The following is a 134,815-nucleotide window of genomic DNA, read 5'->3' on the forward strand; positions in this document are numbered from 1 at the left end:
ACCAGTGCAACCCTTAAGTGTCGACACCAGTGCAACCCTGAAGTGTTGACACCAGTGCAACCCTGAAGTGTCGACACCAGTGCAACCCTGTAATGTTGACACCAGTGCAACCCTGAAGTGCTGACACCATTGCACCCCTGAAATGTTGACACCAGTGCAACCCTGAAATGTTGACCACAGTGCAACCCTTAAGTGTCGACACCAGTGCAACCCTGAAGTGTTGACACCAGTGCAACCCTGAAGTGTCGACACCAGTGCAACCCTGTAATGTTGACACCAGTGCAACCCTGAAGTGCTGACACCATTGCACCCCTGAAATGTTGACACCAGTGCAACCCTGAAATGTTGACACCAGTGCAACCCTTAAGTGTCGACACCAGTGGAACCCTGAAGTGTTGACACCAGTGCAACCCTGTAATGTTGACCACAGTGCAACCCTTAAGTGTCGACACCAGTGCAACCCTGAAGTGTTGACACCAGTGCAACCCTGAAGTGTCGACACCAGTGCAACCCTGTAATGATGACACCAGTGCCACCCTGAAGTGCTGACACCAGTGCAACCCTGAAGTGTTGACACCAGTGCAACCCTGTAATGTTGACACCAGTGCAACCCTTAAGTGTCGACACCAGTGCAACCCTGAAGTGTTGACACCAGTGCAACCCTGAAGTGTCGACACCAGTGCAACCCTGTAATGTTGACACCAGTGCAACCCTGAAGTGCTGACACCATTGCACCCCTGAAATGTTGACACCAGTGCAACCCTGAAATGTTGACCACAGTGCAACCCTTAAGTGTCGACACCAGTGGAACCCTGAAGTGTTGACACCAGTGCAACCCTTAAGTGTCGACACCAGTGCAACCCTGTAATGTTGACACCAGTGCAACCCTGAAGTGCTGACACCATTGCACCCCTGAAATGTTGACACCAGTGCAACCCTGAAATGTTGACCACAGTGCAACCCTTAAGTGTCGACACCAGTGGAACCCTGAAGTGTTGACACCAGTGCAACCCTGTAATGTTGACCACAGTGCAACCCTTAAGTGTCGACACCAGTGCAACCCTGAAGTGTTGACACCAGTGCAACCCTGAAGTGTCGACACCAGTGCAACCCTGTAATGATGACACCAGTGCCACCCTGAAGTGCTGACACCAGTGCAACCCTGAAATGTTGACACCAGTGCAACCCTGAAATGTTGACACCAGTGCAACCCTGTAATGTTGACACCAGTGCAACCCTGTAATGTTGACACCAGTGCAACCCTTAAGTGTCGACACCAGTGCAACCCTGAAGTGTTGACACCAGTGCAACCCTTAAGTGTCGACACCAGTGCAACCCTGAAATGTTGACACCTGGGCAACCCTGAAATGTTGACCGCAGTGCAACCCTTAAGTGTCGACACCAGTGCAACCCTGAAGTGTTAACACCAGTGCAACCCTGAAGTGTTGACACCAGTGCAACCCTGAAGTGTCGACACCAGTGCAACCCTGTAATGTAGACACCAGTGCAACCCTGAAGTGCTGACACCAGTGCAACCCTGAAATGTTGACACCAGTGCAACCCTGTAATGTTGACACCAGTGCAACCCTGAAATGTTGACACCAGTGCAACCCTGTAATGTTGACACCAGTGCAACCCTGAAATGTTGACACCAGTGCAACACTGAAATGTTGACACCAGTGCAACCCTGTAATGTTGACACCAGTGCAACCCTGAAATGTTGACACCAGTGCAACCCTGTAATGTTGACACCAGTGCAACCCTGTAATGTTGACACCAGTGCAACCCTGAAATGTTGACACCAGTGCAACCCTGTAATGTTGACACCAGTGCAACCCTTAAGTGTCGACACCAGTGCAACCCTGTAATGTTGACACCAGTGCAACCCTGAAATGTTGACCACAGTGCAACCCTGAAATGTTGACCACAGTGCAACCCTTAAGTGTCGACACCAGTGCAACCCTGAAGTGTTGACACCAGTGCAACCCTGTAATGTTGACACCAGTGCAACCCTGAAGTGTTGACACCAGTGCAACCCTGAAGTGTCGACACCAGTGCAACCCTGTAATGTTGACACCAGTGCAACCCTGAAGTGCTGACACCATTGCACCCCTGAAATGTTGACACCAGTGCAACCCTGAAATGTTGACCACAGTGCAACCCTTAAGTGTCGACACCAGTACAACCCTGAAGTGATGACACCAGTGCAACCCTGTAATGTTGACACCAGTGCAACCCTTAAGTGTCGACACCAGTGCAACCCTGAAATGTTGACACTAGTGCCACCCTTAAGTGTCGACACCAGTGCAACACTGAAATGTTGACACCAGTGCAGCCCTGAAATGTTGACACCAGTGCAACCCTGAAATGTTGACACCAGTGCAACCCTGTAATGTTGACACCAGTGCAACCCTTAAGTGTCGACACCAATGCAACCCTGAAGTGTTGACACCAGTGCCACCCTTAAGTGTCGACACCAGTGCAACCCTGAAATGTTGACACCAGTGCAACCCTGAAATGTTGACCACAGTGCAACCCTTAAGTGTCGACACCAGTGCAACCTTGTAATATTGACACCAGTGCAACCCTTAAGTGTCGACACCAGTGCAACCCTGAAGTGTTGACACCAGTGCAACCCTGAAGTGTCGACACCAGTGCAACCCTGTAATGTTGACACCAGTGCAACCCTGAAGTGCTGACACCAGTGCAACCCTGAAATGTTGACACCAGTGCAACTTTGAAATGTTGACCACAGTGCAACCCTTAAGTGTCGACACCAGTGCAACCCTGAAGTGTTGACACCAGTGCAACCCTGAAGTGTCGACACCAGTGCAACCCTGTAATGTTGACACCAGTGCAACCCTTAAGTGTCGACACCAGTGCAACACTGAAATGTTGACACCAGTGCAACCCTGTAATATTGACACCAGTGCAACCCTGTAATGTTGACACCAGTGCAACCCTTAAGTGTCGACACCAGTGCAACACTGAAATGTTGACACCAGTGCAACCCTGAAATGTTGACCACAGTGCACCCTGAAGTGTTGACACCAGTGCAACCCTGAAATGTTGACACCAGTGCAACACTGAAATGTTGACACCAGTGCAACCCTGAAATGTTGACACCAGTGCAACCCTGTAATGTTGACACCAGTGCAACCCTGTAATGTTGACACCAGTGCAACCCTTAAGTGTCGACACCAGTGCAACCCTGAAGTAGTGACACCAGTGCAACCCTGTAATGTTGACACCGGTGCAACAATGAAATGTTGACACCAGTGCACCCCTGTAATGTTGACACCAGTGCAACCCTGAAATGTTGACACCAGTGCAAATCTGAAGTGTTGACACCAGTGCAACCCTGTAATGTTGACACCAGTGCAACACTGAAATGTTGACCACAGTGCAACCCTGAAATGTTGACACTAGTGCAACCCTGAGGTGTTGACACCAGTGCAACCCTGAAATGTTGACACCAGTGCAACCCTGAAATGTTGACACCAGTGCACCCTGAAGTGTTGACACCAGTGCAATCCGGACAGTGCACCTGAGTGCAGCCAAACCGCCCGGATTTAAATTCACATCAATACAACCAGCTCCCGAGGGATTGTAGAGGGTGACGCCTGCAGATACAATTACACAGGAGCAAGGTTGAATTACATATGAACGTAGATTCTAACAAGCAGCGCAAGGGTAAGTTGAAAACAATAGCGGATCCCGGCGTCAGACATATTCCTTGACCACAATTAGACTGAGCAATAAATATGCAACACCACACCTGTCGGTAACTCTATCTTGGTCAGCGACTGGTATAAGACCATAAAACGTAGTCCAGAGGTGTTGTATCCCCAGGTGTGCGGCAATCAGCGGAGGGCGCAGTCACCGACAATGGAGGTATGTGGGAGAATGAGGTAATGTCGTTTTACGTCGCAGTCAGCAATACTTCAGCTATATCACGACAGCCTGTTAATGTTCGAGTCGGGGCCAGGCGAGCCAACGGTAGATAGCAAGAACAACGGTGCATGTCGGGCACGATGACACACAATCAGTCATACAAACGTCGGCTCCTGCAATGGGCATAGATTCATAGAAAACCATTCTACCCTGAATCGCCGCGAGGTATGTCTTGTTGAACCCCGTTACATCTGATATACATCATCCTTTAAAATCATGCTATGCCTTTATGATTATGTCTAGAACCAATAGTATTGATTTGCATTCTCGAGTTGCATCCCTTACGTATGCCAGAATCTGATGATCGTTGGTTCGAATCCTAGATTCGCCCTGATTTTGTGGGTTTCTCAAGAGGTACACTTTGAACTTACTACATTAAGCAGGAGCACCGGGTCTTAACTAAAACATGTTCAAACCCGGCATCCCAACGATGTTGTTGAACATTGAGTGTATAATCATAAGACTATTTTGAAGGACATTCCAACATCAAGATCAGCGTTACCGGGGCCCTGGGGGAGCCTTTTGTGCTTTGTTACTTGTTTTGATGCAAGACAAGATTTTGATTTGGGTTTTGATTTCAAAAAAGTATTTGCCATGACAATTGTCAAAATTGGGTTCCCGTTCAATACAAATATTAACGGTCCTGTTCTTCATGAAACTGAAACTTCCAGAAGTCAGATAATGAGTCAAAAGATGTGGCGACAGCGGAAAAGGGTGAAGTTGATGCTGTATCGGAGAAGGAAATGATGGAACGCGGCAACTGGGGCGGCAAGCTGGAGTTCATCCTCACCTGTGTCGGCTACGCTGTGGGCCTCGGCAACGTGTGGAGGTTCCCCTACCTGGCCTTCAAGAACGGCGGAGGTACAATACAGAAACCTTTAGTTTTTAACATACCTTTAACTTTTAACCACAGAAGTATATTATGATAAAAATTTGAACATGATTGGTCTCTCAATGAGATTTTTTACGACGAGTGCATTTAAAGAATTCAGAAGCAAATGTTGTACAGGTGCGTTCCTCATCCCTTACTGGACCATGCAGCTGTTTGTGGGGATGCCTCTGTTTTTCATGGAGCTGTCATTCGGCCAGTTCGCCAGTCTTGGCCCCATCACCATCTGGAAGATCAACCCTCTGTTTAAAGGTAGGATCACTACTGAGAACTTGTCTTGTACGGGTTTTATTCGAACCCGGGCCTTCGGCGTGACGAGCGAACGGATTTACCACAAGGCTACCCCACTGCCCCACTGTTTTGAATATAGAAGGTTCAGTCATACACCGTAGTGTCGAGGTTGAAGGGGCATACGTAAATACTTTGAGTTATTCGAAGTTCGACACAACCGTGAAATGATGAATAAGGAGGAAATACGCAGGGACCAAGCAATTTACTTCGAGACAACCGAATGTTCGCCACAACGGTGTTTGATTGTATCTGTGACGTCCTTCACTGCAGGGCTCGGCTACAGCATGGTGATCGTGTCGGGGCTCATCGGCGTCTACTACAACGTCATCATCGGCTACTGCTTCTTCTACTTCTTCTCCTCGATGCAGGGAACGCTGCCCTGGTCTCACTGTGACAATGACTGGAACAGTCCCAACTGCGTCGTTGATAGCAATGTGGTCACAAACCACACTAATCTCACCATTTCCAACGGCTGTGAGTTTTCTACTTTACCTAGTTAAATATATCTTGTACGTCAAAGAATACAAGTCTCTGCTTTTATCTATTAACCTATAGTGTTCTGATTATTTCTGTTGGCTTATTGCTTATACAAGCTTATTGTTCGGAGCTGTAATGTCTGTTACTATTAAAGTTTGATAAATGAGGATGAATAAATTTTACAATTAACTGGCTAAGGAAGAGAATTTATGGATGTTCAACTTCTTTATCATGAGGAACACAACGTTTCGGACTATATGCTTACTCCTTCATCGGGTGAATAAATGTTATGAGACAGAGACCATTTTTTTGTATGTGTAAGAACAACAAAAGCAATAACAAAACATAAGGTGGAAACTTAACAAGGGAAGCCAACTGATAATTGGCGCTATAATAGACAATGGAAGCCAACCTGATGAAGGAGTAAGCATATACTCCGAAACGTTGTGTTCCTTACAAAATAGAAGTTGGCATCCATAAATCATCTTCCATATGTGTATCAATTCTAAAAGCCTTTAAAGACTTAATTAACTGTCTGTGATTAAGGTTAATGTTTAAACAAATTTAGCTATCGTTGATGTTGTTTCGCTGTTGCAGCCACGATATCAGCCAGTGAAGACTACTTTCTGTAAGTAACAGAGGTCTTTGGAGGCATGTTTTCTGCGTATTCCGCGAGTATCACATAGAACATGCACACATAACTATTCACTACAACTTGTGGAGCTGTACGAACTGAAACTGTTTGCAGTTTTATTCACCTGGACTATCAATGGCGTCGCCATTTTGCAGAGATGAAGAGAATTGGATTTCTATCTCATGGTGAAATCTTATGTACCAATAAATAACCACGCAAAGACTGGCAGTGCTAAATGATGTCCAAGACTTTGTTTTACATAAAAGGCAGTAAACGTTGCCTGTTTTAATCGGTAAATGTGCAGTGCGACACCAGGTGTTTTCAGGGAGCACATGCTGCAGATGTTTATACATGAATGTTAAATGCCGTGACACCTGGTGTTTCAGGGAGCACATGATGCAGATGTTTATATATGAATGTTAAATGCCGTGACACCTGGTGTTTCAGGAACTACGTGCTGCAGATGTTTATATATGAATGTTAAATGTCGTGACACCTGGTGTTTCAGGAAGCACGTCCTGCAGATGTTTATATATGAATGTTAAATGCCGTGACACCTGGTGTTTCAGGGAGCACATGCTGCAGATGTTTATATATGAATGTTAAATGCCGTGACACCTGGTGTTTCAGGGAGCACATGCTGCAGATGTTTATATATGAATGTTAAATGCCGTGACACCTGGTGTTTCAGGAACTACGTGCTGCAGATGTTTATATATGAATGTTAAATGCCGTGACACCTGGTGTTTCAGGAACTACGTGCTGCAGATGTTTATACATGAATGTTAAATGCCGTGACACCTGGTGTTTCAGGAACTACGTGCTGCAGATGTTTATATATGAATGTTAAATGCCGTGACACCTGGTGTTTCAGGGAGCACATGCTGCAGATGTTTATATATGAATGTTAAATGCCGTGACACCTGGTGTTTCAGGGAGCACATGCTGCAGATGTTTATATATGAATGTTAAATACCGTGACACCTGGTGTTTCAGGAACTACGAGCTGCAGATGTTTATATATGAATGTTAAATGTCGTGACACCTGGTGTTTCAGGAACTACGTGCTGCAGATGTTTATATATGAATGTTAAATGTCGTGACACCTGGTGTTTCAGGAAGCACGTCCTGCAGATGTTTATATATGAATGTTAAATGCCGTGACACCTGGTGTTTCAGGGAGCACATGCCGCAGATGTTTATATATGAATGTTAAATGCCGTGACACCTGGTGTTTCAGGGAGCACATGCTGCAGATGTTTATATATGAATGTTAAATGCCGTGACACCTGGTGTTTCAGGAACTACGTGCTCCAAATGTCCGATGGGATGGAGAACATGGGTGCCCTCAACTGGCGTCTTGCCCTGTGCCTGCTGTTGGCGTGGTTCGTTGTCTTCGGAGTACTCATCAAGGGGATCAAGTCACTAGGGAAGGTAGGTGCACACAGTCTACTTAGAAGCTACTTAGAAGCTATTATGATGAAATATTGTTTGACTGTCCTTCGTGAATTCAAACAGTTACTTCGTGAATTCAAATAGTTACTGTCTGCTACTATTATGATTAAGGTGACTTATGACCAAACGCTCGGGTGATATAAGTGTTTTATAACTGTGGACACTAGGGAACATCGAGTCTTGATCGGGTTAACCGCTGCACGAGACGAGCGAGTGTTGATATTAGTGCCATGGTAAGGACTAGGTTACAACCTCTTAAGATAAATTTATATTGCACTGCTTCTTATAATATCACATTCAATCCTGGACCATTCCTTGTCCTAGCCGCACTATGACTGGTGTGTTCCCCTTCCTAGCCTAATTGTGGTTGGTGTATTCCCTGTCCTTGCCTGACCGTGACTGGTATGCCCCCTGTCCTAGCCTGACCGTGACTTGTGTGTTCCCTGTCCTAACCTGACCGTGACTGGTGTGTTCCCTGTCCTAGCCTGACCGTGACCTGTGTGTTCCCTGTTCTAACCTGACCGTGACTTGTGTGTTCCCTGTCCTAGCCTGACTGTGACTGGTGTGTTCCCTGTCCTAGCCTGACTGTGACTTGTGTGTTCCATGTCCTAGCCTGACCGTGACTTGTGTGTTCCCTGTCCTAGCCTGACCGTGACTTGTGTGTTCCCTGTCCTAGCCTGACTGTGACTTGTGTGTTCCCTGTCCTAGCCTGACCGTGACTGGTATTTTCCCTGTCCTAGCCTGACTGTGACTGGTGTGTTCCCTGTCCTAGCCTGACTGTGACTGGTATGTTCCCTGTCCTAGCCTGACCGTGACTGGTGTGTTCCATGTCCTAGCCTGACCGTGACTGGTGTGTTCTCTGTCCTAGCCTGACCGTGACTGGCGTGTTCCCTGTCCTAGCCTGACCGTGACTGGTGTGTTCCCTGTCCTAGCCTGACTGTGACTTGTGAGTTCCCTGTCCTAACCTGACCGTGACTGGTGTGTTCCCTGTCCTAGCCTGACTGTGACTGGTGTGTTCCCTGTCCTAACCTGACCGTGACTTGTGTGTTCCCTGTCCTAGCCTGACTGTGACTTGTGAGTTCCCTGTCCTAACCTGACCGTGACTGGTGTGTTCCCTGTCCTAGCCTGACTGTGACTGGTGTGTTCCCTGTCCTGACCTGACCGTGACTGGTGTGTTCCCTGTCCTAGCCTGACTGTGACTTGTGTGTTCCCTGTCCTAGCCTGACTATGACTTGTGTGTTCCCTGTCCTAACCTGACCGTGACTGGTGTGTTCCCTGTCCTAGCCTGACTGTGACTGGTGTGTTCCCTGTCCTAGCCTGAATGTGACTGGTGTGTTCCCTGTCCTAGCCTGACTATGACTTGTGTGTTCCATGTCCTAGCCTGGCCGTGACTGGTGTGTTCCCTGTCCTAGCCTGACCGTGACTGATGTGTTCCCTGTCCTAGCCTGACTCTGACTGGTGTGTTCCCTGTCCTAACCTGACCGTGACTTGTGTGTTCCCTGTCCTAGCCTGACCGTGACTGGTGTGTTCCCTGTCCTAGCCTGATTGTGACTGGAGTGTTCCCTGTCCTAGCATGACTGTGACCGGTGTGTTCCCTGTCCTAGCCTGATTGTGACTGGTGTGTTCCCTGTCCTAGCCTGATTGTGACTGGTATGTTCCCTGTCCTAGCCTGACCGTGACTGGTGTGTTCCCTGTCCTAGCCTGACTGTGACTGGTGTGTTCCCTGTCCTAGCCTGACTATGACTTGTGTGTTCCATGTCCTAGCCTGACCGTGACTTATGTGTTCCCTGTCCTAGCCTGGCCGTGACTGGTGTGTTCCCTGTCCTAGCCTGACTGTGACTGGTGTGTTCCCTGTCCTAGCCTGACTGTGACTGGTGTGTTCCCTGTCCTAGTCTGACTGTGACTGGTAAATTCCCTGTCCTAGCCTGACCGTGACTGGTGTGTTCCCTGTCCTAACCTGACCGTGACTGGTGTGTTCCCTGTCCTAGCCTGACTGTGACTGGTGTGTTCCCTGTCCTAACCTGACCGTGACTGGTGTGTTCCCTGTCCTAGCCTGACTGTGACTGGTGTGTTCCATGTCCTAGCCTGACTGAGAATGGTGTATGTTGCAGGTCGTCTACTTCACCGCCACCTTCCCGTATCTTCTGCTGACGGCGCTGCTCATCCGGGGTGCAACGCTAGATGGCGCCTCAGATGGCATCAAGTTCTACCTGACACCTGACTGGAACCGGCTGGCTGACTCAGAGGTGATTTCTTTTGTAGGGGGATATACAGCTCAGAGGATGTAAGGAACACGATATCAGGCTTGTGTGACAGATGCCGATTCAGATGTTGTTGCGAGGTCCTTCCCGAGCGAGTGAGCCGCTTTTAATAATAATCCAGCACTATCACGGCGGTACGGGGGGCACCAGAAATAAGCTTCACTCACTGTACCGATGACTCGAACTACAACCTTCGGCGTGACTATCGAAGGTTTTACTGACTAGACGAGACTCCTTCTTGATTATCATAAGATGCAACCAAATCGGAATTACGCGATTACAATAGCTGGAGTATAACAACTATGTGAATGGTTGGCCACTCGACAAAACCATCAGCAGCCTCTGGTAGCAGTCGCTACCAATCATTAAAACTGAGAGGTTTTGCGTCTCGTACGAGGGTGACTGAAACCTTCCAAGCCTAACTGTGATGGGTTGATGAAGTTGCTAATCATTTCTCAACATATTCTTCTACGAGGCCCACACACTCCTGCCAATGATGCTAGAGTGCCTGGATCACACTGGTGTAGAAAGCCCTCTCCTCGTGGTGTGAAAAGTCCTCCACAGCAGCAAGACGTCATCATCATTTTCATGACTCTTGTCAGACTGTTCTTTCTTCAAGTTTGGGAAGAGGTGGAACTCTGACGGTGCCAAATCTGGTGAATACGGATGATGTTTAATTAGTTCAAAGCCACAGTCAGGCATTGCAGCCATTGCGACAACAGACTTGCATTATACTGGTGTCATTTAATGAATATTCCACCACGTTCAGCCTTGATACTATCGCTCAGTTGCAAAAGCAGATTAGCATAGAATGAGCCATTAATGGTCATACCCTCGGGTGCTAGTTCACCAGTAGGATTCCCTTGGAATTCCAGAAAAGCGAAGGCATTAAGGTGGAACAAACTATGCATTCTTCGGATGTTTCCACGGCTTTGACTACTGTTCAGTGATGAACCCATGATTCATCCATGATTACAAATTGCTCAACACTATCAGCTTGGTCTGCTCAAATAAAGGAAGTAAATTCTCACGAGAGATGATGATCCTGGAGCGTTTCTGATCAGGCGTCAGAGGCCTTGGAACCCAGCGTCCTGAAACTTTTGTTCATTCCTCAGAATGTCCTCAACTCTCTCAAGAGAGATGCCTACAGTACTGACTGTGTGATGTGTGGTGGGTCATCGTCATCCATAACCATATCATGTATTTTTCTTAGAGGTGGCAGTTGAAGGTCTTCCTGATCTAGGAAGGGGCGGTCGGGTAGCCTAGTGGTTAAAGCGTTCGCTCGTCACGCCGAAGACCCGGGCTCGATTCCCGACATGGGTACAATGTGTGAAGCCCATTTCTGGTGTCCCCCGCCGTGATATTGCTGGAATATTGTTAAAAGCGGCGTAAAACCATACTCACTCTCCCACTCACTCCTGATCTAGGATCATCGTCCAGTCCATATCTTCCCCTTTTGAACTGCGCTGCCTACCTCTTAACAGTGGCAAAGGGATGGTCCTCATCCTTTAAAGCTGACACTGTGTTCCCATGCAAGGCTGTTAGAGTTCTAGACAGCACAGTAGCCAATTCTGTCCATTTTCCTCAAAAGAGAATACCTGGTTACTTTGATGCCTCAAGAAATTTGCTTCCTAGTTGTGTATTTGGTCGATCTGGGCAGACGAAAGTGTGATCAAAATTTATTGAGATTGTACTCTTGATGGTTTTCTGTGTAGTAGTCTTTCACTTTCACTAAAAGTCTGTTCTCGTGAGACCTTGATGAAACATGAGTATAGAAACATGGATCTGATGTTTGTCTATGAAATTCGTAATATAAAAATTATATAAAAAAATAAATGCCAAAGCCCCACCCTCTCCCTCCCGCCCCGCCCTTGTATCGGGTGTCCAGACTCGGGGACATGGTTGTACTCGTCTTGCTTGATGGCGGGGATCGTTGTTCATATATATTCCCAAGATATAGCTGTATATTACAGTCTGCGGCGTTCAACAGCACATACTCTCCCCTTTGTTAATGCGTAGTTTATCGCCGGGAATGGGAAACACGAGTGTTGGTTCAGAATGTTTACGGGGCTGTCGGGTAGCCTAGTGGTTAAAGCGTTCGCTCGTCACGCCGAAAAACCGGGTTCGATTCCCGACATGGGTACAATGTGTGAAGCCCATTTCTGGTGTCCCCCGCCGTGATATTGCTGGAATATTGCTAAAAGCGGCGTAAAACCATACTCACTCACTCACTCAGAATGTTTACACAAGGTGGTGTAGTGTTCTTTTTCTAATGGCACCTGACTGTGTCCTTGCATATATGGTGAAGCAATTAGCAACGCCGCTCCATCTCCGTCACAATACCAGTGAACATTAGTTGCCTGGATGCCAAATTAAGGAACAAGTTACAACAACACCCAAAGCCATGACCTTATAAGTAACCAATATTATACTGAACAAAAAGGTTAGGGATCATGAATATATTTATGAAACTGTGTGCTCAATCTTCACTACAAAGCAATATCCCTCAAAATATTCAATGGTTCAGTATATATTCATTCTAAGTTATAACCCGTGAAGTTCCGCGGTAGAAAAGGTCTTCAGCAACCCATGCTTGTTGTCAAAGGCGACTATGCTTGTCGTAAGATGCGACTAACGGGATCAGGTGGTCAGGCTCGATGACTTGGTTGATGCATGTCATCGTACCCCCATTGCGTGGATCGATGCTCATGATGTCAATCACAGGATTGTCTGGTCCAGACTCGATTATTTACAGACCGCCGTCATATAGCTGGAATATTGCTGAGTGTGGCGTTAAACAACAAACAATCAAACATTCTACGATATTAATCAAAAGCAACAAACCAACAAATAAGCAACGTTGGATATTGGGTTATTGTAGGTTAACTAAACTACGGCATATGCATGTAGTTGGACTTTGTCTTGTACGCACGTGTCAGATTGGAGGGGACGAAACACTCGTGTTTAAACGAGCTTCGCGTAGCTAAAGATGGTTCTCTACCCATGCTTGGATTGATTCCATACATTTCTAATCAGGACCTTTGAATGTTCTAGATGTCTGTAGTTAAATATATTCCCCAACTCTCTTCATCTCGTTCGGTGTATCATGGTTATGACACGAGTATATGTGTCGGAATTTGTTATATTTTATGAGATGATTCACACACAAACACAATAATATATTTGTTATCCACGCTTCATAGTAATTGACGTTAGGGTCTGATGTTTAGGTCAAGAATTGTGCTGAGACGCTGACAGTGTCCATATGACGTCAACAATGACTATGACATCAGCATCTACCATTGCGTAATTACATCAAAGGCATCTATTTGGCTACAAGGATGCTTCTGAATAAAGTTTATCAATATTGATAACGATATGAAATAATATATTACACCTAGGCGTGAGACATTGTGGTGTCTGCTGAAAAATTGCTTTTCATGAATATAAAATGTTAAATACCAACATAAAAAATGTAATTAAGTTATTAGTGCATACTGGATTTGAAATAACAAACGACAATACGTGTTGGCTAACAAAGTGCCATACTTTGTTTATCACAAACACGTTGATTACTTTTAGCTATATATAATCAGTGTCCTGTCTCCACAAAACATGTGCAAATGTACGTATATTCTGTTATTTTCCAAGCCTCTGACTGTGGTTTTATTTATATTGTAAAATGTAACGCCATTGTTCATCTTCATCCTCTGACTATGGCTGCTTCCAGGTGTGGAGTGACGCAGCCACTCAGGTGTTCTACTCCCTTAGTGCGTGTTCCGGGGGCCTGGTGCTCATGTCAAGCTTCAACAAGTTCGACAACTTCTGTCTCAGGTAAAATAATATTTTTTCATCATTATTAATTAATCACATTGTGTCGCATTTTTGGCTCGGGGCCAGCATAGTAAGAGTCTCTCGCAAGATGTATGACTGTTTATCAAACCTTCTCTCGTGTTGTACTCTCCAGTTGTTATGGCGTTCATTTCGTTCACTTGACAACCGTTTTTTTCCAATCCCAGGGACGCCTTGATTGTTCCTCTCGTGGATTGTCTCACGAGCTTCTTCTCGGGATTTGTGGTGTTCACTGTGCTGGGGTTCATGGCGTACAACAGACAGGTCAGCGTAGCCGATGTTGCCGCTGGAGGTAGGTTTTTGCTGTTGACGATGTAAGTGTTTTAGATGATGTCGGCGTCCACTGTAGGCGATTCGTCTGTTAGATGTAGATGAGGTACAAAGTAGATGCTTGCTGTGATAATGTAGGTTTTCATTGTAGGCGAGATAGGTTTTAATTGTAGGCGAGGTAGGTTTTCATTGTAGTCGAGAAAGGTTTTCATTGTAGGCGAGATAGGTTTTCATTGTAGGCGAGATAGGTTTTCATTGTAGGCGAGATAGGTTTTCATTGTAGGCGAGAAAGGTTTTCATTGTAGGCGAGAAAGGTTTTCATTGTAGGCGAGGTAGGTTTTCATTGTAGGCGAGAAAGGTTTTCATTGTAGGCGAGAAAGGTTTTCATTGTAGGCGAGATAGGTTTTAATTGTAGGCGAGATAGATTTTCACTTTAGGCGAGGTAGGTGATCGATGTCACTGTATTTGAGGTGGCTGTTTGCTGTAGATGAGGTAGGTATTTGATGCATGTGTGAGAGGTATTCAGTATATGGTGAAATGAGTGTTTGTTCACTGTAAAATATTTGTGTTCTTTTGTTTATGAACATATATATTTGGATCCTCAACATATTTAGATTATACACATGATGATGTTACTAACTCAATTCTTAACTTGTTTGAGATACAAACATGTTTAGGCGTTTAAATTAGGGGACAAGGAAAACGTATAGGCTTGTTCACAGTATCTGAACACATGATTATGCCACGCGTGATCCTTTAGTGCTATTTTAAGGTCCAGGTCTGGCCTTCATCGCGTACCCAGAGGCCCTGGCCAGCATGCCGGCCCCCACCGTCTGGGCCATCCTGTTCTTCTTCATGATGCTCATCATCGGGTTCAGCTCTCAGGTCAGTTCCTTCTTTATAGCTATGTGGACGTGAACGTGGAGTGAGTGAGAGAGTCGGTACGGTTTTACGCCGCTTTTAGGAATATCCCAGCAATGTCACGGCGGGGGACATCAGAAAGGGGCTTCACATATTGTAACCAGGTTCAGCGTCACGAGAGAACGCTTTAACCACTAGGCTACCCCACCGGCCAACTTGGACGTAGATGTCACATTAGATGAGAAATAGAGAATGTCACCTGAGTGGGTCTTAAACTTTGATCTACGAATGTGTATATGTTCTGTATAAAAAGACGCGAGGATGTGACTCTTTTTATCATCCAAAATCATTCTGCCAACCTTCTAAGTTTATAAACAACTCTAAGAAGTTTCGCTGAAAGATCAAAGCCTCCGACAGTACTTTATCCTGCGATAAAATACACTTTGTTAGTTACGTATTAAAGGCTAACGTCATTACACTGATCTAACGTATCCTTGGTAACATTGTTCTGTCATTCTTGTCAACCAAAATGGGCATCCACACCAATTAACGATTGGTGAAATATACATGGAACAATATTTAAGCTGTAAGAGTGAAATGATCAGCTGTGATGGACGAGACACAACTCGTTCAGACAACCCTGCACTCGTACAAAGTGCCGTCCATGGTGACAAATCCTGGTTACTCAAATGTACCAATGGTGACAAATCCTGGTTACTTGAATGTACCAATGAACGTCACAAACGTTCGGGGCAAAACTATACTTTCGTACACTGCATATGAGCAAACTATTTTCTTAAATAACCAGTGTCTAGTGTGTAAAATATACATCTGACCGGCTTCAGTGGCAAAGAGAACGGTGATGTCATTTGATTTTGATAGTAACCGATGACGGCACAGTGGTCTGCAAAGGATTGTGATGCAATTTCATTGCTTGATCTCACCCAAGGACATGAGTTATTGGCGTCACCAGCCTCATCCCCTTGTTTCAGTTCTCCATCATAGAGACGGTGATCTCCTCCATCTCTGACGAGTACGACTGGATCCTACGGAAGAACTTTCGGAACTCCACCTACTTCCGGGTGTCCCTGTGTGTCGGCTTCTACCTCATGGCTTTGCCTATGACTACAAACGTGAGTACTTTCAAGAATGCATAATAAATATGGTCTACTGTCCTTTTTCCTCCTGCAGAGCGGCTGCATTTAGCAGAGAGGATGTTGCTTACTGAAGAGTGTCTTCATCTGGCGAAAGACACTGCTTCCAAGAAGAGAGTCTGAAACTATCAAGGGAAACTGCTTCCAAGAACAGTATCTGCATTTGGCATGGGACACTGCTTCCAAGAAGAGAGTATGAAACTATCAAGGGAAACTGCTTCCAAGAACAGTATCTGCATCTGGCGAGGGTCACTGCTTCCAAGAAGAGAGTATGAAACTAACAAGGGACAATGCTTCCAGGAACAATATCTGCAACTAGCGAGAGCATAATGTTCCGAAAAGAGCGTCTGCAACCAGCAAGGGTCATTGCTTCCAAGAAGAGTATCTGAAACTAGCAAGGTACGCTGCTTGCAAGAACAATATCTGCAACGAACTGCCTACCGAAGAGAGTCTGCATCTGGCGAGGGACATTTCTTCCGAGAAAAGCGTCTGCATCGAGGAAGGGGAGACAGCTTCCATAAAGAATATCTGCATCTAGCAAGGGACACTGCTTCCAAGAAGAGTGTCTGCAACTAACAAGAGGATAATGTCCCCCAAAAGTGTATCTGCATCTAGCAGGGTGAAACTGCCTACCGAAGAGTGTCTGCCTCTGGCGAGGGACAGTGCTTCCAAGAAGAGTATCTGCAACTAGCAAGGGACCTTGGTTCCAAGAAGAGTATCAGCAACTAGCAAGGGGCCTTGGTTCCAAGAAGAGTATCAGCAACTAGCAAGGGATCTTGGTTCCAAGAAGAGTATCTGCAACTAGCAAGGGACCTTGGTTGCAAGAAGAGTATCTGCAACTAGCAAGGGGCCTTAGTTCCAAAAAGGGTATCTGCAACTGGCAGGGGACCTTGGTTGCAAGAAGAGTATCAGCAACTAGCAAGGGGCCTTAGTTCCAAGAAGGGTATCAGCAACTAGCAAGGGACCTTGGTTGCAAGAAGAGTATCAGCAACTAGCAAGGGGCCTTAGTTCCAAGAAGGGTATCAGCAACTAGCAAGGGACCTTGGTTGCAAGAAGAGTGTCTGCAGCCAACGAGAGAATAATGTCGCACGAAAGAGCGTCTGCATTTACCAGAGGGAAACTGCCCCCCTCAATTTATAGAGCAGGTTTCCTTTTCCCCCTTTATTGATTTTCACTGCATCTGACCACAAACGACATGTGATATACATGTATTCTTATTTCATCTTCAAAACTTGATTGTTGATTATCAAACATAAACATGTTATCATTTGCCTTGTAACTTTCACGGTTAAATGGATCATAAACATGACTTCCACGTTAATACTGTGTTGTGTAGGGTGGCATATATCTACTGGACCTGATAGACACTGCCGTCAGCGGTTTCCCCCTGTTGTTTGTCGGTCTTCTCGAGTGTTTCGCCCTCAACTTCATTTATGGTAAGTGAGGTGAGGTGAAATGGGGTTTAACGTCGTGCGTGTGTGCGTGTGTGCGTGCGTGCGTGCGTGCGTGGGTGCGTGTGTGTGTGGATGCTGATTTATAGTGCCAGCACACTAAGATACCATGCCGCAGTTTAACATGAATACCCCACTCAGACACAGTACACTTACTCCGAGGCGATCAGTCCTTGTTTTAGCCTCTTAATGCCGAGCGCCAGACAGGGTAACAAGTTCCATCTTTTAACGTCTTTTGGTAGACGCGGCCGGGGATAGAACCCCGAACCTTCCGCTCTCCGGGCGGACCCTCCACTACGGAGGCGGTCATATGGCAACTCCGCCGCTCTGAACAACAGTGCCTTTTGTGTGAAGCATATCATTTGTTTTGGGGGATTTTATAGTTTGTTGTTGGACGCCGTTATCAGCAATATTCCAGCTACATGACGGCGGTCTGTTAATAATCGAGTGTGGACCAGACAATTATGTGATAGATATCATGAGCATCGATACACGCAATTGGGGTTCGATTACATGCATCTACCAAGTGACCGAGTCTGACCACCCGATCCCGTTAGTCACATCTTACGACAAGCATATTCGCCTTCTACGGCAAGCATGGGTTGCTGAAGACCAATTCTACTCCGGATCTTCACGGGTAGTGAAGAATATCAAGATGATGTATAACGACATACACTTATGGAACAACAATCGGTGGACGCTACTAGGATCAAACATAGCTCCGATGTATTGCTTATCATATTTAGAACATACGTGTAGAATTGAATACAAGGGATAATAGTAATTTTAATATGGCTTTTAACTCTGAGGTTATGTGATATTTGAGTGTCAATACATTCCTGCTGCAGGTTACAGTCGGTTCTCCGAGGACATCTCCATGATGCTGGGGAAACGTCCGGCCGTCTACTGGAGGTTCTGCTGGTGCTTCATGACCCCCGCAATGTTATTTGTGAGTGTCTGCGTTAGATTATGGCGCCATCGTGTTGTTTGTGAGTGTCTGCGTTAGATTATGGCCCCGTCTTGTTGTTTGTGAGTGTCTGCGTTAGATTATGGCGCCATCATGTTGTTTGTGAGTGTCTGCGTTAGATTATGGCCCCGTCTTGTTGTTTGTGAGTATCTGCGTTAAATTATGGCCCCGTCTTGTTGTTTGTGAGTGTCTGCGTTAGATTATGGCCCCGTCTTGTTGTTTGTGAGTGTCTGCGTTAGATTATGGCCCCGTCTTGTTGTTTGTGAGTGTGTGCGTTAGATTATGGCCCCGTCTTGTTGTTTGTGAGTGTCTGCGTTAGATTATGGCCCCGTCTTGTTGTTTGTGAGTGTCTGCGTTAGATTATGGCCCCGTCTTGTTGTTTGTGAGTGTCTGCGTTAGATTATGGCCCCGTCTTGTTGTTTGTGAGTGTGTGCGTTAGATTATGGCCCCGTCTTGTTGTTTGTGAGTATCTGCGTTAAATTATGGCCCCGTCTTGTTGTTTGTGAGTGTCTGCGTTAGATTATGGCCCCGTCTTGTTGTTTGTGAGTGTCTGCGTTAGATTATGGCCCCGTCTTGTTGTTTGTGAGTGTGTGCGTTAGATTATGGCCCCGTCTTGTTGTTTGTGAGTGTCTGCGTTAGATTATGGCCCCGTCTTGTTGTTTGTGAGTGTCTGCGTTAGATTATGGCCCCGTCTTGTTGTTTGTGAGTGTCTGCGTTAGATTATGGCCCCGTCTTGTTGTTTGTGAGTGTGTGCGTTAGATTATGGCCCCGTCTTGTTGTTTGTGAGTATCTGCGTTAAATTATGGCCCCGTCTTGTTGTTTGTGAGTGTCTGCGTTAGATTATGGCCCCGTCTTGTTGTTTGTGAGTGTCTGCGTTAGATTATGGTCCCGTCTTGTTGTTTGTGAGTGTCTGCGTTAGATTATGGCCCCGTCTTGTTGTTTGTGAGTGTCTGCGTTAGATTATGGCGCCATCATGTTGTTTGTGAGTGTCTGCGTTAGATTATGGCGCCATCGTGTTGTTTGTGAGTGTCTGCGTTAGATTATGGCGCCATCATGTTGTTTGTGAGTGTCCGCGTTAGATTATGGCGCCGTCTTGTTGTTTGTGAGCAGGTTTCACGTTAAACCATGGCGCCGTCGTGTTCTTTGTGAAAAGTGTTTGAGTTAGGCGATGATGTCATCGTGTTGTTTGTGAGTAGTGTTCACGTTAGGCAAAGACGTCATCGCGTTGTTAATGAGTAGTGTTTACGTTAGGCGATGACGTCATCGTGTTTGTGAATAGTGTTCACACTGGACTATGACGTCATCGTGTTGTTTGTGAGTGTCTGCGTTAGATCATGGCGCCATCGTGTTGTTTGTAAATAGTTTTCACGTAACACTATGACGTCATCGTGTTGTTTGTGTGTTGTGTTTACGTTGGGAATTGACGTCATCGTGTTGTTTGTGAGTGTCTGCGTTGAGTATGGCGCCATTGTGTTGTTTATGAGTAGTTTTTACCTTAGACTATGGTGCCATCGTGTTGTTAGTGAGTAGTTTTTTTACCTTAGACTATGGTGCCATCGTGTTGTTTATGAGTAGTGTTTACCTTAGACTATAGTGTCATCGTGTTGTTTGTGAGTAATGTTTACTTTAGGCAATGGCGCACTCGTGTTTTTTGTGAGTAGTTTTTAACTTAGACTATGCTGCCATCGTGTTGTTTGTGAGTAGGTTTTAACTTAGACTATGCTGCCATCGTGTTGTTTGTGAGTAGTGTTTTCGTTACACTATGACAGTGATAATGTTCAAGTCCACCCGGTATACCCTATGTTACAGACAGTCATAGTGTTCAAGTCTATCCAGTACACTCCTATGGCTTCTGGTAGCTACATCTACCCGGACTGGGCGCAGGCCCTCTACTGGCTGGTGGCTCTCTTCCCCATCAGCGCTATCCCCGGCTGGTTCTTCTTCCACTTCCTCCGCAATGGCGGCTTGGATGTACGTATGGTATTACATGCTTACTGTGTCTCCATTGTATTAACAGGTATTTTGAGGTGCTTGTTATTGTCCTATATCAAACGTTTCCACATCAAGCATGCTGTTTTTCCCTTGTCACGTCGATACGCCCCCAATTAAAACGTGGTCCCCATTAAACACGTGGTAGGGCGGAACATGTGTACCCTTTTCGCGAACACCTGTCATCACTGTCATCACTGATTTTCAGAGAAACATTCATATAATTTTCATGGCTATTTTGCCTTTTACACCCAATGGAATCTGTTTCGTTGGATAATCGAGACTGGTTATTCTCTGCCGTTGACGTTTTATATTTTACCGTTGCACCTTGCTTTGTAGTGCAATATTAGTGAGTGAGTATGCTTTTACGCCGCCTACAGCAACATTCCAGCAATATCACGGCGCAGGGACACTGGAAATGGGCTTCACACATTGTACCCATGTCGGGAATCGATCCCGGACTAGCGAACACTTTAACCACTAGACTACCCCACCGTCCAGTGTCATATTAAGTAGAAGTATCGACACGTACGCTTTCTTAACAACAATCGCTATATGGCTGAAATAATGCCGATGCGACGTTAAATTGTAACTCACTAACTTTTAACAATAACAATTATTTTATCTCCACAGATTCTTTTCCAGAAAATATAGTATGTTATAACTTAAACTACTAAATCAATATATTAGACATATGTCAGTAACTCTGTTTATTAACTACCTTTTCTATTACATAATCAAATCAAGTGACAATTACATCCTGTACTATGCATGTCCTATGCATGTAACCAGCTGAAGAGAATACCATTCTCCTCCTCCTGCTACAGCTCCTGCGGAAGCTGTCCTCCCCGCTGCCCGAGTGGGGGCCCTCACTGCCGGAGAACAGAACAGGGCGCTACGCCAAGGAGGCCTCTGAAGGGGACGTTGGGAAGGACAATCCAGCATTCCAGGGTTCCGACAACCCGCCGTCTTACTCCGATACTGTGACGACAAAGATGTAATCATTAAGAGCTGAAGATACAAGTTGGGACATCGAGCGTAGATCTATGTTCAACGTGTCCCTAGATATCATCAACCTAATATGTCACTTATCACTTTCAATCAAACAAATAAAATATCAGATATAGACTGGGTCATGCGAGTTGGTTAATACTTTGCTTTTTGAATCGGGGGCGGTCGGGTAGCCTGGTGGTTAAAGCGTTCGCTCGTACGCCGAAGACCAGGGTTCGATTCCCGACATGGGTACAATGTGTGAGGCCCATTTCTTGTGTCCCCCGTCGTGATATTGCTGGAATATTGCTACAAACGGCGTAAAACCATATTCACTCACTGTTTGAATGTTCCAAAGGTTATAAGTCAAGTACGTAGGCACCATGTACATATCGCAGATTAGAAATCATCGGTGCAAAATAGTTAACGACCGATTCCAGCTATTGCTCATTTAAATTAAGTTTACCCACTAGATATTACCCACGCGGATAGTTGTTTTCAATTACATCAAGTACATCAATTCATTACAGTGTCAAACGTCCAGTATGGCATCTCTTGTAAGATTATACCGCTCTGAAGCTGTGGTCGTGATGAAGCTGTTGGGCCATCTGTGGAAAAAAGCCTTTCAGAACAAAGACACTTTGAGCGTGTGTTAACATGATATCATCTTTATCTGAAGCTAAATCTATACAGAGGGTACAGGGAACCATTAGGAGAAGAAGCATACCTGCTAACAACTTTAGGGTATTATCGTGATAATGTCACCTACATGAAGCAACGATAAGTAAACCAGTACAAAATCCAATCTCCGGGAAGATCCGGGTTAAAATTGGTCATCAACAACCCATGCTTGTCCTAAGATCGGGTAATCAGGCTCGCTGTTTTGGTTGATGCATGTATGTCATATGTGTAGATAGTCATGATGTGAGACACAGGATTGTCTGGTTCAGACTCGGTTATTTACATATCGCCATCATATAGCTTGAAAATTGCTGAGTGCGGCGTTAAACAACAAATAAACAAAAATGCAAAGAAGTCAATCGTTATCTGTAAAACTGACTCGATAATGTGGTCAAGGTTTTTCACCACTAAGCCTGGTCGCAAATCTCCTAATATGGCTTCCCACTCAAAATGAATTTATTCCATGCAGTATGTCCATAGATATTTCACGAACAAACAGCAAACGGAGAAAAGCTCCAAGTGACCATGAAAAGAAGCCAAGGTGATCATATTCCTCTGGTTTCACCACAGACCTAAATAATTATTTATATGATATTCAAGTCCGTGGTGTCATCTATTGTTGACTTTGAACACATTATGTATAACACCCATACGTTGTTTATTGAGATTTCTCGCTAAAACAGTGTTAAATGCTCTGTGCAATGTAATAGCCAGCAAAACATAGACACGTGTTTTGTAGCCCAACTCACTTTAATGGCGACCGACTTACAGACATGAGTCTAAGGGAGATAACTCCCAGTATGTAATACGGTACTGCATAAGAGGCATTCACGCAACAAACAGGAAATTGGTCAAATGCTTCATGTGACCTTGAAGGAAATGTCAAGGTCACCATTACCGACTGTAGTGTGCAAACTTTGGTTCCAAACTTTAATCCAATCAATGCAGTGTTTCTTGGGATATCTCACTTATAAACAGCAAATGACCAAATCTTTCCGATAACAACCAGATCACTATTATCAACTGCGTTCAGAAAAAAAACACCCCTGAGATACCTTTGCGGTAGATCTGGAGATAATCTAACAACAGCAGCGGAAACATGGGGACGGATACCCACAAGCTGGTTTAGGTCAGGGCACAACAGAACTATACTGTATGTCAGGCCGGTACATTCTACCTATGACCACATCTGAAGCTAAATCTATATAGAGGGTACAGGGAACCATTGGGAGAAGAAGCATACCTGCTAACAACTTTAGGGTATTATCGTGATAATGTCACCCACATGAAGCAACGATAAGTAAACCAGTACAAAATCCAATCTCCGGGAAGATCCGGGTTAAAATTGGTCATCAACAACCCATGCTTGTCCTAAGATCGGGTGATCAGGCTCGCTGTTTTGGTTGATATATATCATATGTGTAGATAGTCATGATGTGAGGCACAGGATTGTCTGGTTCAGACTCGGTTATTTACATATCGCCATCATATAGCTTGAAAATTGCTGAGTGCGGCGTTAAACAACAAATAAACAAAAATGCAAAGAAGTCAATCGTTATCTGTAAAACTGACTCGATAATGTGGTCAAGGTTTTTCACCACTAAGCCTGGTCGCAAATCTCCTAATATGGCTTCCCACTCAAAATGAATTTATTCTATGCAGTATATCCATAGATATTTCACGAACAAACAGCAAACGGAGAAAAGCTCCAAGTGACCATGAAAAGAAGCCAAGGTGATCATATTCCTCTGGTTTCACCACGGACCTAAATAATTATTTATATGATATTCAAGTCCGTGGTGTCATCTATTGTTGACTTTGAACACATTATGTATAACACCCATACGTTGTTTATTGAGATTTCTCGCTAAAACAGTGTTAAATGCTCTGTGCAATGTAATAGCCAGCAAAACATAGACACGTGTTTTGTAGCCCAACTCACTTTAATGGCGACCGACTTACAGACATGAGTCTAAGGGAGATAACTCCCAGTATGTAATACGGTACTGCATAAGAGGCATTCACGCAACAAACAGGAAATTGGTCAAATGCTTCATGTGACCTTGAAGGAAATGTCAAGGTCACCATTACCGACTGTAGTGTGCAAACTTTGGTTCCAAACTTTAATCCAATCAATGCAGTGTTTCTTGGGATATCTCACTTATAAACAGCAAATGACCAAATCTTTCCAATAACACCCAGATCACTATTATCAACTGCGTTCAGAAAAAAAAAAACACCCCTGAGATACCTTTGTGGTAGATCTGGAGATAATCTAACAACAGCAGCGGAAACATAGGGACGGATACCCACAAGCTGGTTTAGGTCAGGGCACAACAGAACTATACTGTATGTCAGGCCGGCACAGCAGTATGTGAAGTAAAACATGAATGAATAAATAAATAGAACATGGCGGTATTGTACGACAGCGCTCTATTGTGTGTCTTAAGAGGCGAATCAAGAACATCGGATGGTCAGATTCGGTGACTTGCGTGTCATCGTACCCCGACGGCGTTGAACATTGCTCATAATATCAACCGCTGACCCAGATACGACTATATAGGTCGCCGTGATGTTAACTACCGGGCAAAAAAAAGTACACCTATATTTGATGGTGGCTAATGTGAAACAGATGGGGCGGCCTCATTGGTCTCTTATGTTTCTAGTTCAGGTTGGTAAATCAGGGGAAGGGAATTGGCTATGTGATTGTTATTGAACGATATCAGATCATCCATATACCTGAAGCTTAGGCTAAACTTCTTGGCCACATTACCTTGTTTTGACTTTGCCAATCCCAACAGACATTCCGATTCATATGCATAAAGAAACAGTTACGCAAGAAGGGGATCACAATTTGTGCCCTAGGGGATGCCTATTTCTTGCCGAAATGTCTTACCCCAAAATTTTACGTATATGTTGTCAGTGAGGAAGTCCAGCATTTCACATATTGTTTTCTCAGTAAACTTCAGATGGCATTTGCTTTCATTTTTTACAAATTGTCCTGAACCTCTGAATAAAGATACGTAACTGTATCTGTGGTAACAACCTTTGGTTACAAAAGCCCCATGGATCAAGCTATGAATATTTTCCCTAAGTTTGTCATATGGGATAGTGGTGTACAAAGTTGAAAAATCAAATGTTTTCATAGAAAGGAACTTGGTTCTTTTCTGAGATTGTTAAGCAAAAATGTTAAGCACATTCTTTGAGTTTTTGAAAATTCACATGATATTAATTCCACTTGTCTCAAATACTTTCTGTGAATATAAAGAATTGATTGTATTAAGGATTATGGATAGTCTTTGAGACAGGGATTTAGTGGTACATTTGCTGGACACGGCAATATACATGTATCTCTCCTTGTATGGATTTTTTACGGAGCTTTGTAATTCAGTACAAACGAGGAATAGACATGTCTTCAGGTTTTAGAGTCAAGTCAAAAGTTGACAGAACTGATAAATGGTTTTGGCAGATTTCTTCCTCAGGTAAGATACTGGCCTTATATGTAGCATTATTTGATATGTCATTGATATCAAGTTCTTTCATCAAACAATTAATGTAGTGATTACATATAATGGTTATGTTACTTGAGGCTTCATCAGGGGGAACAACTACAAATGTTGCATGTAGTGCAGCCAGACTGTGGATGACAGCTGGCTGGGACACAATGGGTTTATTTCAATTCGGTTTCTTCTTTTTATGTTTGTCGCTTTCTACCTATGACCACATCACGCACTGAAACCCACTCTGAAACGTTCAACAGGTTCCTCTTCTCTTTTGGCCCAATATGTTGGCACATTCTTCGACAGCATCCATAATGATTTTAAAGTTGTGATCCCAATTGGTAGGAGGGTGCTCACAGTATTTTGGTCCATATCTGAATAACGGACGAAGGTTGTTATTGTCAACAATAGAAAAGTCACCTGCAATTATGACCTACAGGTTGACAGAAGTATGATGAGGCTTGGCAGCGACAAGTAGTAGAATTTATATTCTGCAACACGTTCCTATAATTGAACAACCTGGATAAAATTGTGTTCGTATAGGAAAATGAAATTGTTGATGGTTCCTGAAATTTGAAATAATGCGGGACTTTTGGGGAAACTGATTTTTGTCTGAGAATGTTTCTTAAATTTAAGATATCAATTCCCTTGTTTGCAAATTCAAATTCAAGGACATGATGTCTTTGTCTGATTTAGTGGAGTCTGTTTCTGGTTAGGCCAAACGTTTCAAAGCGATAACAAGAACCACACTCTCTCGTCGATACTGTGGGCCGTTTTGTTTGAAGACCCACCCATTTGCAAAAGTTGCTGGAGTCTACTAATTTCTTTCAGTGACACAGAGTATAGTCTTGTTCTTACTTTGTAAAAGTCCCAATGGTTCCTGAAGGAGCGACAAAAAACCTTCCAAACGAAGGCGTCATTTGGCCTTCGTCCTTTCTTTCCATGGCTGCGTCGACGTCTGTGAGATGCCGGAAACAGACTCAGTTCATTGACGTTGGCAGTTCCTTGCTTAGAAAGAGTGCCAACGTCTTTTATTTTGTTATTACATCCATATGGCATTGCTGTACACAACAGGGAACAAATGGTATTCAGTTACATCCAAGTATTACACAGTTGTTCTTACTTATCTTTGCAATTGACATTATTTCTTTTCTAGTACTATTAATGGTCTACAGAGACAAATTGACAATCAGTGCAAGCACAACAGGTGTTTATGGATATATTCAAGGTATTTCGTTAATATAAGTGGAATATAACTACACGGAGCTAGGGCTTAGACTAAACAATTTTGATTTTTTTTGTATAAAGTAGGATATGTTTTGAATGATCAATATGTAGAATCCTATTCTGTATAAATTATGTAAATAACACAAAGATTTAAGGCAATATATTTACAAAATCTTTAATAGTATCAAACAAATGCAGTTCTAATAGGCTGTGGAAAACGCATATATACACTGAACATTATTCATCTGTTTTAATTGTAAAGAAATATTGAATGGATTTAGATAAAGGTATTCTTCGCATAAATACAGTAGAGTCTTGTATGTCTGGACTATGCATAATTAAAGAAACAAGTGTATATGAGAATATTACCTTATCCATTCCAGTGTCTTTAAATTTGAATCTCTGTTACATTCCTATTACAGCGTAATTTTGCAACAATTGTCAATGTTTATTTATGATGCCACTCTATAGACTTTATTACTCTGATATAATATATGTGTACTACAGCCTTGAGGCCTCTTCAGTGAAGTTATACAACATGATTGATTATAAAACAGCAATAAGACGTAAATACATTTTTGCAAGAGCTGGTTATAAATATTTCTGCAAATGTCCACATACCATATTCTAAACGAAATTATTTAAAACAAATCATTATTATAAAACATATTATTCCAAGCAAACACACCAAAACAGATATATGTAATATATGCACGCGTAATCAAAAATGATGTGATGTCACATCGTTAAGTGGTAGAAGAGTTCCTCATTACAAAGGTATTAAAACAATAAGACGTGAATACAAGTTTGTACAAAAATGGCTATAAAAAGTTCAGAAAAAGAAGAATCAAGAATAAGGTGGTCGTTCTTTAGAGGCGCAACACTGCTATATATCCCCCTGCCGGAGGCTGGCTTAATGGCAAACGCAATCTACAATGTCCACGTCCATTCAACTTTTATCAAGAAAGTAATTCAGCTGGTATTCAAAAAGTTCAGCAACCCCGATAACATGGTGGGACATCCCTTACATCTTGGTGAATGTCTCCTGGTAAGAAGGGGGCTCGTCCTCCTTGGTATACCCCAGATTGTCCTGTCCATCATCCTTCTTGTCAAACCTGAGTCTTTCCTGACCACCAGTCTTCGGATCGTACCCGTCCATTTCGCGACTTACGTCCCTCTCGTCATCAGCGTCTTTCTGGATCGCGATCTGCGCAAGCTCACGTGTTCCTGCGTACCGGAACTTCCGGTTCTGTTCAAGAGCAGGGCCCCATCCTGGGAGTGGGATAGACAGCTGCTTCATCAGCTGCAACATCGTACACGTCAGATGTTAAACGCAAACATGTTCTGAAGGGGTGAAAATCAAATAAATGCATTTATTATAAATATGTTTCCAGTCGCCGAATGTGCCATGTTACAATATTGCTGGAAGGCCAAGCTGGTCAAGTCATTATATATTTTTCGTTTGTTTGTTGTTTAACGCCTCACTCGGCCATATTTCAGCAATATGAAGGCGATTTGTAAATAATCAGGACAGGAGTCAGGACCAGACAACCTAGTGACTGACATCGTGAGCATCGACCTGCACAACTTGGATACAATGACATGCATCAACCAAGTCAACGAGCCTGACCACCCGATCCGGACCAGCATGGTCGCCTTTTACGACAAGCAAGGGTTGCTGAAGATGAATTCTGACCCGAATTTTCACGGGTCCAAGTGTGGAGATTCCTGGTACGAATATACCGCATCCGTGGTCTAGTTGTAGAGCGTCTGCCCGGAGAGCGGAAGATCGGGGGTTCGATCCCCGGCCGCGTCATACCAAAAGACGTTGAAAGATGATACTTGTTGTTACCCTGTCTGTTTAACCACTCGTTAAAGTTAACCATGCTTTGAGAAACAACATAACCATTTGGTTACATTTTACGGAGAGTTAACACTGACTTAACGGCTGGTTAACACTTAACCGGGTTTTCAACAACCGGGCCCAGGTATGTAACCTCGATGCTTACATCCCAGCCGCCGTTCCGAAGAAAGTAGAAGAGAAACCATCCGGGGATAGCGCCGATGGGGAAGAGAGCCACCAGCCAGCTCAAAGCCTGCGCCCAGTCCGGATAGACGTAGTCGCCGTACTTCAGTGGCTTGTACTGGATAGACTTGAACACTATCACTGTCTGCAACATAGGGTGTACTGGATAGACTTGAACACTATCACTGTCTGCAACATAGGGTGTACTGGATAGACTTGAACACTATCACTGTCTGCAACATAGGGTGTACTGGATAGACTTGAACACTATCACTGTCTGCAACATAGGGTGTACTGGATAGACTTGAACACTATCACTGTCTGCAACATAGGGTGTACTGGATAGACTTGAACACTACCACTGTCTGCAACATAGGGTGTACTGGATAGACTTGAACACTACCACTGTCTGCAACATAGGGTGTACTGGATAGACTTGAACACTACCACTGTCTGCAACATAGGGTGTACTGGATAGACTTGAACACTACCACTGTCTGCAACATAGGGTGTACTGGATAGACTTGAACACTATCACTCTCACAAACAACATGATGGGGTCAGAATCTAACGCAGACTCTCACAAACAACATGATGGCGTCAGAATCTAACGCAGACTCTCACAAACAACATGATGGGGTCAGAATCTAACGCAGACTCTCACAAACAACATGATGGGGTCAGAATCTAACGCAGACTCTCAGACACAACATGGAGGGGTCAGAATCTGACGCAGACTCTCACAAACAACATGATGGGGTCAGAATCTAACGCAGACTCTCACAAACAACATGATGGGGTCACAATCTAACGCAGACTCTCACAAACAACATGATGGGTTCAGAATCTAACGCAGACTCTCAGAAACAACATGATGGGGTCAGAATCTTACGCAGACTCTCAGAAACAACATGGAGGGGTCAGAATCTGACGCAGACTCTCACAAACAACATGATGGGGTCAGAATCTAACGCAGACTCTCACAAACAACATGGAGGGGTCAGAATCTAACGCAGACTCTCACAAACAACATGATGGGGTCAGAGTCTAGCGCAGACTCTCACAAACAACATGATGGGGTCATAATCTAACGCAGACTCTCACAAACAACATGATGGGGTCAGAATCTAACGCAGACTCTCACAAACAACAGGTTGGGGACAGAGTCTAACGCAGACTCTCACAAACAACATGATGGGGTCAGAATCTAACGCAGACACTCACAAACAACATGATGGGGTCAGAATCTAACGCAGACTCTCACAAACAACATGATGGGGTCAGAATCTAACGCAGACTCTCACAAACAACATGATGGGGTCACAATTCAACGCAGACTCTCACAAACAACATGACGGGGTCACAATTCAACACAGAATCTCACAAACAACATGCCGGGGTCACAATTCAACGCAGAATCTCACAAACAACATGGTGGGGGCACAATCTAACGCAGACATTCACAAACAACATGGCGAGGGCTATGAGCTAACGCAGACACTCACAAACAACATGACGGAGTCATAGTCTAACGCAGACTCTCACAAACAACATGCCGGGGTCACAATCTAACGCAGACATTCACAAACAACATGGCGAGGGCTATGAGCTAACGCAGACACTCACAAACAACATGACGGAGTCATAGTCTAACGCAGACTCTCACAAACAACATGACGGGGTCACAATTCAACGCAGAATCTCAGAAACAACATGCCGGGGTCACAATTCAACGCAGAATCTCAGAAACAACATGGTGGGGTCATAGTCGAACGCAGACTCTCACAAACAACATGACGGGGTCACAATTCAACGCAGAATCTCAGAAAAAACATGACGGGGTCATAGTCTAACGCAGACTCTCACAAACAATATGACGGGGTCACAATTCAACGCAGACTCTCACAAACAACATGACGGGGTCATAGTCCAACGCAGACATTCACCAACAACATGGCGAGGCTATGAGCTAACGCAGACACTCTCAAACAACACGATGGCGCAATCATCTAACGCAGACACTCACAAAAAACACGATGGCGTAATCATCTAACGCAGACACTCACAAACAACACGATGGCGCCATAATCTAAAGCAGACACCCACAAGCAAAAAGATGGCGCCATAATCTAACGCAGACACTTACAAACAACATTGCGGGGGTCATGAAGCACCAGCAGAACCTCCAGTAGATGGACGGACGTTTCCCCAGCATCATGGAGATGTCCTCGGAGAACCGACTGTAACCTGCAGCAGACACCGCATAGTCAGAGAATTCCATTCCATTGTGACATACAAACAATTCCTTCGCCCTATCGGCTGGTATGTTTTCTAACTTTAAAGGATCGGGTAGTCAGGCTTGGCGACTTGGTTACAAGCGTTGCGTCGTACCCCAACGGCGTGGGTCATTGCGCATGATGCTGATCTCTGGATTGTCTGGTCCAGACTTGATTATTACGGGCAGACTTGGTATAGCGGGAGTATTGCTGGGTGCGGCGTTAGGAAACAAACACCACACTTACTCCTTTTTTTCAAAATTGTGAAGGTAGCTGCCAGTAGAGAAGGACATGCTTACCCTATTTTTTTCGCAAGAATTGGGTGCAATCACTGATTTTCAGTGACCCGTTCATATATTTTTCATATGACAAATGGAATCGGTTTCGGCAGAAATTTATTTGGCTTTGACGTTTCGAATTGTTACATCAATGGTGGAAGAGTGCAACTTTGACAGACGAGACAAGGTGTATATTGAAAGACTTACTTTGGGAGAAGATATGGGATTGTCTTTGGCTGTAGATCCTGAATAGGTTTTTATCGGGAAAGATACTAGTATTTAGGGTTTCTGTAGGAGTAGATATTGGAGGGGTTGTTTGGGGGAGTAGAAATGCGGTTGTCTTTCGGGGGTTTCGATTGAAATGGTAAAGCCGCGAGCGAGGGAAAAGCCCGATGGGTAACATTTTCAAACAAAACCTCGGAGTCGTGTTTGACCCAAACTTAAATGCAAGAAATACTAGTAAAATCAGAAAACATCGAGATACCTTATAGTGAAACAATACAGTGTGTCGCGGTATAAAAGGAATTCGATCAAAGTGTGCAAGAGAAAAAACATGTGCAGCATGGACCAACTGGAGTCATGACATGTAAAATTGAAATGTTCTTCACCTGCCTTGGTAGCTCAGTGGGATAACAGTAGGTTACAAAACTTAGCATGACATGTGAGGTTGCAGGTTCGATTCACGTCAAGAAATTTTCATGTAAAAAATGACTTTTAACCAACCAAAAATCAACATTATATATATATATCCAAAAGGCCAGTACATAAAACGTCAATTGTAAAAGCTGGGTATTACAACTGTATTGTAAAGACTAAAATCAGTTTTAGAAGTGACCCTTTGTGCATTGGAAGATGAGCTGGTTACTGATTTACTTCCCAGATTGTCAGGAACCTTAAGCAGTATAGGGTAATAGGGTGACAGGCTTATAAGGATCTTGTCTGAGGGGTTAAATAATGATAGTGTTATCTCTTACGGTGAGGTGAGGTGAAATGGGGTTTAACGTCGCGTCCAAGATTATTGCACTTATATAGCGACGTGCATGTACGTGTGTGGGTTTGTGTGGCTGCTTGTACTAGTCCGGACTGATGCCGATTTATAGTGCTAGCTCACTGAGATACCCGATGATGCCGCAGTTTAACATGAATACCCCACTCAGGCACAGTATACTGACTCCGAGCCGACCAGTCCTTGTTTTAGCCCCTTAATGGCGAGCGCCAGACAGGGTAACAACAATTACCATCTTTTAACGTCTTTTGGTATGACGCGGTCGGGGATCGAACCCCGGACCTTCCGCTCTCCGGACGGACGCTCTACCACTAGACCACGGACGCGGTCTATCTCTTACATGATGTGAAGACGAGGATGTGTTCATGTCCACAAAACAAGCATTTACCGTAGGCGTAGTTGATGGCCATACACTCCAGCAAGCCGACAAATAGGAGCGGGAAGCCGCTGACGGTGCTGTCTACAAGCTCCAAGAGGTACATTCCGCCCTATATATCAAAAACATATATCACAATAAGCATTCGGTAAAACGCCTTGTATGCCATACAATTAAAGTCGTCTTGTTTAAAGTTTACGTATTTTGGGGTTGTATACTGAACAAAATATGTTGGGGTCATGAATAATTTTTTGATATTTTTTTGTGGTGAGAATGAGTTCATCTAAATGTGTAAGGTATAATAGGTCATGATCCCTCGCGTATTTTGTTGAGCATACAACCCCAAAATACGTAAACGCGACGCCTCTGTAGTCTGATACTGCTTGGTGGTGGCATGTGGTCCTGTGTTCAGCGCACAGGTCACAAATCACGCGAAATTAAGCAACGGTGGCCGCGGAGAGTAGGTGGATGGGTGACCGTGTTCGGCAGCTTGACTCCTGAGAGTTCCTAGGGCTTCGGTCCTGCCCCGCATTTAAGCACATTTTACCTGTGGTGTCTCCTAAGTGACCTTGTTCGATATATGCCTCTGTTCCTTCAGCAGTGAAATGGTACCAGGTAGGATGAGATGGTAATGTAACTGTTAACCTTGGGTTGTATTCTCCCCAGGGAGCTGATACTGAAAGGGATTATTGCCTAACCGCTTATTTTTGTTCATTTTATGTTTTAAGCCATTTTGAATTACTTATCAAACCACCCGTAAAGATCCAGGTGGAGAATAGGCCTTGAGCAACCCATGCATGCCGTAAAAGGCAACTATGCTTGTCGCGAGAGGCAACTTGGTTGATGCATGTCATCGTTTTGATGCTCATGATGTCAATCACTGGATTGTCTGGTCCAGACTCGATTATTTACAGACCGCCGTCAGTTAGCTGGAATATTGCTGAGTGCGGCGTTAAACAACAAACAAACAAACAAACAAACTTATTAAACAGTGAGAAATATATCAGTAACTTGATTGTTACTTTAATGGATTATTATACATTCGACAAAGTTTTTGTTATGCGTGTGTCTCCAATAACAAACAATGAGGTCTCCTGTTACTCATCAACTTGCACTATGCCAGAACACATGTAAAATACGACACAGACAATCTCTAGGAGGAAGAGGACTGTGGACCATATTTCATGTGCACTCTTCAAGTACTGATATTTATAGTCAAATGCACAGGTAAAATACGACACAGGCAATCTCTAGAGGGAAGAGAACTGTGGACCATATTTCATGTGCACTCTTCAAGTACTCACATTTATAGCCATATGCACACGTAAAATACGACACAGACAATCTCTAGAGGGAAGAGGACTGCAGACCATATTTCTTGTGCACTTTTCAAGTACTCACATTTAAAGTCATGTGCACAGGTAAAATACGACACAGACAATCTCAAGAGGGAAGCGGACTGCAGACCATATTTCATGTGCATTCTTCAAGTACAGTAAAATACGTTTATAACGAACTTACGGATATTACGAACTTATTTTTGTCCCCGCCATTTGCTGTATAGATGCATGTATGCTTATCACGAACTACGGCTATAACGAACTTAAATAAGTAGTCCATTTGAGTTCGTTATAACCGTAGTTAATTGTACTCACGTTTGTAGTCATAGGCAAAGCCATGAGATAGAAGGCGACACAAAGAGACACGCGAAAGAGGGTGGAGTTCCGGAAACTTTTCCGGAGTATCCAGTCGTATTCGTCAGAGATGGACGAGATGATTGTTTCTATGATGGAGAACTGAAACAGAAAAAAACCACCAATATTATCACTCGTCATAAAATCAAGCTGATCAGACAATCAACTGCTTGTAAGATCAGGTAATAGACATGACATGCTTGTCACAAGTCATTCAACTCTGATTACCCCTTACCTGCTAGAGGTGAGGTGAAATTGGGTTTAACGTCGCGTCCAAGATTATTGCACTTATATAGCGATTTGCATGCACGTGTGTGTGTGTGTGTGTGTGTGGCTGCTTGTACTAGTCCGGACTGGTGCCGATTTATAGTGCTAGCTCACTGAGATACCATGCCGCAGTTTAACAGGAATACCCCACTCAGAAACAGTATACTGACTCCGAGCCGACCAGTCCTTGTTTTAGCCCCTTAATGCCGAGCGCCAGACAGGGTAACAACAAGTACCATCTTTTAACGTATTTTGGTAAGACGCGGCCGGGGATCGAACCCCGGGCCTTCCGCTCTCAAGGCGGACGCTCTACCACTAGACGACTGAGGCGGTCCTTACCTGCTAGAATTCAAATTAAATATATGTTACGACAGCCTGTGTGTAGTCTCGACCAGGCAAACCAGTGATCGATACTTTGAACACCGTCTGGGTAGGGTAACTCATAACGTGCAATGTCATGTAAAATGGCCCGTTGATCCTTCCCATTGTAGAGTCAGTTCTGACCTGAGAGCTGAACCCGATGATAACCATCATGAAGAAGAACAGGATGGCCCAGACGGTGGGGGCCGGCATGCTGGCCAGAGCCTCTGGGTAGGCCACGAATGCCAGACCTGGACCTGTCAAAGAAACGTTAGTAAGTAATAGTAAGTGGTGGACAATGACATTTCGTTGTCACGGGTGAGTGAGTTATGTTTGACGTCATCTTAATGTAAGAGATTAGGCCAAAGTGACGAAGGTCACAACCGTGAACCAATTTGTTTAAACCCATGTGGGTTGGTGCTGACAACCCAAGTTCATTAAATAGTCACGACCAGCAGATCCTGCAGCTACCAAGGGGCGTAAGCCTTCAAAGTACACTGTGTCGGTTTAACGAAATTAATGAGAGATTTCAGCAATTTGTTGCAAACTAGCTGTGTCGGAGACGGAGTGCGAATCTGTCGGATTAACGGGTTTAAATAACACTGATTTAATCGGTTCCCATCATTAGTGTCGGATAAAGACAACTGTCGTATTAACGGGACTTGACTGTGAATGAAACAGCCTTTGACCACTGGGCTTCACGTTTCTCGTCTTTGCATAACAGATGTAATATTACATCCTGGAGATTTCACTTCATGAACAAAGTAGGAAGACGCTGTTGACCGCTGATAAAGTTCACAAAGTACGGCAATGAGATGCCTTCTTGAGAAAGGTAGCAGCACCTTATCAAATGTATAATTCGAAAATAAACTCACTGATACTAACATAAGTCTGAGTATACCTCTAAAGAGTTAACGAAGAAACTTTACCTGGTACTTGTAAAGAGTTTGTTGATAATTTCATATCAAATTAACATCTATCTCCTGACTACTATTTCACATAGCAGTCTTATGATTGAGTGATTGAGTTGGGTTTAACACTGTTTTTGAACAGTATTCCAGTTATATCAGGGCATGTCAGCTTAATGTGGGAGGAAAGCCTGAAGTGATGCAGGTCTTAGACGTTTACCACTTTTGTGAAACCAACGAGCACGGGTAGGATGCTAACAAACCAAGAAACATAATCGGGGCGAATCAGGATTCGAACCCACAATCATAGGTTTCTGGCACTTCATATATTTTTATCTCCTGTCCACATACAGCGAACACCTACCCACATAACTACAGCCAACTCATGTCTTTCAAAAGCGAACACATATCCACCTCACCACAGCCAACTCATGTCTTTCAAAAGCGAACACCTACCCACATCACTACAGCCAACTCATGTCTTTCAAAAGCGAACACATATCCACCTCACCACAGCCAACCCATGACTATCAACAGCGAACACCTACCCACCTCACCACAGCCAACTCATGTCTTTCAAAAGCGAACACCTACCCACATCACTACAGCCAACTCATGTCTTTCAAAAGCGAACACATATCCACCTCACCACAGCCAACCCATGACTATCAACAGCGAACACCTACCCACCTCACCACAGCCAACTCATGTCTTTCAAAAGCGAACACCTACCCACCTCTCCACAGCTAACTCATGTCTATCAACAGCGAACACCTACCCATCTTACCACAGCTAACTCATGTCTATCAACAGCGAACACCTACCCATCTTACCACAGCGAACTCATGTCTATCAACAGAGAACTACTACCCACATCACCACAGTCAACTCATGTCTATCAACAGCGAACACCTACCCATCTCACCACAGCCAACTCATGTCTATCAACAGCGAAAACCTACCCATCTCACCACAGTCAACTCATGTCTATCAACAGCGAACACCTACCCATCTCACAACAGCTAACTCATGTCTATCAACAGCGAACACCTACCCATCTCACCACAGCCAACTCATGTCTATCAACAGCGAACACCTACCCATCTCACCACAGCCAACTCATGTCTATCAACAGCGAAAACCTACCCATCTCACCACAGCCAACTCATGACTATCAACAGCGAACACCTACCCATCTCACCACAGTCAACTCATGTCTATCAACAGCGAACACCTACCCATCTCACAACAGCTAACTCATGTCTATCAACAGCGAACACCTACCCATCTCACCACAGCCAACTCATGACTATCAACAGCGAACACCTACCCATCTCACCACAGTCAACTCATGTCTATCAACAGCGAACACCTACCCATCTCACAACAGCTAACTCATGTCTATCAACAGCGAACACCTACCCATCTCACCACAGCCAACTCATGTCTATCAACAGCGAACACCTACCCATCTCACCACAGCCAACTCATGTCTATCAACAGCGAAAACCTACCCATCTCACCACAGCCAACTCATGTCTATCAACAGCGAAAACCTACCCATCTCACCACAGCCAACTCATGACTATCAACAGCGAACACCTACCCATCTCACCACAGCCAACTCATGTCTATCAACAGTGAACACCTACCCATCTCACTACAGCCAACCTATCAACAGCTTTAGCGAACAACTACCTTACCAACGTTAAATATTTGCCTCACCTTTAGCGAACACCTACCTTGCCAACGATGAATATATGCCTTACCATTTGCGAACACCTACCTTACCAACGATGAATATTTGCCTCACCTTTAGCGAACACCTACCTTACCAACAGTGAACATGTGCCTCACCTTTAGCGAACACCTACCATACCAACGATGAATATTTGCCTCACCTTTAGCGAACACCTACCTTACCAACAGTGAACATGTGCCTCACCTTTAGCGAACACCTACCTTACCAACAGTGAACATGTGCCTCACCTTCAGTGAACACCTACCTTACCAACGATGAATATTTGCCTCATTTTCAGCGATCACTTACCTTACCAACAGTGAACATGTGCCTCACCTTCAGCGAACACCTACCTTACCAACGATGAATATTTGCCTCATTTTCAGCGATCACTTACCTTACCAACAGTGAACATGTGCCTCACCTTCAGCGAACACCTACCTTACCAACGATGAATATTTGCCTCATTTTCAGCGATCACTTACCTTACCAACAGTGAATATGTATTTGCGTCACCTTTAGCGAACACCTACCTTACAAGTAGAGAACACTTGTCTCACCTACAGCAACATCCATTGCCTGCAGCAACACCTACCTCCAGCGGCAACATCGGCTACGCTGACCTGTTTGTTGTACGCCATGAACCCCAGCACAGTGAACACCACAAATCCCGAGAAGAAGCTCGTGAGACAATCCACGAGAGGAACAATCAAGGCGTCCCTGGGTTTGGAAAAAAACGGTTGTCAAGTGAACGAAATGAACGCCATAACAACTCGAGAGTTGGGCATTACTACGTGGAACAGTTACTACGAGGAAGGGAGCCCAAGCATCGCAGTTGGTAGACCCAATCATGTGGACAGATAAAGGATCATTATCGGGACGAATACGGGATTCGAACCCACAGGGATACTAGAGGCATACCTCAAGCAATTGTTGTCGAACTTGTTGAAGCTGGCCATGAGTACCAGGCCCCCGGAACAGGCACTAAGGGAGTAGAACACCTGAGTGGCTGCGTCACTCCACACCTGGAAGCAGCCATAGTCAGAGGATGAAGATGAACAATGGCGTTCAATCTGACCAAACATATAAATTACGGAGCCTTTTTCTTCATTTTCTTCTCTTTTATGAAAAGTATCAGCCTAAATTTTTCTCGCACAATGTTATTTTTGTGGCAGGCAATTTCTATTTTTCGTCGGTCTGAAGCATAATTATATTTTTCAAGCATTTTCTGGGGCTTATATTTTCGATTAAATCCCTTTCCCCCATCCTCATGGGTTATCAAATGGTCTTTGGTGGCATCTGTATCATGTGGAATCTGTTCCACCCACTTCATAGTTATTCGTGTGAGTGACGATGGAAACTTTTCTGATTTGTGAAGCACAAATATAACCTAAAGCATCGTCACCTCTGAGTCGGCAAGCCTGCTCCAGTCGGGCGTCAGGTAGAACTTGATGCCATCTGAGGCTCCATCTAGTGTTGCACCTCGGATAAGCAGCGCCGTCAGCAGAAGGTAGGGGAAGGTGGCGGTGAAGTAGACGACCTGCAACATACACCATTCTCAGTCAGGCTGGACAGGGAACACACCAGTCACAGTCAGGCAAGGACAGGGAATTACCAGTCACAGTCAGGCTAGGACAGGGAACACACCAGTCACAGTCAGGCTAGGACAGGGAACACACCAGTCACAGTCAGGCAAGGACAGGGAATTTACCAGTCACAGTCAGGCTAGGACAGGGAACACACCAGTCACAGTCAGGCAAGGACAGGGAACACACCAGTCACAGTCAGGCAAGGACAGGGAACACACCAGTCACAGTCAGGCTAGGACAGGGAACACACCAGTCACAGTCAGGCTAGGACAGGGAACTCACCAGTCACAGTCAGGCAAGGACAGGGAATTTACCAGTCACAGTCAGGCTAGGACAGGGAACACACCAGTCACAGTCAGGCAAGGACAGGGAACACACCAGTCACAGTCAGGTTAGGACAGGGAACACACCAGTCACAGTCAGGCTAGGACAGGGAATTTACCAGTCACAGTCAGGCTAGGACAGGGAACACACCAGTCACAGTCAGGCTAGGACAGGGAACACACCAGTCACAGTCAGGCAAGGACAGGGAATTTATCAGTCACAGTCAGGCTAGGACAGGGAACACTCCAGTCACAGTCAGGCTAGGACAGGGAATTTATCAGTCACAGTCATGCTAGGACAGGGAACACACCAGTCACAGTCAGGCTAGGACAGGGAACACACCAGTCACAGTCAGGCTAGGATAGGGAACACACCAGTCACAGTCAGGCAAGGACAGGGAATTTATCAGTCACAGTCAGGCTAGGACAGGGAACACACCAGTCACAGTCAGGCAAGGACAGGGAATTTATCAGTCACAGTCATGCTAGGACAGGGAACACACCAGTCACAGTCAGGCTAGGACAGGGAACACACCAGTCACAGTCAGGCTAGGATAGGGAACACACCAGTCACAGTCAGGCTAGGACAGGGAACACATAAGTCACAGTCAGGCTAGGACAGGGAACACACCAGTCATAGTCAGGCTAGGACAGGGAACACACCAGTCACAGTCAGGCAAGGACAGGGAACACACCAGTCACAGTCAGGCTAGGACAGGGAACACACCAGTCACAGTCAGGCTAGGACAGGGAACACACCAGTCATAGTCGGGCTAGGACAGGGAACACACCAGTCACAGTCAGGCTAGGACAGGGAACACACCAGTCACAGTCAGGCTAGGACAGGGAACACTCCAGTCACAGTCAGGCTAGGATAGGGAACACACCAGTCACAGTCAGGCAAGGACAGGGAATTTACCAGTCACAGTCATGCTAGGACAGGGAACACACCAGTCATAGTCAAGCTAGGACAGGGAACACACCAGTCACAGTCAGGCTAGGACAGGGAACACACCAGTCACAGTCAGGCTAGGATAGGGAACACACCAGTCACAGTCAGGCTAGGACAGGGAACACACAAGTCACAGTCAGGCTAGGACAGGGAACACACCAGTCATAGTCAGGCTAGGACAGGGAACACACCAGTCACAGTCAGGCAAGGACAGGGAACACACCAGTCACAGTCAGGCTAGGACAGGGAACACACCAGTCACAGTCAGGCTAGGACAGGGAATAGTCCAGGGTTGAATGCAATATTATAACATGAGACTGCGTTGACCTGAATTTCTTTTCTTTGATATGTCATAGAAGAGGTTGTAACGTCGTGATGACAGAGCCTTAAGTAACACTAATTTCGACACCAACTCGTCTCGTAAAAAGGTTAAATCAAAACTCCGTGGTCCCTAGTTTTACAGGTATAAGACACAGATACCACGAAACAGTATAGTCATTCCTATAATAGTAGCATACTGTTTGAATCCACGAATCTTTGTTTGTTTGTTTGTTTGTTGTTTAACGCCGCACTCAGCAATATTCCAGCTATATGACGGCGGTCTGTAAATAATCTAGTCTGGACCAGACAATTCAAGGATTGACATCATGTGCATCGATCCACGCATTTGGTATACGATGATATGCATCATGACATGACCACCCGTTAGTCGCTTCTTACGAGAAGCACAGTTGCCTTTTACAGCAAGCATGGGTTGCTGAAGACCAATTCTACCCCGGTTCTTCACGGGTTTCACGATAAGTAATCGTATATCATATATATGCAGCTACCTTCCCTAGTGACTTGATTCCCTTGATGAGTACTCCGAAGACAACAAACCACGCCAACAGCAGGCACAAACTAAGGCGCCAGTTGAGGCCACCCATGTTCTCCAACCCGTCAGACATCTTCAGCACGTAATTCCTAAAACACCGGGTGTCAGGGTATTAGCCACTGTGCAAGAGATAACCCATGTTGTCATGATACTGCCAAATGTAGTACATATGCAGAGTTATATCATGTCGTTCCTTGAAAACCGAGTGTCGCAACAATGAGTGAGTGAGTGAGTGAGTGAGTTGGCTTTAACGCCCCTTTTAACAGTATTACAGTTACATCGCGGCGTGTCAGCTTAATGTGGGAGGAAAGCCCGAAGTGATGCAGGTCTTAGCCTTTTACCACTTCGGTGAAACCCACGAGCACGGATATGGTGCTGACAAACCTAGAAACATAATCGGGGCGAAGTGGGATTCGAACCCACAATCATAGGTTTCTGGCGTACCCAAGGGACGCAACTCTGCACCGCAAATCGCGGCGCCTTAGACGACTGGGCCACCCGTGCCCCCGTTGCAATAGTGATAGTTGTAGTACAGATGCGGGTTTAGCATAATATTAGTTTTGGTGTTTTAGGTGTCGTATACGGTGTCATATTAGGTAAGCCGAATAAACATTGGGCGAGGCTTCAGCCGAATATATATAAGTCGTTTCTTGGAAATCAACATGCCACCTTCCAATGTGGGGCTAACAGACTGCAGAAATGATGACAAAAAAAGAAGCTGATTTATTTATCAACAAACTTTTGATAGCCGAATTTCAACCATTGTAGCAGTTGGTTTATAATTCTATAGAAACAGTATAACATATTCAGAATAATCAACTTTCCTCCCCGAACTTGACCTAAATCGGTTACACTTCATTGTCAACCGACACAGTATTTGGTGTATATGTTACTTACCGTATTCGACGTAATAAGCGCCCCGCTCTGATAAGCGCCCACGGCGACATTTGCTAAGATATTGGCTAGTGAACAATCCCAATTAGCACCCCTTCCGATTGATCAACGTACACAAGACTTATTTATTCGCGTATAATACGCACTCGTGTGTTATATGCACCCTTAATTATGGGCATTTAATTCTGGAAAAATATATCTGTCGTACATAAACATTTCAGGCTGTCAGCATGAACCACGAAATTTATCTGTCAACTCAACAACAAATATATTTTTTCACCAAAATAACATTCTAATAAGAGCTCCCTATTTCTAATTTTGAGAGCGCCCTGGGCGCTTATTACGTCGAATACGGTAATTAGATATCATCATGTTTCCTAGGCTCTTATCGTCACACATTGAAATACGCATCTGTGTGAAGAATGTCTAAATATCGACGTATTCATATGGGTTTTTGTGTGAAAAGGCTTGTTAATGGGAATTAATTAGATTTTAAATTAGCTTTGACCAATCAGAATCCAGATTTCTTCAGTGTTTTAGTAGAATGGAAGACAGCTGCAGGGCACGTAGTCTTTAAACGTGGAACAGATATTGACGCATGTTCGATTAATAAGACTTGCCGCACATCGGTGCAGGGACATACTCACAGAAAGTAGTCCTCGCTGGCTGAGATGGTTGTGTTGTACATCGCTGTGGAAGAAACATGACACCAATGCTATACAACCATATTGTGACTACACAGTGTTTGCTGTAAGTATGATTGTATTCTACACACAGACAGTGCCATATGAATGTGCCGCCAGACAATGATTAAACTCTACCTAATGACACTGACAAGGTGGTTCCTACCCAAGACAATGGTTAAACTCTACCTTCTGAAACTGACAAGGTGGTTCCTACACCAGACAATGGTTAAATTCTACCTTCTGACACTGACAAGGTGGTTCCTACACCAGACAATGGTTAAAGTCTGCCCTCTGACACTGACAAGGTGGTTCCTACACCAGACAATGGTTAAAGTCTGCCCTCTGACACTGACAAGGTGGTTCCTACACCAGACAATGGTTAAACTCTGCCCTCTGACACTGACAAGGTTGTTCCTACCCCAGACAATGGTTAAACTCTACCTACTGACACTGACAAGGTGGTTCCTACCCCAGACAATGGTTAAACTCCTACCCCAGACAATGGTTAAACTCTGCCCTCTCACACTGACAAGGTTGTTCCTAAACCAGACAATGGTTAAACTCCTACCCCAGACAATGGTTAAACTCTACCTACTGACACTGACAAGGTTGTTCCTACCCCAGACAATGGTTAAACTCTGCCTTCTGACACTGACAAGGTTGTTACTACACCAGACAATGGTTAAACTCCTACCCCAGACAATGGTTAAACTCTGCCTTCTGACACTGACAAGGTTGTTCCTACCCCAGACAATGGTTAAACTCTACCTCCTGACACTGACAAGGTTGTTCCTACCCCAGACAATGGTTAAACTCTGCCCTCTCACACTGACAAGGTGGTTCCTACCCCAGACAATGGTTAAACTCCTACCCCAGACAATGGTTAAACTCTGCCCTCTGACACTGACAAGGTTGTTCCTAAACCAGAAAATGGTTAAACTCCTACCCCAGACAATGGTTAAACTCTGCCCTCTCACACTGACAAGGTTGTTCCTAAACCAGACAATGGTTAAACTCCTACCCCAGACAATGGTTAAACTCTACCTACTGACACTGACAAGGTTGTTCCTACCCCAGACAATGGTTAAACTCTGCCTTCTGACACTGAAAAGGTTGTTACTACACCAGACAATGGTTAAACTCCTACCCCAGACAATGGTTAAACTCTGCCTTCTGACACTGACAAGGTTGTTCCTACCCCAGACAATGGTTAAACTCTACCTCCTGACACTGACAAGGTTGTTCCTACCCCAGACAATGGTTAAACTCCTACCCCAGACAATGGTTAAACTCTGCCTTCTGACACTGACAAGGTTGTTCCTACCCCAGACAATGGTTAAACTCTACCTCCTGACACTGACAAGGTTGTTCCTACCCCAGACAATGGTTAAACTCTGCCCTCTCACACTGACAAGGTGGTTCCTACCCCAGACAATGGTTAAACTCTGCCCTCTCACACTGACAAGGTGGTTCCTACCCCAGACAATGGTGAACGGTACAAACTGATAACGACAAGGGTGGGTACCTACTTATATTGAGGGTGGCATTAGAGTTGTTGGCGACCCGGCTGTCTACGATGCAGTTGGGGCTGTTCCATTCATTGTTGCAGTGAGACCAGGGCAACGTTCCCTGCATCGAGGAGAAGAAGTAGAAGAAGCACCAGCCGATGATGACGTTGTAGTAAACGCCGATGAGCCCCGACACGATCACCATGCTGTAGCCGAGCCCTGCAGTGAAGGACGTCACAGATACCTTCGATAATATTATCACAGCCTGCATGGGAAGCATGCTACATATGCCTATTATCTTAATAACACAAACTATATGGCAATTACTTTACATGTAACACCCATCCTGATCCTGCATGTACATGTATGATTTATAATCCTACAGACAACACATACTTTATATGAAGTACGCTACACATACCTACTGTCTTGATAACACACAAAGAATAGGTAAAGTACCTTAATTATACCTTAAGACAACACAGACGACACAGGAAGTATGTTACATAAACCCACAGACTACATAAGAAGTAGGCTACACATGCCCACAGACTACATAAGAAGTAGGCTGCATGTGCCTACTGACTACATAAGAAGTAGGCTACATATGCCTACAGACTCTATAAGAAGTAGGCTACACTTGCCTGCAGATTACATAAGAAATAGGCTACACATGCCTACAGACTATATCAGAAGTAGGCTACATATGCCAACAGACTACATAAGAAGTAGGCTACACGTGCCTGCAGATTACATAAGAAGTAGGCTACACATGCCAACAGACTACATAAGAAGCAGGCTGCATGTGTCAACAGACTACATAGGAAGTAGGCTACACATGCCTACAGACTATAAAAGAAGTAGGCTACACGTGCCTACAGACTATATAAGAAGTAGGCTACACATGCCAACAGACTATATAAGAAGTAGGCTGCATGTGTCTACAGACTACAAAAGAAGTAGGCTACACATGCCAACAGACTACAAAAGATGTAGGCTGCATTTGTCAACGGACTACATAAGACATAAGAAGTAGGATACATATTACATTACATAACAGTACAATGGAAGAACTCCCAAAATATAGGCCTGAGCCCAGTTGTACATAGTGGTCGATTGCTTTGTGAAACGGGCCCATACAATGAGTTAGCAGTGATACTACCTTTAAACAGAGGGTTGACCTTCCAGACTGTGATGGGGCCAAGACTGGCGAATTGGCCGAATGACAGCTCCATGAAGAACAGAGGCATCCCCACGAACAGCTGCATGATCCAGTAGGGGATCAGGAACGCACCTGTACAACATTTGCTGATGATTACTTGAGGCGGGAAAATGGCACTTAGACTCGCGTTTTAGGTTCGTTCACTCATTTAACGACGTGCATGGACATGTGTGTGGCTGCTTGCACTGGTCCCGACTTATGTGGGTTTTCTATTGCTAGCCCACTGAGATCCAATGCTGCAGATTCACATGTATGCCCCACTCACATACGTAATTGACTCCGAGCCGACCAGTCCTTGTTTTAGCCCCTTAATGCGGAAAGTCAGGCAGGGTAACAACAAGTACCATTTTTAACGTCTTTTGGTACGAGGCAGCCAGAGGATATAACCCCGACCTTCCACTCTGCGGGAGAAGCTCCATCACTACACTGGCGTAGCATGAATTCTTGAAATACATCTCTCGCAATCCATCTTGACATATACTACTCACCTTATGATAGGGATATTCACTTAACATATTATGATGATCAGATGAATCATGGAAGGCTAAAATATCCCTATCAAAAGTAAAGCAGTATATCAAGGTAACATTTCCATCTTATCAGATTTCGACCGCCTCCGTGGTCTTGTGGTAGAGCGTCCGCCCGGAGAGCGGAAGGTCCGGAGTTCGATACCCGGCCGCGTCATACCAAAAGACGTTAAAAGATGGTACTTGTTGTTACCCTGTCTGGCGCTCGGCATTAAGGGGCTAAAACATGGAGTCAGTATACTGTGTCTGAGTGGGGTATTCATGTTAAACTGCGGCATGGTATCTCAGTGAGCCAGCATTATAAATCGGCATCAGTCCGGACTAGTACAAGCAGCCACACACACACGGGCATGCACGTCGCTATATACGTGCAAAAATCTTGGACGCGACGTTAAACCCAATTTCACCAGATTTCGATAATCAATGATTAAGCAGGAAAGGCCAATAAGGTTTCTGTATTGTACCTCCGCCGTTCTTGAAGGCCAGGTAGGGGAACCTCCAAACGTTGCCGAGGCCCACAGCGTAGCCGACACAGGTGAGGATGAACTCAAGCTTGCCGCCCCAGTTGCCGCGCTTCATCCCTTCCTTCCCTGTCTCGGAGTCAGCCACGCCCCCTTCCGCAGTCGCCACATCTTGGGGTGTCTTCTGAAAGAGTGAGTGAGTGTGTTCGAATTGACTGTTCCTGTTTGTTGTTAATGATCAAGCATGACATGTTCATAAACATCAACTAGGGACAGATAGCTCCAACCACTCGCTGCTACCGACAGCGCTCGACATTTTACTACCACTTCAATCAATCCGCTGCCACTGACTATCACTACAAATACATTTACAACAGTTTCTACTGTCACGAATATTTCTAACACATTACAATAGAGTAAACTACGGTTATAACGAACTAAAAGGGACCCTTAATTTTAGTTCGTAATAACTGTAGTTCGTTATAAGCATATATACAGCATATATACAACAAATGGCTGAAACTAAAAAATAGGTTCGTTCTATCGGTCAGTTCGTTATAAGCGTGTTCGTAATAAACGTAGTTTACTGTATGTTATAATTAAACACGAGACTTATGCAGGCAAATAACACCATAATGTTGTAATCAAGCACATGGAGGATATCGTATGTACTTTTAAGTGGTTATTTATCATATCAGAATATTATTAAGACAAAATTTTGGCTTCGTAGGCTATTAAGACTTTTAAGGTTTGGTTTAAATTGACTTTCAAAGAAACGCAAGTGTTCTTTGACATGCCACCTGGACGTGTATGTTGTGTCCTGGTTCTGCATACAAGCTTCCTTATTTCCAATTCAAATTAGCAATATGGTATAGTTTGAAAGCGAAAATAATTTTAGTTGGGGCTTTCTTCTTAACACATACACAACTTTAAGGGTCATTGAACTATTTTAAAGTTTTTTGGGTGTTTAACGCCGCAAGCAGCAATAGTTTAGCTGTATGACGGCGGTCTGTAAATAATCGAGTCTGAACCAGACAATCTAGTGATTGACATCATGAGCATCGGTCCATGCAATTGGGATACGATGACATGCATTAACCAAGTCAGCGAGCCTGACCACCCGGTCCCGTTAGTCGCCTCTTACGACAACCACAGTCGCCTTTTACAGCAAGCATGGGTTGCTGAAGACCTATTCTACCCCGGATCTTCACGGGTCTATTTTGACAAGTGGAACAGTGTACCGAGTTAACGGATGACAAAGTATTATGATAAAAAAAATTAGTGTCAATATTCAGTTATTAGCTCAAATCAAGTTACTGTTTCCGCCAGTAAATTATTGTCATCCCAGTTATATGTTTATTTAGTGTCTACGCAACTGTCGAGCATACATATAGAATACTAAACGAGCTCCCGTGTAATACCAATTTTATGAAACGAGTGAATAGTTCTGGTATCTGACGAGCGAAAGCGAGTCAGATACCACAACTATTCACGAGTTTCATAAAATTGGTTTTACACGAGAGCGAGTTTAGTATTTTATTTATTACTTGTCATTTATAATGTTTTTAGAATTATACTGTTGAGTGTAAATAGGCTGACACCTACACGATCCATGGCATAATCCAATTGAGTTTAACAGAATAATACTTCAAACACGTCAAAAGTTGAAACGTATGAATTTAATATCATACAATGGTCCACCTTTAGAATTCAGGCGTTCGTCCCACAAAATTATCGTAGTGCTAAGGCTATCACAACTCACATAATTTAACTTAGACTAAAGACTCTCGTTGCGCTAGAGTACGATCGCCTTGTGGAACGGGGCCTTGCAGCTCAAAGTTTACAATGACGTCACAATACAAGATGACGTAATTTGTTGAATTTTGTTGCAAGATCCATCGGCGAAACAATACCATGTGACGTCAGCCTAGCAACAAGGTTGCTGGGGTCATCGTGTGTGCATAAGCTCCTCCCAGTGATCTATCATCTCCACACACAATGTCGTTGAATACGCCAAGGGATGTTGAGAGCTTTCATTATTTGTTCGTGAAACGTGTTCCGAGAGTACATAAGCACGCGTTTTGGTATTACACAATGTGTAATAAAGCTGTATGTTTATTAAACGGGTGATCTCTTCACGGGAAAGTAATAAATGTATTTATTGCTGTCGTTATCTTCCTTGTGACATTTGTATCTGATCACACAGATGTGGGTATGTGTGCCTTATCACCTTTATCAGGGTGGATGATATACACACAGATTGTCCCGTCTGAGGAGCTCTCTCAGGGTGCTTGGAACAGCTTGTACACCGAGTCATAAATACATTCCATTTTTCTCATACAGGCACAATGATGTTAGCACATTCTACTCAAGGTGGTGCTTCTATATGTATAACAGCCGCACTTTTCAGCAGCGCAGCAAGAACAGAATACATTGTTCTCATACAGGCACAATGATGTTAGCACATTCTACTCAAGGTGGTGCTTCTATATGTATAACAGTTGCACTTTTCAGCAGCGCAGCAAGAACAGAATACATTTTTCTCATACAGGCACAATGATGTTAGCACATTCTACTCAAGGTGGTGCTTCTATATGTATAACAGTCGCACTTTTCAGCAGCGCAACAAGAACAGAATACATTGTTCTCATACAGGCACAATGATGTTAGCACATTCTACTCAAGGTGCTGCTTTTATATGTATAACAGTCGCACTTTTCAGCAGCGCAACAAGAACAGAATACATTGTTCTCATACAGGCACAATGATGTTAGCACATTCTACTCAAGGTGCTGCTTTTATATGTATAACAGTCGCACTTTTCAGCAGCGCAGCAAGAACAGAATACATTTTTCTCATACAGGCACAATGATGTTAGCACATTCTACTCAAGGTGCTGCTTTTATGTGTATAACAGCCGCACTTTTCAGCAGCGCAGCAAGAACAGAATACATTGTTCTCATACAGGCACAATGATGTTAGCACATTCTACTCAAGGTGCTGCTTTTATATGTATAACAGCCGCACTTTTCAGCAGCGCAGCAAGAACAGAATACATTTTTCTCATACAGGCACAACAATGTTAGCACATTCTACTCAAGGTGCTGCTTTTATATGTATAACAGCCGCACTTTTCAGCAGCGCAGCAAGAACAGAATACAATCCAATGGAGGATCTTGGATGATACTATCATCTTGAAATGCGGTGTCGAAATATAACGGCTCAATACAAGTTTGATTCAAAACTATAAATGTGTGTGTTTCTATACATTTCCATCTGTCTATATAATATCGCGTTGCAAACAAAATATTGTTTTCATTTTCTAATTTCACAATAATCGTGTCAGCTGTAAAATGTAGTTGATAAATAGCTTCTTCCTCAGAAAACTATGAAACAATATGTTTAAAAATGTTGGTGGGATGATTATGAAATAGAACATATCAAATAGTATTTATTACATTTAAGGGATTCCACAACAGTTAACTTTAGTTATTTATTCGTCAATTCCATCGGAAACATTTCCTTGAGTTGATAAAAGGACGATTGACAGATCATCCACACTGGGATAGTTTTAAACACCCACAAGTACTTCACACGACAGCAGTAAAAATAAGCCCCCATTACACAGGGCTGTGACCTTGTGCCACATTCGAGCGATCAAAAACTGGCCAGGACGCTCAATGGTCGCCTAAACCCAGAAACTCATGTTTCTATGTAACTGCTCCAGCAGTTGTTCAGCAGTAACTGCTCGAGTTGTTCAACGTCTGCAACCACAATGAAACACTGCAGGTACAAGCCCTCTGTTTATGTATAGGCAGGCTGAGGAGGCACTACAGGTAGCTCAAAGGAGGCAGAAAAGAGGCAGAAGCATTGCCATGGTGTCTCAAGTGTTGCCGTGGGCGCCGAAGGGAGGCACGGCGGTCGCCATACTCATCGTTCAATGCACGCTGTTGGTCGCCCAAAGAAGACACAAGGGAGGCAGAAGCATCGCCCAGATTTACGGGACAGTATTTCAGCAGAACGCATCTATTACCTGGCGACCATTGGGCGATCACTGTGCCTTCATTCTGCAACAACGGCAATGCTTGTGCCTCCCTTCTGACTCCTATGAGACACCTTTGAGCAACCAACCTCATCGGCGACCTTTGTGCGACTGTTTTGAACATGTTCAAAAATTCACGGCGACCATGGCGTCCATGGCGATGTCTGAACCTCCTGTGTACCACCTTGGAACGACCTAGGCAACCGTTCTGCCTCCTTTGAGCCTCCAACGACGACCTGGCAAATTCTATGGTCGCACAAGGGAGGCACAAAGGTCGCCATCCTATGTAAAGGCACCATTTAAGAAGAAAAAGAAAAAGGAAAGAAAAAAACAAAACAACAACTTAAAACAACAGCCATGGCAGCCATCGGCATCAGCCATCATTACCACACACCTGTATCATGCAAGCATCATCTTATCTTTCTGGTGCTAGCACATGGACAAAACAAGTTGGCTTAGTGTAGTTATACATTTGGTTATAGTTCTGGCATGCAAGATTTTAAAATAACGGGACTCGAACCCAGAATCAGCAAATTCTGACAAGTAAGGCTGACCTGAAGCCCACCATCAGTGTCAGGGGACCTGGGCCCACTTGCACAAAGCGATCTTAGCGCTAAGATGATCGTAACTACCATACTTTAACATAGGCTTCCAATAGTCTTAGCGCTAAGATCGCTTTCTGCAAGTGCCCTGGAGTCTCACATCCGTAGAAATGAACATCAATTAGGACTCAACAATGTTCCTGTTTGAAGACTATTATGTAGCGGTGGGGTATCCCTACGGCTGAAGATCCGCTCGTCATGCAGAAGGTCCGGGTTCGATTCCCCACATGAGTACAATGTGTGAACCCATTCTGGGGTCACCCGCAGTCATGGCGGGAATGTCGCTAAAAACTGCATAATACCATACTCACCCACGAGCAGATGATTTCAAAGGCCGGTGTACGTTTATAGGAATTTGAGCATTTAATGGACTACGTTTTCTACAATATCCTATACCAGAGACTTATGGCAATACGTGATATGACAATACACAAATTCCCTATTCATTTATCATACAAAACTTTTTGAAAATATTTCTAAGATATTTTAAGAGTCCACAGGTCGGGTCAGTATTGTTGAAGGCAAACTGGTAACACACCGTCAATATAATTCCAATTTTTTAAAGTTATTTTCGAGTAGTACAATAAAACAATTTAGGCAGGGCGTTGTTATCACTTGGTCAAAGTCCAGTCGTTAAACTTATTTCAGTAGAGAAATACACACCAAACTAGGAGAGTGAGTGAGAGAAAATGGTTTTACGCCGCTTTTAGCAATATTCCAGCAATATCACGGCGGTCCAAACTAGGAGAACGTGATTAGGAAAGTAACATTTGTCTTTTCATTTTTAAAGATACATATTCATTTTATTATTTTATTATTTCGTCAAAAGAGGAATATGTTATGAGATGACGCAATAGATTGATACATTAGTAGTTTGAATCATTAATCGGGGTACCGTTTCACAAAGCAAAACTTAGGTCAGCGAGCGTCATTACTCCCAAACTTTAACATAAACTTACGATCGTATTGAGCGCTAAGATCGCTTATACTACTATTCCACACAGAGCACGAATCCCACGAATCGCCACGATTTGTAAATTTTAGGATTCGTGGAATTTAGCAAATATTCTGGTTCAATTCGTGACGCTCTACGATCTAGTTACGATAGAGTTACGATAGAGTTACGAATATTCGTGGGATTCGGCTGGATTCGCATGAATATTTTCAAGAATTCGCTACGATTTACAAGAAGCTATTACGAATACTGTACGAAAGTTAGGAATCAGTTACGAATCAGTTAAGAGTACGCCGAATGCATGTTCGAATAAGGTACGAATAAACATGACATCGTGACTATTCTTGACAATTTGGGTTTTTTTCCCTCAAGATGTCCAACATAGAGCAGCTGTATTATTAGCCCTGGAACTGGAGTATCAACAATCGTCAGCATCTAATGACATGAAATCAATGTTAATTTCCTTATATACCCAATTTGCCGGCAATCGTAGCTGATTCGTGATTGGATCGTGAGCTTCATACCTGCTTCGGCGTGTATTCGTAGGATTCGTGACAGATTCGTAGCCGATTCGTCGTAAAGCCACGAATTCACGAATCCCCGAATGAGTTAAGAATACCTACGAATGCCTACGAATCGATAACGATTCAGTTACGATACCTAAGAATGCATTACGATTTTCTTACGAATTAACTACGATATTTTTGAATCGGGAGTTCGTGGCCAAAACTTGAACAGCTCAAAGCTTTTGCCACGAATTCCCGATAGCTCAAGAATTGTAAGAACTAACTACGAATATATGCGAATCAGTTAAGAATTTCACGAACTGATAACGATTCAACAACGAATCCTAAAATTTATCAATTCGTGGGATTCGTCGTCTGTGTGGAAGAGTAGCATTAGCCGCAGATCGGTAAGTAAAGAGCTTTACGAAACTATGCATCTGCTTTGCCGAAACGTCCATTCGTGACCATTTCGTGCCATTCCGGACATAACGAATGAAAAATCGTGTCTCTCTTGAAGGATTTCATATTGGATTACGATATATATCGTATGAACAATAAAAGCTTTTTAAACTTGTTTGAAGACCAGGATTGGCAATTCGTCTTTCCCAGGAATGGCACGAGTTCCTGTTACATGTGAGATTACAATTCAAATAAGATCTGGAGTTTTCATCATAAGATTTCGTATTTATATGCGAAACAAATGTACGAGGCCTCAATTAATTTAACTTTATTGTTCAGTTGTTGTTTCATGCTAATATCTACGAAAATCAGTGATTTGTGTTTCAAATATTTATAATATGGAATTCAATTTGAGATACCGCTACTTTATTCATGTTTTTATCATATCATAATCATACATATGCCGCCACCTTGATACTTAGAAATAATGTGTCACCATTATCACTGCAACAGATGTTTTATCTTGGCTCTTTTCTCGAGGGAACATTGCCTAGTCTTCTTACGCATTCATTGTCTTCTCATTCGATCAGTAATATTTCGGCAACGAACCTTCCTAAGAACATTTATTTGCATTAGTTTACTTATCATCTGAAAAGTTGGATTTAACAGCCCAGGTGTTATATATTGACCTTTATCATCCAAAACTGGCTCCCACAGGAGATATCGCTTGGATTAGATCAAGTGATATCTACACTGTAGATATCGCTGCAATGAAATTACATCACAATGCTTTGCAGACCATTGTGATGTCACCGGTTACCATGACGTCACAATCAAATGACATCACTAATGGCTCTGCTACTGAATCTGTTAGCAGTACTTTTTACACTGAAGACACTGCTAATTACTGTCTACAAATTGAAAAAGTTGGAAAAATGATGTTGGATGATAAATAAAATCTCACCCTCGTGTCTTTTGATATCAAATATATCAACACTCGTTGATAAAAGTGGCAAAAAATCCTCGGCAAGCCTCGGAGTTTTCCCACTTTTATCAACTCGTGCTAATATATTTGATATCAAAAGACACGAGGGTGAGATTCTCTCTTTGTGTCTGTGGTAACATGTGCTTACACCCTTCTCTACCATGCTTACCTCCATCATGTGAACACACCTGCTCCCCGGGATACTTCAGTACGTCGACGGGCACCTGATGACTCAAGACACAATGCTTCTATCTACGGGCACCTGCTGACTCTATGTCTAAGGGAACATGTAGCAGCACCGGGTGTAGGGAGCTGGGGGGGGTGTGTCGACACCTGTAGCGTTCTCCGCGTACTGACGTCTCGCGCAGTCTTCTGCCCCTGGACAGTCAAGAGAGGAAAAGAGGGTATAAATCAGACCTCAATAACAGGCAGCATGGTTCAATACAAAATCTACCTAGAATCGGGGTGCATGGGGGTTAGCAAGCGAGCATGCCGGGTGTTTTGAGTGGAAATAGAAGCAGGAGGGGGTGCAGAGGCTTTTTGAAAATGTGGAAAATTTACGTACATTTTATTTATTTATTTATTTTATTTTTTTGCGGGGGGTTGTTCGATTGATTCACCTCATTAACATGGTACCGAAGCTCACCTTCAATAAACTATTGACATTCGGACATGGTTCAGTTAAGTGACTGAAGTTAACGCGGCTTAGGACAGTAGTTCAGTTATACCACGGCGGACCAGCTTACTGTGTGAGAATCGCTGTAAACAATGCAGTGGTATCCATACAAAATAACTACATGCGAAAATCACTGCAGACTAAAAAAACAAAGTTAATGGTCCAGTGGACAGCTAGTCCCCTACCTGTTCCTTTTATCCCAAAGTGGACTGGTCTTACAACATACCAATACAAAAGCTGAATAATTTAAATAGAATGACTTTTTGATGAGTCAGAAGATTTTCATATTACATCTCCGGTATCTCGAATTTAACTGAGTTTAAATTCGTAATTCTTTCTAATGCGAGCGAAAATTTGATATAAAATCATTTACAAACTCGATAAACAGGCGATAAATATTACCCAAATTAATTATCCATGTATATAATTATAGAAAATAAAGTTAGATATTTAAAAGGATTGTAATAGCGGGATCACGATGCATGTGGAGTTTACCGCGTTGCCATGATTGTATCCGTTTCATCCAATCGATGATGTATCGATCCAGATTGTTATTGTTTATTATTAATTTAACCGAAAGTTGCTTATTTTCAGAAATAAAGAACCATGAGTGTTTTCTTTTCATCAACGAACAAAAATTATGATCAAATAAAAATGATAACATTTTAAAGAAAATATCAGTCTCCATGTCAACTCAACAATGGTCGTTACGGGTGGTTGTGTGCCTAGATACCGTTTTAACTTTTCTTTTTTAGGTACATAGACTACTAAACGTTTTGAAATTTAAAAAGCTGGACGTGTATGCATACCATACATAATTTAAAAGATATGTAAAGCTTCTTGGTAAACAGTTATTGCGAGTTTTTTTTACGGGTGTCCTTACGCTATCTCCAGTCGAATGGATTCAACAGTAGCGGAACGGCAAGCGAGTCGTTGTGCGACTTAAATACTGTTCAAAGCGGCCTTAAAATCACTCCGCCTACAATTATGAGTGAGTGAGTGAGTGAGTGAGTGAGTATGGTTTTACGCCGCTTTTAGCAATATTCCAGCAATATCACGGCGGGAGTCACCAGAAATGGGCTTCACACATTGTACCCATGTCGGGAATCGAACCCGGGTCTTCGGCGTGACGAGCCAACGCTTTAACCACTAGACTACCCGACCGCCCCCCTACAATTATGACGATGTTATTTTATAACAGTTTATACAGAGACCACATCATATTATATGGTCTCTGGTTTATAATATACATTTATTTCTGTTATATTAGTTAGTCAAAATATGTAGGTCATAAGTCTATGTACAAAAACACTTAAAGGGGGTCTGTTAGTTCAACACTACATACTGTTACATACATCGTAGATACACCCAGTTAAATTTCAAAAGGCGTGTAAAATAGAATGTTGTGAAATTAACTATTAGATATTTTCAAATATTTATATAACCCTTAAAGTTTAGAATATAATAATGGGGTGTTGCAGGATGTTACCAATAACGGTGGTCGTGGAAAAGCAATTAGAACACTAAACGTACCGGAGACACATGCATGTCTTTCATCAGGGCTCATAACTGCATATCACCACCATAATTATTGATACGAAATATTGATACTATCTTGTAAATAAATTTAGTACCTCGCGGCGGAGCTTGGAGCACATGTATCAACTGCATAATACAAATTGTACCTGCATCAACCAAGGACGACTTACACATCAACCAAGGACGACTTACACATCAACCAAGGACGACTAACGCATCAACCAAGGACAACTAACACATCAACCAAGGACAACTAACACATCAACCAAGGACGACTAACGCATCAACCAAGGACGACTAACGCATCAACCAAGGACGACTAACACATCAACCAAGGACGACTAACACATCAACCAAGGACGACTAACACATCAACCAAGGACAACTAACACATCAACCAAGGACAACTAACACATCAAACAAGAACGACTAACACATCAACCAAGGACGACTAACACATCAACCAAAGACGACTAACACATCAACCAAGGACGACTAACGCATCAACCAAGGACGACTAACGCATCAACCAAGGACGACTATAACATCAACCAAGGACGACTATAACATCAACCAAGGACGACTAACACATCAAAAAAGGACGACTAACACATCAACCAAGGACGACTAACACATCAACCAAGGACGACTAACACATCAACCAAGGACGACTAACACATCAACCAAGGACGACTAACACATCAACCAAGGACGACTAACGCATCAACCAAGGACGACTAACACATCAACCAAGGACAACTAACGCATCAAACAAGGACAACTAACACATCAAACAAGAACGACTAACACATCAAACAAGAACGACTAACACATCAACCAAGGACGACTAACACATCAACCAAGGACAACTAACACATCAAACAAGAACGACTAACACATCAAACAAGGACGACTAACACATCAACCAAGGACGACTAACGCATCAACCAAGGACGACTAACGCATCAACCAAGGACGACTAACACATCAACCAAGGACGACTAACACATCAACCAAGGACGACTAACACATCAACCAAGGACGACTAACACATCAACCAAGGACAACTAACACATCAACCAAGGACGACTAACGCATCAACCAAGGACGACTAACGCATCAACCAAGGACGACTAACACATCAACCAAGGACGACTAACGCATCAATCAAGGACGACTAACACATCAACCAAGGACGACTAACGCATCAAACAAGGACAACTAACACATCAAACAAGAACGACTAACACATCAACCAAGGACGACTAACACATCAACCAAGGACGACTAACGCATCAACCAAGGACGACTAACGCATCAACCAAGGACGACTAACACATCAACCAAGGACGACTAACGCATCAACCAAGGACGACTAACACATCAACCAAGGACGACTAACGCATCAAACAAGGACGACTAACACATCAAAAAAGGACGACTAACACATCAACCAAGGACGACTAACACATCAACCAAGGACGACTAACACATCAACCAAGGACGACTAACACATCAACCAAGGACGACTAACACATCAACCAAGGACGACTAACGCATCAACCAAGGACGACTAACACATCAACCAAGGACAACTAACGCATCAAACAAGGACAACTAACACATCAAACAAGAACGACTAACACATCAAACAAGAACGACTAACACATCAACCAAGGACGACTAACACAACAACCAAGGACGACTAACACATCAACCAAGGACGACTAACGCATCAACCAAGGACGACTAACACATCAACCAAGGACGACTAACACATCAACCAAGGACGACTAACACATCAACCAAGGACAACTAACACATCAAACAAGAACGACTAACACATCAAACAAGGACGACTAACACATCAACCAAGGACGACTAACGCATCAACCAAGGACGACTAACGCATCAACCAAGGACGACTAACACATCAACCAAGGACGACTAACACATCAACCAAGGACGACTAACGCATCAACCAAGGACGACTAACACATCAACCAAGGACAACTAACACATCAACCAAGGACGACTAACGCATCAACCAAGGACGACTAACGCATCAACCAAGGACGACTAACACATCAACCAAGGACGACTAACGCATCAACCAAGGACGACTATTACATCAACCAAGGACGACTAACACATCAACCAAGGACGACTAACACATCAACCAAGGACGACTAACACAGTATAATGACCCATGCTTGCCGTAAAAGGTGACTATGTTTGTCGTAAGAGGCGACTAACAGGATCGGGTGGTCTGGCTCGCTGACTTGGTTGATGCATCTCATCGTATCCCAATTGCATGGATCGATGCTCATGATGTCAATCACTGGATTGTCTGGTCCAGACTCGATAATTTACAGATCGCCGTCATATAGCTTGAATATTGCTGAGTGCGGCGTTAAACAACCAACCAAACAACCAACCAACCAACCAAACCAACACAGTATAATACACACAACTACGATATTTTATCAGTTACATGGATGCTGATGTAATTAAAAGTTGCTATGTTTTACATCATAACTAGAATTACTGATATTATGAATTGGATTAATGATATCATCAATTGATAATAACATATTTAATTTCAATTCATCATTAATTAATTGGCTATTAAGACTACCGTACGTTCTCGCCGCCCTGTTAATCGTCTGTTGATAAGCGAATATGAAATTTTGGTTGGGGAACGTGCGGTAGTAACTGAAATACTGATATCACGAATTCCTTCGTTTTATATATCAGTAATTCGTTTATGTCATATCAGTTATTCAATAAGGGGCGGTGTGTTAGCCTAATGGTTCGCTCGTCACGTCGTCGATACGAGTTCGATACCATTCATGGGTACAATGTATGAAGCCCATTTCTGATGTCCCCCGCCGTGATATTGCTGGAATATTGCTAAAAGCGGCGTAAAACTATACTCACTCACTCACTCACTCACCCAGTCATTCAATTAATCAAATTACTGATATTTCATGTAAGGATATCAGTATATAAATAATGATATCGATAAAACATTACTGATATCATGACAAGAATTAATGAATCGGTAATAGATGTGAAAACTGTTTGCCATACGTCATTACAACACCGTCTGTGGAGTAGTTCTATAATATGACCTGCAATATAACGGCCATGTCCCAAACTGGAATGCCCGAGCCACTTGTCCACTTTACAATGTTAGCTGCAAGTAATGTGTAGACTCTGGTTACGTTTGCTGTGCGGTGTCTGCATCTCCCGTACCGGCAAAATTAAGTCAAGAGTTTACCCTACTCCATACACTAAGAGAAGAATTATACTGCTTGTCCATTATGAAACCACCACACGCCCACCCACTGCGTAAGGCCGACGGGAAGGTGGGGACGGCTAAGGTACGTATCGTTTAGAAGGTTTAAGATTCATAAGGTTCGTTTTGTGTTGCCTATGTGTAGACATGAGCTATAATTAAAATAGGAAAGAAAAGATTTATTTTTTTTAATCTGTTTCGTTAAATTTGTCTTCTAATAATATAATAAATTTCGATAGGAGCCCACAGAATCGCTTCCTTGTCAGAGACCGAATCTAGACTTGCCAATGTATTGTCTACTTGGGTTCGAATGTTTTGAATATTTCTTTTTCCTGGATCTGTATGAGAGACTACCCTATGGACGGCATAGGCCATTGCCTATTAAGAGGTCGGGGGCACGGGTGGCCCAGTCGTCTAAGGCGCCGCGATTCGCTGTGCAGAGTTGCGTCCCTGTGACACGCCAGAAACCTATGATTGGGGGTTCGAATCCCGGTTCGCCCCAATTATGTTTCTAGGTTTGTCAGCACCTCACTCACTCACTCACTAACCCAAGACCAACCCACACTCACTCCAGGCATTCTTTTACATCAGGCCTACCCACCCGCTCCTCTAGGTTGAGCTCAATGATTTACTGTTTGACTACTACATGTTTGATTGATCTATTGTTGACAGTGACTTGAGGGTGTGGTATGACTCGGCGTTACGTTCAACAATACAGCAGTATAACACCCGGGACGAAAACTCTGCTTCTGTTGTTCACGTTGAATAATATATCCATGGCACAACCAGTGTACACTGATATTTAATTATCATACCACTCAAATTCCGTCTTATAGTTACAGTTAATCTGTCATGCCATGCCAGATTAACCATAATATGAAAGAATCGGTCATCCTTAACTTCATTTGAGTAGTATATACTGAGAAAATTCTATATCGAACTATGGACATATTCAATGTAGATATAATTCATAACAATCGTAATACACCAAGAATGATACATATGTTTCCATATGTGTTGGTGCGGGTGAGGTGTGTGTGTGTGTGGGGGGGGGGGGGGGGGGGGGGGGGGGGGGGGGGGTATGCTGGGCGGGAGCATGGGTTACCATCGAGGTATCGAGGTATGCTGGGCGGGAGCATGGGTTACCATCGAGGAGAAGGAAAGGTGGTAATAAATATATAGTAATTTTATATCAAGTTATTCCAGTTTTGTAGGGTCTTCTTATTTATTAATTTCATTTGGGGAGGAATATAGGATTATTATTGGAGATATTGTTTTCGGTCACTTCTTTAAAACATACAATTTGTGTTCACAACAAATTCTTGACAGACTGCCAGCATATTATTTTTCCAGTATTTTCGTTAACACATTATGTCCACCCAGCATCCACAGCCATCCCCATCCCAACTTGTTTAGGCCTCTCGCACGCGTTTAAATTATGGGACAACAACATTTTTTTTTAATTGTTAGAATGTAAATATTTGTACCGTGTTTTGCTGCGTAGAATAGATATATAAATTAGGAACAAAAACTTAGCGATGCAACTTACACACACATAACTCACACGTGAACACATGGCTGAGTGCGGCGTTAAACAACAAAGAAAACAACACGTGTTTGACTTGGTATCGGGAATAACTGGATATCAAGCGGTGAGAGCCGTTAGCTTATAAATATATTCACATACTCGGTGGACGAAGTATGCATGAAGCATGTGTGTACAGGTACCTTGTGATTCACACCCGCACATGGTATTACAGATTGAACAGTATTTGTGACAATGAGTGAAGAGTTTCTGCCGGTTGTGAAAATTGTAAATTCAAACTTATTCCTAGATAAAATACTGATGATAATATTGGATTGCAAGGATACGAATTTCAAAAGTGGAAGAGATCTGTTGAAAATCAATAATTTGTTGTCAAAGAATTAATTGAATTCGTTGACGGTCGTATCAGAGAAAAACGGTATGTAGAAACTGGCAGAGGACTCGACGTACAGAGGCGAAGTGAAATTGGTTCAACGTCGCGTTCATGATTATTGCGCTTATATAGTGACGTGTATACACGGGCGTGCAGAGGGGTGTGTGTGTGTCTGCTTGTACTATAGTCGGGACTAATGCCTGATTTATAGTGCTACCCCAAAGAGAGAGCATGCCATAATTTAACACAAATACCCCACCCAGACACACAATGCTGGCCCCCTTGTTTTATCTCCTGAATACCGAGCGCAAAGCAGGGTGACTACAAGTTGCATTTTTTCACGCCTTTTGGTATGACGCGGCCAGGGGATCGAACCAACGACCCTCCGCCCTCAGGGGGCGGGCCGACGTAGGATGAAGGGGTCGGGTTCTACGCCAACTAAGATATTCCTGCCATATCACGGCGATGGACACCAAGAATGGACGTCACACCTTGTACCCATGTTTGGAATCGATCCCGGATATCTGACTTGACGAGCGAACGCATCAACCTTTAGACTATCCCCTCAGCCAAAATGTCAACTTAAAAACACTGGTTATACAATACTAGACATTGACCCACCTCCCTAAAATAAGGAACTTGATCTTTTAAAATCATGGTTGACAAAAAGAAAAAGAAAAGCTATAAAAAGAAATGGAGAAAAACGTAATGGATATTGACTTTGTAAAAAGAAGAAGAAAATCTTCTAGACGTGAAGGGGAAGCCAAAGAAACAAAGGAGTGAGTGAGTGAGTGAGTGAGTGAGTGAGTGAGTGAGTGAGTGTAGGACTAACAAACCTTGGCAGTGTCCCAACAATGGAAGGAATATGCCTGGTGTATTCGTCAGGTGGGTAACGTAAGAACTTCCAGATACTTCTGCAGCAGTATTCATTGACTAATGTATGATGACTATAGGCACTGGATACAGTAATAAACCAGTCAGATATATTCCATGACGTGACACGACTTTATGAAAGCCATCACGAAGATACAATCGAGGCCGATGCAGAATGACAAGAGTCAAAATGTCTAGCAGGTATGGAATACTGTAAGGGACACTCTCACGTTACCGGTATATGGTATACTGTAAGAGACACTCTCGCGTAACCGGTATGGAATACTGTCAGGCACATTCTCGCGTAACAGGTATGGAATCCTGTAAGAGACACTCTCGCGTAACCGGTATGGAAAACTGTCAGGTACATTCTCGCGTAACCGGTATGAAATCCTGTCAGGTACATTCTCGCGTAACAGGTATGGAATCCTGTCAGGTACATTCTCGCGTAACAGGTATGGAATCCTGTGAGAGATACTCACGCGTAACCGGTATGGAATACTGTAAGAGACATTCTCGCGTAACAGGTATGGAATACTGTCAGGCACATTCTCGCGTAACAGGTATGGAATCATGTAAGAGACACTCTCGCGTAACCGGTATGGAATACTATCAAGGACATTCTCGCGTAACAGGTATGGAATACTGTCAGGTACATTCTCGCGTAACAGGTATGGAATCCTGTAAGAGACACTCTCGCGTAACCGCTATGGAATACTGTAAGAGACATTCTCGCGTAACAGGTATGGAATACTGTCAGGCACATTCTCGCGTAACAGGTATGGAATCATGTAAGAGACACTCTTGCGTAACCGGTATGGAATACTATCAAGGACATTCTCGCGTAACCGGTATGGAATACTGTCAGGTACATTCTCGCGTAACAGGTATGGAATCCTGTAAGAGACACTCTCGCGTAACCGCTATGGAATACTGTAAGAGACATTCTCGCGTAACAGGTATGGAATACTGTCAGGTACATTCTCGCGTAACAGGTATGGAATCCTGTTAAGAGACACACTCGCGTAACCGCTATGGAATACTGTAAGAGACATTCTCGCGTAACAGGTATGGAATATTGCCAGGCACGGTCTCGCGTAACAGGTATGGAATACTGTCATGTATGGAATACTGTAAGGTACATTATCGCGTAACCGGTATGGAACACTGTCATGTATGGAATACGGTCAGGCACATTCTCGCGTAACAGGTATGGAATACTGTCATGTATGGAATACTGTCAGGCACATTCTCGCGTAACCGGTATGGAATACTGTCATGTATGGAATACTGTCAGGCACATTCTCGCGTAACCGGTATGGAATACTGTCAGGCACATCCTCGCGTAACCGGTATGGAATACTGTAATGTATGGAATACTGTCAGGCACATTCTCGCGTAACCGGTATGGAAAACTGTCAGGCACATTCTCGCGTAACCGGTATGGAATACTGGCAGGCACATTCTCGCGTAACCGGTATGGAATACTGGCAGGCACATTCTCGTGTCAGCCACACTCTCGCGTAACCCAGGTATGGAATACTGTAAAAGACAACCTCGCGTAACAGGTCCCACTACACATGTTTTTTTTACAATTCACAAAAGGTTCTAAATTATATCTGCAGGAATGAAGGGCCTCCTAACAAAAGCACTTGGAGAAATTTCGACCTCTTGTTGGGAAATGTGAAGGCCAACTGTATAACGGTGGAATACAATTGCAATTGAAATATAGAATACTAAACGAGCTTCCGTGTAATACCAATTTTATGAAACGAGTGAATTGTTCTGGTATCTGACGAGCCCGTTTCAAAACACGCCAGAAACTTCCATGCATCATCAGTACACAAATATCAAAATAATCCTGGTAGACACACCAATAAATCTCTTTACATAAGGAACCAATCACTGGATATGGTGGAATAGGAGTTGGGGGTGGGGTAGGAGATTCTCTATTTAATGGGTCGACTCCTCCATTAAGAGAAAAAAATGTATGTCTTGAAGCAGAAGCCGACCGCATTCCTGTCTCAAACAAAAATCACAGGCACCCGGGAAATAAAAGTAATAACCCACGTTTGATGTGGCCAAGCATGAAACAAACAAGAAATAGTTATTTGATGGTGATGTATGTGATACGGGTGTTATATAGTTGTGTTTTGGACTTTAAAGTTACAGTGTTTCGGCGACTGCTTTCAGCCTTTTAACGTTTTGACAACGGTTGAAACTTTTTTGTCAAATCCAATTCTCAAATCTATACATTCTAATATATTATCTTGTATTTTGTTCTAATATCTTAACTTCAAAATTATTACCGTTTTGCTTTTTTTAGTTGTTTACTTTTGGAAGACGCCAATTCCCCTTCTCACATACTTTATCATTTGGGAGAGACACCAGATCTTATCATGAGGGAGAGACATCGCTCTCGACAAAAGGAGAGACATCACTCACCACTGAGGCCTGTCCAGTACAATGTCCGCTCACCGCTCACCACTTCGTACAGTGTCCATACGTTGTCCGCTCAGCACTTAGAACACAGTGTTCCTCTCAGCGACGTGATATAAGGACAAATCTTCATCAGAGTGTTTTTACCTGGCATTATGTACTCGCTACACGTATGAAGCTTATTAGTATGCCCAGTACATTCACCAATGGCAAATGTCTAGAAACAGGGACTATTTATCTATGGTCATACGCTCTTCAAAAACGCCGTGTACTGGAATACTGTTAAAAGCGGCGTTGAACCCAACTCACTCACTCACTCTTCAAAACAAGTAGGACATACTCGCAAATGCCTTAAAATTTTCACAATTGTAAGAGATATCTGTTTCTAGTAATAATTGTTTGAAAATAATAAATGAATGGGGAACACATTGCAACCGGTCGTAAAGTACGCAAGTCGATGTTATGACCGCCAACTATCATTTAGGACGATCGGGGTAGGATGAGAAATTTCAAAGTTTCTGGATCAGTACGTAATACCGCCACGATTTGTAAGCATTCATTCACTCGACGAGGCATACTGCGTATGAGTCTCCCAACGGCGATTTGATGGAGTCAGTTCCACTCCTCTTGCAGCGCCTGGCCAAGTTCGGTGAACGTGGTCGGCGGTCTTTGACGTTGACGCACATGTCTCCTTATCATGTCTCAGGTGTGTTCAATAGGAGAAGGTCTGGGCTGATTGCTGGCCAATCATTCTATAGATTGTGTCCTGCTGGATGTGAGCATTGGCGATTTGTGCACGGTGAGCACGGGCGTTGTTGTCATGAAAGAGGTCAGGTTTTACGTAGCGTTCAAGATTATTGCACTTATATAGCGACGTGCATGCACGTGTTTGTGTCTGTGATTCTACTAGTCCGGACTAATGTCGATTGTATAGTGCAAGCCCACTGAGATACCATGCCGCAGTTTAACATGAATACACACACTGAATACTAATTCCGAGTCGACCGAGTTTGTTTTAGCCCCTTAATGCCGAGCGCCAGACAAGGTAACAACTAGTACCATCTTTTAACGTCTTTTGGTATGACGCGGCCGGGGATCGAACCCCCGACCTTCCCCTCTCCGGGCAGACGCTCTACCACTAGACCACGGAGGCGGTCTCAGCCTGGAAGACAAAACGCCGATTCTTGATAATGTCAATAAATTTAAAGATGTTTGGATGACTTGGGCCCGATTTCTTCAGCTTGGAGTGCCAGCCAGTGATTGGTTGTCTTGGAACCCAGGGTCCCAAAATGGTTCCACACGTCTCTCCTGTCAGCTTCCACCCACCCATAATCCGCAAACTTAAGGATTCTTGCATCTTCAAGATCAGCATCTTCTAATGCATTCAGCCACACGTCGTCTATGTCACAAGGTCGGAGTAGAGGCTCGTTGAACGAAGAGCTTGGTTCTCGGGTCTTGAATAGTGTCTGCAGTCCACATTTTTGGGCGTTTCTCCATGTCTAACAGTCAATACTTTCACAATTATTATATGGAGTGATAAGACTAACTGGACTACACTAATATTTGACACTTACCAGTCAGCTCTTCTTGGTAGATGGTAGGAACAGGTCTGCTCTCTGTCCGAACTCTGTCATTCAGATTTGCCAGGAACTCTTGAACGACAACACCTTTGTTGTCTTCTGGGTGGTTGTGGACGTCACGATAGATGGTGATGATGTTGTGTGCAGTGTTGATTGTCGCCGGACAGTCCTTCCTGCAGCAACGCCAATGCATGGTGGTGTTTCTTCTGTTCTTAATTCGGAATCTGTGTCCGTTGAAAACTAAGTTCTCTCCACCTTGGGAGTTAGCAACAAATAGAACATTAACTTGAGCATTAGCCATTTTGTTATGGCAGTATGACTTGCAAATGCCATTTTATACACTTCCAAGATTGACATCAATCACTCATATATAATTTTAATCATCCCTATGCATTTAATAATGTACATGAGAAAACTGTTCACCTATTATCATCAAATAACAGTTAGACACTTACTGAACCGAGTTCACACTCAGAAGTGGGTTCACTTTAATGACACAGACTATACCAAGCTATTAAGTGATCTGTGTCTCTTAATCCCCTATAATCCACGATAACAACATTTGGGGTGAGGGCACAGTGAGGTTAAACCAAATAATTGTGAATTGTCAATCGCCTTAAAACAAGTTTACATTAGAAATTAGCTTCTACTCAAATTTACTCGCCGACTCTGATTGGGAGGCGCAACTAAACTCATTGTGAAAACATAACATGCTTTGAAGTTTTAAGTACCTTTACTCAAATTAACTCAATGTCAAGCTGAAACTGTATTATCTATTATTATAAACTAGTGTCCAAAAGAAACGATACCACCTGTTTGCAACGACATAAAAGAAAAACTTAACAATGCAGAAGTTTAGGATTGGTGTTATGCTTTTGAGAAATCCTTTCACAACATCTGTACAAAAATTTCATTTCAATAAAATCTGTACAACCAATATGACAAGCCTTTAAAGATGGGTGGGGTCGAAAAATGAACATTTCGTTAGAGCACTGATCACAGAAACAACGGGAAATGTCACACCACACGTCTCAAAGTCAAGTCAGTAGCGGGTATGTCCACTGTGAGCATCAATACATGCCAGAACACGCCTACGGACTGATGACGTCAAACGTCTGATGACGTTGGGAGTGATGCGTTGCCATTCCTCGAGGAGACATCGTTCCAAGTCCTGGACGTTGACTGGAGGCACACGGCGACGTCGGATTTGCCGATCGAGGTGGTCCCATAAGTGCTCGATGGGATTCATGTCCGGTGAACATGCGGGCCATGGCAAAACCTGTACGTTGGCGTTGGCAAGGAAGTTCTGTGTCAATCTTGCTGTGTGTGGCCTTGCATTGTCATGTTGGAAAAGGAGTCCATGAGGCTGTTGCTGAATAAAGGGCACCACAACAGGCCGTAGGATGTCATCAAGATAACGCTGTGCATTCAGGTTTCCACGAATAAGACAAGCATCGTTTTGACGTCACCACATATGCCACCCCAAACCATTAACCCATTTCCAAACGGCCGGACCTGTTGGATACAGTTAGGCGCCAAACGTTCACCAAATCGTCGGTATACAAGCTGCCGTCCATCGTTTCTGAAGATGAGGAATCTGCTCTCATCAGAGAACATAACACGTGCCCAGTCCCGCCGTTGCCAACGTCGAACTCGCCTGGCCCAGATCAGTCTGTTGTTCCGGTGTCGAGGCGTCAGGAGCGGTCCGCGGTAGGGATGACGTGGCCGGATACCATACTGCCGTAGTCTCCTGTAGACGGTCTGTCGACTGATCCTGTGTCCCAGTGCTGTAGCCGCCGTGGACGTCGCTGTTACGGTGCGGTTCCTCAGGTGTAATACCCGGATGTAACGATCTTCACGGGGCGTGGTTACTCGTGGTCTTCCACTCCTGGGCCTGTCTGACGTCTGACCTGTCTGACGTAACCGCTGCATCAACCTGGTGATAGTGATGCGTGCGCAGCCCAACCTTCTGGCGACGTCGACGTGTGACGCTCCTTGTTGGACCATTCCAACGGCTCTCTCTCTCTCGATGGCTGTCAAACGTGGCATATCTTGTGTTCTTTTTGTTGCTGTGATATCAACGTGTCTGATCAGCCGTTTAATACAGTTTTTCTGCACGTGCAGAACATGCTAGAGAGGGAAATGTCACTTTCACGAAATTTACGTTTTTTCCCGGAAGTGATCACGTGTTCCCGGTATTTTTTATCGACTATGCTGTGTTTGGGATGTGCAATACGAATTGGCATGTTTTCATACTTGACAATTCACTTAGTAAAAAACAATTTTGAAAATAAGTTGGTATCGTTTCTTTTGGACACTATAGTTTATAATATCTGTTATTTATTATTTTATTATGAAACTGTGAATAACTGTGGAAGACAAGACAGTGAAAATGTAAATAAATCATAAAGACTACAACATAACATAAGAAAGCGTGTAAATAAATACTACATAAATCGTTCTTATAGTTATTGAAAACAGAGGTGCCATTTTCGCGCGACAATTAGTAGCCGTTTTCGTCAAATGAGGACGTGCCGTTTTAGCTTGCACCCCAAATGCCCCGGCCATTTAATTATATGGTAATGAAATATTAATCAAAAGTACGTTATAACCACTCTCTCATCTTGCGAATTCGAACGTACCACCATTATGTACCATTTTGTCAATGGCCGCGCCATGTGTTATTCACAAATTTCAGAACTGCAAGATGACCTCATTTTCAGGTATTTACACTAGATATGTTTGATGTGATTGTTGTGTTTAAATGAAAACTAAAAAACAGGTCCCACCGAGATTTGAACTCGGATCGCTGGATTCAAAGTCCAGAGTGCTAACCATTACACCATGGGACCGATACTCCTCGCAGTGCCGTAATGTGTGCTATAATCACACAAATTCTTCAAAACTTCACACACTGCCATAGTTTCTTGTTCTTCTTTATGTATGAATATCGCTGTGTGGAGTTATGCAGCTCCTTGCATAGACCTTTACCTGCTGATCAAAACACAGCCAGCAAGATTCGACTACCTCATCTAACGGACGAAGATGTCTCGTCCAGCAGCCGAAATAATGGACACTGACAGCGAGGACGAGTTACCTCCTGGCTGGGAGGAGCGAGTGACGCTGGAAGGAAAAGTCTACTATGCCAAGTGAGTGCAGTACTGTACCGTCACTGTCGTTCCAACTTGATGATCATAACACAAGCAAATCTTGGCCTATTTCCGGATGCCGGAGAGCGGGTGTTGGGTGTTGCAGGGGTAGGAAGGGGGGTGCGGGGGGAGAAGGGAGGGGTGGGAGGTGATAATTCAGTTGATGTAATATGACGTTATACGTTTTCATTTACGAAGAACAATACTTGACGCCACGAGATATTATCGATAATAATACGTCATCGCATGGAACGCTATATTAAAGCAGTTGTTAATTCATAAAGGATCGTAATGGTAAACGCTGACTAACATTTATGATTGATTTATGATGATTTTCTTTATGGAGTTTGGTAAACAAAGTACCTGTCATGAGCGACTCAAGGGCAGGCAACTATATTATCGCGGTATCACTATTTTGTGGTTTGATATGTGTGGATTATGTGGTTTACATCACTTCCTGTTTTGGATTATGCATAATAATCACTATGCATACGACCTAGGTTGGGTAAAGGGTCATCGTCCAAACAAATGGGTTTTTTTCTAAAAAAAATCGAGTTGAGATAGGGTTTAATCTAAGCTTGATGGAATTAATTAATTAATTTAATAGATTAATTGTGCCTGGATTTGCATCAGTAAACAGTTGTGTGTATTATGAGATACAGATACTGTGATAACATATGGAGACCGCGATACTATAATTGTTTACGTACTTCCAATATCTGTTGTCATGGTACCATTACCTCGGGCAGAAATGCGATAATAATCATGGTGATAATTAGCCGAGAGCCGCGATGGGGTCATGTCTTGACTGTAGGACCCCATCACAATCTCGGCTAGATGATGTTGCAATTAAAGTTTGCATAAACATTTTTACGAAACTAATTTAAACTCTGAATCCTGTGAGATGAAAAGTATTGTTTCAAGTTGTATTTTTGTGGGTTCCAAGCACAAACAGAAAACACCGAGTTCACACAAGGTTTATCAACCACCGGAGCTCTAGCTTCTAGTTCTTGCATAACATAACATAAACCGGAACTAAAAAAGATATTGTTACAAGTATGGCTAGTTGGTCGTGAAATGTATTGAACCTGTACTACGGTAAATTGTATGTTACATATAGGCAAACACAAATTCTATTCTGTTAAGAAATGCATTCAAACTATCAATGGCTGATTTTCTTCAATCTAACATTGAAATCCCTATCTCTAACTGGCTTAAGTGGTGCCTGGCTTTGTGTACTGTTCCGTGCGGCACACTCATGACGTCACGGTTAGAAAAACGTATACATGCATTTGATACAAAGTGTTACATCGTTATATTGCTGCACACAGTGTAACCAACTTGTGCATTCAACTAGAGTTGATTGTCTTTCCAACAGTATCTAACAGTATGCAACTAGTCACATGGTATATCAGTGATTTTGACACAAAAAGCTGTATACAGGTCAATGACTTGGACCCAAGAAATGTAATAAGTCAGTGGCAAAAGTCAACAAGTCACTTAAACAAAGATTCCGGATGCAGTAAAATTTCGAAGTTAAATCAGTACTTTTAAAAAATGGGGCATAGCTTCCGCACACCCGGCTACCCGCCGGGTCTGTGAGCAATACTGCCATCAACTTCACCCCCCATCCCCCAGACACAAGGACAACTGTCACAAGCGTGCAATGTCTGACCTTTCCCCATGGTGAAATATATATTTTTTTTAAATAGCCTTGTACTTACTTACCTATTGTTGAAAAAAACATTGCAAACATGACATTATTCCAACACATATCCAGGGTTATGGGTTTTCGGACACTGAAGAAACAGTCATAGTTTTCTCGCTGATCACATGAACAACTGTAAGTGTAAAACTTCTCATTCACTTATTCATAAAGGACAACTTTATCTCAGAATCAAGCCATCATCTGAGTATTTATAATTTCTGTGTGACACCTACCGTTATGGTGCAAGTATTCGTGATTGAAAACGTATGATGTCCGAAAACCTATGATCCGACGATAATAGTATTGTGTCATGAATAATAATAAAGGCATAATTGATGCTGAAAGTTCTGATCGAAAACAGGACAATCCGCGACGGTTCTCCGGAAACACAATATTTTCGGAGTATTTTTTTAAATCTTTGATTATATTTTTACGAGGAAGATGACTCTTTTCGAGGACCACTGTTTTAAAAAACGCGATTTTCAGCGTTTTTGTGGAGATTTCACATTATTAGATCTAATTATTTACGTATTGAACAAATTGACCAGTCACCAAAGGGACTTCCAGCGCTACATGTATTTCGATTGCGAAAGTGTTATGTTGACATTTAATAGTCAAATTGCCTCAAATATGACTTTAAATGAGTCAAGGTATGGCATTTATGATATGTGTATCCATTCTCTTGCAAATAAAGTTCGTTTCAAGGCATTAATAGCGGTAATCTGACCGTGGTTGTTATAAATAACGGTGAGTTGTGCGATCTACCGATCACTTCGCATACGATTTCGCCAAAATTATTATAATTATTGAATAAATTTTTTTATAAAATCTTTAAGATATATTGCAAACATAAGTCCAGATAAACAATGAACACCTTTTTATAACCAGATACTATAATAATAGGATTAAATTGCGTATTTCAGTTCGGATTTGTTGACTGGTGTTTCCGGTGTTACGTGATCGCGGTGATCATTTGATTATGTTTTTTTGAGATGGGGGGAAAACATCATGTCATTGGAAAACTTGAGTTTCTTATAAACATAAGTAAATTTTGGGACCATGCTTTACCGCCCGCTATAACCGAGTAAGCGCTATTATTGACGGGCGCAATAGCGAGAGAACACTCACTGTATATGATGCTGAAAGCTCGGATCGAAAACAGGACAATATGTGTACTGTACTTTCTCTCGATTGGCACTAAACTTTATGAGAGCATTTCATCGGGCATTAAAATCGATACCCTGAGTGGAATAATCCCTACTATTTAATCATGAAATTATGACACGTGTGACGGCTTGCTTAGCATTTCTATCGGTCAAAAGTCCAACAACTTAAACAAACCATCGGTCAAATAGAAATTTTATCGGTCTATGACCGGTGACCGACGGCCATCTGAAACCCTGTATATGTGTTACATCAGTGCAACTGCCCATTGCATGCATTAACAGGCCGTTTGCCCAATGCGTGCAATGTGCAATACAGCTTGCCAAGTTCATGCAATGGACAGTGGCGTGTACAAGTTTTAAAATCTTATTCACAGAAGTCAAAAGGACCAAGTTAATTTTTTAGGATCTATGCACCGAGTTATTTTACAAAGATCTGTTCCCTGAATTGTTTTCACACACGGATGCATCAACATAGACTAACATTTAGTCTCTGAAATCTTATATTGCACAATATCCTTCTTGACTCTAAAAGTTAAAAATATTCCCTATGCTGATGTTGAATAGCTGATGTTGAATAGAGCTAGCTTGAGCTGGCTAGACTTGCTTTTGTATGCATTTCTAGATTATTATTTTTTCATAAAATAAATATATTCCACGGTCATGGTGCAGGACTAGCATCAACACTAAATCATAAATTACTATTTATATGGTTTCTTAACTACTGTAAAACACAAATAAAATACGTCTCGAAAATAATACGTCTTACTAAATGTCGACTTTAATGTGCACAAATAAATGTGATCAACCATTATTATTTTTTTTAAATTACTAAACGATCATTTTCACTGAACTATATCTACTCACAAGGCTGTATTTCCTGCTTACAAGCAAGGGTTGGGTTATCATGGTTACCGTATTCGACATAATAAGCGCCCAGGGCGCTCTCAAAGTTAGAAATAGGGGGCTCTTATTAGAATATTATTTTGGTGAAAAACAACAGAGTTGAAAGATCGTAAATTTCGTGGTTTATGCTAACAGCCTGAAATGTTTATATACGACAGATATATTTTTTCCAGAATTTAATTTCCCATAACTATGAATGCATATAACATGCGTATTATACACGAATAAATAAGTCCTGTGTACATTGATCAATCGGAAGGGGTGCTAATTGGGATTGTACGCTAGCCAATATATTAGAAAATATCGTAGTGGGCGCTTATTAGAGCGGGGCGCTTATTACGTCGAAATTGACATACAGTATATTGTTTTGATATCAATTTACCTGAATGAATGAAACAAGTTGTCCTTTTAACATGTTTAAAAGGTGTTCATTGTATTACATTTAGTTACAATTAGTTTCTCCATCTTTGATAACGTAAACAAGTTCACCTTTCATCTAAATGCACTGTTTACCTTTGATCATCCCGGCGGAGCATTAGCAAAGGCTTTGTGACAACTAGTTATGTTTTGTCCTATTTTTACAAACATTCTGATGGTATATTATTTTCAAAAGGTTAAACTAATGCAGTTGCACTATAAATAGTTTTATCTTGGATATGATAAACATTACAACGTTTTGGTGTAGGTTCTAACACCATTATCAAGCAAGTGATGGTTGAGATTGCCACGTCTCAATGAAGATGACGAATAACATCTTTAATAGGCATTTAGAAGTTGGAGTAATAAGTAAGTATAAGAATTTATGGATGAACAACTTCTTTATTACAATTAGGAGTGACGTTTCGGTGTAGGTTCTAATACTGTTATCACTTGGAGCTTCCATGGATGGAGTTGACAAAGTGACGAAGAAGGACGGCAAGTACATTGTCACCAAGGAAACAGTAGTAGAGTTAATCAGACACGCACACACAGAAACTCGCCATGGTGGTGCAATAGTGCATGGCATAGCCACAATTCCTGTGCAAACAGTGACTGAAATGAGCAGTGATGTGATATGTGTGTTATTTGGAAAATAAAGTTTCTTAATATCACATATTTGTTTGGTTGTTATTTATTACAGTTTATTCACTTAATTTCAGAGTTTACTTTATTGAATACAAAACATGTAAAACAATACCAATTACAATTGCGTGCTTTGTGCAGAACAATTACCTGCCCATTGCCTGAAATGAGCAAGCAGGTTTCCCATATTGTGAAATATTTGGAGAATTATTTTTCATTCTCAACTACTGCCCATTGCATGCAGTGAGTGAAAATGCACCCAATAAGGGCTGGGACGAGTCCAAATTTACCACCCAGGTACCCGGCCCCCTATTACCCGACCCTACCCGGGTACAGATCTCAAGAGTTGGGAACAAAATGTCTGATTGGGAATTGTTTTACACAGCCCTGGCAAAAACTATTTAGATACATGTATCGAACAATCAGATCCTACGTACACTGGTTGATTGAAGCTCAACCATATACAAGTCAAAAGGAATGTGTGCATCGTCAGAAAGAAATGTGAACATTAGCGACTTGTAGCATGTGTAGTAACCACTGAGTTTTTTTAACCACCTGGTTCGATTCCTGACATGGGTACAATGTGTGAAGCCCAGTGCCAGGCCAGTGATCATTCATAAGTGATAAAAACAACTTCGGTGTAACTGGCATCGGACATTTTCAAAGGACAAAATGTGAAAGATGGCTAAGCAGCCTTAACAATCCTCAAATTGACTTTGTTCAATATCAGTCTTCATTTTTATTTCTTAATAATTAACAACATTATAGTACCATACTATTACCCAAGAGAAAGTACACGTATATTAAATAGATCCCTGCAAAGATTTACTGTAAACCTTCCAACCCCAAATGCCACTACATATAGTTTGCATACCATGACAGACGTTTTTGAAGACAACTTATTTGTTCTTGTGAGTGAGTGAGTGGGCTTTTACACCCCTTATAGCAATATTCCATGAATATCACGGCGTGGGACACAAGAAATTGGCTTTACATATTGTGCCCATGGGGATCGAACCTGGGTCTTCGGCATGACGAGAGAATACTTAACCACTAGGCTAACCCTCCGCCCCCAGTTGTTCTTATGAGAAATTATTAATTCACTACAGCCCTACTCCTAGCCTTGCTCCATTTCCTGAGAGACTTGTAGAAATCTACCCTACACCCTGCAGTAACAGATGTACTAGTTCCAGCAATAAATTTCTAGGAATGGGAGGAAAACCAGATTGTTGCTATGATAAAAAATAAAATAACCTATGCCATGCATCCTCACTACACTTTTGAATCAGCTGTGTGCCCTGTGCTGTGTGCCGTGGTTATTAATGACATGTTGTCTCATTCAGTGAATATTCATCATGTTTATGGGTTTATTATGTATTCGTGGAAGGATGGTCTCATGGATATTGCGAATACAGATTAAATGGAGAGTACTTGATCTCGTCATGTTTTGTACTCGTTTCAAAATTACTAGCAGGTTTGTTCGTAAGTGTATTTGTACTTATCTTTGTCTTGAATAAGGGTGTTAGGTATTACCAGTATATAGGTAAATTGAGGTTCATTCTTTCCACGATACGTATCACAATATCATTTTTTCCTGTTCGATATATTGTTTGATTTCAAATTGGGCTTTTTATCATTTGTTTAATGTTATGTACTTGCCAAATGCCTTGGTACCCAGGAGCAAGCTTCCTTGGCCCCAAGATGGCGGCGCCTTTTTTGAATAAGGAATCATTATGTTGTACCAGCATCTTGTTTTGATCCATTTATGAACTTCAGTTCACACCTTAATGTATCAGATTGCTTCTCAATTAAAAATTTAGAATTATACAATATATTGTGATACGTATTGCAATACGGCCTTGTGCATTGCAAAATATTGTTATACACTTTAAACCTCCAATACCCATCCCTAGTCTTGAAGTCCGCTTATAGGAAAGTTGATTTAGGTGTTGTACCTTCTGTACATCAAAGAGAGCTTTAGCATTTAGTTTGATACTTGTAAGTTTTATTTGAAACTTCAAAATTGATTGATGTCGTCGCCTCAGATGTGCAGGGATTGTCGCCAGAAGACCCGCCAGACGTCCCATTTTGACAGGCAACCCCCATCAAGCATGTCTACAGTGCTTCGAGTGTACCGATTTTGAGGTGAACGTTACGTCAATCATTGTGTCATGGAAGAAGATGGTATGGCAGCGTTATGGTATGGGGTGGGATTACAGCAAGACAGAGGACCCGTTTGATAGTTGTAGAGGGAAATCTCCATGGACAGCGCTACCGCAACAAGATCATCGGCCCTGTTGTTCTACCGATTTTGCATCGTCATGGCCCAGGCATTACCTTTCAACATGACAACGCCTGGCCTCATATTGTTCGACTTGTTCAGGATTCTCTTCAACAAAACAATGAATGTCATCCCCTGGCCGGCTCACTCCCCTGATCTCTCACCAATCGAGCACATGTGGGATGAGATGGATCGGCACATTCGACGTCAACCGCGTGTTCCACAGACACTCCAGGAACTTCGAAACATGCTCCAGCAGATATGGACAGATATCACACAGGACTTTGTGCGACGCCTGGTCCATTCCATGAGACGAAGGTGTGTTGCTTGCATCGCAACCAGAGGTGGACACAAATGCTGTTGATTTGTAAATTGACATTTTGGCATGTTCATGTTTTTTATGAAATCACGCATTTTCAGAAGTCAGTATGGCAAATTAAACCATTTGAACACTAACAGGAGTCTTTTATCCGTTGCAAACCAAAAGTGTTTCAGATTTGGTAAAAAACAATAAATCTTATTCAATGTCAGAGGAACTTTTTGTAGCTCAGTATATATGTCATTTATGTTTGAATAAAGATAAAGCTTCAGTCAAATTCAGTGTGCAGAGTTGCGTCCCTTGGGCACGCCAGTATGATTGTGGGTTCGAATCCCGGTTCGCCCCAATTATGTTTCTAGGTTTGTCAGCACCATACCCGTGCTCGTGGGTTTCACCGAAGTGGTAAACGTCTGAGACCTGCATCATTTCGGACTTTCTTCCCACATCAAGTTGACACGCCGTGATATAACTGCAATACTGTTAAAAGCGGCGTTCAACCCAACTCACTCACTCACCATGCTCACTGTCCAAAAGTATGAGGGAGAAAAGTGAGTTTGTGTTTGCATTCCAGTGGTGGAGGACAGATCATTCATGGCTTGAAAGGCTAACACAGATATATCTATATACATTATAGATTATAGATATCACACAGTTGAACTTGCACCAACCTTCAAATTTAAGAATTTAAGAATACCATGGACCGTTATACCCTTATTCATTACCAAATCATTTATCTTTAGATTGAAAATATTTCAAGTTAAGAATTATGAATTTTATGAAAAGCGAAGAACTCAAACAGTTTCCATGCCACTGTATTCTCAAATTAACAATAGAGGCTAGGAACACCCAATGTATTTGTATGCAGCTATATTCTCTAGAGGACATAACCTATTCATGTCACACTTGCTACGGATCAGTACAGTCTCTGACATAAAGGTTGAGTGTTGTTGACCTACTAAAGGACAGAGGGTAGTCCAAACTAACTCACCTCGTGAATTGTTTGATAGGCATTACTTAGAATTACATATCAGCAACTGCCCCAATCACATCATCACCTGGTAAAACGTCCAAATCCTCTCCAACAACCTCCATGACTTCACTAAAAGAAAACTAACACTTTCACTGCCACAAGCCATCAATCAACAGAGATCTAGGCTATTTCATCCCATCCTCCTACTACAATATTATGTTTCTAGGTTTGTCAGCACCATACCCGTGCTAGTGGGTTTCACCGAAGTGGTAATCGTCTGAGACCTGCATCACTTTGGGCTTTCCTCCCACATTAAGCTGACACGCCGTGATATAACTGGAATAATGTTCAAAGCGGCGTTAAACCCAACTCACTCACTCTTTTGTTTCCTGATTTCTAAACATGTCATATATCATAATTATACTCTTCTATATTTGCAGGTAAATTTTGATGATTATGTCATATCATATTAAACAGACAGGAGGTGAACGGGTGGGATAAATTAGCCCTAATGTCCATGTTGTAAATTAACAATCACGTAACACTCTTTATGTATCTCGCGGTGATAGGCAAATCTGTCTGTGACAATAGACTGATATCATCAATCTAGAGAGTGGTGATATCATAAATTGCCACTGGTCAATGTTCAAGGTCACTTGTCATGGCTCAAGGTCAGGGTCAGTAAAGCAGCTCTATAATATCATGACTCAAAGAGAAGCTTTGCCATGGCACTTGATGATTGGAAGTTGTCTGGCCTGTTAGTGTGTTCCTAAACATTTACTGCCAATTTTAATGTCTGTCCAGTTTCGTGTATATCCAATCTTTGTGATGCAAGTGAGTCAACTCACTATAAAAGTCCAGTTTCCACCCTAGACCAGCTTGGCTGGAATTTCGGAGCCTATACACAGTCCAATCAAAATTGCAAAACAAAATAGACATCTGGTTCCTAGACAGCTGGGTGACTGGCATGCAGATTTTGTTCGACTGCGGGATTTGCATAGCATGTGCAACGTCAACTGGCTGCCAATAGATATTTTCCAAATCTTTGCAATGTTTTTAATCAAGGTGGTCAAGTTATTTCATGCTCTTTGGGAGGTAAGACCTGTTGTATTACAATATAGATCTTCACTATTGCTCAGATTGTCCTGACAGGCCGATGCCATTTTGTTTGAAGCAAATGCAAGTGATATGAGAGGTGGAATCTGATTGGTCAATAGGAGGAACATAGATGGGACATAACTTGTAATAACTTGCGCTATGATCGAACTACGAAATTCCAGCCTAGTTCAGCAAGGGTGGAAACTAGACTTTTTATAGTCAGTTAACTCCCTTATTTAAAAACGGCTACCCAGGTCTGCTACCCAAAACCTAAAGCATCTATTTGCTGCTGTATTTGTAGCCACGATTAATTCATTTACTTGCCACTGTATGCTTTTGTAGCCACGAGTCTGCCAACACACAGTGGGACCATCCTTGCACTGGCAAGAAGAAGAGAATAAAAGGAGGTAAGCATGATTGTGACTTCATGGTAACCAATGACGTCACAATGGTCTGCAAAGCATTGTGATGCAATTTCAGTGTAGCAATGTCTACAATGTTAATATGGCTTGATCTCACCTAAGTGATATCTCCTGTGGGAGCCAGTTTTGGATGATATGTGAAATTATCTTGAACATGTTGTTAAATCCCATTTCACCTCACCACCTGTTTATTTTTGTGGCCAAGCTCTAATATCTACACCTACAAATACTAACACTGCAGCTACAAATTTAACTTCCAAATTCAGTTTAGCTCTACACTGAAAACACAGTATGTTTCTCTCCTAACTAAACCCAACTCACTCACTCACTCACTCACACATTGTGGGAATGACAGTCTGAAGCTACAAGTTACATTTCTGTTACCACAGAGCTGCCATATGGTTGGGAGATCAAGTTTTCAGAAGATGGAAATGTCTATTATGTCGAGTAAGTACACACCTCACTCTGATCAATGTTAAGTCCATGCCGATTTTCATCTTCTTGTGTGTATATCTTTGTTGTTTAGGAAATATGTTTATTACCATGCCATGTGCAAAGTGATCTTGCTTGGGACTGGTCATTTATTTACAGGGGTTGGGGGTGGGGCTGATGGAAATTAAAAAATAACGCAATTCTATATTTTCAAACATTTGAACACCAATTAGGGACCAGACATTTATTATTAGGGTGCGAGTGGACAGGTGGGGGTGGGGTGGATTGGTGGGGGTAAGGGGGTGTGTGTGTGCATGAAAATATGTTTCATGAATGGGGGGTGATATATATGGCAAGTTGTCTGTTTCCCATACATTTTGATAGGTTTTACACCTGAATCGGACCCGTGAAGATTTCGGGGTAGAATATGTCTTCAGCAACCCATGCTTGCCGTAAAAATGTGACTTTGCTTGTCATAAAAGGCAACTAACGGGATGGGGTGGTCAGACTCGCTGACTTGGTTGATGCATGTCATCGATCCCAGTTGCGTGGATCGATGCTCATGATATCAATCACTGGATTGTCTGGTCCAGACTCGATTATTTACAGACCGCTGTCTTAAAGCTGGAATTTTGCTGAGTGCAGCGCTTAACAACAAACCAACCAACCAACCAACCACACCTGAATCTCCAGGGACTGAAACTGTGCCTTCGTAAGGATGACCCCTTCAATGGTATCTGAAAGGAAGATCACAGGAATAGAAACCATATCTCATCATATTTTTGAACGTGATAAGTGGCCTGATGTCTGATATGGCATGCAGTATGTGTAACTGGGCCTCTTCTATACATACAAAACACAGCTTTTAAGCATGGTCCACAGAGCAGGCAAAATAAGGCTCTTTTGAGATTTTACAAAAGTACATGTGTATTATATCGCGGCCATTTCCTTACTCGTCTAAGCAGACAATGTGACCGGCATATCAGAAAGTAATGACCGAGAAGAATCATTTAAGCATGCTTTTTTAACTGTAAAATGGTTTCGGAAGATGATCTGCCTCAAATTGCTGTCAAGAGTTGCCCCCCTTTGTCATGCCAGCATATGCTGCTTTTCGGTTGAATCCCATATTCACCCCATTGTGATTTTTTGTCTGTCAGCAGTGTGTTTGCTGTTTAACACCACACTCAGCAATATTCAACTAAGCGTCTTTTACATAATCAAGTCTGGACCAAACAATCCAGTGATTCATTCTGTGAGCAACGATCCATGGCGTCAGGGTACAATGACATATTATCAACCAAGTGCCTGACCACTCGATCCTCTTACACTGCTTACAACAAGCATGGGCTGGTGGGGACCTATTCTTATCTGGGACCCCCACTGGGCCCACTGGGCCCGAGACACAATCGGTTCAGCCCTCTGTAACACGCCATACCTCTCTCAGCCGTTACCCAAAACTAACTGCCCCCCTACATTACACAATTACATCCAGTCTCATAGAATTTATATACATACACAACCTAGAATGCAATGAATGCAAGGATACAAACAAACCTTGAGCGACAAATAAAACCAGAAGTCATATAGTGTTGAATCCGAAGGGAGATAACTCTGTCATGGGATAAAGTAGAGCAAGTAGAAAATATGGTAAGAATATAACTTTACAGTGTTATATTATAACTAAAATACTGTAAACCCACCTCCCTTACTGATGATGAATGGCCATTCATCTATTTCCTTGTGCAACAGCCACATCAACTCGAAAACGACATATACGGACCCAAGGCTGGCATTTGCAGAGGAGATCAAAGACTCACCCTTGGACTTCCGTCAGAAGTTTGACAGTAGCAGCAGTGCACTACATGTCTTGCAAGGTCGAGACATCTCGGGCAAATATGCCGTTATTACTGGAGCCAATTCTGGAATTGGTGAGAAAAATGATAAATCTTAGTTGGAAAACTTTTGCCCTTTGCTGATTTCCAGGTGAACCAAGAAGCTTACAGGCCTAAGCTCCAAATTATATGTGATTTGAATTTTCTGTTTCAGAGTGATATAATATATATACATTATACATATGTGTATCCATTCTCTTGCAACTAAAGTTTGTTTCAAGACGTCAATAGCGGTAATCTGACCGTGGTTGCTGTTAATTATAACGATGAGTTGTGCAATCTACCAATCACTTCGCATGCGATTTCGCCGAAATTATTGTTAATATTATTATAATTATTGAATGAAATTTTGAATATAATCAAAATATATTGCAAACATTGGTCCAGATAAACAATGAAATTTTTTTTTTACCAGATATTATAATTATAGGATTAAATTGCGTACTTCAATTTCGGATTTGTTGAAAGGTATTTCCGGTGTTACGTGATTGCACTGATCAGCTGATAATGTTCTCTGAGATGGGGGAAAACATTGTGTCATTGGAAAACTTGCGTTTATTGAAAATGTTCGTAAATTTTGGGAACCATGCTTTACTGCCCGCTATAACCGAGTTAGCGCTATATTGAAGGGCGCAATAACGAGGGAAAACTGTATAAGAGAACCAGGCTTTATGATGACTGCATGCTGATGCCAATGTCCATGTGAGAACCATCTACAGATTACAGCAACGACACCAGGTCACCATCAGCATGCAGTCATCCAAAAGCCTGGTTTCTCTGATACTTTGTAAGACTTGGCATGGCGTAATGGGTAACGGTAATAAAGAAATTATTACAATCGCATGAGTGTCATACTGATTTTTTTACGAAATTTGTGTAAGAATTCATGTATTACCCTCATTCTCACTCAAGAAATAAAAGAATTCCCACACTCGTTTCGGAAAATCAGTGTGACACACATGTTTGTATCCTCTTGACTCTGTTTTCGAGCCCCTGTGAAGTACTTTCATTACGTGTCTAATAACATTCGCAATGCACTAAAATTAAATCTTACCTTTGAGAATATTTATTTCTGCTTACAATTGGATAGTCAAATGATCACCTCTTGTAAATTTATTCATGATAATGCCTCGCCAAGCGAGACCAGTCAGTCAGGCGCCATCTTGTTACCATCACCTGATTTTGGGCCCCTCCAAGTTAAAAATAGACACACAACATGATAAGTCACGTGACATTACAGACAGCAAATTTACAAACAGCAGTAAATACATCATCGGTGCATACGATTGTTGTGATGCAAAATTATCTTCAGATCAAGTTTGATTAATATGTGCATCAGTGAAAAAGTAACTTTTGAGGTATGTTTTCATTACTTACTGATTATCTTACATCGTGTAACTTAATTCGAAAAATAACTTCAGCGACAAGTTGTGAACACTTTGATGTCTTCAGTGAGCTTTGAAGCTCATGGCTCAATATGCTGATGGTAACATATTGTTTAGGGGCTCGAAAACATGTTACGTGGGGATATAAGAACCGCTATTTATTTCAGGGACGATATGTTAGTCTTCACCCCTGATCCACGCCTTGTCTTGTCTACAGGTTATGAGACCGCCCGCTCACTGGCTCTACACGGTGCCACAGTAGTCCTGGCCTGCCGCAACATGGAGGCGGCAAATACATGTCGGTCACAGATTCTGGCCGAGAGATCCGAGGCAAAGGTGGAGGTGATGCACATTGACTTGGCATCACTTGCGAGCGTCCGTCAGTTTGCCCAGCAGTACATTCAACATGGCTGGTAGGTACAGCTGGTGGGGGTGGGGTGAGGGAGGTTCCCCACAGGGAGACCTTGAGAGAATGGCCCTCAGTACGACAGGCTTGTGGCAAAACATACAATTTGTTTCTATGTAAGGAGAAACCCAACATCAGTGTTTTGGTTACAAAAATTATCAGCTTAACTGGCAAAAAGTTTGGGGAAGTGTGTGTAAATCCTCAGACAAATATTTTTCTCCAGTATTTGCTAGAACAAGGTATTTTTCAATCAGTCCAGAGAGTGGAAGGTCGGGGGTTCGCTCCCCGGCCACGTCATACTAAAAGACGTTAAAAGATGGTACTTGTTGTTACCCTGTCTGGCGCTTGACATTAAGGGGCTAAATCAAGGACTGGTCAGCACAGAGTCTGTATACTGTGTCTGAGGGGGGTATTCATGTTTTAAACTACGGCATGGTATCTCAGTGGGCCAGCACTATAAAATCGGCATCAGTTCGGACTAGTACAACAGTCACACACACACGTGCATGCACGTCGCTATATAAGTGCAATAATCTTGAACACGACAATGAACCCCATTTAATCTCAACTCAACTCAACTCAACTCAACTCAACTCAACTCAACTCAACTCAACTCAACTCAACTCAACTCAACTCAACTCAACTCAACTCAACTCAACTCAACTCAACTCAACTCAACTCAACTCAACTCAACTCAGTCCTAGGTGCCCCAAGAATATCAAAAAGTTCTGTCCCTGATTAGTTTAAGAGTTGACTAATGATAATCTGGTTACAATGTGTGACTGGGGTGATTCTTGGTCATCAAGTCCTAAGGTGAACATCGTTGCTCATGCTATCAGCCCCTTGTTTTCCTGGCCTGGCTTCATGTACATGCTGAGAGGATGTAGCTGGATTACTGCCATAAACAGCGTTCTCCCACCCACTCCTTCACATGTACACCTGCTGCCTTCCTCACAGGATGCCACTGATATTCTGAACGAAAAGGCTTTTTTGAGTAATTTATGTCGTCTGGTACTATTATATCCTGAGTTACTTCCCTTTTCATGGACTACCCAAGTGCGTGACACCTTCGTTACACTCTCGGTATAGAGAGCTCCACGAACGGGCTATCGCTGTGAGGAGCTTGGGACTCCCCATGATAACGCATAGGCTAAGTACCCAATATAAGTATTTTTATTATACAATGGATAGTTCCATCGATGCGATAAACCTATCCAGTAAACTCTAGATCAGATAAATATGCAAATGGAGTCTTCCAAAAGGCATCTATTTTTAATAAGCTACATTGATGCAATGCCAACTTGATCCTAAATGTTTGTATAACGTTCCAAAAGAGTTGATCTAGATTTCCACATGTGTGTGAGTGCACAATGAAACAGAAATAGCTGCAAGTCATTTAATACTTTAGAAAAAATGGGGTGGTACACTCACATTGTACTTCTCACTATCTCCATAGTAAGCTTTGATTTTTTTTAAGAATGACATTATATGCAAAATAAAATATGCTACATTATATGCTAATTAATTTTCCAACTTATCTCACACTATGCATTTCTTCTTTCTTCCGAACACATCCCATCATCATCATGGTGATCACACAAGCAAATGGGTCATGCACTGTAATCCCGTGCGTTGTGAGCTTACTCGACTTGATCACCTGCCTACCCCTGCCACATAATTGTCTTTCTCATCGCCACCCTGCGGTGTTGTGTTTTACATTTTGTATAACTTTCTTTGCGTAGGTTACCTCTTTTTTTGTGTAAACTTTTTTTTACGCTAACCTGAAGAGAGAATGGGTATAAAGCATGATACGCCCGACTTGTCTAAATTGCAGAAGTACTTACTCAACTGCTGATCACTGTTGTGAGTGTTGTGGCAGTTGCGATTAAGACAAAAGATGTTTCCAGTGTTTCCACCACACAGAGGAAGGTTTCAGCTTATACCTACACAACTGCTACAAGCGTGATGTTGACCTCCAGTCGAAGTCCAAGGGCATGGAACATGGGCCTTCCTCTGACAAGAAGCCCAAATGGGTCACAAAGACTGCAGTCCCCTCCATTGTTCCAGTCAGGAAACTAACTCCAGCGTCTACCATACACTCCTTGTCGGTTGAAGATGACGATCTCAAACAGCTCCCTCACTGACAACTTTCCTGCCAAATTGGTCCAGCTGTCTGTTTCCAGTGCGCCCGTCCATGCCTACATTTAAGCAACCATCATCCTCAGATGTGCGCGTGGTTCTCTCTCCTGATGACTAGTCAAAAAAATATTTGACCTTCCTATTGCTTCTTGGTTGTCAAGTCGCAAGTCGCTTATCGTCCCCCGCTCTTCCACATGATGTTCCAGTCGTCGCAGAACTAGACCTTTCGTCTCAAGACACAGTCGATCCCAAGTCGGCAGTGAAGATTCCGACTTCCCTGGGTCGATGGTCGAGTTCGTCCTCTACTTCTACTGAGGAACGACTGAGCCAGGATCTCCGTTGCGCCTCAGACAAGGTTCGCCATGCTTCCTTTAAGAGTCGCAGTTCCAGGGATCAACACTCTAGGGATCGCTCCTCAAAGGATCATCATTGGGAGGATCGACGTTCCATATCTACAGGTGGTCGTCCTCGGGATTGACACTCATGCGATCAGTGTCTGGGAGATTTACCTACTCAGGATTGTCGCACTACTGATCGACCTCGCAATGAGCTACTGATTCATCATGGACCACTCCTGCTTGACATGACTATTGCCGTCATGCGGAGGAGGATTCCTATACAGATTCTGCATATTCAGATTCCTCAGCCTGTCCACTCTAAGAAAAAGAATTATGTGCCAGGGGTAGTCAGGTGATCAAGTCGAGTAAGCTCACAACGCACTGGATTTCAGTGTGTGACCCATTTTCTTGAGTGGTGACCATGGTGATGCTTGGTTTGTTTTCGGGTGAATTGTTTTTAAAAGCTGGAAACTTTGTTTAAGCACTTTAAGGATCGAAAGAAGAAGGAAGAAATGCATAGTTAGAGATAGGTTATGTATATTATACAATAGTTGAAAATTACAATCACCATGTCTCCGTATCACATTATACAATATGTATTCCTTACATAAGATGTTTAACTTACAAAAACACAATGGCTAATAATCTCTGTTTATATAGTTTCTTTAAGTTTTATTCATATATATTGTAATTTACTAGAAATAACTAATAAACATAATAAAAGAAAAATTCAAATTACTCTAGATTTCAATTGAGAGTGCAAGTGTGTAATATTTCTAATCCTTGTGATTAGTCACAATATTCAACTCATGAAGTAATCTTATCAACCAGCCTCTCAACAGACAAGAAATATACCATTCTGTATTGACAAAGAAATGTACGGATGTTTATTAGTGTGAGTTTCTGCATTGTCTAGGCCTCTACACATCCTCATCCTAAACGCAGCAGTGTTCGGTCTGCCATATACACGGACAGAGGATGACCTTGAGATGACCTTCCAAGTGAACCATCTGGCCAACTTCTACCTGCTGCAGCTTCTTGAAGAAACCCTTGTCCAGTCCCGGCCAGCAAGGGTGGTGGTTGTGTCCAGTGAGTCTCACAGGTGGGTCCACAGGTGCTCTCCTCTTATTCTTCTCTCCATGCGTTTATTGGGATATTGAAACAGTAGTAGAAGTACTAGCACTGTCTTAGCTTCCAGTTACAGGTTAGCCTAGATGTTAAAGTGGTAGCTTGTCATGAACAGGACCCAGGTTTGGTTCTCCAACATTGTACTATGTGTAAGCCAAATTTCGGTTCGCCCCGATTATGTTTCTAGGTTCGTCAGCACCATACCCATGCTCATGGGTTTCACCGAAGTGGTAAACATCTGAGACCTGCATCACTTTCGGCTTTTCTCCCACATTAAGCTGACACGCCGTGATATAACTTGAATACTGTTAAACTGCCACTCACTCACTATGTTTATGTCACAGGACAGTGAGAAGCCTAGTGGTTAAAGCGTTTGCTCGTCACACTGAAGACCCTGGTTCGATTCCCGGCATGGGTACAATGTGTGAAGCTCATTTTCCGGTGTCCTCCGTCGTGATATTACGAGAATATTGCTAAAAGCGGCGTAAAGCCATACTCACTCACTTATTCACTTTTGCCATAAGCACTACGCGGCCTGTCATAAAATCGGAATACACTTTCTTGTTTGGCATGTTATGTGGTATAACCAAAGACGTATATACATCTTTGGTATAACTCACTTACAGTCTATGAATCACGGCTTAACGGATAAATTCTCAGTAACATATGTAGTAATAATTGGGTGTGAAATGTTTTATGGGCCGGGGACAACTTGGCCAAGCAACATCAACCTATATCTTGACAGAGTTGCCTCCCCTCATCTGGTATTGGTACAGCTTTGTTTAGACTGCCCATACGAACACTGAAAACATTCTACAGTAGACAGAGATATTATACTCAGACATATATTTCTAAAACAATTCTCAGTAAAATACTAGTAATCTACAAACTGATAATATGCAACATGTTTTGTCTATAGCACCAGGTCCAATGTTCAATCTAATTATGTATTGGTGTTACCTTGAACTGACATAGACATTTATCAGTTTTTCCTTTTAATTATATGTGATATATCCCTGCAGTAATTCTTTAAAATAGAGCATTGTATATGTATATTTTTATAAAAAAAAGTATAGTATATTTTGTATCAAGAGTTCATGCGTGTATCTTATGCAGCCTTCTTCAATACTGTGATAAATGGGAGATAACTCTAATTCCTGGAAAGCCAAGACGATGTAAACACTGGAGAATAATGAGCTGAAATGTTTCTTCACGTTGCTAGACATTTTCAGGAAGGTCATTGCAGTCATTATTAGGTAATGAAGGAAAGACAAGCTGTTTATTTCTTTTATCTTTTAATCAACAAATACCATTTAGGGATCTGGGACGAGTCCAAATTTACTACCAGGATAGTACCCCCTATTACCCGACCCTCCCCGGCTACCTGTTGTAGGTCTCAAGAAATGGGAACAAAATGTCTGATTGGGAATTGTTTTGCCGCAGCCCTGGCAATTAGATCCATGTATCAAACATGTGATCATGCGTACACTGAAGTTGACTGAAGCTTATCTTTACTCAACCATACACAAGTCAAAAGGAATGTGTGCATCATCAAAAAGAACTGCGAACATTATTTGGAAAAAGTCGTTTGAGCGTGTTTTCACAATACGGAAATCAGATATGTTCATTTTACTGCTTCACTCACCCCTACCACGAATTTTAAAGTCTCAACAGTGATTAATCCTTCAGAAAGAGCAGCTGACTTGACCTCCTCTAGACATGTCCTCAGATCGTCACACAGAGAGTATCATATCAGAGAAACAGATCTGATTTTTAGAAGGTTGCCCCATGAATATTAAATGTTCAGGACTCCTTTAGGTTCACAGACCTGGATGTAAACAATCTGAGCGAGAGCAAGCTGTCCCCTCCGAGCACCCACTACCAAGACCTCAAGGCCTACAATCTGTCCAAGCTGTGCAATGTGCTGTTCTCCAATGAGCTGAATGCCCGGCTGTCTGTGCGGGGTGTAACGTGTAACTCGCTCCACCCTGGCAACATGATGTCCTCCAGCCTGGCCAGACACTGGTGGTTCTACAGACTCCTCTTCACGCTTGTCAGGCCGTTCACCAAGTCTATGGTGGGTCACATTCATGTTTGTATGCAACGCTTTCATTGTAGCTCTACAGTGCCTAACCATATTTTCATTCTTGTCTTAATTCAGATTCAAAGGGCTGCCATAGCCTGTGTCAGGTAGAAATACAGTATCCTGTATATCTTCTAAAATGTGCCCGGTCTCTAATAGGCACTGGCTTCCAATAAGCGCTGGGTACAAAGTATAGTACAACACAAATAGCGCCAGGTACAATTAAGGATTGGCTGTGGTTCATTGAGGTATGAATCGAAAAACTGATGTGCAAACAGTATGAATCTGCGTAGTTGATTCTTACAAAAGTTTGCACCTCGGTTTTTCGATTCATTCCTCATTGAACTGAAAACAATCCACAGTCAATCCTTATAAATAAATTCGACAATTATCTACAATAGTTTAACCAAAAACATTTGTATATATATAATAGTAGACAAAAACTATGAGGTTGATAAACATTCCATGTGTAGGAATACATACTGTGGCATGACATGAATCAGGATTGTTTAATTTATGAACATAACTTGACAGCCCACAAAATCAGTAGCCAATCAATGGGGAGTAGGATCAAAACAGAGTTCAAGACCTGTCAATCAAGGCAAGAGGCGAGAAGATCTGCAACAGTCAGACTGTAATGAACCGGAAGAAATATGTTCAGTTACCGCCAGATTCCACCATTAGTTTCCTGAGAACAGGGAGACACAATTGGAAAATGGCGGTTATTGGTTAGAAATGACACCCGAAGACATTAAATTTGTTGAAAAACAGGTGAGTTAGCCTGAACGTTCACCTTTCCATTCCTTCTTGGCCTCGGTTTCAAAGAGTAGTTTGGACAATGAATATGCATGAAAGTCATTAAATGTCCTGTGCATGACGATACACAAGAGCAGAAAGGGAATTCCCTCGACTGTAATATTTCGGAATTTCCCGATTTTCCTTAGTAATAAAAGTGATCTGGTTCGGTGGGCGTGGCCTAATTTTTTACATTAATTGTGAAATGAACGCAATAACACATGACCACTTCAGCTAATCAGGATGCAGGAATTACAATGAACACAACATAAATTTAATTATCGCAGCATACAACACAATAAGGGCCAGGTACGAACCAGCGAACAACACAATAAGCCGGGTCTCTAAGAACCACATGGTATGTTAGATTTAAATACTGAATCAAGAACATAATTTTTTAACTTACCCTGCATTGCATATTGCACAATGCTCTTTCTACCGAAGACCTAACTGGAAATGACAATCTAGTAACTTGAGTAACTCTTTTGCCCAACATGACCCCATGACCCTCGTGACGTTTTATTCCCCCATATGTCATTATCCCCTTCTTCACTAACTAAGCAGGATGTGAGAGAAGATATCTTTGCTGTTTTTTGGAAGATTCTATCCTTTGCTGGTTGAATTTAATACTGATCTGAGCCTAGTTGTTGTTTTATCCATCCTTTTTAGCTCAGCATGGAAGTAAAACATCCATGCTTCCACCTCGGGTCGTTCTTCGTGTTGGCCGCCATTTTTAATCTGTTGGTGGGTTGGCTATGTCGTAGATGGTTGACAGTGTGATTATCGACAGCGTAATTTATGTTTAATATGAATGTTTTTCACTTTTGCTGCATTTACTCTTTATGTTATCAAGTAATCAAACTTGTTTGATGTACAAAATATGTTTTACATACTCGTAAATTAATCATTGTGACGTCACATCACAGTACAAATAGCTAGACTTGAGCAGGCTTTTATGACATTTATGGGATTACATTTTACTCCCATGTTACGGATGTTTGCTGCCAAGTGCGGGTTATGTAGCAGCAAGAAAATCATCGTTAAACACCGTACCTTCCCATCCCAATATGTCCAGAGTGCGCCTCCTTCCTCACCTATATCAGAGTTGTCGCCAAGAGGAAATGACAAAAGTCTTTTTGCAGAATGTCTGACCACTCCTCAACTTTAGATTTCATTACTCTGCCACCAGATCCTTTTATTTCAGAAGGCTTTGGATAACTTGGATAGGGACTTTATCGACTTGGAATCCCATAACACCTCGAAAGCATTCTGAGAGGCAACCAGAACATGGCCCAAACTATGCAAGGCCCCCTCCCTGGACAAGGCTCTACCAGAGTGAGCTTTTTCAAGATTTCTGACTCGCGGATCCCATCCCTGGACACTGAATTGAAAAGGACTCTTCCCCATTTTTCCTTGTTGGCATCGTCCCTTGTAGTCATGGACTGGTGCCTCAGAGAACGACCATCTGATGCAAAACAATAGTTACAGTCAGCTCAGCCAACTTGGTTACATGAGGGACCGCGTTCTCCAAACCACAGCCTCACTGACCCTCTTCGGGAGACAGAGTTACCTATCTGCCTCCTCTTGGAATCCTCGCTTCAAGGTGTCTTTGGTTAATCAACCTTGGACTGCATCAACCCTTTTTAATATCGCCATAGGGTTACTGGAGGTGAGCAGCCCAAGCGTAAATCGAGCTCACAGACCATCCACCAGGCGACTGTAGGATGATAAATGAGCATCCTTTGAGATTTTTTGTCAAATAACATGGCATTCACCCCCACAGATGCAATGTTGCAATTTGTGGTGGTTTACTTGTACCACCTGAGAACAAAGAAACACCTAGCTAGCTGAAGTTTTATCCTCCCGCATGAGATTTGAATGTCGCTCACCTCCGACAATGCCCCTATGAACTTGACTCAGAAGACCATCTTCCTACTAACTCTAGCTACAGCAGCCAGTGTTAGTGAGCTCCATCCTCTGGATGCCACTCGAGTCCAGTGGGAACAACACTCCTGTGCTGGGATTTTATAGCCAAAAACAAACAGCCTGACCAACAAGATATTTTACCATCCCACCCCTCTATTACATTGAGCTGCTGCTATGTCCCCTCTGTCCCCTCAGAGCCTACATAGAAGCAGCGAGGACAAGGATAAACTGCTGCTGTGTCCCGTCTGTCCCCTCAGAGCCAACATAGAAGCAGCAAGGACCAGGATAAACTGCTGCTATTTCCCGTCTGTACCCTCAGAGCCTACATAGAAGCAGCGAGGACAAGGATAAACTGCTGCTGTGTCCCGTCTGTCCCCTCAGAGCCTACATAGAAGCAGCGAGGACAAGGATAAGCTGCTGCTATGTCCCGTCCTTACCCTCAGAGCCTACATAGAAGCAGCAAGGACCAGGATAAACTGCTGCTATTTCCCGTCTGTACCCTCAGAGCCTACATAGAAGCAGCGAGGACAAGGATAAACTGCTGCTGTGTCCCGTCTGTCCCCTCAGAGCCTACATAGAAGCAGCGAGGACAAGGATAAGCTGCTGCTATGTCCCGTCCTTACCCTCAGAGCCTACATAGAAGCAGCAAGGACAAGGATAAGCTGCTGCTATGTCCCCTCTGTACCCTCAGAGCCTACATAGAAGCAGCAAGGTCAAGGATAAGCTGCTGCTATGTCCCGTCTGTACCCTCAGAGCCTACATAGAAGCAGCAAGGACAAGGATAAGCTGCTGCTATGTCCCGTCTGTACCCTCAGAGCCTACATAGAAGCAGCAAGGACAAGGATAAGCTGCTGCTATGTCCCGTCTGTACCCTCAGAGCCTACATAGAAGCAGCAAGGACCAGGATAAGCTGCTGCTGTGTCCCGTCTGTCCCCTCAGAGCCTACATAGAAGCAGCAAGGACCAGGATAAGCTGCTGCTGTGTCCCGTCTGTCCCCTCAGAGCCTACATAGAAGCAGCAAGGACCAGGATAAGCTGCTGCTGTGTCCCGTCTGTCCCCTCAGAGCCTACATAGAAGCAGCGAGGACCAGGAGGAGCTGCTGCTATGTCCCGTCTGTCCCCTCAGAGCCTACATAGAAGCAGTGAGGACCAGGAGGACCAGGAGGAACTGCTGCTATGTCCCGTCCATACCCTCAGAGCCTACATAGAAGCAGTGAGGACCAGGAGGAACTGCTGCTATGTCCCGTCCTTACCCTCAGAGCCTACATAGAAGCAGTGAGGACAAGGATAAGCTGCTGCTATGTCCCGTCTGTACCCTCAGAGCCTACATAGAAGCAGCAAGGACCAGGATAAGCTGCTGCTATGTCCTGTCTGTACCCTCGGATCCTACATAGAAGCAGCGAGGACCAGGATGAGATGCTGCTATGTCCCGTCTGTACCCTCAGAGCCTACATTGAGGCAGCAAGGACCAGGAGGAGCTGCTGCTATGTCCCGTCTGTACCCTCAGATCCTACATTGAGGCAGCGAGGACCAGGATGAACTGCTGCTATGTCCCGTCTGTACCCTCAGAGCCTACATAGAGCCAGTGAGGCCCAGGAGGATGACTAGGCGCTGCCTGTTCATTCCCACCTCACTGACTTGTAAAGGAGAAATCTCCAGGAATACCCTCTGACGTGGATGACGTACATAGTCTTGGGCCATTGGTGGTCGCAATCCCGAGAAAGGCTCATGGAAGTCATGTTGGGCCAATGAGTTACTGAAGATGCTGATAGATGTAATATCAATCATTGATCACCAAAACTAGCCACAATTATATAATGAAAGTGCTATAACAGGGATTTCTGTTGTAGAAATTAATGTCAATCAGACGGGAGTGTCAACATTTGTCGTTTTGCTTTAGGGTTGTTGTACCGATCTGTGCTTCATTGACACATCTCATAGGCCTAACACAATATAATCGTATTATCATAATACTATTATGCCAATGTTGTCCAACTTGGGCATTTGTGACATGTTTCAAGGTCCAATGGTGGAGGGGAGGGAAAATCTCAATATGAAACCAAATTTGCCGGAATTTTGTCCGGTAGTTTTCTTGGACCCACTGGAAGTACTGGCTTACCAGACTTAGCAGTTTATTCATCACAACCATCGTCACAGATGACCCAGGTGGGTGCAGTAGTAGGTCATGCAGAGTTGTGTCCCTTGTCCTTGGCAATCTTCCTGATTATGATCCATGGTCAGCACCATACCCATGCAAGTTATAATTGGCCTCCAGCAACCTGTGCTTGTCATAGGAGGCAACTGAAGGGAACGAGTCGTCAGACTCGTAGACAGCCATCATATAGCTGGAATATTGCTGAGTGCGGTGTTAAACAACAAACAAAACAAAAAACAAACATGGTTGATGCATGCCATCATATCCCAATTGCGTAGATCATTGCTCATTATGTCAATCACTGCATTTTCTGATTTAGATTCGATTTTTTACCACCAGACCACAGATTGCCATCATATAGCTAGAATATTGCTGAGTGTGGCTTTAAAGAACAAACAAAAATTACTTCCCGCAATCTACTGCCATGCCATGATATGACTGAGATTGTCACTATCTTTGTTTTGTGTACAGCAACAAGGAGCCTCAACTACCGTATACTGTGGCGTGTCCCTGGACCTGGAGGGGCTGGGAGGGATGTACTTCAACAACTGCTGCAGGTGTATGCCCTCCCCCGCCTCATGCGATGACAAACTAGGCCGGGCATTGTGGGAAATTAGTGGGAAACTCCTCGCAAGCAGGACTATGGGTGTCACAACACAGACTGAAGATCAGGAAGATAGGTGAGTGTCAACGCAGATTTGTTTCTCAGAGAGTGTTTTAAGATTGACAACTTGGACCCAATCTCTTACATTGTGAATAAAATATGCTTAAACCAAACTAACAAAGAAACAAATGAAGTCAGTGTTGAGATAGGTAGATGTCAAACAGGTATGTTTCTGTGTTGAGATAGGTAGGTGTTGACACAGATGTGTTTCTATGTTGAGATAGGTAGGTGTCGACACAGATGTGTTTCTATGTTGAGATAGGTAGGTGTCGACACAGATGTGTTTCCGTGCTGAGATAGGTAGGTGTCGACACAGATGTGTTTCTGTGCTGAGATAGTAGGTATCGACACAGATGTGTTTCTGTGCTGAGATAGGTAGGTGTCGACACAGATGTGTTTCTGTGTTGAGATAGGTAGGTGTCGACACAGATGTGTTTCTGTGTTGAGATAGGTAGGTGTCGACACAGATGTGTTTCTGTGCTGAGATAGGTAGGTTTCGACACAGATGTGTTTCTGTGCTGAGACAGGTAGGTGTCAACAGAGATGTGTTTCTGTTCTGAGATAGGTAGGTGTCGACACAGATGTGTTTCTGTGCTGAGATAGGTAGGTGTCGACACAGATATGTTTCTGTGCTGAGATAGGTAGGTGTCGACAGACACGTGTTTCTGTGCTGAGATAGGTAGGTGTCGACAGACACGTGTTTCTGTGCTGAGGTGTTGACTTGTAGATGTTTGATGGACTAGTTACTGTCTCGTAGGTAGACACTGAGGGGTTTTTCCCTGGCTTTCTACAACAAGATCATCATGGTTATTCCTTTTTTCATCACAAAAACATTTTTACCTCCCCTAGATAATACAGGCCTAGGACATCACTAGTTCTGGTCATGGAAACCACTGTGACAATAATATATACTGGTTCATTACTGGTTGTAATGTGTTCCCAATGCATTCATTATTACCATACAACTATTACAAGAAACTAATAGCTCTTACAATTTTTGGAATTTTAATTTATTTCCAAGTATCCCCAATTTTTTTTTAAGAGTAAAGATCACTTGACTATGTGTTTGGCCATTTTGACTTTTAGGGTGTTGTCACGTGATCACCAAATGGACAGGAAAATCCAGTATTACTGATCGTCATCACATGTCCAAACACATGATAGAAGACTGACACAGGTTGCCTTTTTGGGGGAAAAAAATGGTTGCCAGATGTGGGGATGAGTGTGCACCACTTGTACCCATTCTCTGGTTATAAGGTCAACCCTGCGGGATTTCCTTCAGGTAGCTGGAATATTGCAGAGTGACGCTTTGAACAACAAACACACACAAACAGATGTGTCAAACCACATCCTTGGGATTCTGTCATATGTTCCATGTGTCTGTGTAACATCTGTCTCTGTGAAGCAGTGCGTGAAAGCAATTAACCTGATTTATTGTGTCAGTTTTTTGGGACATCATTGGTAGACAATCAGCCTTGGTGGTTGCAGATGATGCAAAAATAACAGACCGTTATATGCAGGGACCGAATTGGATTTATGCCTTTTATAACTGGGATGTGTTTTATGTTTACAACAAGCAACTGATGTGGCTTCTTTTGTGGATATTTCTAATTGTTGAAATATGCGAAATGATGTATAACAATGGAGCTACTACAATCATTGTTCATTTTGTGTTTGCTCGAGTTCAGGAACTGCCCTTTCCCCCCCCCCTCCCCTTAAGTTCACACACACTAACACTAACACACGAACACCAACATACTGTAATAATTTACCAGTCCCTTAGAGACTTAAGTTGGACAAGTCTGAACAACCATTCTAGTAACAATCTCACAGTGAGATGTACACAGACCATGGGGGCAGTCAGGTAGCCTAGTGGTTAAAGCGTTCACTCGTCACGCCGAAGACCCGGGTTCGATTCCTGACATGGGTACAATGTGTGAAGCCCATTCCTGGTGTCCCCCGCCATGATATTGCTGGAATATTGCTAAAAGTGGCGTAAAACCATATTCACTCACTCACAGACCATGGATCACACTCATGACATATCTGAGATTCAAACCAACAACAATCAGATCTCGCAACTCTACAAAGTGGATTACAGCAACTTCGCCCACTAGGCCTCCAAATTGTTACAGAAAAACAACAAGACGGTTGGAGGTAAATGCCAATTTGAAAAGTACTTTCTTTACATCAACATCTGTGGGCTTGATGTAGGAAGAGTAGCAATAAAACAGAGGTGGAGGTTAACCTCACTTTGAAAGTATTTCAGTTATATTCCTGCCTTTCAGCTTGATGTGGGAAGAGTAGCAATAAAACAGAGGTGGAGGTTAACCTCACTTTGAAAGTATTTCAGTCATATATTCCTGCCTTTCAGCTTGATGTGGGAAGAGTAGCAATAAAACATAGGTGGAGGTTAACCTCACTTTGAAAGTATTTCAGTTATATTCCTGCCCTTCAGCTTGATGTGGGAAGAATAGCAACCAAACAGAGGTGGAGGTTAACCTCACTTTGAAAGTATTTCAGTTATATCCCTGCCTTTCAGCTTGATGTGGGAAGAGTAGCAATAAAACATAGGTGGAGGTTAACCTCACTTTGAAAGTATTTCAGTTATATTCCTGCCCTTCAGCTTGATGTGGGAAGAATAGCAACAAAACAGAGGTGGAGGTTAACCTCACTTTGAAAGTATTTCAGTTATATTCCTGCCCTTCAGCTTGATGTGGGAAGAATAGCAACCAAACAGAGGTGGAGGTTAACCTCACTTTGAAAGTATTTCAGTTATATTCCTGCCCTTCAGCTTGATGTGGGAAGAGAAGCAATAAAACAGAGGTGGAGGTTAACCTCACTTTGAAAGTATTTCAGTTATATCCCTGCCTTTCAGCTTGATGTGGAAAGAATAGCAATAACACAGAGGTGGAGGTTAACCTCACTTTGAAAGTATTTCAGTTATATTCCTGCCCTTCAGCTTGATGTGGGAAGAATAGCAACAAAACAGAGGTGGAGGTTAACCTCACTTTAAAAGTATTTCAGTTATATTCCTGCCCTTCAGCTTGATGTGGGAAGAATAGCAACAAAACGGGAATAAAGTCAGATTCAGGTCTTACCGTATTTTCTTGAGTATAGTGCACACTTTTTTTCTCCAAAAAACACAGCTGTGTAGAAGAGGGTGCGCATTATACACGAATTAATGAGTTTTGATGTTTTTTTCCCCCATGGAAAGACATTACCGTGAGCGAGTAACACCGGAAATACCATGTCAACAAATCCATACTGAAGTACGCAAATTAGTCATGTAATTACACTGTCTGGCTATAAAAAGTGTTCTTTGTATATCTGGACTTATGTTTGTAACTTATTTTATTAATTTTATTCAAAATTCCTTTTAATATTCTTTTAATGAATTTCGGCGAAATCGTGTGTGAAGCGATCGGAAGATCGCACAACTCACCGTTATTAACAGCAACCGCGGTCAGATTACCGCTATTGATGCCTTGAAACGAACTTTAGTTGACAGAGAATGGATACATATATCATAAATGCCATACTGTGACTCGTTAAAAGTCATATTTGTTTTTGTTGGACGATTCTATGTCAACACGTAATTCTCGCGATAAACGTGCACGGGAGCCTTGACAGTGACTGGTCAGACAGGTTCCATGTAAAAAATAATACCCGGCAATAGCGATCAGCTGCTTTGCTTAGGGTTATTTTTATTTTAAATATGTTAAGTAAAAGCTGCATCTAAATTAACAAGTTATTGGAATATATTATTCCTGATAAAAAAATAGTTTCAGATACAATTTCTGCCAATCCTTGCATTAAAATCGTGTAAAGTTATATCATTGGGTGTGTCTTGACCGAATCACCGGTAGATTCCAAGAAAACGTGTGTACAGCTGATTGCTGTGTCCGACTTAGTTTACGAGAAAATACACATGGTAATCTTGATATAAAACAATGCCTAGCAGAACAAAAATACAATTTAAACGGTAAATCAACATGTCAGGTGATTTTTTATCTCAATTTTCAAATTTGTACTGGCCAAGTTTCTCATCACCCGTTCGTTTATTGGACTTTGCTGAAGGGGTACGGCGTAATTTTTTTCTGCACTTGGTATTCGAATATTTATTTTCCAAAATATTAAATCCGCTAGAGGGGGGTGCGCATTTTACATGGGTGCGCACTATACTCAAGAAAATACGTTGGTATTTTGCACTCTGATTAAATCCACGAGTACAGATATGGTACTGACAAACCCATGACATAATGAGGCCAAATATGGATTCAAACTCATGTTCATCAGATTCTGGTGTGACTGAGGTATCCAGCTATTGGTGCACTCGGACAAATGGGCCACCCATCCTCATGAGCAGAACAGATCTGTGATGAAGTTTCAGTCTGTCAGTGTTGTAAGAGTGTGTAGACACAGGGCATTAGTGAGGGGCAGTTTCACTCAATGTAATGATTCATGGCCTGTTCATCAGATTCTGGTGTGACTAAAGTATCCAACCCTGCACAGCTATTGGTGCACTCGGACAACTGGGCCACCCATCCCCAAGAGCAGAACAGATCTGTGATGAAGTTTCCGTCTGTCAGTGCTGTAAGAGTGTGTAGACACAGGGCATTAGTGAGGGGCATTTTCTCACAATGTATTGATTCATGGCCAGGGCTCCTAACAACAGATGGCCAGTGCATTCTTCACACACATCCTTGACAGTCTCGATTACCTAGCACTGTTCTGAAAATTTGGAGCAAGTTAATAAAGTTGAGATATTTTCAACTTAATCTTGATCTACCAGTTCACAATGAATATGTTTCTAGAAATATGTATTCATATACCACTGAACTTTGAATAGGGGACTCTTTTATTCTATGATGTACCAAACTGATGACTTGTAATATGTACTGTAAATTATGAAATTAATGAGTCTAAAATTAATGTGAATGTCCCTTGCTCACATTAATATAGTAAGGCATTTTCTTCTGGACATGTATTGGAGTTTATTGTCATGTCAGGCTCACTACACATGGGAGAAAAACAATCACATACATCACAAAAGGGTTGGTACATGCAGTAACTTTTTTACATATTTCATACAAGGCATCAGTACTTGCTTTCTCTTTTGGATGCATTAATTTTGTGATTTGAGGTGAAAGTAATTTTCTGAAAAGCAGGGTTAGAAATTGGCACTAGTCCTAGAGTCCTTGACAAACTGCCCAATGGTAAAGGTATCATAGGGACTAGTAGAAAATTGCCATTTTTAAGGGTTTTGCTATATGTTATCATTATAAGGACTAGTGGATGAAAACTGTTACTTTCTAACGCTGAAAAGTATTATTTTTTCATATTCTCTCACTCACTTACTCAAAATAGAGAAGGAACATCCCCTTTTGATTAGATTTGTTCAGATCATATGGAAAGTCTCAGTCGATTACATATACATGTACTAGAAATGTTGAATGCTGTAGGCATGTGGATTTATTCATGAACAACTTAAATTAACCACGATAACCTGTGAAAGAAAACAGATGTTGACCCTGTTCATTTTTATTACTCATTCACTTGTTTGTACATGATGAGATAGCAGCTGTGTGTGATCCTATAGCCATCATGATTGATTTGGAAGGGAGACTCAATAGCCACCATGACAGATAGGAGACTCAATAGCCACCATGACGGATAGGAGACCCAAATAGCCACCATGACTTGGATTAGAGACTCAATAGCCACCATGACTTGGATAGGAGACTCAATAGCCACCATGACATGGATAGAAGACTCAATAGCCACCATGACTTGGATAGGAGACTCAATAGCTACCATGACTTGGATAGGAGACTCAATAGCCACCATGACTTGGATAGGAGACTCAATAGCCACCATGACTTGGATAGGAGACTCAATAGCCACCATGACTTGGATAGAAGACTCAATAGCCACCATGACTTGGATAGGAGACTCAATAGCTACTATGACTTGGATAGGAGACTCAATAGCTACCATGACTTGGATAGGAGACTCAATAGCCACCATGACTTGGATTAGAGACTCAATAGCTACCATGACTTGGATAGGAGACTCAATAGCCACCATGACTTGGATATGAGACTCAATAGCCACCATGACTTGGATAGGAGACTCAATAGCTACCATGACTTGGATAGGAGACTCAATAGCCACCATGACTTGGATAGGAGACTCAATAGCCACCATGACTTGGATAGGAGACTCAATAGCCACCATGACTTGGATAGAAGACTCAATAGCCACCATGACTTGGATAGGAGACTCAATAGCTACTATGACTTGGATAGGAGACTCAATAGCTACCATGACTTGGATAGGAGACTCAATAGCCACCATGACTTGGATTAGAGACTCAATAGCTACCATGACTTGGATAGGAGACTCAATAGCCACCATGACTTGGATATGAGACTCAATAGCCACCATGACTTGGATAGGAGACTCATTGGCCACCATGACTTGGATAGGAGACTCAATAGCCACCATGACTTGGATAGGAGACTCAATAGCCACCATGACTTGGATAGGAGACTCAATAGCCACCATGACTTGGATAGGAGACTCATTGGCCACCATGACTTGGATAGGAGACTCAATAGCCACCATGACTTGGATAGAAGACTCAATAGCCACCATGACTTGGATAGGAGACTCAATAGCTACCATGACTTGGATAGGAGACTCAATAGCTACCATGACTTGGATAGGAGACTCAATAGCCACCATGACTTGGATTAGAGACTCAATAGCCACCATGACTTGGATAGGAGACTCAATAGCTACCATGACTTGGATAGGAGACTCAATAGCCACCATGACTTGGATAGGAGACTCAATAGCCACCATGACTTGGATAGGAGACTCAATAGCCACCATGACTTGGATAGAAGACTCAATAGCCACCATGACTTGGATAGGAGACTCAATAGCTACTATGACTTGGATAGGAGACTCAATAGCTACCATGACTTGGATAGGAGACTCAATAGCCACCATGACTTGGATTAGAGACTCAATAGCTACCATGACTTGGATAGGAGACTCAATAGCCACCATGACTTGGATATGAGACTCAATAGCCACCATGACTTGGATAGGAGACTCATTGGCCACCATGACTTGGATAGGAGACTCAATAGCCACCATGACTTGGATAGGAGACTCAATAGCCACCATGACTTGGATAGGAGACTCAATAGCCACCATGACTTGGATAGGAGACTCATTGGCCACCATGACTTGGATAGGAGACTCAATAGCCACCATGACTTGGATAGAAGACTCAATAGCCACCATGACTTGGATAGGAGACTCAATAGCTACCATGACTTGGATAGGAGACTCAATAGCTACCATGACTTGGATAGGAGACTCAATAGCCACCATGACTTGGATTAGAGACTCAATAGCTACCATGACTTGGATAGGAGACTCAATAGCCACCATGACTTGGATAGGAGACTCAATAGCCACCTTGACAGATAGGAGACTCAATAGCTACCATGACTTGGATAGGAGACTCAATAGCCACCATGACTTGGATAGGAGACTCATTGGCCACCATGACTTGGATAGGAGACTCAATAGCCACCATGACTTGGATAGGAGACTCATTGGCCACCATGACTTGGATAGGAGACTCAATAGCCACCATGACTTGGATAGGAGACTCAATAGCCACCATGACTTGGATAGGAGACTCAATAGCCACCATGACTTGGATAGGAGACTCAATAGCCACCATGACTTGGATAGGAGACTCAATAGCCACCATGACTTGGATAGGAGACTCAATAGCCACCATGACAGATAGGAGACTCAATAGCCACCATGACAGGGGGGAGACTCAATAGCTACCATGACTTGGATAGGAGACTCAATAGCTACCATGACTTGGATAGGAGACTCAATAGCTACCATGACTTGGATAGGAGACTCAATAGCTACCATGACTTGGATTAGAGACTCAATAGCCACCATGACTTGGATAGGAGACTCAATAGCCACCATGACAGATCTGAGACTCAATAGCCACCGTGACACAGATAGGAGACTCAATAGCCACCATGACACAGAGAGGAGACTCAATATCCACAGTGATAGGTTGAGATAGGAGACTCAAAAGACTAGGTTGGGAGATTCTAATATCAAGACTCAGTAATTGGAAATTATTCATCCTATAATATTTTTCTATGAATAACAGTGTGTTTCAATAATACAGTGATGTGTTTGCACCTTTTTAGCAACAGCTGCCGTGTTAGCGTTATGCAATCTCCCCCCAGCTGTTGACCACAGTCGCAGCAGTACACAGTCAATAAGTAGAGGTATTTGTCACGCTGATCAATACTGTATACCCCTCCTTTCATAACATACCTATGCAGTTGACTTATCTGCCTACATCAATACCTCCTTTACAGCACTGCCATTGTGAAGCAGTGTCCTTTTGTTGGTTGTGGAATATTTAATAAGAATGTTATTCTCAACTCCCCACCCCCTCTGAGAGAGACAGCTGTACCAAGGTCAACATACAGGCTGACGGGTTTAAATAAATTGTGTGAATCTGTTTCTAAATGAATCTTGTAAGACTTATGCAAATCAAGATGTGTTGCTCCCCAATGATGATAGTTGTGTCCCTGATAAGACTTATCTTTCACTAATGAAGAGAGCTGTGTCTCTCCAATGACAAGGGATGTGTCTCTCCAAAATGATGACAGTTGTGTCTCTCCTTACGGACCAGAGCTGTCTCTCCTTACAGACCAGAGCTATGTCTCCCTAATGACCAGAGCTGTGTCTCTCAAAAATGATGACAGTTGTGTTTCTCCCTAATGACCAGAGCTGTGTCTCTCCAAAATGAAGACAGTTGTGTCTCTCCCTAATGACCAGAGCTGTGTCTCTCCAAAATGAAGACAGTTGTGTCTCTCCCTAATGACCAGAGCTGTGTCTCTTCCTAATGACCAGAGCTGTGTCTCTCCCTAATGACCAGAGTTGTGTCTCTCCAAAATGATGACAGTTGTGTTTCTCCCTAATGAACAGAGCTGTGTCTCTCCAAAATGATGACAGCTGTGTCTCTCCTTACAGACCAGAGCTATGTCTCACTAATGACAAGGGTTGTGTCTCTCCAAAATGATCACAGTTGTGTCTCTCCCTAATGACCAGAGCTGTGTCACTCCAAAATGATGACAGTTGTGTCTCTCCCCAATGAACAGAGCTGTGTCTCTCCAAAATGATGACAGCTGTGTCTTTTCCTAATGATAAGAAATTGTCACTCTCGTTACAGACGAGGTCTATTTCTCTCCCTGTTGACATTCATATTAGCTACAGAATCTTACTTTCTTCCCCTTCACAGCGGAGCACAGGTGGCCCAGTCGTCTCAGGTGCCACAATTCTCTGTGCTGAGTTTCATACCTTGGGCACTCCTGAAACCTATTATTGTGGGTTCAAGTCTTGGTTTCCCCCAATTGTTTCTTGGTTTTGTTTTTCAGCACCATACCAACTTCCCGAGGCAAAGGGAGTCAACTGACTGTAAAAGTCCAGTTTCCACCCTTGCCTAACCAGGCTGGAATTCCCGGGTTTTATCGTAGCGCCACTAATGGCTTTAACGAATTATGTCCCTTCTATGCCTCTCCTATGGACCAATCAGATTTCACCTCTCGTAACTTGCATTTGCTTCAAACTAACTGGCGGTTCCAATTCTAGACTATCTGATTGATAATCAAGATCTATATTGTAATTAAACGGGTCTTACACCCGGAAGTGCATGAAATCATTCGAGCACCTTGATTAAAAACATTAAAAGATTTGAAAAGTATCTGTTGACAATGAGTTGGCGGTGCACATGCTTTGTAAATCCTGCAATCGACCGAAATCTGCACTATTGTTTTCGATTTTGTTGTGCGATTTTGATTGGACTATGCATAGGCTTGTTAGTCCAGCCAACTCCATAATACCAGCCTAGTTTGGCAAGGGTGGAAACTGGACTTTTATAGTCAGTTCCCCTGCATTGGGAGGTGACACCATACTCATGCTCGTGGGTTTCTCCAAAGTAAAAATTGTCTGAGACCTGCATCACTTCGGGCTTTCCTCCCACATTATGCAAACATGCCATGATAAAACGGGAATACTGTTAAAAGTGGCATTAAACCCAACTCACTCACTCACTCACTCACTCACTCACTCACAGTGTGAGAAAGCAATGTTTTAAAGTTCACAATTTGTGAGTTGACTTAGTGTAGGTAGGCATGCACTGTGACAAAAACGCAGTCCACTCATTTAATTAAATTATGGACCAAATTGAACTAAACAATAGAAAACAATTTCTGACACTCATGAAGAATGATATTCCATAGGGAATTTAGGACCTCAATACTATTTTTTTTCTTCGTGAGTCATGAATTCCTTTCTGTTATCATTTCAGGTGAGATTCAGACCAGAACTGAAAGTGACAACAGAGGGAGACAAGATGGCAGACACGGAACATACATGGCCGACACAGTGTTTTGTTATATGTTCAGGACCTTCAAGCCAACAGTGACACAAAGGTGGGGTCATTTTCAAGAAGCTGATGGATCAAAGACAACTTGTCTTGAAACAAATGATCAGTCCCCGATGATTCTAGGACCACTGAACTGTCATCAACTGTCGCTTGTTTTGTGGGCTGAATCAATAGGTATTCAACAAAATATTGCTGGATCAAATTCTTAAAAAGCGTTGTCAATTTCTTTATTGATGAATAAGAGATTTGTAAAACAATTGAAACAATTATTAATACCGTATTCAACGTAATATGCACCCCGCTCCAATAAGAGCCTACGGCGATATTTGCACCCCTTCCGATTGATCAATATACACAAGACTTATTTATTGGTATATAATACGCACCCGTGTCTTATATGCACCCTTAATTATGGGCAATTGAATTCTGGAAAAATATATCTGTCATATGTAACCATTTCAGGCTGTCAGCACGAAATTTAAGAATTTCAACTGGTTTTTTTTCACTAAAATAATATTCTAATAAGAGCCCCCTATTTCTAACTTTGAGAGCGCACTGGGCGCTTATTACGTCGAATACGGTATGTCAATTAACAGATTCTTGGGTAGAGAGCCAGTCATGCAGCCTTGCATGTCGGCGTATCGACTTCGAAGCTTTGTAACAAAGCTCATGACACCAGTACCATGTTCCAGTCAGGCCAATCTAGTACAGTAAGGAAGAAGTCACACAATGCTAGGGATGGGTATTGGATGTTAAAAGGGCACCACTTTTTTTTGCAATGCACAAGGCGTATCACATATCATGATATATTGTATAATTCTTTTTTTATCATTCAGAAGCAATCTGATACATTGAGGTATGAACTGAAGTTCAAACAAGATGCTGGTACAACATAATGTTTACTCATTCACTAAATACACAGCCATCTTGATGCCCGGATGCATTTGACAAGTATATAACATTAGAGACATGATAAAAATCCCAATTTGAAATCACCTGATATATCACACATGAAAAAATGATATTGTGATACGTACCGTGGACGGAATGACCCTCAGTTTACCGATATACCGGTAATACCTCACACCCTTACACAGTGCTGTGGAATCCATGGAACATGCTTCATGATGTCGTATAAACATTGCTCCTATCTGGTGTGAATGTACCAGCAAGTTGAGCACTTTGACAAAGTTTGTTACAAGTGCATGTTGTGTTAAAATATGGGATTTGCATTGGAAACAATGCACAGGACTGAAGTACTCGGGTTATGTGTCTTGCATCATAATTGACATACCTGTGGCAATGCTGAACTCTGAATGATCACACTGGTACTGTGAGTTACCATTAACCACTACATGGCAGGGAGAGACTCAAGATACAAGGGAGAGACTCAAGATACAAGGGAGAGACTCAAGATACAAGGAGAGACTCAAGATACAAGGGAGAGACTCAAGATACAGAGAGAGACTCAAGATACAAGGGAGAGACTCAAGATACAAGGAGAGACTTAAGATACAAGGGAGAGACTCAAGATACAAGGGAGAGACTCAAGATACAAGGGAGAGACTCAAGATACAAGGGAGAGACTCAAGATACAAGGGAGAGACTCAAGATACAAGGAGAGACTTAAGATACAAGGGAGAGACTTAAGATACAAGGGAGAGACTCAAGATACAAGGGAGAGACTCAAGATACAAGGGAGAGACTCAAGATACAAGGGACAGACTCAAGATACAAGGAGAGACTCTAGATACACGGGGAGACTCAAGATACAAGGGAGAGACTCAAAATACAAGGAGAGACTCAAGATACAAGGGAGAGACTCAAGATACAAGGGAGTGACTCAAGATACAAGGGAGAGACTCAAGATACAAGGGAGAGACTCAAGATACAAGGGAGAGACTTAAGATACAGGGGAGAGACTCAAGATACAAAGGAGAGACTTAAGATACAAGGAGAGACTTAAGATACAAGGGAGAGACTTAAGATACAAGGGAGAGACTCAAGATACAAGGGACAGACTCAAGATACAAGGAGAGACTCAAGATACAAGGGAGAGACTCAAGATACAGGGGAGAGACTCAAGATACAAGGGAGAGACTTAAGATACAGGGTAGAGACTCAAGATACAAGGGAGAGACTCAAGATACAGGGGAGAGACTCAAAATACAAGGAGAGACTTAAGATACAGGGGAGAGACTCAAGATACAAAGGAGTGACTCAAGATACAAGGGAGAGACTCAAGATACAAGGGAGAGACTCAAGATACAAGGAGAGACTTAAGATACAAGGGAGAGACTTAAGATACAAGGGAGAGACTCAAGATACAAGGGAGAGACTCAAGATACAAGGGAGAGACTCAAGATACAAGGGACAGACTCAAGATACAAGGAGAGACTCTAGATACACGGGGAGACTCAAGATACAAGGGAGAGACTCAAAATACAAGGAGAGACTCAAGATACAAGGGAGAGACTCAAGATACAAGGGAGTGACTCAAGATACAAGGGAGAGACTCAAGATACAAGGGAGAGACTCAAGATACAAGGGAGAGACTCAAGATACAAGGGAGAGACTCCAGATACAAGGAGAGACTTAAGATACAAGGGAGAGACTCAAGATACAAGGGAGAGACTCAAGATACAAGGGAGAGACTCCAGATACAAGGGAGAGACTTAAGATACAAGGGATAGACTCAAGATACAAGGAGAGACTCAAGATACAAGGGAGATACTTAAGATACAAGGAGAGACTTAAGATACAAGGGAGAGACTTAAGATACAAGGAGAGACTCAAGATACAAGGGAGAGACTCAAGATACAAGGGAGAGACTTAAGATACAGGGGAGAGACTCAAGATACAAGGGAGAGATTAAAGATACAAGGGAGAGACTCCAGATACAAGGGAGAGACTCCAGATACAAGGGAGAGACTCCAGATACAAGGAAAAGACTCAAGATACAAGGAGAGACTTAATATACAAGGGAGAGACTCAAGATACAAGGGAGAGACTTAAGATACAAGTAGAGACTCAAGATACAAGGGTGAGACTCAAGATACAAGGGAGAGACACAAGATACAAGCAACAGACTCAAGATACAAGCAACAGACTCAAGATACAAGCAACAGACTCAAGATACAAGGAGAGACTCAAGATACAAAGGAGAGACTCAAGATACAAGGGAGAGACTCAAGATACAAGGGAGAGACTCAAGATACAAGGGAGTGACTCAAGATACAAGGGAGAGACTCAAGATACAGAGAGAGACTCAAAATACAAGGGAGAGACTCAAGATACAGAGAGAGACTCAAAATACAAGGGAGAGACTCAAAATACAAAGGAGAGACTCAAGATACAAGGGAGAGACTCAAGATACAAGGGAGAGACTCAAGATACAAGGGAGTGACTCAAGATACAAACGAGATACAAAGCACAATCTCAATACACCAGACACAAGATACAAGACACAGACACAAGATACAAGGCACAGTCTCAGTACACCAGACACAAGATACAAGAAACAGACACAAGATACAAGACACAGACACAAGATGCCAGGCACAGACACAGGATGCCAGATGCAGACACAGTATGCCAGGCACAGACACAGTATGCCAGGCACAGACACAAGATGCCCGACACAGACACAAGATTCCAGGCACAGACTCAGGATGCCAGGGACAGACACAGTATGCCAGGCACAGACACAGGATGCCGGGGACAGACACAAGATACTAGGCACAGACACAAGATGCCCGACACAGACACAAGATGCCAGACACAGGATGCCAGATGCAGACACAGGATGCCAGATGCAGACACAGGATGCCAGGCACAGACACAGTATGCCAGGCACAGACACAGGATGCCAGATGCAGACACAGGATGCCAGGCACAGACACAGGATGCCAGATGCAGACACAGGATGCCAGGCACAGACACAGTATGCCAGGCACAGACACAGGATGCCAGGGACAGACACAAGATGCCAGGCACAGACACATGATGCCAGGCACAGACACAAGATGCCAGGCACAGACACAAGATGCCAGGCACAGACACAAGATGCCAGGGACAGACACAGGATGCCAGGCACAGACACTGGATGCCAGACACAGACACAAGATGCCAGACACAGACACAAGATCCCAGACACAGACACAAGATGCCAGGCACAGACTCAGGATACCAGACACAGACACTGGATGCCAGACACAGACACAGGATGCCAGATGCAGACACAGTACAGACACGGGATGCCAGGCACAGGCACAGGATGCAAGGCACAGACACAGGATGCCAGACACAGACACAAGGTACCAGACACAGACACAGGATGCCTGGTATGATATATACCTGCACACATGGGTGAAGGACAAGAGACACAGTCAAAGCATGCAACATGCAGTATGTCAGATGCAGTACTCCGATACACACGTGAAAGCCGGTTGGTGTACTTGCGCAGGATTCTGTGAGCCAACAAGTTATCAGACTCAGACTTCACTAGACACTATATCTTTGTATAGCATGTCTGAGTGGTACATATTGATTCTGATAAAAGCGTAATCAGTGTCATCTTCTACAACATGTGTGTGGCTCTGAATGATAACACTGCATTGCTATCTTCTAAGGGAACTGTAGACTTCCCATGAGAACACTTGGTGGATGCTGTCATGGACATCTGATGATTGATACCAGCAGAAATAGGGTTTGCTGATACATTCAAACACACAAGTGCACTCAGGAATATCAAAGGGCACCACTGGTTATAGTTTAATACAAGATAACTATGTGATAATTCACAAAGAACAATGAAGAACGAAGTGTGGTTTATTTCACGATAAAACGTCGTTCTATATTGAGATTCAAACATGAGCTCGCAACTTGATGATGTTGTATATTGAACATATCAACTGGTGTGATCTTTGAAAGTTTATAATCTGTCATTTTTTGGACCTGTGATATCCAACATTCACAACATGACATAACAATCATCATCAGCAGCAGCAGCAGCAGCAACAGCCTCATATTAAATTTGTCAAGAAATATTGTGAAAATGACATATGAGTGTGCTGATATATTGTTTCAATGTGTGAGTTATTTTGACCATTTATACTTCAAAGGACAAGATATGATGAAAACATTTTGCCCCAAGAGATTTGAATAATTGGAGGAACTAGGAAAACTCAGCCAATCATAATGAAAGTTATCCTATCTGTCATACGAATTAGCATTTGTTCATTTTGACACTTCCATGTTTTGGACTTTATACTAAGTATGTTTGTTTCTATGTTTGTTTGTTTGTTGTTTAACGCCGCACTCAGCTATATGACGTCCATCGGTAAATAACCAAGTCTGGACCAGATACTCCAGTTATTGATATGAGCATCAATCCATGCAATTGGGATACGATCACATGCATCATTACAAGTAAGGGAGCCTGACCACACAACCCCGTTGTCGAATAATCAGAGCTGAAATTTGTCAAAAGGGTTAATTTTATAAGTGTTTAAGTAAGCATTTTCCTAAATTATTCACATGAAGAAGTATTTGGCCCTAGCTGTTGCTCTTTGATGTAGATAAAGAAAGTGGAACTATGTTATTATCATATAGACATGTTGTGCCTTTGATCATGTGGGAAGTAAAAGAATTGCAAGTGCCCCAAAAAGTGTCACTTTTCCAGTGTGCCAAACGAGGGCCCTGCTTACCCAGGTCCAAATTTGCTGGAGATTCTTGGTGTCTTCAGCCATGAGTTGTTGGAAGTTGCAGAGAGCATCAATAATTCAGTGGCAGAGGCAAACCTATGAAAGTATACTGTTGGAAATGCTAGAAAAATGCCTTTCTGGCTTCATGTAATAAATATGAATCACAGGTCTATGAAAATAGCATAAACTAAGTCTCCTGTCCCAAGATTATGACCTCACACGGGCCCAAGCATTCTCACAGGTACAAATGTCACCTGAGTTGTGGGTGGTCTCGAAATATTGTTGTCGTTGTACTTTACTGAGATATGCTATGACAGGTGGTAGCAATTGAGATACGTACTACATTGTATTTGCTTTGAAAATTTAGAAGCATATTTAAAAGCTATGAGACTGGATGAGTATTGGAAGTTTTGTTTTTTTAATCAAGAAGTACCGTATTCGACATAATAAGCGCCCCGCTCTAATAAGCGCCCACGGCAATATTTGCTAATATATTGGCTAGTGATCAATCCCAGTTAGCACTCCTTCCGATTGGTCAATGTACAAAAGACTTATTTATTCGCGTATAATAAGCACTCGTGTGTTATATGCACCCTTACAAGTAAATTCCAGAAAAATATATCTGTCGTATATGAACATTTCAGGCTGTCAGCATAAACCACGAAATATGTCTTTCAACTCTGTTTTTTTTCTCCAAAATAATATTCTAATAAGAGCCCCCTTTTTCAAATTTTGAGAGCGCCCTGTGCGCTTATTACGTCGAATACGGTATGTGTTGTTCTACAAAAAAGTTCTTAAGCCAGCATCTGACTCAGCTGATGACGTCTCTGAATCTGTACTATCACCAAAAGGTATGAAGACTGATATCTACGCCATCATGTTGTCAGTACTGACGTTATTTTTCAAGACTGTGATCTTCAGCCTTGTGCCATACCTCCAGCTATGGCTCCGTTGTTTAACCCCTTGACATGTCTCATTTTGAATGTGGAGTTGAACTTGGTCTGAAGTAGACATTGCAAGATGTCAGGGATTCCTACATGTCTGCCTTCAGACTACTCATGGTTGGCGCAACAGTATCTGGTTCCTGAACCTTGTGATAACAGGCATTATACCCGGTAGCTGAAATGGCTTGAGTTATCATTAAACAACCCGCATGTTATAAGAATTGAGTGGGTCACTGTAACTTGATTATGCCCTCATATTGCTTGACGACGAGCCATTATCACGCCTGTTTTAAGGTGACATCATATTGATGTTCAATAGTGATGTCATATCGTTTGTTCTGTGAAGTTTACATATTTGTAAAAGTGGGTCAGTGACATTCCTTATGTGTTGATTGCAGTAAATGTTTCAAAACCGATATTGTTGTTTATTTTTATTTGATAACAAATTCTATCTATTTTAGCTACAATAACGGTAACACTATTTTTCAGGGCATTATCATTTGCAGAAGCCCTCGGTCTTTTCAACAGTTAATGGAAGACCCTGGGCTTCTCCAAATGATAATGCCCTGAAAAATAGCGTTACCCTTATATTATCCTTGACAATGAAGATTGGTCAGTAGCTGATGTTTCAACCAGTTTATGAACACATCACCATGATTTTCTTAGGACAATTGCCTTGAAACCTAGCTCACATCCATCTATAAGTCCCAGATCACAGGTTCCGGCGTGCAAAACAAAGACATGATTACCTTCACCTGATGGTACTATGGATGCTTTTCGTCCATCTGATGGTAGAAACATGTAGTCTGTGGAATGACCTTAGCCCACTTGCACAAAGCGATCTTAGCGCTAAGATGATCGTAACTCCCATACTTCAACATAGGCTTATGATAGTCTTAGCCCTAAGATTGCTTTGTGCAGGTGGACCCAGGAAGCCCTGACTGCGAATGTCATGACTGGTGCAAAGGTAAAGTGACCTCATAGACAGGATGGGAATATTTTTTCCTCAAAACTGCTCGGTCATCGCCACATGCAGTGAATCAAAATCTCTTCTCGTGGAGGACATTACTTAATGTAATCCAGGACACATTAATTGTGTCTTTTATTTCATCCCGAATTCAACTACAACCCGGGGGTACTTTCTGCTCATAAAGCTTGTACACTTGTATGCCTAATGACCCCTGTATCAAATCTGTCTAATATCCTTTTACGTCACGTTTTTTTTTTGATGTTGTGTACCATGGCTATGGCTATGCAAGTGTTATGCAACACGCATCATGGGAGCAGTGTTGACAAAACAAATCCAGCATCAATTTGTTATTATCTGAGATGCATATCTACAATTGACTGCAATTGACTTGTTATCGGTTGATAATGAAGATAACATTATTATTATTATCGGTATTATTGTTGTTGTTGATAATGAAGATAACATTATTATTATTATCGGTATTGTTGTTGTTGTTGTTGTTGTTATAGTATTTGTCTTGCATTTCCGACAGTACTTTAGATGGTGACGACTGTCTGAACAAGCAATGTGTGCCCAAGGTATTTATCCTAGTAGATAGGTCATGCAAAGTTACTATGCACACTCTTCAACCAGGTAAGCAGACCTTGTAGACCATGGAATCAAAACTAACTCGCTCACTCACTCACTCACTCACTCACTCACTCACTCACTCAGAATAGGTCTTCAGCAACCCATGCTTGCCATAAAAGGCGACTATGCATGTAAAAGGCGACTAATGGGATTGGGTGGTCAGGCTCGCTGACTTGGTTGATGCATGTCATCGGTCCCAATTGCGTGGATTGATGCTCATGATGTCAAACACTGGATTGTCTGGTCCAGACTCGATTATTTACAGATCGCCGTCATATAGCTGGAATATTGCTGAGTTCGGCGTAAAACAACACTCACTCACTCACTCACCAACTCACCCACTCACTCACTCACTCACTCACTCACTCACTCACTCACTCACTCACTCACTCACTCACTCACTCACTCACTCACTCACTCACTCACTCACTCACTCACTCACTCACTCACTCACCAACCCACCCACCCACCCACTCACAACAAAGGTGAGGGACATGATCAGATGCAGCAACTAAACATCCCAATCATCCCAACTTTAATCATGTGATTACATCACAATTTTCAGTTGACACTGATGAGTATTTTCAACGCCTCAAATTTCAATGATTATTTACACACACCTTCCGCTCTCCAGGCGGTCGCTCTACCATTAGACCATGGAGGTGGTCATTAAAAGACCCTGTCAGATGCTCGGCATTAAGGGGATAAAACAAGAACTGGTTGGCACAGAGTCCGTAAACTGTGTCTGTGTGGGGTATTCATGTTCAACTGCGTCAAGGTACCTCAGTGGGCTAGCACTATATAATCGGCACCAGTCCTGTAATATTGCTAAAAGTGGTGTTAAACCAAACTTACTCACTCATTCGAGCAACGTCTGCTTGTCATAACAGGACACTCAATGGTCTAGTATGGGATTGTTGATGTGCTTGTCATAACAGGCCACTCAATGGTCCAGTATGGGATTGTGGATGTGCTTGTCATAACAGGCCACGCAATGGTCCAGTATGGGATTGTGGATGTGCTTGTCCTAACAGGCCACTCAATGGTCCAGTATGGGATTGTGGATGTGCTTGTCATAACAGGCCACTCAATGGTCCAGTATGGGATTGTGGATGTGCTTGTCATAACAGGCCACTCAATGGTCCAGTATAGGATTGTTGATGTGCTTGTCATAACAGGCAACAGAATGGTCCAGTATGGGATTGTGGATGTGCTTGTCATAACAGGCCACTCAATGGTCTAGTATGGGATTGTTGGTGTGCTTGTCATAACAGGCAACAGAATGGTCCAGTATTGGATTGTTGGTGTGCTTGTCATAACAGGCCACTCAATGGTCCAGTATTGGATTGTTGGTGTGCTTGTCATAACAGGCAACAGAATGGTCCAGTATTGGATTGTTGGTGTGCTTGTCATAACAGGCCACTCAATGGTCCAGTATTGGATTGTTGGTGTGCTTGTCATAACAGGCAACAGAATGGTCCAGTATTGGATTGTTGGTGTGCTTGTCATAACAGGCCACTCAATGGTCCAGTATTGGATTGTTGGTGTGCTTGTCATAACAGGCAACAGAATGGTCCAGTATTGGATTGTTGGTGTGCTTGTCATAACAGGCCACTCAATGGTCCAGTATAGGATTGTTGATGTGCTTGTCATAACAGGCAACAGAATGGTCCAGTATTGGATTGTTGGTGTGCTTGTCATAACAGGCAACAGAATGGTCCAGTATTGGATTGTTGGTGTGCTTGTCATAACAGGCAACAGAATGGTCCAGTATGGGATTGTGGATGTGCTTGTCATAACAGGCCACTCAATGGTCTAGTATTGTATTGTTGGTGTGCTTGTCATAACAGGCAACAGAATGGTCCAGTATTGGATTGTTGGTGTGCTTGTCATAACAGGCCACTCAATGGTCCAGTATTGGATTGTTGGTGTGCTTGTCATAACAGGCAACAGAATGGTCCAGTATTGGATTGTTGGTGTGCTTGTCATAACAGGCCACTCAATGGTCCAGTATGGGATTGTGGATGTGCTTGTCATAACAGGCCACTCAATGGTCCAGTATAGGATTGTTGATGTGCTTGTCATAACAGGCAACAGAATGGTCCAGTATGGGATTGTGGATGTGCTTGTCATAACAGGCCACTCAATGGTCTAGTATGGGATTGTTGGTGTGCTTGTCATAACAGGCAACAGAATGGTCCAGTATTGGATTGTTGGTGTGCTTGTCATAACAGGCCACTCAATGGTCCAGTATTGGATTGTTGGTGGGCTTGTCACAACAGGCCACTCAATGGTCCAGTATAGGATTGTTGATGTGTTTGTCATAACAGGCAATTCAGTGGTCTAGTATGGGATTGTTGATGTGCTTGTCATAACAGGCCACGCAATGGTCCAGTATGGGATTGTGGATGTGCTTGTCCTAACAGGCAACAGAATGGTCCAGTATGGGATTGTGGATGTGCTTGTCATAACAGGCCACTCAATGGTCCAGTATGGGATTGTTGGTGTGCTTGTCATAACAGGCAACAGAATGGTCCAGTATTGGATTGTGGATGTGCTTGTCATAACAGGCCACTCAATGGTCCAGTATGGGATTGTTGGTGTGCTTGTCATAACAGGCAACAGAATGGTCCAGTATTGGATTGTGGATGTGCTTGTCATAACAGGCCACTCAATGGTCCAGTATAGGATTGTTGATGTGCTTGTCATAACAGGCAACAGAATGGTCCAGTATGGGATTGTGGATGTGCTTGTCATAACAGGCCACTCAATGGTCCAGTATGGGATTGTTGGTGTGCTTGTCATAACAGGCCACTCAATGGTCCAGTATTGGATTGTTGGTGGGCTTGTCACAACAGGCCACTCAATGGTCCAGTATAGGATTGTTGATGTGTTTGTCATAACAGGCAATTCAGTGGTCTAGTATGGGATTGTTGGTGTGCTTGTCATAACAGGCAACAGAATGGTCTAGTATTGTATTGTTGGTGGGCTTGTCATAACAGGCCACTCAATTGTCCAGTATGGGATTGTTAATGTGCTTGTCATAACAGGCCACTCAATGGTCCAGTATAGGATTGTTGATGTGTTTGTCATAACAGGCAATTCAGTGGTCTAGTGTGGGATTGTTGGTGGGCTTGTCATAACAGGCAACAGAATGGTCTAGTATTGTATTGTTGGTGGGCTTGTCATAACAGGCCACTCAATTGTCCAGTATGGGATTGTTAATGTGCTTGTCACAACAGGCCAATCAATGGTCCAGTATAGGATTGTTGGTGGGCTTGTCATAACAGGCAACAGAATGGTCCAGTATTGGATTGTTGGTGGGCTTGTCATAACAGGCCACTCAATTGTCTAGTATGGGATTGTTGATGTGTTTGTCATAACAGGCAATTCAGTGGTCTAGTGTGGGATTGTTGGTGGGCTTGTCATAACAGGCCACTCAATGGTCCAGTATGGGATTGTTGGTGGGCTTGTCACAACAGGCCACTCAATGGTCCAGTATGGGATTGTTGGTGGGCTTGTCATAACAGGCCACTCAATGGTCCAGTATAGGATTGTTGGTGGGCTTGTCATAACAGGCCACTTAATGGTCCAGTATAGGATTGTTGGTGGGCTTGTCATAACAGGCCACTCAATGGTCCAGTATAGGATTGTTGGTGGGCTTGTCACAACAGGCCACTCAATGGTCTAGTATGGGATTGTCGATGTGTTTGTCATAACAGGCCACTCAATGGTCCAATATGATATTGTTGGTGTGCTTGTCATTGTACTGCGACTGCATGAATGGTTATTCATGACATCAATCACTGGTTTGTCTGGTTTAGACTTGATTATTTACAGATTACCATCATATGGCTGAAATATTGCACAGTGTGGCATTAAGCAAAAGAAAGCAGGAACATAGAGCAGAGAATAAGAGGATTCGACAAACTTTACTTAAGTTCAGCCCTATCCCATTCTGAAACAAGTACTGTATTATATAGTCTTGATCCGTGAAGATCCAGGGTAGAATAGGTCTTCAATTCAAAATTTTAAATATTTTAATTGTAATCGCCAATCTCAGCATATTGCATCCTTTATGTATGATGGCTGCGGCCATGACCTACTTTTGAGTCAGGTTTGACACACTTTGTGTATAGAGTATCTCCAGGCATGTTTTTTGGCTACATTATTCTGTGTTGAGAGTAATTGACAGTTAATCACAGTAACAGATGCGAGGTGCTGTGCATTCGGTTGTGTTTCTGCATCAGATACCCACTGTACATTAGGGAGGAACAAAGGAAGATGCTCATCACGTCACCATGTTTCTGTAAGAATAGCATTAATAGTAGGGAACTAGGTGTGTTTATTTGGTTGGTTGGTTGGTTGGTTGGTTGTTTAACACCACACTCAGCAATACTCCAGTTATATGACAGGGGTCTGTAAATAATCGAGTCTGGACCAGACAATCCAGTGATTAACATCATGGGTACGATCCACACAATTTGGATCGATGACATGCATCTATCAAGTCAGCGAGCCTGACCACCCGATCCCGTTAGTCGCCTTTTGCGACAAGCAAAGTCGCCTTTCACGGCAAGTATGGTTGCTGAAGACCTATTCTGAGTGAGTGAGTGAGTGAGTGAGTGAGTGAGTGAGTGAGTGAGCGAGCGAGTTTTGATTCCATGGTCCACAAGGTCTGCTTACCTTGTTGAAGAGTGTGCATAGTAACTTTGCATGACCAGCGTACTATGTATCCATTCTACTAGGATAAATACCCTGGGCACACATTGCTTGTTCAGACAGTCGTCACCATCTAAAGTACTGTCGGAAATGCAAGACAAATGCTATAACAACAACAACAACAATAATACTGATAATAAACCCCGATAATAAACCCCGATAAAACCCCGGATCTTCACGGGTCAAGTGTGTTTATTTCCTTTGGAAAAGAATTATTCTTTAGAGAACATTATGATTTCCATTTGTTATTGCAGGTAGAATAGATCTTCAGCAACCCATGCTTGCCGTAAAAGGCGACTATGCTTGTCGTAAAAGGCGACTAACGGGATCGGGTGGTCAGACTTGCTGACTTGGTTGATGCATGTCATCGTATCCCAATTGTGTGGATCGATGCTCATGATATTAATCTTTGGATTGTCTGGTCCAGACTCGATTATTAACAGACCGCTGTCATATAGCTGGAATATTGCTGAGTGCGGCGTTAAACAACAAACCAACCAATGTTATTGCGTCCATAACTTAGAAAATAATTAAAATCATGCATGTAGAGTTATTACCTTCAGTTAAAGTGCATTCCTGTTCAGTGGATAACTTCAGGTGCTACTATGACTTTATACCACAGGTTGTGATGTAGGTGAGGTGAAATGGGGTTTAACGTTGCGTTAAATATTATTGCACTTATATTGTGACCTGGGTGGGGATGGAATGGAATAATTTTTCTTGAACAAACTTGAAAAAACAGCAAATTGTTGCTGGGCATGCCAGATATCCTGAAAAAGATTTTTCTTTTCTTTTTTTATATATATTCCACGTTTTTAAGCAGTGACTGTCAGTCTCAAACATAACTCCCAGACACCCAGCCACAGAATATTGAACGGTTGGTCTGCGTCTATCTCTTCGCTCACTGTAAATCACATTAGTGCATCCATTTCCCTGAACCCACCGGTAGCCTAGTGGTTAAAGCGTTCCCTCATCACACCAAAAAGCCAGGTTCATTCCCCTACATGGGTACAATGTGTGAAGCCTTGTTCTGGTGTGGAGAACGTGATATTGCTAGAATATTGCTAAAAACGGTATAAAACCATACTAACTCTGTAACCCACCAACAAAACACAAAAGCCATTATTTTGGCCTATTTGTTGTGTTACCAATGTAGATATTGCCATGGAATGTGCAGTGAGCACTTCCAGAGTGAGGCCTCTTACTGCCAGGGGTCCCTGTAGTGATACTGCAGGAGGTCGATGTCAAGAGGTCGTCAAGTAGTGTGAGGTTCAGTAAACTTCAAAGTTCAAGCGGCGCAGTTGGGTAGCCTTGTGGTTAAAGCATTCGCTCGTCATGCCAACGACCCAGGTTCGATTCCAAACATTGGTTCAAAATGTGAAGCCGCTTTCTGGTGTCCCTGGCCTTGATATTGCAGGAATATTGCTAAAAGTGGCTTCAAACAATATTCATTCACGCACTCAAAGTTCAAGTCAACCGATGTACGATATTTCCGATACTTACTAACAATGTATCGTACGACTTAATAGAAGTTTTTAGTGCCCTACCTTAACAACATTTAGAGAAGTAAAAAATAGGAGCACATGTCTCCATACTTTTCTAAAGGAATACTTTCTTTGATCATTGTTGTGTCCTGATCATCAATATGAGCTATATGTGACCATTCAGTGAAGGATGTGTTGCCATCCATGACTTAGGATCATTGAGTTTGTTCCATGGATCATTTTGGAGGGGTCCATAGGGTAGCCCAGTGGTTAATGCTTTCGCTCATCACACTAAAGAACTGGATCTTTTTTCCACTTGGGTACAATATATGAAGCCCATTTCTGGATGGAACAGAAGTAATATTACATAGATGACAAGCATGAAAAATATACTTACTGGTTTTGAATTAACTCTGCTCTTCTGACATGGCTGATTACCAAGTCTCCAGACCCGTGAAGATCCGAGGTAGAATAGGTCAATGCTCATGATGTCAATCACTGGATTGTCTGGTCCAGACTTGATTATTTACAGACCGCCGTCATAAAGCTGGAATATTGCTGAGTGAGGCATTAAACAACAAACAAACAAACCAATTTATTTACAATAATCTCTCTTCAAGTGTATCCAAAACACACCTTGATGTTGATGCATCTTGTGTCAACATATTACCGCTATGAAGGTCAGAATTGGTCTTAAGCAACCTATGCTTTACGTAAGAAACGACTAAAGTGATCGGGTGGTCAGACTCCTTGATTTGGTTGATGCATATCATCATATCCCAAATTTGAGTCTGGGTCAGACAATCTAGTGATTGACATCATGAGCAGCAATCCATGAATTAGGGACCCAATGATATGCAGTCACCCAGGTGACCAAACCTGACCCTCGATCCATTTCGTCACCCCTTACAACCAGCATTATATATAAGGTGGCTGCGGACCTACAGTCTTACCCAGGACACCCACGACGTGAGTTTGATAACTAAAGAATGTGATGTTGCAAAATTGTGCACACAAAATCCAAGTGCTGAAGTAGTGCTGTAGTCCCTGGTTGCTTATGCTGATTATGCTAGTGGAATAAAACCTTTATCACTCCCTGTTAGGCGCCATTGAGTCTGACAGCATGTTAAACCATCAATGTTTATATTTGTATATCTTGTAACAGAAATGTTGCAGCGATAGATTCTAGGTTGGAACAAACCAAGGATGTCCCATGAGGACCCTGGTGTCGTGGATGAGCAGGCAGGTTAACTACTGACAGGATAATAATATAGATGGTAGACTTGCCTGGTTGTCTGTACCAGGGAAGGCTTTTGTTTACCTGTCTGTGTTAACCTGTTTTGTCCGATTACTGCATGGATGAATGCTGCTGGTATGACACTGCTCTAATTCTCTTCAATACATCTCAAAAAAACAATTTCGCAAGAGAAAAATGCAAGGTCTGACCAAGTCTACTCAAATTTTGCAAAAGTTGATTTTTTTTAAATTTAAGGAAAACAAATCATTTTGCATTCTGTTTGGCATGTCCAGAAATTCTATACCATAAGAATTTTTTTTTAATTTTTATTTCTGTTCTGACATATTTCCAAAACAAATACACTCTGTACACAAAATGTTAGCAAATGTTAAACGATTAAATTTAACATCCCCTTGGGAGGAGATGGATTGTCTGTTTTGTGCCAGCTATAGCATGGAAGCCCAGTGACTGCCTATGCGGAGATGTTGCAGTAGATGGTATATTTGTACAGGAGCAGATCCACACCTGGCCACAGGTATTGATAATACAGAATTATTTATGAGATGAATTGATTACCTTCTGGCTTACAAGCAGCATTATCTACATCTGATACAGCGGTAGCTTTAGGATCTGCAGCTGTGATGGAAATGGCTGTCTACCAGTCTGGTGCTAGCAGTATGTCTGTCAGCTGAGTTAGATTGGGATGTATTAATGCAGAGAGATTCTGAAACAGGAGTCTCCAGTACACCATATTTTAAGATTTTTTTAAATTTTTAGTTTTGAATTTGGTTACCTAGTTGTTTGTTTAACACCTCACTCAGCAATATTCAAGCTATATAACGGCAGGATGTAACAAATCGAGTCAGAACCAGACAGTCCAGTGACTGACATCATGAGAATCAATCTATGCTTTTGGTATAAGATGACATGCATCCGCCAATTCAGCGAGCCTGACCACCTGATCCCGTTAATTGCCTCTTACGTCAAGCAGGGTGGTCGGGTAGCCTAGTCATTAGAGCGTTAGCTCATCACACCGAAGACCCAGGTTCGATTCCCAACATGGGTACAATGTGTGAAGCCCATTTCTGGTGTCCTACGCCGTGATATTGCTTGAATATTGCTAAAATTGGCGTAAAACCAAACTCACTCATTCACTCACTCTTACGTCAAGCACAGCTTTCCGAAGATCATTTCTAACTGTGATCTTCACGGGGGAGGACTGAGGAGAGGACTGAGTGGTTAGAATGTGTGACCCGGTTGATTGTATGTCATTGATCGGAACCAAGTCCATGTTCATGGTTTCACGAACGTGATAAACATCTAAGACCTTGATCACTTCAGGCTTTCCTTCCAGATGAAATAGACACGTTGTGATTCTAAAATATTCACTCACTCATAGTGAGTAAGTGAGTTGTATTTTACGATGCTTTTTGCAATATTCCAGCAATATCTCGGTGGGGAACACCAGAAATGGGCTTTACACATTGTACCCATGTGGGGAATCAAACCCAGATCTTTGGCATGATGAGCAAACGCTTTACCACTAGGCTAACCCACTGCCCCCCACTCACTCATACATTGATCAGGACTATGTGGGTTATTGCTCATGCTATCAACCCCTAGTCTGCATGGGTCAGATTATTCACAGGCCCCTATGATATAGCTTGAAGATGGCTGACTGCGGCGTAAAACAACATTCCCCGACTCACTTGTTCCCGACTAGTGAACATTTGTCACGATAAGTTGCTTATGAAACGAGGGCCTGGCAAGGGATGCCTTATGTGCTTGAAGTTGTGTTGTTGTATGGAGTGGTCTCTGAGTCCTTAATGTGCCCAGTCAAGTTTGTGACCCAGTTTTATTCAACTGTTTGTAGATGTGTCTGGAGCTGACTTGTGTCAAGTTGCAGGCCCAGTTAAGTCCTGCCAGGAGATGATGAGGTAGTCTGACTCCTGTTTGGGTGGTATGGTGAGATAGTCTGACTCCTGTTTGGGTGGTATGGTTAGGTAGTCTGGCTCCTGTTTGGGTGGTATGGTGAGGTAGTCTGACTCCTGTTTGGGTGGTATGGTGAGGTAGTCTGACTCCTGTTTGGGTGGTATGGTGAGGTAGTCTGACTCCTGTTTGGGTGGTATGGTGAGGTAGTCTAGCTCCTGTTTGGGTGGTATGGTGAGGTAGTCTGACTCCTGTTTGGGTGGTATGGTGAGGTAGTCAGGCTCGTGTTTGGGTGGTATGGTGAGGTAGTCAGGCTCCTGTTTGGGTGGTATGATGAGGTAGTATGGCTCCTGTTTGGGTGGTATGGTGAGGTAGTGTGGCTCCTGTTTGGATGGTATGTTGAGGTAGTATGGCTCCTGTTTGGGTGGTATGATGAGGTAGTGTGGCTCCTGTTTGGGTGGTATGGTGAGGTTGTCTGGCTCCTGTTTGGGTGGTATGATGAGGTAGTGTGGCTCCTGTTTGGGTGGTATGATGAGGTAGTGTGGCTCCTGTTTGGGTGGTATGTTGAGGTAGTATGGCTCCTGTTTGGGTGGTATAATGCCTGTCCCAAAATGTCACACGTACCTAACCAAGTAGTGACACACGTACCTGACACAAGATGTAGTGACACGCATACCTGATACAAGATATAGTGACACACGTACCTGATACATAATGTAGTGGTGTAATGACACACGCACCTGACACAAGATGTAGTGACACACGTACCTGACACAAGATGTAGTGACACACATACCTGATACAAGATGTAGTGACACACGTACCTGACACAAGATGTAGTGACACACGTACCTGACACAAGATGTAGTGACACACGTACCCGACACAAGATGTGTGACACACGCACCTGACACAAGATGTAGTGACACACGTACCCGACACAAGATGTAGTGACACACGTACCTGATACAAGATGTAGTGACACACGTACCTGATACAAGATGTAGTGACACAAGATGTAGTGACACACGTACCTGACACAAGATGTAGTGACACACGTACCTGACACAAGATGTAGTGACACACGTACCTGACACAAGATGTAGTGACACACGTACCTGATACAAGATATAGTAACACACGTACCTGATACAAAATGTAGTGGTGTAGTGACACACGCACCTGATACAATATGTAGTGACACACGTACCTGATACAAGATGTAGTGACACACGTACCTGACACAAGATGTAGTGACACACACACCTGACACAAGATGTAGTGACACACGTACCTGACACAAGATGTAGTGACACACGTACCTGACACAAGATGTAGTGACACACGTACCTGACACAAGATGTAGTGACACACGTACCTGATACAAGATATAGTGACACAAGATGTAGTCACTCACGTACCTGATACAAGATGTAGTGACACACGCACCTGACACAAGATGTAGTGACACACGTACCTGACACAAGATGTAGTGACACACGTACCTGATATAGTGACACAAGATGTAGTGACACACGTACCTGATACAAGATGTAGTGACACACGTACCTGACACAAGATGTAGTGACACACGTACCTGACACAAGATGTAGTGACACACGTACCTGATACAAGATGTAGTGACACACGTACCTGACACAAGAAGTAGTGACACACGTACCTGATACAAGATGTAGTGACACACGCACCTGACACAAGATGTAGTGACACACGTACCTGATACAAGATGTAGTGACACACGTACCTGACACAAGATGTAGTGACACACGTACCTGATACAAGATGTAGTGACACACGTACCTGATACAAGATATAGTGACACAAGATGTAGTGACACACGTACCTGATTCAAGATGTAGTGACACACGTACCCGACACAAGATGTAGTGACACACGTACCTGATACAAGATGTAGTGACACACGTACCTGATACAAGATGTAGTGACACACGTACCTGACACAAGATGTTGTGACACACGTACCTGACACAAGATGTAGTGACACACGTACCTGACACAAGATGTAGTGACACACGTACCTGATACAAGATGTAGTGACACACGTACCTGATACAAGATGTAGTGACACAAGATGTAGTGACACACGTACCTGACACAAGATGTAGTGACACACGTACCTGACACAAGATGTAGTGACACACGTACCTGATACAAGATGTAGTGACACAAGATGTAGTGACACACGTACCTGACACAAGATGTAGTGACACACGTACCTGACACAAGATGTAGTGACACACGTACCTGATACAAGATGTAGTGACACACGTACCTAACACAAGATGTAGTGACACACGTACATGATACAAGATGTAGTGACACACGTACCTGACACAAGATGTAGTGACACACGTACCTGATACAAGATGTAGTGACACACGTACCTGGTACAAGATATAGTGACACAAGATGTAGTGACACACGTACCTGATAAAATATGTAGTGACACACGTACCTGATAAAATATGTAGTGACACAATTACCTGATACAAGATGTAGTGACACAATATGTAGTGACACACGTACCTGACACAAGATGTAGTGGCACACGTACCTGACACAAGATGTAGTGACACACGTACCTGACACAAGATGTAGTGACACACGTACCTGACACAAGATGTAGTGACACACGTACCTGATACAAGATGTAGTGACACACGTACCTGATACAAGATGTAGTGACACACGTACCTAACACAAGATGTAGTGACACACGTACCTGACACAAGATGTAGTGACACACGTACCTGACACAAGATGTAGTGACACACGTACCTGACACAAGATGTAGTGACACACGTACCTGACACAAGATGTAGTGACACACGTACCTGATACAAGATGTAGTGACACACGTACCTGACACAAGATGTAGTGACACACGTACCTGATACAAGATGTAGTGACACACGTACCTGATACAAGATGTAGTGACACAAGATGTAGTGACACGCGTACCTAACACAAGATGTAGTGACACACGTACCTGACACAAGATGTAGTGACACACGTACCTAACACAAGATGTAGTGACACACGTACCTGATACAAGATGTAGTGAGACTTATCTGACACAAGATGTAGTAACAGAAGATGTAGTTACACACGCACCTGATACAAGATGTAGTGACACAAGATGTAGTGACACAAGATGTAGTGACACACGTACCTGACACAACATGTAGTGACACACGTACCTGACACAACATGTAGTGACACACGTACCTGATACAAGATAATACAAGATGTTGTGAACATTCAACACGCGTGACCTATGAAGATCCGGGGTAGGATAGGTCTTCAGCAACCCATGCCGTAAAAGGCGACTATGCTTGTCGTAAGAGGCGACTAACTAATGGGGTAGTCAGGCTCGCTGACTTGGTTGATTCATGGCATCGTATCCGAATTGCTTGGTTCGATGCTCATGATGTCAATCACTGGATTGTCTGGTCCAGACTTGATAATTTACAGACCGCCGTCATATAGCTGTAATATTGCTGAGTTCGACGTTAAACAACAAACAAACAAATCAACAAATCCAACGCGCGTAGGAGTGATGGCCTTGTACTTTGCCCCTATGTATAACCCGAGTCTCAACAAAACTAAGCCTTAACTAGGACAAGGTTCGCACACTCGCTTGGTAACAATTGTTAGTTCACCACCTCACAGTGCATCGCCACATACACATTTGTACAAATTTCAATGCCCTGTATACCTTATTACATGTGTCGTGTATTTTATGTTTGTGTCGCTAAACACGGACTTGCATATGGTCCTTGAAATAAAGGTTACATGTATGACATAGGCGTATTCAGAATTTCAGAGTATAGGCTGCTAGAGCTGAGTGGGATGGGGTGAATGTTTTATTAAATATGTACGCAGAGGTATGTAAGAGAGACTAGCTTTAGACCAGATGGGTTGAGATGAACCTGCAAGCGGTCCCCCGTATATACCCAAGTCACAACATAATTACGCCTTAACCAGGACACGTTCTGGCAAAGGGCTGGTATAGTCGATCCACGGACGCGTCATACCAAAAGACGTTAAAATACGGTACTTGTTGTTACCCTGCCTGGCGCTCCACATTAAGGGGCTAAAACAAGGACTGGTCAGCTCGGGGTCAGTATATTGTGTCTGAGTCGGGTAGTCATGTTAAACTGCGGCATGGTATCTCAGTGGTCTTGCACTATAAAACGGCATCATTCAGGACAGTACAAGCAGACAGACACACACACACACACACACACACACACACACACACACACACACGTGCATGGACGTCGCTATATAAGTGCAATAATTTTCGACGCGACTTAAACCCGATTTGACCTCGCATCCATCCTTTCGGAGCCGACGTATGAGGATCGGCTGCATGATCACACTGGGATGTGGCCAGGCTGGAGGTGCCTCAACATGCTCCGTGAAGATTCGGGGTAAAATAGGTCTTCAGCAACCCATCCTTGCCTTAAAAGGCGACTATGCTTGTCGTAAGAGGCGACTAACGGGATCGGGTGGTCAGGCTCGCTGACTTGGTTTTTGGATGTCATCGATCCCAATTGCGTGGATCGATGCTCGTGATATCAATAACTGGATTGTCTGGTCCAGACTCGATTATTTACCGACCGCCGTCATATAGCTTGAATATTGCTGAGTGAGGCGCTAAACAAACAAAGCTATTGAACATATATATATATGTCCGCCCATGCTGCAGTACTATGTATATATATCTTACCTCTAACACCGCCCACGCCTTAAAGGAACACTAAGCTGTAACAGATCAAACTGGGCTGGCGTTTTCGTTTGTATGTTTGAATGGTGTCAGACAACATATATTAGACATTCAATCTCAAAGTTTAGACCGAGATCGACCTTGTTCTATCAACACAAAGAGCAGAACACCACTTCCCAGCGACTGTATGTTTCTATCCAACCCTATCGATTACAGTGTTACAACAAACAGCATCTGATGGACGTCCACAGCTCTTGTTATTGTTTGAATTAACGGGAGCCCTTTGTAATATAGAAATGACAATAAACCATGGTCTCACAATCAACGCTCTGAAGTGCATACATGTCCTTTGCCTCGAGGGGCGCTCGGTTGGTTGGTTGGTTGGTTTGTTGTTTAACGCCGCACTCAGCAATATTCCAGCTATATGACGGTGGTCTGTAAATAATCGATTGATTGATATCATGAGCATCGATCCACGCAATTGGGATCGATGACATGCATCAACCAAGTCAGCGAGCCTGACCACCCGATCCCGTTAGTCGCCTTTTACGACAAGCATAGTCACCTTTTACGGCAAGCATGGGTTGCTGAAGACCTGTTCTAGCCCGGAATCTTCACGGGTCTCGAGGGGCGGTCGGGTAGCCTAGTGGTAAAAGCGTTCGCTCGTCACGCCGAAGACCCCGGTTCGATTCCCGACATGGCTATAATGCGTGAAGCCCATTCCGTGATATTGCTAAAATATTGCTATAAGCGGCGTAAAACCATACTCACTCACTTTGCCTCGAAGACGGTAGCCCGGTCTTTACTTTTTGTCCGCTAATTGACTCACAATAGCTGATGAGCAATCCTCGGTTATCCGTTTATCATATCTCCATTCTTTTAGGATAGGTACCCTGGACCCATTGACAACCATAGCAATTCAAAATACACGATATTCCAATCATAATACAATTATGAGAGAGAGAAACTGTGTGCTAACCAGGTGATAATGGAATGGAGATGCTGACGTCATTTCCGAAACAAAACTTTGGTTTGAATGTATTTATCATGGTAAGGTGAAATGGGGTTAACGCAGCTTTCGAGATTATTGCACATTTATTGCAGCGTGGGTGTGGGTGTGGGTGTTCGTTTGCGTGTGCGCGCGTGTGTGTGCGTGCTTGTACTAGTCCGGACTGACGCAGATTAGCATGAACACCCCACTCTGACACAGTATACTGTCTCCGAGCCGACAAGGTTTTAGTCCCTTAATGCCGAGCACCAGGCAGGGAAAGATTTAGTACCATCTTTTAACGTATTTGGATATGCCGAGGATCAAACCACAAACCGTCATCTCTGGAGCAGACGCCATATCCACTAGACCACGGAGGCGGTTCATTATAAAATGGAGATTTATTACACTTGATAATCGAGGATGCTGCTGTGCCTCAGTGGCCACAAGTAGTGGTGGATAGAAGCAACAGCTGCAGAAGCGGAAAGGGTTCACCTGTTGTCGGGGCCATACTAAGAAGTTGAGAAAGTTTAATTGAAGCCCAGATCACACTCCGACACTGGGGAAAGTCTACGCGTATATATATACATCCCCGCTATAACGCTGCAGAGTAAGTCCCAAGTATTAACCAGTAAACCATGTCTGTCGGAAGAACCGACTGCAGTATGACTGAATGACTAACGCTTAGCCTCGGAAAATGTATTAGCCAGCATTTTAATTACAAAGGAGCCCCAGTGAGATGGAAAATTCAGATCCTGAAGAAGTTTCTTCTTTTAGGTCCATAGCACAACAATTTGGGATGGGCAAAAGGGAAAATAAAATGACTCAGTGACTGTGACTATATATGTCTGACTGTGGTGTAAACAACATTCACTCACTCATTCCAACGTACCCAGTGTCTCTATCCTTACTGTAGCCTCGACCAATAGGGAATGTTCCATTGCCACTATATTAGTGAGTGAGTGTGTTCGGTTTAACGCCGCTTTGAACATTATTCCTGGTATGTCAGCTTGATGTGGGAGGAAACCCCGAAGTGATGCAGGTCTTAGATGTTTACCACTTTAGTGAAACTCACCAACACGAGTATTGTCCTGCAAACCTAGAAACACAATCCGGGATTCGAACCCACAATCATGGGTTTCTGGCCCACCCAAGGGCCCTCCACTATATTACTCCGCGTTGCATAGATAGTTTGCTTCTTGTTGGCCTAGAGAGGTTTCCATATGTTTTGGCTGACATCGGCGAGTTTTGAGTTGTAATGTGTATCTCTAACGCTCATTTGACATGTGCTGTATGTCTATGATGTCCAAGTGATTATCAATCCGAACAATTGCCCTTCCAGTGGTGAGTGAATGAGTTTGATAAATTTACGCCGCCTTTAGCAATATTCCAGCAATATCACGACAGGGGACACCAGAAATGGGTTTGACACATTGTACCCATGTCGGGAGTCGAACCCGGGGTTTCGGCCTGACGAGCGAACGCTCTAACCACTAGGCTACTCGACCGCCCCTTGCAGTGGTTGTGGGAGAAACGCTTCATCAACGTCAAGACGTCGCGCTACCATTGAACGGCAGTATTATATGCGTGTCATACACGCTGCAATGTCGTATAATAAATAAAACACTACAAAAGGGATCAGTCATGCATTCAAAAGGAGCCGTCATTATTTAGTCTGATAGGAGTTTTGATATTCAACACAAATAGCTGCGTTATAATGTGTGTGTTTTTATTTGAACAATATATCAGAAAGCATTTAAAACTTTAAGTTTTCTGTTGATGATTCCATGCTATCCACCATATGATGTATTCCTACGCGATCCTATAGTGCACGGCTCACAATAAAAACGCATACATATATTTCCAATACAGCATAATGAATCAATAGTTAACACACAATTCGAAAATAAAGCATTTAGCAAATATTCCCCATTCGAACAAAATATGTAATTGATTGCAAACCATATTCATGTTGACCGCCAATTTGTGGAAGTCGTCGTTACCGGAATAGACCTGCGCATGCGCGTCGATTTGGGAGTTGAAATGTTTGTATGTTTGTTTGTTTGTATATTTGTTGGTTAACGCCGCACTCCGCAATATTCCAGCTGTATGACGGGGGTCTGAAAATAATCGAGTCTGGACCAGTGATTGACATCATGAGCATCGATCCAAGCAATTGGGATACGATGACATGCATCAACCAAGTCAGTCAGCCTGACCACCCAGTCCTGTTTGTCGTCTCTTATGACAAGCATAGTTGCCTTTTACGGCAAGCATGAGCGGGTCAAGTTGTAGCAGAGGATATTATTCACCGTGCCAACTGTCAGATTGTCAACTTTTCTCTCAAGCTCCTCAGAAGGAAATCAACTTCCAACAGCATATGATGTGTGTGTCACGAGTGAGTGAATGCTGTTTTACGGCGCTGCCTCAAATACAATCGTTATAACACAGCGACCTTCAAACGACCATAGACAGACCACGACCAATGGTCCACTCCATCGGGGTATGAATCACTCTATCGGAATCCATTGTGCCCGCTCAATCCCGATTTAGTTGGATCTGGCAACAAGCATGGGGTACAAGAGGCGCATTATTACCGGAATCGCGGAAGTGACGTCACACACGCTCGAACGAGGCTGTCGATTACCTCTTCTTTGTGATCAGGGGCGCGTTGCAAGCCACGAATCGCTCAAAGAAAGCAAATTAATCGCTCATCCTGGTGTCTGCAACAGTTCGAAGCGCTTGCCCACTCTTCCAAAATGGCGGCGCAACTAGCGCTTGGTTGCCTTGACGTAATGAAGAACGTAATAGAAGAGGCTCGATGACGAGCTGATGGAATTTATGACTACTTTGAAGATGTAAAGCAGGCTGAGGATGATGGGGTCTTCGCTGCCTTTGCTCATTTCCTCGTTGATCCAGTCAAGAATTTCTTGTTCCGCTGTCAAAGTGAGCCGCCATTTTGGTTTGAGAACGAAGCGACCTCAGCCAGCGATTGTTTCGCTTGCAAGCGGCTGAAAGTTAGCGCACTGTTGTAATGAATCGCTGTACATCGCTTGCAAGCGATTGGCGCTTTGCAACGCACCCCTAATTGGTGCCGTATTCCTATCGTGAATGATAAATGGACCGTTTGTGTGTGACGTCACTCTATAGTTGTTGTTACCCTGCCTGACGCTCGGCATCAATGGTATAAAGCAAGGACTGTCGGCATACTGTGTCTGAATGGTATCCATGTTAAACTGCGCCATGGCATCTCAGTGGGCTAGCACTAACATTAGTACAAACAGCCAGACACAGACACACGTTTATGCACGTCGCTATTTAAGTGCAATGATCTTGAACGTGACGTTAAACCCCATTTCACCTTACCCATTTTATTATGATATATAATTATATATACCTAGAACCCATTCACACCAAAGCTTTGTTTCGGAAGCGACGTCAGCAATCCCATTCTGTTATCACTAGATTAGCACACAATTTCTCTCGCTCATAAATGGACTTTGATTGGATGGGTCCAGGACTAGTACAAGCAGCCATACACAGACACGTGTGCATGCACGTCGCTGTAAATGGATTAATCTTGAACACGGCGTCAAAGCCTTTTCACCTCACCCAACCTCACCTCACCTCTTCTCGTGATACTCAGTAACTCGCACTGACAGTGACAACACACGGTCTCTCTCGACTTAGAGATTATCTTCCACTAAACATCATGGAAACATTAACCTATGGAATCATATTTTCTGGTACACTGGCCTGAGCATCGATTTTATAAACACTCGTTATTTCACGAAAATACAATATAAACATAATTTCATTCACATATTCGTTTCCCATTATAAAATTCTATTTGAATTTGGCAGAATCAATAAACTGTAATTAGACGTCATTTTGGGGGTCGTTGAATTCTCATTCGAAGGAGAAAAACAAATGCGGCCTTTGTGAGAGTTTAAGGCCGCTCACGTTGGAGGTCGGTGAACCCAATATCCCCGCTTCGCTCCAGCTGTGGTAGAGTGCAGAGACCCCAAGGTCCTTTACAGAGTTAGGGAACTATATACATACAACTTTAGTTATTGGTCACACACATACACACTACTATAGCACCAACCAAAATATATGTTTTCAAAAGGTAGAATATCTACGCAGGCATTACGACACAAAACATTACTTTTCTCAAGCTTCAGTGCATGGTTGAGTCCATTCCAACCAGCTAGTGGGGGTGGTAGGGTCTAACCTCAGACAACAACTCTGTTCGAGTTCCGCCCTGTACGTGCCACATGTGAGACATATTATACATAACAGGGGCTGCAGCATATCGCGAGTTTGTTGCTGGTGACACACGACTCCGTGGAATACTATACGTTTCCATCACTACAAAGGGACAGTCCATGGCATGATGTGGAAAGCGTTAAGGTTAATATTGCCAACCTCGATTATCCAGTGTGGGGTAGCGCCATTACATGATGGTTTGTGATAATAAAAAGAAGATATATATAATACACGGAGAAATCGAGTAAAGATAACAATTATTTTAAATGAAATGTTACAACGAAAAATATCCAAATAAGATACAATTCATTATCTTCAAACTCTGTAAGTATGTGTACAAGGTATGCTAGACTTGCATAGATGTGAGAGAAAGTATGGTTTTACGCCGCTTTTAACAATATACCAGTACTATCACGGCAGGGGACACCAGAAACGGGCTTCACACATTGTACCCGAGGAATCGACCCGTCGCACTATAGTTGTGTATTATATGCCATTTTTTATATGACATTATCAACAACATATGACCAGCTTGTATCCTTACAGTGAGAGACCCGTGAAGATTCGAGGTAGAATAGGTCTTCAGCAACCTATGCTTGCTGTAAAAGGCGACTATGCTTGTCGTAAGAGGCGACTAACCTGATCGGGTGGTCAGGCTCGCTGACCTGGTTGATGCATGTCATCGTATCCCAATTGCGTAGATCGATGCTCATGATGTCAATTACTGGATTGTCTGATCCAGACTTGATTATTTACAGACCGCCGTCATATAGCTTGAGTAGTGCTGAGTGCGGCGTTAAGCAACACAAATAACCATAACCTTACAGTGAGATTCGAGTTGGGGAGATTATGTGCAATATGTAAACAGCGGTTTAGGGAAACGACCACTGAGCAGCTTCGATAAACGCCATCATGTTTACCAGTACTAAAAAGACCACTATAACGCATGCAAGCACCCTGACACAAGTGTAGGAAACCCTATATCGCCCCACTCATTTCACCCCAGGTCGACCTAAATCTACGCTGGAGCTAAGCCTCTTCACGGTATGTATATGGGGAGAGTTGTGTATGTCCTGTCCTCACGGTGCCGTCTTGGGGCAGAGCCGTTTGTATCACTTGTTGGAGGAGTGGTTAACGCCAAAGTATTTCAATTACAGTAAACTACGGTTATAACGAACTCAAAGGGACCACTAATTTTAGTTCGTTATAACCGTAGTTCGTTATAAGCATAACTACATCATAACTCCAGCAAATATTAGGGACAAAAAAGTAAGTTCGTTATATCCGTCAGTTCGTTATAAGCGTGTTCGTTATAACCGTAGTATATCACGGTGTGTTAGTTTTATGTTGGAGGAAAGACCAACGTAAAACGTCACAGATCTTTACTACTGAAAACAATTATTGGCAGGCTACGACGGAGCATGGTCGGCGCAGATCTTGGATTCGAACCACGACCAGCGGATCAAGGGACGCAAATATGGACGAGCTAAACCACTAGTTCACGCGTGGCCATTGGGTTATTTAACATCTATAGCAGCAG

The 134,815-nt window shown here is 42.9% G+C and overlaps 4 protein-coding genes and 1 non-coding gene across 6 annotated transcripts; 2 read left to right on the forward strand and 3 right to left on the reverse strand.

Moving 5' to 3' along the window:
• Nucleotides 1-3,754: 3,754 nt before the first annotated feature.
• Nucleotides 3,755-21,639, forward strand: LOC124134035 (sodium- and chloride-dependent glycine transporter 1-like). The gene is made up of 15 exons (XM_048397674.1): nucleotides 3,755-3,894; nucleotides 4,626-4,815; nucleotides 4,964-5,095; nucleotides 5,405-5,608; nucleotides 6,209-6,239; nucleotides 7,547-7,679; nucleotides 9,812-9,946; nucleotides 13,692-13,795; nucleotides 13,981-14,105; nucleotides 14,856-14,968; nucleotides 15,937-16,077; nucleotides 17,435-17,534; nucleotides 18,398-18,498; nucleotides 20,326-20,487; nucleotides 21,333-21,639. The coding sequence occupies exons 1-15, from the start codon at nucleotides 3,889-3,891 to the stop codon at nucleotides 21,504-21,506; spliced, it is 1,851 nt and encodes a 616-aa protein (XP_048253631.1). The 5' UTR covers nucleotides 3,755-3,888; the 3' UTR covers nucleotides 21,507-21,639.
• Nucleotides 21,640-26,656: 5,017 nt separating this feature from the next.
• LOC124133995 (sodium- and chloride-dependent glycine transporter 1-like) lies at nucleotides 26,657-54,737 on the reverse strand. Of its 2 annotated transcripts, XM_048397675.1 has the most exons (15): nucleotides 54,530-54,737; nucleotides 46,875-47,055; nucleotides 45,824-45,955; nucleotides 44,683-44,880; nucleotides 43,115-43,157; nucleotides 41,530-41,662; nucleotides 39,241-39,375; nucleotides 38,757-38,860; nucleotides 38,431-38,555; nucleotides 35,331-35,443; nucleotides 34,521-34,661; nucleotides 32,878-32,977; nucleotides 31,076-31,176; nucleotides 28,913-29,074; nucleotides 26,657-28,206 (listed from the first exon to the last, which is right to left on the reverse strand). In XM_048397675.1, exons 1-15 carry the CDS (start codon nucleotides 54,536-54,538, stop codon nucleotides 27,928-27,930), a joined length of 1,956 nt encoding a protein of 651 aa, XP_048253632.1. In that variant the 5' UTR covers nucleotides 54,539-54,737; the 3' UTR covers nucleotides 26,657-27,927. The 2 variants fall into 2 exon arrangements, with proteins under 2 accessions (XP_048253632.1, XP_048253633.1); XM_048397676.1 differs by lacking the exons at nucleotides 26,657-28,206; nucleotides 28,913-29,074 and adding an exon at nucleotides 29,104-29,250.
• Nucleotides 54,738-69,467: 14,730 nt separating this feature from the next.
• Nucleotides 69,468-69,539, reverse strand: Trnaq-uug. Its single transcript has one exon. It is a non-coding gene; the product is annotated as a tRNA-Gln (tRNA).
• Nucleotides 69,540-69,666: 127 nt separating this feature from the next.
• Nucleotides 69,667-108,845, forward strand: LOC124133903 (WW domain-containing oxidoreductase-like). The gene is made up of 9 exons (XM_046498488.2): nucleotides 69,667-69,836; nucleotides 79,686-79,750; nucleotides 80,155-80,212; nucleotides 81,947-82,125; nucleotides 83,692-83,887; nucleotides 87,274-87,459; nucleotides 89,304-89,562; nucleotides 94,915-95,123; nucleotides 105,546-108,845. Exons 1-9 carry the CDS (start codon nucleotides 69,733-69,735, stop codon nucleotides 105,547-105,549), a joined length of 1,260 nt encoding a protein of 419 aa, XP_046354444.1. The 5' UTR covers nucleotides 69,667-69,732; the 3' UTR covers nucleotides 105,550-108,845.
• Nucleotides 108,846-123,210: 14,365 nt separating this feature from the next.
• LOC124134000 (early nodulin-75-like) lies at nucleotides 123,211-123,957 on the reverse strand. Its single transcript, XM_048397364.1, has 2 exons — nucleotides 123,949-123,957; nucleotides 123,211-123,825 (listed from the first exon to the last, which is right to left on the reverse strand). The coding sequence occupies exons 1-2, from the start codon at nucleotides 123,955-123,957 to the stop codon at nucleotides 123,211-123,213; spliced, it is 624 nt and encodes a 207-aa protein (XP_048253321.1).
• Nucleotides 123,958-134,815: the final 10,858 nt, after the last annotated feature.

The sequence above is a fragment of the Haliotis rufescens genome, unplaced genomic scaffold (genome assembly GCF_023055435.1).
Source record: "Haliotis rufescens isolate VD_foot unplaced genomic scaffold, xgHalRufe1.0.p SCAF_17, whole genome shotgun sequence".
Lineage (NCBI taxonomy): Eukaryota > Metazoa > Mollusca > Gastropoda > Lepetellida > Haliotidae > Haliotis > Haliotis rufescens.

Excerpts from the sequence above, each read along its gene's own strand:
- LOC124134035 (XM_048397674.1), top strand. Across the intron at positions 4,816-4,963 it reads GGCCTTCAAGAACGGCGGAG|GTGCGTTCCTCATCCCTTAC; the intron begins GTACAATACAGA and ends AATGTTGTACAG. Across the intron at positions 16,078-17,434 it reads CTTTGCCTATGACTACAAAC|GGTGGCATATATCTACTGGA; the intron begins GTGAGTACTTTC and ends TGTGTTGTGTAG.
- LOC124133995 (XM_048397675.1), bottom strand. Across the intron at positions 45,956-46,874 it reads GGCCTTCAAGAACGGCGGAG|GTGCGTTCCTGATCCCCTAC; the intron begins GTACAATACAGA and ends AATGTTGTACAG. Across the intron at positions 38,861-39,240 it reads GCAGGCTTGCCGACTCAGAG|GTGTGGAGTGACGCAGCCAC; the intron begins GTGACGATGCTT and ends GGCTGCTTCCAG.
- LOC124133903 (XM_046498488.2), top strand. The coding sequence starts at position 69,733 with ATGTCTCGTCCAGCAGCCGAAATAATGGACACTGACAGCGAGGACGAG. Across the intron at positions 82,126-83,691 it reads TGGAGCCAATTCTGGAATTG|GTTATGAGACCGCCCGCTCA; the intron begins GTGAGAAAAATG and ends TCTTGTCTACAG. Across the intron at positions 89,563-94,914 it reads GGCCGTTCACCAAGTCTATG|CAACAAGGAGCCTCAACTAC; the intron begins GTGGGTCACATT and ends TTTTGTGTACAG.